General features: G+C 39.6%; 5 protein-coding genes across 10 annotated transcripts; 1 reads left to right on the top strand and 4 right to left on the bottom strand.

Annotated features, from left to right (window-relative positions):
* Positions 1 to 3,598: 3,598 nt before the first annotated feature.
* Positions 3,599 to 10,837, top strand: MRPS22 (mitochondrial ribosomal protein S22). Its single transcript, XM_054166576.1, has 8 exons — positions 3,599 to 3,719; positions 4,165 to 4,319; positions 7,053 to 7,217; positions 8,370 to 8,513; positions 8,978 to 9,061; positions 9,933 to 10,078; positions 10,187 to 10,295; positions 10,542 to 10,837. Exons 1-8 carry the CDS (start codon positions 3,599 to 3,601, stop codon positions 10,632 to 10,634), a joined length of 1,017 nt encoding a protein of 338 aa, XP_054022551.1. The 3' UTR covers positions 10,635 to 10,837.
* A 368-nt stretch (positions 10,838 to 11,205) lies between these two features.
* On the bottom strand, positions 11,206 to 27,991 carry COPB2 (COPI coat complex subunit beta 2). Its single transcript, XM_054166502.1, has 22 exons — positions 27,892 to 27,991; positions 25,551 to 25,688; positions 24,862 to 24,948; positions 23,838 to 23,964; positions 22,627 to 22,775; positions 21,338 to 21,484; positions 19,938 to 20,037; positions 19,678 to 19,820; positions 19,270 to 19,469; positions 18,621 to 18,731; positions 18,273 to 18,361; positions 18,086 to 18,192; positions 17,637 to 17,780; positions 16,851 to 16,981; positions 16,375 to 16,582; positions 15,767 to 15,877; positions 14,768 to 14,982; positions 14,402 to 14,494; positions 14,142 to 14,322; positions 13,940 to 14,008; positions 11,983 to 12,072; positions 11,206 to 11,535 (listed from the first exon to the last, which is right to left on the bottom strand). The coding sequence occupies exons 1-22, from the start codon at positions 27,892 to 27,894 to the stop codon at positions 11,440 to 11,442; spliced, it is 2,739 nt and encodes a 912-aa protein (XP_054022477.1). The 5' UTR covers positions 27,895 to 27,991; the 3' UTR covers positions 11,206 to 11,439.
* Positions 27,992 to 48,218: 20,227 nt separating this feature from the next.
* On the bottom strand, positions 48,219 to 57,765 carry RBP2 (retinol binding protein 2). Its single transcript, XM_009904810.2, has 4 exons — positions 57,693 to 57,765; positions 52,481 to 52,659; positions 50,062 to 50,163; positions 48,219 to 48,272 (listed from the first exon to the last, which is right to left on the bottom strand). The coding sequence occupies exons 1-4, from the start codon at positions 57,763 to 57,765 to the stop codon at positions 48,219 to 48,221; spliced, it is 408 nt and encodes a 135-aa protein (XP_009903112.1).
* Positions 57,766 to 76,060: 18,295 nt separating this feature from the next.
* On the bottom strand, positions 76,061 to 94,866 carry RBP1 (retinol binding protein 1). The gene is made up of 4 exons (XM_009904796.2): positions 94,689 to 94,866; positions 93,902 to 94,080; positions 79,864 to 79,965; positions 76,061 to 76,345 (listed from the first exon to the last, which is right to left on the bottom strand). Exons 1-4 carry the CDS (start codon positions 94,759 to 94,761, stop codon positions 76,292 to 76,294), a joined length of 408 nt encoding a protein of 135 aa, XP_009903098.1. The 5' UTR covers positions 94,762 to 94,866; the 3' UTR covers positions 76,061 to 76,291.
* Positions 94,867 to 95,870: 1,004 nt separating this feature from the next.
* NMNAT3 (nicotinamide nucleotide adenylyltransferase 3) lies at positions 95,871 to 125,511 on the bottom strand. 6 transcript variants are annotated; one of them, XM_054166383.1, is made up of 6 exons: positions 125,414 to 125,511; positions 115,924 to 116,016; positions 113,301 to 113,437; positions 106,421 to 106,604; positions 100,780 to 100,889; positions 95,871 to 96,577 (listed from the first exon to the last, which is right to left on the bottom strand). In XM_054166383.1, the coding sequence occupies exons 3-6, from the start codon at positions 113,407 to 113,409 to the stop codon at positions 96,168 to 96,170; spliced, it is 813 nt and encodes a 270-aa protein (XP_054022358.1). In that variant the 5' UTR covers positions 113,410 to 113,437; positions 115,924 to 116,016; positions 125,414 to 125,511; the 3' UTR covers positions 95,871 to 96,167. The 6 variants fall into 6 exon arrangements, with proteins under 6 accessions (XP_054022358.1, XP_054022359.1, XP_054022363.1 ...); XM_054166384.1 differs by lacking the exon at positions 125,414 to 125,511 and adding an exon at positions 116,270 to 116,314; XM_054166388.1 differs by lacking the exons at positions 100,780 to 100,889; positions 106,421 to 106,604.
* Between the last annotated feature and the right edge of the window lie 18,668 nt (positions 125,512 to 144,179).

The raw sequence follows: 144,179 nt of genomic DNA, 5'->3' as shown, positions 1-144,179 counted from the left end.
GCCTGGCTCATTGTGTCCCTCAGAAAAGTGTTCCATAGGATTGTCAGATTGCAGGAACAAGAGAACCAACCATTCGTTTTAAAAATGCCATGTCATCAACTGTGGACATGTACGCAGCCTGACTGGGGTCACTCTGCTGCTTCTTACAGCAGTTGGATTCAGGGTTACCAAACCCTAAATTTTGTGTTTTTCACTGTTATTCCAAGAAAGTATGCTTCTTTCCTAACAACTTCTTACCACTAATTTGACATATTTAATATTCAGAGAGACTGGTGTGCTACAGGTCTTATTTATCAATTAAATAGGCAAAGCAACAATGCAAGCTCCTAAGCTCCCTATCTGCCTTCTCTTTCCCTGAGATGTTAACCAAAGTGGTTCACTCTCTGCAGCCATCTGATCCTTTTGCTCTCCTGAAACTAACAACAAAAAGGAAATCAATGGCAACTGTGGAGGTGATTTTGTATCGACGCTTTTCCAATAGAATCCAGACTTAGCCCACCAACATATTTCACAGGGGACATCCACCCATCATCAGCTGGTTGTATCTTTTCAACAGCAACTGTCCTGGGATGCATTCAACATAGTAACAAAAGCTAAGAAATATTCTTTATTTCCTTATCAATCTTTACATAACTGATTCTACAAGATGGTGTTGTATTTTTAAGCATACCAATGTAAAACATCCTATTTAAAACTGTTACTTTAGTGCAAATATAAACCATAAAAAAAATATAATCAACCTATCTAATATATATTGATATTATTTTATAAATTATGTTAATCTGCTACACTTCCATCTACAGTACAGTTAGTCAATATTTCCTTTCATCCCCCAAGCCAAAAGGCTAATCCTCACAGCAGCTGTTACTACTCCAGTACAGAATGAATGTGAATTTAACCTCTCCTGGATAGAGCCCAATAAATTCTGTTGTTTTTCTAAGTACTTCTGTGAATTAAAATGGACATTGGCTTGCCATACAACTTCATGAACAGGTCTGAAGTGGCTTTTAGGCAAAGGGCCAAATAACTTCCCAATTCCCTTATAGGGTATAGCTCTCACTCCAGAGATCTTCCGAGCAAGAATTGAAAAACAACATCTTCTCCATTTCCTCAAAATTAGTTTTAATTTTCTCAGGATTATTTAAGAAAATTATGCACAAAATTACATTAAAATAATATTAAGGGTTCGTTTGCACTCTTCAAGTCTCAAGGATTTCAGCTGAATTATATCAATACAAATATGAGAAAATATGCCCTCTTGCAACCTTTCTGACAATGCAAAGGCCAGGATATTGAAACGCTTGACTGTAAAGTTCAACCCAGCATGTATACTTGGGTATTGAATAAGGCTCAGGAATAAAGGAACACTCTCTAGTACAATGAAGATCTGTTATGAGAAACTAGTACATATTTCAGATGATATTCAACTTCATTCTAATGAAGACCAATATATGCTGTAAAGTCTTCCTTTTCTGACGGACTTTATCTCCACTTTCAAAAGTAATGTAATTTAGACTTTGATTTGGCATAGCTACGGACAACCCACTACATTTTAAACCAATTGGAAATCTATGGACTTTAAGCATGCTACTTGTGTTTCTATATCCTCCCTCCTGGAGATAAAATATTTCCTGTTCCAACAGGGACTCATCAGCCCATTTGCATCATTGCATGGCTTTGAACATTTTAAAAATCTGAAGCATTCACAGTCTCACAGTATAACTAAGGTTGGAAGAGACCCCAAGGATCATCAAGTCCAATCTGTCCCAACAGACCTCACAACTAGACCATGGCACCAAGCGCCACATCCAATCTCCCCTTGAACACCTCCAGGGACGGCGACTCCACCACCTCCCTGGGCAGCACATCCCAATGACGAACGACTCGCTCGGTGAAGAACTTTCTCCTCACCTCGAGTCTAAACCTCCCCTGGCACAGCCTGAGACTGTGTCCCCTTGTTCTGGTGCTGGTTGCCTGGGAGAAGAGACCAACCCCCTCCTGTCTACAACCACCTTTCAGGTAGTTGTAGAGGGCAATGAGGTCACCCCTGATCCTTCTCTTCTCCAGGCTAAACAATCCCAGCTCCCTCAGCCTCTCCTCATAGGGCTTGTACTCAAGGCCTCTCCCCAGCCTTGTTGCCCTTCTCTGGACACGTTCAAGTGTCTCGATGTCCTTTTTAAACTGAGGGGCCCAGAACTGGACACAGTACTCAGTACTGGACACAGTATTCAGGGCCCCTCTAGAAAGCCTTGCCTGCTGTTAACAGGTTTTCATTCTGTTTCACACAACCCTAACTGCTGTCTGTAAGACTGCACTTCACAACAGAAGATACAGACCAGCTACAGAAAATAAACTCCAAGTAACAGTAAACTTTCAACTCCTTGAAATAGATTCTGAGAAGTCAGTTATTGTTTTCATGAAATAACACAACTCTTTCAAACTCATCCCCTCTTCTTCACAGCCGTTTGAACTGATCTGATGTATCAATCAGATACATAAACTTAATTTTGGGGTTATCCTTGAATATAGTTGTTTATTTTCCCTCTTTTAGAAAACCACGACAATTCCCTGGAAGTGAGAAGACTAAACTCACCATCACCAATGGTAGTTACTGCCTTTACCAGACTGAGGAAGTCCAGGTGCTCTACCGGTACTGATACTCCTCAGGCAGTACTTCAGGCATGAATTCACTGAGTCCTTTGGAGCTCCCCTAAATTAAGGGCCAGACAGAATCCACCGCCTGAGGACGAGACTTTTCCTTTCACTCTCCATGCAGGTGACAACTTAGCAGACAGAGCCACATGAGGTTTTAATTTTTGCATTTGTTACAGTGCTATTTCTCCCTCTCAGGCTGCCTGCCCTGCCGGCTGACCGACCAGACGTGCACCAAAGCTGCTGCTAAAGTGCACCCCCAGCCTCACACGGTTCATAGAACCCCAGCATGATGGGGGCTGGAAGGGACCTCTGGAGATCATCTAGTCCAACCCCCTTGATAAAGCAGGGTCGCCCGCAGCAGGTTGCCCAGGAGCACAATGTCCAGGCAGATTTGGAACGTCTCCAGACACAGAGATTCCCCAACCTCTCTGTAAAGTCAGTTCTAGAGCTCCGACAACCTCACGGGAAAGTTTGCCCTTCTGTTTAGGTGAGCAGCACTAAAGAGAGCTTGGCCCAATCTTCTTGACTCCCGTCCTTTAGATATTGATGAGCACTGGAAAGATTTCCTGTCGGTCTGCTTTTCTCCAGGCTAAATAGACTCAGGTGTCAGAGATGTACACCAGTCCTCTCATTATCGGCGTAGCCCTGAATCTCTTCCTCATCTCTGAGCAGCTTCACTTCACCAGTGGTCTAATCGCGGTATAGTAAACGGTAGTCTCAGTTTCTCTTTTCTTCCCTTACTGCTTTGTCCCCCAACTAAGCAAGGAAATTTGCAACCCTGGAGCCCTGATCCGTCCCTTCCCGTCTGAGTGAGCCGGGACAGACCACGCAAACAAACCTCTGAGGGAATGGGAGCAGACTCCATTTCCCGGCGTGCCTCAAGGGGCGGCCCGGCTTGCGCGCCTGCGGCGGGGCGGAGCGGGGCGGGCAGAGGGTGTGTAAAATGGCGGCGCTTGGAGCGTGGGGTGCCGTGGCTGTTCCCGCGCGGCTGTGCCGGGTGGTGCGGGCGCTATGCGGCTGGCGAGCGCGGCGGGGGATTGGGCAGGACGTGAAGGCCACGGGCGGTACGTGAGAGGGGGCGCGGAGGGGATCCCCACTCGGCCTTGCCTCAGGGAGTGTAGCGCCTATGTAGCCGCCCTTAGTCTCCGTGGGGGCTGAGGGAACTGAAGCGGGGCGGGTAAGAACGGGTGGGTGTGCTGCCGGCGCGGAGAGGCCCGGCAAGGTCTGGGTGAGGCGTGAGGGGCTGCAGCTGTACCTTCGCCAGAGTGGAGACCGTGGCAGGAGAAGACTTGACGGGGTGCTTGGTGCCGTGGGTTAGTTGTTTGGGTGGTGTTGGATTGGTTGATGGGTTGGACGCGATGATCTTGAAGGTCTCTTCCAACCTGGTTTATTCTATGTATCTGTATATGTATTCTATGTATATGTATATGACTGCCGTTGTCTCTTCCCTCTACTCCTGTTGAGGCTTCCCTTTTAGCCGGGTTAACAGCCTGTGAAATTTCCCCCCAGAAGGAAAAGCTGCCAAGCCGTCATTCACGGATGAAGCGGTTCAGAACCTGCTGTACAAAATGACAGGGCTCAATCTGCAGAAAGTCTTCAAACCGGTGAAAATGGAGCTTAAACCACCCAAATACAAGCTGATGACGGAAGCTCAGCTGGAAGAGGTAGGCTGCTCAGCCTCGTCGTGTTGGTTTTAGCAAAAAGTCTGTAACAGCCCATATGTCTGCTTTCTTTAATGCTGCTGTTGGAAGCATTTTAGTTCCTTTCTTTTATGTGGCTTCCTAAATGAGTGAAAATTGGGTGTTTTATTTACCTATGTTTTCTCAGTTTTTGTGGAAGATGGAAGGAGATTGGATGCTTTTTTTTCTTGTGCACTGGTTCTCCTTATTATCCCCTTCCCCTCTGCTTCCAAATTGTGTTAAATGTCATCATCTGATGTTTAAATTATAGCCCTGGAACTCCTTTGGCTATGGTCTAGGATGGACTAATTTTTTCTGTAACCTCACCAAGGACATAGTGTGCAATCACACAGCACTTAGAGGATGGCCAAGGGATCAGACCCAGCCAGCATGGGTTTAGGAAGGGCAGGTCCTGCCTGACCAACCTGATCTCCTTCTATGATCAGGTGACCCGCCTGATGGATGTGGGGCAGGCTGTGGATGTAGTCTACCTGGACCTCAGCAAGGCCTTTGACACCATCCCCCACAGCAAACTCCTGGCCAAGCTGTCAGCCCATGGCTTGGATGGGAGCACACTGCGATGGGTTAGGAACTGGCTGGAGGGCCGAGCCCAGAGAGTGGTGGTGAATGGTGCCACATCCAGCTGGCAGCCAGTCACCAGTGATGTGCCCCAGGGATCAGTGCTGGGCCCCATGCTCTTTAACATCTTTATTGATGATCTGGATGAGGGCGTTGAGCCCATCATCAGTAAATTTGCTGATGACACCAAGCTGGGGGCAGGAGTTGATCTGCTGGAGGGTAGAGAGGCTCTGCAGAGGGACCTCGACAGGCTGGACAGATGGGCAGAGTCCAATGGCATGAGATTGAACATATCCAAGTGCCAGGTTCTGCACATTGGCCACAACAACTCCATGCAGGGCTACAGGCTGGGGTCAGAGTGGCTAGAGAGCAGCCAGGTGGAGAGGGACCTGGGGGTGCTGGTTGATGGTAGGCTGAACATGAGCCTGCAGTGTGCACAGGCAGCCAAGAAGGCCAATGGCACCCTGGCCTGCATCAGGAACAGTGTGGCCAGCAGGAGCAAGGAGGTCATTGTGCCCCTGTACACTGCACTGGTTAGGCCGCACCTCGAGTCCTGTGTCCAGTTCTGGGCCCCTCAGTTTAGGAAGGAGGTTGACTTGCTGGAACGAGTCCAGAGAAGAGCAACAAAGTTGGTGAGGGGTTTGGAACACAAGCCCTATGAGGAGAGGCTGAGGGAGCTGGGGTTGCTTAGCCTGGAGAAGAGAGACTCAGGGGTGACCTTATTGCTGTCTACAACGACATGAAGGGAGGTTGTAGACAGACGGATGTTGGTCTCTTCTCCCAGGCAGCCAGTACCAGAACAAGAGGACACAGTCTCAGGCTGCACCAGGGGAGGTTTAGGTTGGATGTGAGGGAAAAGTTCTATACAGAGAGTGATTGCCCATTGGAATGGGCTGCCTGGGGAGGAGGTGGAGTCGCCGTCATTGGAGGTGTTCAGGAGGAGACTTGATGGGGTGCTGGGTGCCATGGGTTTAGGTGGTGTTGGATTGGTTGATGGGTTGGACGCGATGATCTTGAAGGTCTCTTCCAACCTGGTTTATTCTATGTATCAGTAAGTTTGCAGGTGACATCAAGTTAGGTGGCAGCGTTGATCTGCACGAGGGTAGGGAGGCTGTACAGAGGGACTTGGATAGATTGGATTGGTGGGACAATGTTAATGGGATGAGCTTCAACAAGGCCAAGTGCCAGGTGCTGCACTTGGGTCACAGCAACCCCAAACAATGCTACAGGCTTGGGGAAGTGTGGCTGGAAAACTGTTTGGCAGAAAGGGACCCGCAGTTCTAATTGACAGGCGGCTGAATATGAGCCAGCAGTGTGCCTAGGTGTGCCAGTGTGCCAATGGCATCCTGGCTGGTAGTAGAAATACTGTGTCCAGCAGGGGTAGTGAAGTGATTGTCCCCCTGTACTTGGCACTGGTGAGGCCACACCTCAAGTACTGTGTTTAATTTGGGCCACCAAATTTCAAGAGAGATATTGATATGCTGGAGTGAATGCACAGGAGGCTAACAAAGCTAGTGAAGGGCCTGAAGATTAAATCTTCTCAGAGGTAATTAGTGAGGGAACAAGAGGGAATGGCCTCAAGCTGCAACAGGTAGGTTTAAACCGGACTTTAGGAAGAATTTTTTTGCAGAAAGAATAGTCAGACATTAGAATAGGTTGCTCAGGGAGGTGGTTGAGTTAACGTTCCTCAACGTATTTCTAAGTTGTTTAGATGCAGTGCTTGGGGGCATGGTTTAGGGGTAAACTTTACAGAGTAGGGTTAATGGTTGGACTTTATCCCAAGGGTCTTTTCCAACCTGAATAATTCTGTGATTCTGTAACAGCTATATACAAATTATTGAATGTGGTTTATGCATTGGTGGAAACTTGCTATGGAAAAATACCTGAAATAAACTTGGTGTTTGCAGTTGTATGTGTAGATTTCAGTTTTGGAACATCCTCTAGCATTTGCCCAGTGTATTGTTCATGTGTGATTCATTTACCTGGAGACTGAATTAGTGTCTTGCTTCTCAGCTGCATAAAAAAACCCCACAGAAGATAAAAAAAATAATCTCTAAATGCAAATATTTGTTCTAAACTTGTTAGCTTTCCAAGAGGATGATTATATTTAATTGTGGAATGGAACTTTTTTTCTCCAAGGCCACAAGAAAAGCCATTGAGGAAGCTAAAGAAAAACTAAGGATGCCCCCTGTTTTGAAGGAGAGAGAGCCAATTGATGATGTCTTAGCAGAAGACAAATTCCTTGAAGGAACTGAAACTACAAAATATGTGTTCACAGATACAACTTACTCTGTTCCACATCGTGTAAGTAGGAATGAATTTATGTTAAGAGAATTTTCATTCTTAATTTCAAAATAAGCTTTAAGTTTAAAAAAGAAAGCAGCTGCAGCAGTGGCAGTAGCTGGTACAGGGCAAAATGTATTTTTATATCTTTACTTCTAACTGATAATGATAAAAGATATTGTAGTGCTCAAAACCGGGGGGGGGGGGGGGGGGGGGGGGGGCAGCTGTGGGATAGTTAATTATGTCAAAAGCAGGTGTTTGTACTATGCAAGGACTGTGGAGATCATCTATGCTTCCTGTGGAATCAGATTGTTTAGTACTGTGCATAAGCCAAAAGATGAAGCTACTTCATAGTTGTGAAGATCTGGTAGAAAGCCAAGTAAGTGATAAATGAATTTATGGGAAAGCTGTAAAGAAGTATTTAATAGAATAGTGGAGTATAGGGATAAGACAATCTAGACTCTTCACTGTACAATGAAATCCTTAAGTACTGGTAGGAAGAGACTGGAAAAGTTCTTAACAAATAGTTATAATTCTAAGAAGTCTCTGTGGATCAAACATGCATATAGTAATGATCTTGTCAGATGAACTGCCAAGTCTTCCATCTGAGAGAAATCTCCAGGAACCTGATCTTTATTCTTGTGCCTCAATGTAATGAAAACTTTCTCTTCCCAGCAAACTTTCTTGTCTGCTGCCCTAAATGAATTATGTTTGTGAACAGATCTAAGAATAGTGTTTTCTTGCTTGTGTTTTTTTATTTCGTGGCTGCCCTTCCTTGATTGTAGCACCTACCTCTGAAACAAAGTTCAAAAGCACAGTGCACTTGCATTCTTAATTTAATGTTGTTGTTAAATGCATAAAATCAGGCCAGCAACAAGGCTAACTCCTTTCTCTGGGTGTTAGTTACGTCACGTGTCTAAACTTCACAGAGCTGTAGTTCTTAGTGTAGGCATGTGCTTTCTTATGTCAAAACTGAGGTGAAAATGTGGCACTTATTTAGCAGATACCAAGGGAGAAATGATGAATCTGGCACATAGAAGTCAACCAAACTGGTATTAGTGTGAGTTTAGGTACAGAATTTTATTTGCCAAAACCCAATCTTTTTTTACAGTGGTTCTGTCTATGAAGAGAGGAACTTTGGGGGATAATGTTTTGGTTTTACCTTCTTCTCAGGAACGTTTCATTGTCGTTAGAGAAACAAATGGTGTATTGCGCAAAGCAACCTGGGAGGAGCGAGATAGAATGATACAGATATTTTTCCCAAAAGAAGGGCGCAGAGTTATTCCCCCTGTAGTATTCAAGGATGAAAACCTTGTGGTAAGGTCTTCCTGGTTTTGAAATGCATCATTTTAATGTAATTGTGCTCTTTTTAGTCAGTGTGGCTCTGAATATAGTCTGCTTCTATATTTTAAGCTGCTTGAGTTCACTTTCAAAAAATTGCTTATCATTGTAGCATGAAATACTTAAAAGTTCTAGTGTAGGGGCAGATAAATCATGAGTAGGTGTAAGTAAATGTTCTGTCACAGTAGAAATCCTCGCTGATGAAATTATGTGTAATCTGAAAACATAAGATGTTGCTTTTTTCAGAAACAAAAACCAAGGCACATTGTATTAATGTTATTAAGGCGGTTACTATACTTAGACCTGTTTTGTCTTGTGATGAAGGAGATAATCAGTCTAAGTGTTGCCCAGAACAGAAACACTGTGGCTGATGTTTGGATTTTGAAGTGTTGGAACAGTGTGATACAGAATCTCTTGCTGAATTTGAACTCTTGTTTTAGGCTGTATTTCAGCAAGACCGTCATGAGGATCTCCTGAACAGGTGCATTGCTCAGTTTGAGCCAGATTCACCAGATTATATCAGAGTGAGTTCACTTGTCATTTTTCTAGGTAGGAAAACATTGTTAGGGAAGAACTTCTGGGTTTGTTTTGCAAACATAAGGGTTATCTGGGGATCACAGGTTGTGTGTTCATATGTGTTTTTTTATCCCATATAGATTACCTGCTATCCTTCTGATAAGCTTTGTGTGTTGTGGGTGGGTTTTTTTTTGTTTTTTTTTTTAATATCTCCTTGCAGGGAAGTCACAGGATTCTGTTTAAATCATTTTAAGTGATGTATCAGGATTTGAAAGGAGCAGGTTGGTAATTGATGAAGTTAGGTAACTGATTCCTGAGAGCAGTGTACACAAAATGGTATTTCTGACAAAGAGCAGGTACAAAAATACACTTCTAGCTGAAATATTTAAATGTAGTAACTAGTTGCTGATGAGCATGTTAAAACTATTCTTGCCTTTAAAGTGTTTACTTCAAGCTGTAGTAGTTCTCAAATGACTGAGAACATAACTTCTCTTAGGCAAATTTAAAGTACCTTTTCTTTGAAGTAAAATTTCACATCTTTGCTCTGCATTTTTCTCCTTCAAGAACAGATTTCAACTTGTCAGTAGTGAAATGAAGGTTCAGAGATGTCCTTTCTTCCCAAAGCTTTCTGTATGTGCCTAGTACTTAACTTGATTTTAACATAAAGGTGTCTGTGGCTAAGCAGTAAGTGGGTTATGCCAGTGTTACCCTGACTTAAAAATATATGTAAAGGTTTAAGGTAGCATGGTTCAGCTTGTAGCTTGTTCCTGCACTGCAGTGAGATCTGAAAATAGATTGTAAGTTCCTGAGAAGTAGAGGGGAGAAACTGTAATCAAGCTCTAGCTATGCTAATGGAACTGAACCATTTTCTGAGTCTAGGTTCATCACCGGACCTACGATGACATTGAGAAACATGGCAAATATGACCTGCTCCGTTCCACAAGACACTTTGGAGGGATGGTGTGGTATCTAGTGAACAGAAAGCAAGCAGATGGCTTACTAATTGACATGATCCAAAGAGATTTGTAAGTTGCGTTTGTCACATACTAATTCTGCAGAGCACACCACAAAGTACATTCTTTAAGTACTTTAAGAGAAAATAACTGCTACAAATGACCCTTTATTTGTTTTAGGCTGGATGATGCTACAAGTTTAATTACACTCTATCATATGCTTCATCCTGAATGTCCATCAGCAAAAGAAACTAAAGAAGGGAACCTTCAGGGAGTTGATATGATCAAGGTAGGCTTTTCTACTTTGCAGCTACTTAACTACAAAAGAGAAAGCTTTTACACAGCAGCAGCTTGAGTAGTCCAGATTTCTCCTTACCTTAAGCAGCAGGCATTTAACTAGAACTGTCTGGCATGCTGATTTGTGTTTGTTGTTTTTTTAACTCTTAGGTAGTTGTAGCTGCCAGATCTGCCAGTGGAATGATGAAATCTCACTGCTCTAAATTGTGCATTAATCTCTCTCCTACCATGTTTGCAGGTATTTGCAAAAACTGAGTCACAGAAAGAAGGCTATATACAGCTGGCCCTTCAGGCTTATGAAGAAACAATGGCTACCTCTACAGCTTCATGAAATAAACCTTGGTTTTGTCAGTTTTAAGGTTGTTTATAAATGTTCTGTGTACAGGATTCTACAATAAATACTTGAAAGAACTGACTATTCTAGAAAAATTTTTACTGAAATAGGCAAGAGTGAGTTACTGTAGCAGCTTACTGTTTTCAGAAGTTCTGTTAATGAACTTAATTATCATGACTGGGTTTTAGGGTGATAATACAGCCTGAGGTTAATTCCTTTACTGTTATTCTTTGAATCTAAGTAATTTCCCAGAATTTATTATTGAAGTAAAGGTAGGGCCTGGACAGCTTCATTTACAAAAATGTGTAAGACTACATCTGTCCCTGAAGACATACTACACTTGGATAAGCTAAAAGACCTAAGTGTTGTCTAGAAGAGCAACTGAGCTACTGCCTGTGAATAGATACGAGCAAAACAGCACAGTGCAGAAGTAGCCATGTATGTAAGTGTACCTGCTCAGAAAAGGCAGGCTAAAATGTTAATGCTTGGCTGCTGTGTGCCCATTTGCAATACATACTAAAGCTGAGTTAAGGTAGTACTACTAGTAAAAGGAGAATAGAGGAATAGAATATTTAAAACTTTATTTAATTTCTTGATGAATGAAAACAGAATCTTAGTATGCACTGGAGCATCTTGAATTTCAACACAGTGAAAGCAAGGTCTTTTTGTACAGGTGCTAGATCTACTCTTCTTTCTACATGTATATGGTCCACTTGCAGTATAAAAGTCAAAGTAAGGGAGCACAGTCCCCAGTACTTCATTCCTTTGTTTGGACTAATTGATTTGGTCATCCAAGAGATGTTCACTCATCTAAGATCTCTTCATCCAGGTTGATATCTGTGGTATCAATATCTTCTAGGTCTAAATTATCCAAGTCATCTTCCAAGTCCAGAAGTGTCTAGACAAAGAAAAGACCAGATTCAGGGATCATTAATACAGTTACACATTAGCCAGCTTCCAGGACATGTGATTCTGTGGACATTCTGCAGAAGAGGCTGAGGCAGGCAGGGGGGGACATTAAGGGGTAGGGAGAAGCTGCCTTCTTGACAAGAAAGCACCTCAGTGTTGCAGCTTTTTGCCATGTTCTGACCAACTGTGTTTGGACTGCACCCTTTACTCCTTGTAAATCCACAAGGCTGGAGGGACTGGTCTGTTACAGTGTACAGTTTCTGCACAGAGAAGGAAGGTATCCATACATTGTACTCATCTTAACTTGTCTGAATCTATTAATGCAGAAAGTCACATTTTCTAAACCAAAGAGCTCAGTTTAATCACATTAGTTGGAGGCCTTTAATGTAATACAAACTTAGGGGTTGTGCTTCCCTTCATAAAAATATTTCAGTACCTTCTGCTCTCTTGTTGGAAGCTGATTGGAATTCTGCACAACTGTTTTCATAACTTCCTGTTTAAGAGATGGAACTGGTTCTTCAGCCTTCTAAAGAAAAAGAGTAAAAAAACAAAACAGCAACTAATAATTAGATGACAGCAGACCAGTGGTTCTCTTTCAGTTTCCCCCACTAACTTCTAAACCATAACTTCACCAACAGTGAGCCTTCTAGTCTTCACTCTACTAGAGGTGACTTTCTCAGCCCAGTTTATTTCAAGCAGTTGATGATGAAACTCCAACAATGAAAACAACCTTCAGAACATTACTGGTTGTTTTCAAATACTGAGGTAGTGTTAAAAAGGAGGTGAGTTTCCCTGTCCTTAGCAGGAAGGTCATTAGGTTATTGGAACACCACACTGTTCCTGGGCTTTGTGTCCCATACCCTATGACCGTGTAACACCCTTCTCTCTTTGCTGCTGCATTAGTTTTATATCAAGAAAATTCATCAGCTAACACAATTACTTAAGCACTGGTACTATTCAATTAACCATATTTAGTTTCAATATATAATTACCTCCTACAAAACTTGCCCTAGTCTGTTTCAGCTGCAACAATTGTTTAAGAACTTCAATGCAATGATGAACTGCATGCTAAGATACGCTTCTGACATTCACATAATGGTGGGAGTTTGACGTGATCGCTGGAGATTGTCCAGCCTCCCTGCTAAAGCAGCATCACCCACAGCAGGTTGCCAAGGATCACAATACCCAGGTGGGTCTGGAATCTCTCCAGAGAAGGAGACTCCACAACTACTCTGGGGAGCCTGGTCCAGTGCTGTGGCACACTTACAGGAAAGAAGTTTTTCCTCATGGTCAGGTGAAACCTCCTGGGTTTCAGTTTGTGCCCACTGCCCCATCCTATCACTGGGCACTACTAAAAAGAGTCTGACCCCACCCTCTTGGCACCTTGTCCCATAGATATTGGTGTTTTTCAGCTTCTAATGCAAATTAGTTCTAAGCTACTTTAGTTTTTCCAAGACTGCTGTCTTCTTTAAAAATGCACACACAAGTTTGATTTTGCTTTGTGATACTTGCTTTGATACACAAGCAGCAGTTACTAATGCTAATTGAAAGCAAGCTAAATTCTCTGAAGTGTCAACAAAGTTTTGCAGTGCATATCTACAGAGACATAATGGAAAGCAGTGACTTTCTGTTTTGCCCTCTGCTTCCACTGCAGTTCTTTTAAATGTTTATAACCTCAGGAGCTGTGCTAACATCACTGTCTTCAAGAAACACTCACATTCAAATACAAATTGTATTTGACACGAGCAAGAATTGGAAGTTACCCGCTTGTTTCAAATCTGAAAAGCATTTCAAGTGTTCATTTCAGTTTGTAGTTGTTTTCTGCATAAACTTGCAGAACTGAGGTGGTAAAAAAAATAATCAGTTTGAGTTACTTTAGCTATTGATTAGAACATATTTACAAGTAATTGAGCAGGATTCCTATCATGGAATTCCTATGTTAGAAAGCATTTCTAATTGCTGTAAGTGCCAGTTTGCAGGTTCCAGTTTTTGAGCTTCTGGAAAACTAGCAGCAGTTGAATTGAATTGAATTGAATAGAACAGAACAGAATAGAACAGAACAGAATAGAATAAACCAGGTTGGAAGAGACCTTCAAGATCATCGTGTCCAGTGTTTGTATGTGCATGTAATGGATTTTCTACAGGACAAACTCATACTGTTACTCGTACTGTTGAAAGATAAGTTACCATGCAGGAGAAGTAATTTAACAGTCAAGAAGTCTGATTAAGAGAAGTCTGATACAAAAGAACAAGCTCAGCTGCAGTGTTTGCAGCCAAGTCAGTAAGAGCTGTAATTTGTCCATTACTGGTGACAAATTCTCCAGGGTAGATGCTACTCTACAACAGCAAAGTTGCCTCTTCCTTAGAGTTCACCATTTAGTAGGAACACTGACCTGAGGTGCCATTACTCCAGAAGGCTCAAAGCCTTTTGCTTCTTCAAGTAAGTTTCTTTCTTCATTTGGCTAAAAATAAACACAGTGTCATCAAAATGTGTTTGAGGAATGGGTAAGTGGTTGCACTGACTTTCTTAAAGCTGATCTTACACAGCACCAAATGGTTTTCTAGAGATACTAAGACGTCCTGCTTCTTACTTACAGTGACAAGAGGGTATTCTCTGGCTGGCCGCAAGTCAGCAAGGCTCTGTTTAACGTACTCTTCAGCCACAAAAGCTTCTTTCAGTCCAGGGAAAAGATTTTCATATTCTGTAGGATCAGCAAGGGATTCTGCAGCTTTTTGATTGACTTTGGAGAGATTCTCCCGCCACAGTTTGACAACCCTGGAGAAGCAAACTGTAGTTGTTATACACAGCTGATTCTGACGACTCTGCTCATGCTCTGTGTGCGCTTTGGCATTACCTTGAGACTTGGCTTGGCAAATACGTCCGTGCAAGAAAAGCAGCTTCTGGGAGACGCCCAGTTTTAATCAGGAGTTCCAAACATGAATCAAGCCTGAAACATTCAGATGGGACTTCAACCAGTAAATTTAATACAGAGAAATTTTTGTATTAGATTAGCTTTTTACTCTAGTACATTAAAGTGCTTTCACTGCAGATTTTAAAGTAACAGCCACCATAAAATAGGATCAGCTTTTCTGAAAGGTACCTGCCACAAACTTTTGCCATCAAATTTTAGGTTAGTTGTAGTTAAACATTTGAAAACCTGATGTTCTTTGCACTTGGTAAAGCAGAACAGAACAATCTGAATCTCTTGCTTGCTACTTACTTTCCCTGCAGGAAGTAGCTCATAAATGCAACATTGTTCTTGCCATCTTTCTCTGCCCCTTCGGCTAACTTATTGACCATGTTAGCATTTCCAGAAGTTGTAGCCAGGAGCAGCAGTCCTCCATAGTCTTGTGCGTGTTGGAGACACTCTTGGGCTAAGCCAAACTGGCATTTACTAATGGCAAGCTCAGCAAGTTGCTTCCATTTCTGTTCTGACTAATGGCACAAAAAGGTGACAGGGAGAGAAAGAAAACAGAAAATAGGCCTCACATTTTTGAACAGTATTTAAATGTCTTCAGAGCATTCAACATGAAAAAGGCAATTTCCCTTGTGAAGAATCTGTATCCTGTCACTACACTGGTCTTCTGTATGACAGAATTATGATTACTGCAGCTTAGCAGCATGACTCAGTGTTACATGCAGATCATTGCACTGCTGTACCATCATGCAAAACAAACATTTTTTCATTAAACATGGAAGAAAAAGGTAAATTTGCAAAGATTATTTCTAAACAGTAGCATCTCTTAAAGCTCCCAAGTTAACCTTCAAAATGTAAGAAAGGCTTTTCTGTCCATAAGTTATCATTCCTTCTTACTAACTTGATTAATTTACAGCAGGAACTGAGAGATCAATTCTGTTGGTCTTCCCAGTGCATTGGTCTAAGTTTTTCAAGGCTGGAACAAAGGCTTAGAGCTTTCAGACCCATCATTCCTCCTCTCACTGTTAAATACAGGAGATTAAGGCTTGGCTCTTGATTGAAGTTTTGTATTCTCAAGGAGTTCATGTAGCTTTTCAAGCAGACATTTTTCTGTCCCCATCCCTCAGCTTAGATTCCTTTGAATTACAGGCAGAACAACCTTGTTGAGGAAGTTGGAGGCATTTGTATGATGTTCAGGGAGTCATAGTGTATCCCCACACACCACTGTCTTTCCTCCCAGGGCCTATGAAATTCAAACTAATACTCAGAACTAGTATGAAACACCAAAAATTTTATGTTTACCTCTGCTTCCACTGCAAGCTGATAGGCTATTTTTAATTCTCCAAGTTGAAGAGCAAGTTCAAAGCGATGCTCTGGATCTGTAGATACTGCAAGAGCTTGTTGTTTGAAGCCCTAAAACAAAAATGTGAGCAATCTTTGATCCATCAAGCCAAACAGCATCCTAGATGCTCTTACAAAAGCCTCTAAACAGAAGGTTACAGTCTTCTCAAATAAACACAGATGATTAGTAAGGGTTTATGCTTACAGATAATGTGACTGGGTGTTCATAGAATCAAATAGTTGACTGGTTTGGGCTGGAAAGCACCTTTAAAGCTCATCCAGCCCAACCCCTCTGCAGTGATCAGGGACATCGGCAACTACACAAGGTTGCTCAGAGCCCTGTCCAACCTGACCTGGGATCTCTCCAGGGATCTACCACTTCTCTGGGCAACCCATGCCACGGTTTCACTTCCTTCATTGTAACGTCTGTCTTCTCTCTAGTCTAAACCTCCCCTCTTTCAGTTTAAAATCTTCACCCCTTGTCCTGTCACAATAGCTTAGGAAACTCAATTGGAAATGTAACTAAACTGATTCATTGAGTTTTTGACAATAATAAGTAGTTTTCTTGCCTGTTTTTCAAGAAAATGTGCAACTCTGGTTCTCTGTTCTCTTGGAATGGTGGGAAGAACTTTGTCAGCCATACCAAAATCTCTCCTCATCACGGCAGTTTGATATTCAAGCACTGAGACGAGCAATGAATAGCTAACAATGTTCAGCTCTTTATCACCCAAATAAAGTCGGTTGTCCTTAGGGATATATCCCAAAAGATACATTGTCCTGAAATAAAATCAAGAATATTAATCTTGAATAGATCCATTACCAGTCTATAAAAAGGTCCTGTAGTTCTTACAGTAGCAAAATAGTCACATGAAATGATTCTTTTACCATACGTACACATTCACATTACACTACTGTTTACTCTCTCCAAGATTACCGCCTCAGAACATACATGAACATGAGATGCAACATGGCACAGCAAGCAGCTGACAAGGTTCACCTTGTTAGAACCTATAATGCTTGGTTGCAACTTGATGCAGCAGCTTACCTGTCTAAGTGGGCAATGGTGACAATTTCTCCGCCAACATAGTAGTTGAGTCTGTTCACAGAACTGGTGTAAATAAAGCAGTCACCTACCCACAAGCCGGTTCTCACAATCTCCTGAATCTCACCCAGAACCTGCAAATTAAGTTTCATTTAATTAGATACCTACAAAAATAATTTTCAGATAACAGTGAGACTACTGCTTTTTTACATTATACTTAAGTAAATACTTAAGCAAGATGCAAAAAAGTTTAGGTAGAGGTTGGAAGTACTTAAATCACGCTTCTAGTTTTACAAAAATGCTGCAAGCATACAAAATCTCTGCCTTAATAATTAGCTAAACCAATGACAAACCCAGGAAACAGAAAACCAAACTAAGCATTAAGCAGGATAATCAAAGACAAATTTCACAAGACAAGTTGTGTTTCTGACATTTCACAACATGAGATTTTTCACTTGCTCTCAAATTTAAAAAACATTTCAAAATTCAGAAACTGCAGGCAAAGTTTAAGGTATGTAGACATACTACATGAGTATGTGCTTTAAAAATAAGCTCTGCAACTCTGTGAGAATAGTAAACAGGTATGTGGAGAAACACAAGCACCAGGTTCTGTCATACTGGGATTCCAGGAGGGATACTCTCCACAAGGAGCCCCAAAAATATAACTAACAGTGTTTCTCAGCCAGACATATGCTAGGCATACTGTGTGTGAAGGACTAGATCTGCTATACTCTGGGGAGGCCTGCTTCAATGACCTGTAATCCCATTCTATTTTTAAAAAGAAGGTACCTCAAAGGCATCTTCAATTCCATCTTCAGTGACACCTTCATGTGTTTCTTGGGCTGCTGCAACTTTTTCTGACAGGTATTTCAGAATGAAGAATGACTCTTCTGTAGCAATGCAGACAAGCTCACCCGAGTCAGACCAGAAAATCTGTATCATCCAAATCAGTAATGGCACAGTTTGAGACCCCAGATTAAGAAAGGAGGATGTATTAAATTAAAAGTTAAAACATAGTAACTCTAACACAAGCTTTAGGACTTGAGAAGCCAACATACAGAGGGATTCCGCCCCCCCTTCTGCTACAGGACTGAAATTTATTACGTAATGATTGACAGCCTGGCTTCATCCAGAAAACCAGCAGTCTAGTACAAACCAAAAACAAACCACAAACTAACAAACAAACAAAACAGTAAACACAGAGAGGTAAGTATCTTCAGTCCCACCTAGAAACTTACGTGCTTGGGCTGAATTTCAATTCTGCGAATCAGTTCTGTGTTTTCCCAATCATAAAATGCCAAACCATTGACAGATCTGACTCCCAACAGGAAGCCACCATAAATACCTGCAAGAAAATAAAGGTGTAAGAAATCCACACTCTGCAAAAAGAGTGCCAACATGCTTATTTTAAATGCAAATACTCACCTTCTGCTCCAAAATCAGGTTTGAAGGACTTCTTCTCTTTGAAATTTTTAAAGATCTTTACAACACTGTTGCTCTCCCTGATCGCATATCTGAAGAGAGATTACATTGTAAAAAAGATAATCATTCTACTTCCAAAGTGGCAAGTTACTGAAAGCATAACCTGCTACAAAACAACTGCATTTCATTTACCTTCAAAAATTAGCAGTGTGCTACAAATGCAAAAGATTAAAGCAGGACAGTTAATGAACGTATCTTCAGGCCAGTTTACTATTTTCACAGCATGAAAACTAGCAGCAGCAAAACTCACTTAATACAAAGGGGGGCGGGGAAAAAAAGAGCCACACTTACTCTGAAGAATCATGTGCCCATACAAACTCCTGTGCAGAGCCAAAGCTCTTGTTTCTCAGAGCCATAGCTGTGTAGATGATGTATTCACCATCACCACACACCACTACAAACCTAGAATGGGAGAAAGATGCATTTGTCAGACGTGTTCAGTTTCATAGGCATGATCAAGGAAAGAAGTCATCTGAAAAGTTAGAGGCCCCTAGTCTAACATAGCCATGTAAAAGCAGACAGAATGAAAGAGCTTTGTTTACTCCAAAAGATTTTCTTCTGCATCATCTTGTCAGCTACTTGCTATTCCCTCCTTCTTCTAGACTCTGAGTGGCTTTTGTACCTTGTATCCCTCTGATTTCAAACTGGCTTACATGTTAACAACAAAAAACAATTCAAGAAAGTGATAATGTGGTTTGCTGGTATTACACATTTTGGTTGCATAAGTCTTCCTCTACCTACAATGTCCAACTTGTCAGTTTAACCAGCTTTTACCTGTGAAGCCCATCTATTACCCTGATTTTACAGTAGCTCCAATGCACATGTTCTCTGCCAGCACACACAGAACCCTTTCTTATTCTCCTCATTCAAAAAGACTTCCAATATCTAAATAAAAAAAGACATCAGAAATGTTGAAGTATTTTGTTATGAAATCTGTTACCGTCCATTAGGATTGTGCTGAATTGTCTGAGGATAGATTTCACAGCTCCCCATATCCTTTACTGCCAGCGGCAATCTCTCTCCATCTTTGATTTCAGCATCTCCCATAGCTTTCAAGTTAGCCTGTTGGACCTCTGAATGCTTAGCCCAAATGATTTTTCCATTTGCGTCCATGGACATGGCAGGCTCTTCACGACCAAGCTAGAAAGTGTAGCATAAGAACTTAGCAGATGAAGAAAACACACCGTTGTTCTTTTCAGTTGAATATGATATCTAGTGAAGCATTCTGGGTCTGTCTAAAAATGTCAATTAAAATGCCCCATTTTCACTATTTTCACAGAATCAGAAGTCAGTTGCTCTGTACCCAGGACAGTGAGGAACCACCTCTGTTTCAGACTGATAGTTGTACCTTAACAATAATGCTGCCTTCATCATATCCCAAAGCCACATTGTTGGATCCTCTTAAACTGGCCACACACCACACCCTCTCCATGCCATAGTTGAGGGTACTTTCCAGGCGGTAAGTGCTTGAATGCCAAATGCGTACAGTTCCTGGAGGAAAAAGAAACAAAAGTTACGCCTTCTCTCTCTCCTCTCACTGCCAGAGCAAGGAGGTGTGTAGCCACATGACAAGAAGACTTCTACCGTAAGATCAAAATAGAAAATTACCATCTTCAGATCCTGTGATAATGATAGGCAATTCAGGGTGGAAGCTGACACATGACACATTTTGAGCATGTCCTTCTAGTGTTTGTACACACGTTTTATTCTGGAAAAAAACACAACAAAAACCACCCCAAGAGTCAAAAGTACATATACAGGTTGCTACATTTTAACTTTCCTCTCTCCCTGCCAAGTCCAAAATTCACCTGAAAATGTATTTTTCTACATTTCTTCTACTAACATTTATTTCTAAGATGCTCAAACAACAGCATCAGACATATTATAAACTATGACTGTATGAAATTTCTTCTCTCCCTAAAGAAATATTTATTTCCCTTGACACAGTTGTTTTCTTCTATTTTCAGATGGTTTCTCAGAGCTATGTAGCACAACAGATTACAGCAAAATAGAAAGCTGAGCACACTACAAAAACATGGGAGCAAAACATCTGTCTGAATTGAATTACAGGTGAAGACAGATGTAATACTGTCTGGGTTAAGAATGTTTGTTCATAGGGTTGGGAAAAAAGTCTAGTCTGCTTGAGGCAACTAAGATTGGACTATGTAAGTCATGTCTACAACTGTATTATGGTGGCAAAATTTCAAGCACTGTTACTGTCAGTTATTACTGCAGCACATACTTTAATTAACAGCATTAGTTTTAACACCTGAGCTCAAAAGCAATATGCTTTAATAACCACCAAGTACTACCTAAGAAAATTACTCTTGCTCTTCATGTACTTGTATTTGGAAGAACTGAAGAGCTCTAGTTTCCAGCAACAGAATTGAAACCCTGGATTCAACATCTCTTTCACATCTCTTTCTCTTACAGCATTCAAGCAAGTCACCTCATGCCCCCTGCAAACTGTCAAGTAGAAGCATGTAAATTTGGGTGCGCACACACATATGCCTGTGTAAAAGGGCATAGGATGAAAATAGGAAGAAGGAAGGGAATAAAGAAAGGGGAAAAAACCTAATGAGAATTGAAAGGATTATATGTAATCAGCATTTACATTTGAAAATAGAAGAGAAGCACCTTAATCCATTAAAAAAATAATAGTTAAAAACCAGTGATTACTACATTACAAGAAAAAACCCTTATGGTAACAAAAATAAGCTGCTGTCAAATTTAATTTTACAAATGAAGGCTGAGGTGTAAATGCACAGCATGTTTTCTCAAAGGTTAACAAAGTTGTGGTTTGGGTTTTTGGGGGGTTTTTTGTTTGTTTTGTCATCTTCACTGTGAGGGGTTTTTTTGGTTTAAAATGAAAAACGTATCATGGAATATTCTGCCCTCCCCATTCCTTCTTTCCAAGGTGTATTCAAGTCCCTTCTCTCTTTTTGTGTGTCTTCACAAATGGTTTTGCTTTGCCAGTCTACAAAAGTTTATGAAGAATTTGCACATACCTGGTAGTCCCAGATCTTAACCAATCGGTCATCTGCACCTGAAATGAGATAGGGCTTGTCCCCTCCACTGTAATAGTCAATGCAGTTTACTCCTTTCTCATGGCCTTCCAAAGTAAAGTTGGGTGACGAGGAGCCAAGCTGCCACACCTTCCCAGAGTAAAAACAACAAACCAAATTGCATGTAGTTATCCACCTTTCGCATCCAGTTCAATGTTGCCAAAGAGTAGCCATTCAGATACAATTTACTATTTCAGAGATACAGAATATGGAATTTTATTTGCTGAAGAAAAACTGCTTATCAAACTACCAACCCTTCACCCCAAGTAACCTGAAATAACATGCCAAATTGTACACACTGTGCTCACACCTCAAAAAAAGGAATTGATTTCTTTCAACTCTTTTTAAAGGACATAAACCCACCTAAGACTGTTTTCAAGAAACAGTATCTGTTAATGAAATTAACTACTACAAAAAGCAATCAACTGTTTGTGCACACACAGGCTGCCACAATGTCCTGAATTTTCTTTTTTCAGTTACATTAAATGATTGAAAAAACCTCATGTTAAATGAGGACTCAACATGAGTAGAGTTGTCGATATACTAGTATTTTTCCATGATTATTGTATCAAATCAACACTTAAACACACCTATCTCAACATCTAAGGAGGTATGAAATCAAACCTGGTTTTTTTAAAGCCAATATACTGGTAATTTATAGGGAACATGAGGATGTTTCACTTTTCAGATTACTATAAATGTACAGTCCTAGGTATTTAGGAATAATTTCACAGCAAATAAGTCTCTTTCAACTCTATTATGAGAGGCTGAAGATACCTTGGGAAACAATTCAATAGGCAGCCAACAGCATCAAAATGATGGGAGAAATTCCTTTAGTATTTTTTTTTCTTAATGCACACAGTTAAAGGCTTTACCTACTACACACATACAGTTTCAATTCTCCCAAATTACTCTTTGACAGTATAACCATCACCCCTCCCCAGTGTTACTACGTAATCAGGATGGAAATGTATCACTTCCAGTTTGGAGAACCACATTTCAATGATTAGAGGTGACACATAATCTTGTAAGTCTGATGAATCACTTAGTAGGTGTGTAGAAACTCAACATATATTCAGGTCTTTGTTAAAAAAAAATAAATAAATCTATTCTTGCAGCTGCTTTTAAGAACTCTGACCTATCTTCCATGCAGTATTACTGGTTTGTGTACTGTGATAATTACTTAATGACTGAAAAAAAACCCAAACAAACCCAAAATACAGTTTCTCTACCTTGATTGTCCTATCCAAAGAGGCACTGGCAAACTGATTATTGTCTTTTGGGTTTATGACAATTTGCATGACATAATGGGTGTGTCCTTCAAACACCTGAGAACAAGCCCATTTTTTATCCCAGTCCCAGAGTTTAATGAGCATGTCATCTGAAAAAAAGCACACAACAAAAACAACCAAACTAAGCTTCAGTTAACTCAATATATTCCAATAACTACCTTCTTATATTACATAATCCTTAGTAACTTCACATTAAAGACTCATTCATGCCTTCCTCTTTGAAAGAAAGTACTCTTATTTTCCTTCTGCAAGATTACCAGTCCTTCCTTGCACAAGGATCACATGAAGTGTAAGTTTCTCAAAAAGACTATCCAGTAAAATGGTGATAAAACTAAGAAATATATCTCTCATAAAAAGGAAGATTAAGCATTGATACTAAGGTACTGAATCATTATTCATCTCAAAGTACTGGGCAGATATTAAAGAACCAGACTGACACTTTGTTCTGCAGCATCTACTCTGATGAGCCCTAAGGAACAGGAATCAGGGACAACCAAGCTGGCTTTCTAGTATTTGTATTCCAAGTGTAAATATTTTAGCTTCAACAGCAAACCACAGAAACAGGGTGCTTTTACTCTCCAGGCTCTCTGCACTCTTGCAGAGTTCTGACTGCATTACTAAGGTTTCCAAGAATGAAAATGACTAAGTAGCATGATGGAGATGTTCTTGGGCAAGATGTGTTGGGATACTGTGCTCTTCCAACCCTGAGTAACATAGAGAATATAGAACAAATAACAGAGAACTCAGCAGTACTTTGAGAAAAGAGATGAAAGTTATGTTGCTTCAAGTCAAACTGACAGCTTAAAACATGCTCCAATAATTATGCAATTTTTTCAAAGAACATAAATTTGGTGGTGCAAACTCTCAACAGCTGAAAAGGAACCTTTCTTTTGGCAGATACTAAGCAACAAGGTTCTTAATTCTTCTCCAAGAAGAACATAAGCTATTATATCTTAAATTGCAAGTACAGTTTATATTCCATTGAAAAACCACGAATGCATCTGGCAAAGAAATAACATGAAGTGACAACTGTCATGCTGGCTACTTGCTCAAAGACTCCTGTTTCAGCAGAAAAATGTAAACACGTGCAGAAAACGGCAGCCCAGATATAGCTGGTTAATAAATAGCAAAATAGATCAAAGAACTCTTACCGCTGCTTGTCAGTATGAAAGGCTGTGTGGGATGCACAGCAATACAACGAATGTAATCTGAATGTGCTTCAAACATGTGAACTCTTTCCAAGGTGTTATAATTAAAAACTCTGATTTGCATGTCATCCTATGAAAGGGAAGAAAAGCCACCATTGAAAGAGGTCTCTGTAGAATACACCTTTTATTCAATGCAAGGTAGTTAGAAAATATAAATTCCACCATTCAAGAGCCTCTACCAACAAAATATTTAGGAAAATGTATTTTCTGTACATCACTAATTAGTCAAATTATATTTTGATTCAGAATTATATAAATTATCAGTCCTATTCTAAGGCATTATTAATGTTTCATATGAAAACATAAAAGAAGGCTCTCCATCATAAAATTTATAATGATGCTAATGCTGTGGAGCCAAGAGGAAAGAAGTTTTAGCTCCAAGTGAAAAAGTGATATCAACTTTATTTTCCCAAATGAAATAACATGAAATTCTTAACCCTGTATAGGGCAAAAGACTAGAAAAAGAATACTGACACAAAAGCCTTGGGCATTACCTCAACTTAGACAAAAAGCATTTATTGCATCAAGAAAAATGTGACACCACGACTAGAATAGAACTATTCCTCTCAAAGCAGGCTTTCTTAGATGCAAGTAAAAAGAGTTATTTTTAATATAACCAAGAACAAAAGTAGAAAGTAACTTCTAAGTCATCTTACCTAATACAGTCAACAGTTACATCTTGGTTAAAGCAGCACTACTAATACCTAGGGTGCCAAGCATGTTGACAGTGAAGTTGAATCTTGTTAATCCTTGCACTACATGCAGTCACCACATTTGGCTGCTCTCCTTCGAAATGAAAAGTTCCAGTTTCTAAGCTTACTTAAAAGAGAAAATTTCTGGGAAACTATAGTGAAGTATTCCTTTCTCCTCTGCAAGTTCATATCATATTATTAGGTGATGCACAAAGGAATTGCATGAAAACAGAATAAAGAAAGTACTACTGCACAAGGAAATTGTGATAGCTTACAGCTCCTGTAACAACCCAGTTCTTCCTTGCCACGAATTTGGCAGCTCTCACTGGCAGGTCACACACTTCAAAAGTCTTCACCAAAGTCTAAAAATAAAAATATTAAGTTCATAGCACTGGAGAAAATACATTTAGAAACCAGCTCTGTATCTTAATAGTGTCCAGTATGCTGCCTTTGACAACTCTCCAAGAATCCTACACCACTATATGTACAGTTTTAAAAAGAAGCTTACCTGTCCAAGAAGGGAGATATTTGCCTTTTCTGTTCTTTTAACGTGACCTTTATGTTCTCCCTTCATACTTAAGCCAACCCCACCTCTGAATATTTTTGGAGCTGCTGCTCAATTTCAATTACCTGACAGATGGGTAGAAGTCTAACAGTTCCTAAAACCTTCAGTAACATAGATGGCAGGTAGAGATAGAGGCATCTAAGCTTTCATAAGGAAAGGTATTAGCTTGCAAGGAATCCAGAAAGAACATAATTCTTGAAAATTACATTTCTAGGAAATGAAACATCATTAAACTCACAGCTAAAAATTTCCTTGTCTATTATTATAGTGACTTTTGTAACAAGGCAGAGGAGAGTTCAGTCAGTGACAGTGATTCAACATTCTTCTTGTTCATCTTGTATCATATTCATAAACCTGATAGTTATGAACATTTCATAATAAAGAAACCAAAGCCATCACCTGTGTTTCATGGTTCCAAACACAGACGCTGCCATTGTAAAGGCTAGCCAGCATCCATGGCTCCGTGGGATGCAAGTCCACACTCTTCACCCGGTCAGACCGTGCTGTTAGTTTCCGTTTTATATCAAGTCGGAGAGGCTAAAGAGGAAAAGAATGGAGAATACTACGTTATTCAGCATCAAACTGGCTCAGAAATATAACAGAAGGAAGAAAGTTGAAGTCAAACCTTAAAACAAAAGGTGTCAATATTGCTTTTCAAGCAGACAGATTACTACTCTTTTCTATCCACCTGCCTATTTGCCTTTGTAGTGGTTTCTTGAAACACCACATCCCCACCATTGGAAACAGGTCCATTTAATTTACTTTTAAGAAATTCAAGATTTTTTTCATACTGTAGAAAATCTCCAGCAAAGTAAAAAAAAAAAAATTTAAAAAAAATAATGCACTGCACATTTTCTTTATGTCCCTGAATTGCTGGAGCAGAGAAAAAAGAATTTGCCTCCAATACAAATGACAGAAACTGAATCTTCCTGCTACTTCACCTGAAAAACACAGGTGGAATAGGGAGTTATCACAAATGGAACACAATATTTCCCCATTATACATTTATTTCTATTCACTCTTCGAACATTAAGCTTTAGAATAGAGTACTATGTTGCAAAAACTGTGGGAAAGAAAAAGTTTAAATCTTCCCTTCTAAAGAAGGCTTTGACTGTCTATTTTCATCATTGGCAATGTAAAAATCCAAGTATTTAAAAGGCATGAAGTAGAGCAAAGCAATTCTCTAAAATATTTGAGGCATTATAGATTCATTTAGACAGTCAAAGACTTCTGAGCTCACTTAATGCTGCTGATACTGTATTCCAGATAATTTAGTGGGTAGTATCTGATCAAAGAATGCTGCATGTCTTTAATAGTAGAGTAAAAATTAAATCTGCAGTTAAATATCTTACACTGCAAGGATAAAGAGATAACTAGCTATTCCCTAGTACCCATAACTTATGGACATGACATCTGACAGTAGAGAATGAACTTCTGGTTTATTTCTTGTGCCATAAATACTAGGTAAGTAGGCAAGATAATTCTGTGTGATTCTGTGCTTATCCTTGAATCTGCTCTTACGTACTGCTACTAAGAAACAGACTGTGGCTCATCTAAGATGTTAACTGCAACATCTACCACACAGAATCATACTGTTCTATGGTGATTCTGTGTATGTACTCAAAACATTTTGACAGATGTTAGATGGGTTTGATAAATATCACACTAGTAACACAGCCCAAGACATCTGCACTGTGACTTCAAACACAGTAATAGCGACTTTCCTTAGTTTAAAGTTATTTAACTTAAATCACAGAATAATACTATGACCTCTTCAGGTAGCACAAGATCAGGGAAGCCCAGGTCAACGAGAGCAAGAAGGCCATGCAGGGATATCCCAGGCTTGTCCTGCCTGAAGCCAAACCCAATTCCAGTTCTAGTGTTTGCTCTCCCTGACTGTAAAAAAAGCACCTTCATAGAACCACAGAATAGTCTTCCTTATACCTAGCCTGAATCTCCCCTTACTATTTTAAAACCATCACTCCTTGACCTGTTGCAACGACCCCTGGTAAACAGACTTTTCTCATCTTTCTCATGGGGCTCTTTAAGTAATGGAAACCTGTAATAGTGTTTCCTTGGAATCTTCTCCAGGTTGAATAACCCTAACTCTTTCCCTCATAGGAGAAGTGTTCTATCCTCTTGATCATGTCTGTGGCCTCCCCTGGACTTACCCCAACAGGTTCAGGTCCTAAATCACTGAATAACATCACAACTTTTTAAGGTAGCACAGGAAAGGGGAATCTCGGGTGAAACTGAGCAACATGGGCCCTGCAGAGCTATCCCTGGCTTCTTCCATCCAGAACCAAACCGAACTCTCCCAGAAACGGGCAGCAGCATATGAAAAGGCCCCGTGACGTTCAGGCTTGGCTCCGCTCGTCCTACCGGAGCGGCTGTTCAAACCCTCACAACTACGAGGCCTCCCCTCATCAGGCCACATCTAACTCCGCCGGTTTTGTGGGGGCACGGGTACTGGCAGCCATAGCAGCAGCTGCGCAGTGCAAAGCTGGGCTACCTCACCGAAGCCTCATAAAAAACACCTCAGGACAGACTTGTCAAGCCTCCTGCACTGCGCAGTGCGCTCGGACAGCCCCGCTACAGCGGGGCACTAGCGGACGCGGCACCCACAGGGATAGCACCCCTCCAACCCTCCCCGTTCAGGCCACGCCGAGTTGCCGGGGGCAGGCCTCTGCCCCGCTCCCCGGGCGCCAGGCCACGCTTGTAGAGCGGGCCCCGGACTCACCATGGTAGTGCGTGGCCCCACCGCAGCGCCGACAGCTGAGACGTCGCTACGCCCCGGGCTAGCTCCGACCCTCCGACGTGGAGCTTCCGGGCCCGCCGCTCTCGCGAGAACGGCTTCTGTAGTTCCCGCGCCCCGCGAGAGCCGGGGGGTCCCGCGGCATGCCGGGATATGGAGTGAGTAGCGCCTTACCGCTCCGCGCCTGTGTGCCGCGCGCGCTGTCCCCTCAGAGCGGCTGGGTTACCGCTGTGTGTCGGCAGCCGCGCTGCTGTTTGTCACCCTGACCCTCTCAGGTGATGGCGGTGGAGAGCTACCGAGCTCTGCACAGTCGTGGGTGTCATAGAGAAGAGAATCGGAATCACACAATCGTTTTGTTTGAAAGATATCGAGTGAGACCGTTAACCAGGCGCTGCCATCCCGCCGCTAAACCGTGTTCCTCAGCACCGCATCTGCACATCTTTTAAATCCCTCCAGGAAAGATGACTCCACCACTGCCCTGGGCAGCCTGTTCCAGGTCTTGACAACCCTTTCAGTGAAAAAAACCCAAAACAACCAAACACCAAAACAGACAGCATCTAGTGAAAAGGTTATGTGGGGAATGTGACATTCTGGGAAGCGCCAAAGCAAAACAAACCACTGTTGAGAAAATTTCTCCTAGCACTGCTTTCAGATTGAAGCTTCATCTTTAATTAAAAGTTGCAGCTCCTACATTTTGTTGTGTAAAGGAGAGGAATAACTCAGGGGATATTTATATTGAAAGAAAATACTCTTTCGGATATAAGTGGGGATTAGAAGCCCCATGTGCTCTATCCTTCAATGCAGTATGAAGGATTACATTGCCCTGGAGTGTTTACAGTTTGAAGAACAAACAAACAAAAGGGTGGCAGAGAGATTACTTCAACTCTTTGTACTTTCACTGCAGAAGAACAAAGACAGAAAAGACAGATACTTACAATTCGAAAAACCCCCACATGTCTGATGAAAATAAGTGAGAAGAGAAATGCCTGGCACATAAAAGCAGCACAATGTTGTCAACCATTATGGGTAAGTTTAGACTTCCACCCATCTTTAAAGCTTTCTTTTCACTTTAATTATGTTAATGATTGTGAAATAACTCTTAAAACATTTAAGCACAGATTTTCAGGATGTAGAATCTGGGTAAGACTGTTTAAAAGTAGTCTAGTTTATAAACAGCTGAGGTGGAGCACAGAAACAAGAGATGTAGAGGAAGAATATCCATATTAGAGACTATAGGTAGTGGGGGATGAACAGAACACATTGTATATTTTTCTTAGAAAAACTCAATGAGATCTTGTTTGAAGGAGGATGAGAATATTACAGAGAAATCAAAGATGGCAAAGAAGGTAAGTGAAAGATGAAGAAAATGAGCTGGTTAGTCAAGAAAATAACAGCAGGGAAAGAAGGAAATTCCTTTGCTGTTAGCTTCTCCTGGGAAATTGTAATAATAGAAAATCTAAAGTGCAGAAAAGAGGCACAGGTTATAAGCCAAGGCTGACCTTAAACTAGAAGAGAAGAAATGAAACAAAACAATGAAATAAAGAATAAGAAATATCCCTCACAGCTCTCAGATGCAATGGTACCAGTTCTGAGCCAGGAAGACCATGATCCACAAATTACTAGAAATTATATGGGTATACAGAAGAAGTATTATTACGTGATTCTTTTCCTTTCATATTCTTTCTTGCATATTCTGTACTAGCCACTGTTTAACAGGTGTTGTCAAGTAGCTGGAACTGGGGGGAGTCTAAGAAAACCTGCAATACAGACAGTAAATAGGTTCAAAATCTCTACTTTGACTTCTTTAGTGTGACCCAATGGCTGTTCTTATGCTTATTTACTGAAAGATGTTTTTCAGGTAAAAAACCCAACACAGTATTTTCTTCCAGAGTGATATAACAGAAGAAACTTTGCTTCCTGTGGGCATTGCCCTGTTCTGCATTTCCTCAGTGCTCTTTTCATACCCCTGCCCAAGTGGCCAAGCAGCAGCACTTGCTGCAGCCTACCTGGGGCAATATATGTGCACACTGAGCATTTGGCTGTTTCCTCTTGGCCCTGAAAAAAACTAGCAATTTTTTATTATTATTTTAGAGGAAGGGCATGAATTTCGCTTTGTGTGTCTCCTTTTATTTTGCAGTTTGTCAGTTTTCTGTTGCTTCTGTAGCTACTGGACACCTGTAAGACAAAGAGGGAGAAGTGCATGATGTAGGGTGAATAGTGAGATAGGTACAGATCAAGCTGCTTCCTTAAGAAACCAGAGTTAAGCTGTATGGAATATTTAAAATGCAGTGTCTAGAGATCTACAACTTTTTATTGTTTTGCTTTTAATTGTTTTGTTAGAAACACAAGCATTTCTATGAAGTTTGGATATGCATGTATAACAAAGGAACTGATAATATGCTGTTGCAAGACATATTTCCTATAGATGCAAAGCTACTTCTAATTGTCTTGAAATTTCTCAACGCAATGCATTTAAAAGACCTTTTTTATTACACAAGTAATAATAAAAAGGTATTCTAAACAACTGACCAGCAAAATGCTGGCAGTTGAAGCAATTCTGTTCTGACACATTAAATTCTGTAAAACTCAGAAATGGGGAATTCTGCACATTTTTATTGTTGGCAATTTAGTTAGAAACACAGCAGCCATAATGAGATTGTAACAAGAGATACAACAGTTGTGAGGAAGAAGCAGCTATGGTATTGTTTTAGCCTACTGATAATTTCTTCTTTACAAGACTCTTGCATCTCAGGGTTAGCCAATACATTTGACTGTACTTTTTCTGAGATTTAACCTTAGTTCCTTTTGTTGTGAAATTACTGGCAGATTTTGAATTTGTATGGCATTTTAAAAGTTTTCCAGAAGCAGGTTTGAGCATCTTAATATAAAAAAATAGCACAATATTGTTCTTCCGATGGAAAATGTCAAAGTAGTTTGGGATACCAGTCACAAGCACTTGTATTTTATCCTCAGTGTACCAAGTGAATTTTAACAGAGAAAGGGAAGGCTAACAGTAAAACACCAGCCAGCTTTCTTTTTCTCTTAGGTAAAGGCTGTAAGTCTGGAAATAAGAGTCACATCCATATGGCTCATTCTATATGGCTAATCATATTCAGAATAAATAGATGGTCTTAGCTAGATCTGTAGCTGGTTGTGGTGGGTTAGAGGCAGACCCCCTCCCCACAACAACCATCCTCTGCTACCAAGAATGTGCTGGGTTGAGGCAGCCCCCTCTCCCCACCATGGGCAGAAATAAACACTCAAACAAATGGATTGCAAAAGTGATGAAAGTTTAAATAGGAAGCAGTGAATGTTTATAGACAGCCAGAAGCACAGTGACAAAGAAAGATCCCAAAGCAAACCCAGAGGCATCCCATCCCCACCTGAGGGTACACCCAAGACCCCCAGGGCTCCTTCTTCCCCCTCCCTCTGCTAGGCTAGTCTCAGCTGGCCAGGCCTGAGATTGCCCATCCCCCCGTGGCCTTGGGCCTAGCAGGCCCAAAGCCAGCAGACATCTCCCCCAGTTACCGGCTGACAGAGGAGGAAGAAAGAGGCAGTGCTAGACCCCGCACTGGATCTTATAGTGGTGCAAAGAATTATGGTAAGAAATACAATTTCCTGTGTCCACCCCTCTGGGTTGGACTTCTGGACAAAGGAAGTAAACACAGCGGGGGGGGCACCCAGCTCAAACTGCAACACTGGTGTAATCAATAAAGTGTGCAGTGCTGCTTGTTGCAGTAGGCAGCTCTGTCCTGAATGTCCAGTATTTCGTTGCTTTGATTGTTCTAGTCAGGACAACACCCATCACATGTTATCCAAATTCTTTGTTTCTCAAGAATTCAGATATTGTTTATTTCTTTGTGGGAATGGGTGGCATCTCCCAGGATCTCCTGCATTTCACCTTGGGGCTCAGTTTGCCAGCATCTCTGAGCTTGACTAACTTTATTATCTTGAGCTAGCATTATGGATGGTTTATTAATTCCCTAAGTATTCTGTGAGTTATCATTTATTATTCTCATTAGACCCTTTCTTTGAGAATATACAGAGGCTTGTCAGCTCTACAGTGTAATAAACACTTTACAAAGTGTTTATTTTGTATGCAAAATGAATATGAAGTGCTGTTCATTGCTGGGAATTAATACTTGCAGTGCAGTGAATTGAAGTTCAAAACCCACTGCAGCCTTACCTTGGAAGATAGTAAGGATTGATAGAACACATGTAGGTGGCAGAGCTGTGAGACAAACCCCACTGTAAATCTGAATCAAAACCTCCCTGAAATTATAATATTTCACATTGCTGCAGATCAGGGATGCAGCAATATTGTGCAAAGCATTTTGTCTCATTCAGTCTGAGATGCCCTTTGAGTGTTTTCCTCTTCTTATGCTCTTGGAAACATACTAATCTGGGGTACTGTCTTAGATCAGAGTACTAAACTCACTAGTACAATGAGGAAATAAAATGTGAGTAAAGTAAATGTAATGTTCAGCAGAACTGTCAAAAACAGAGTTCATACCAGAAAAAAAAACCCTTGTCCTCTCCAAAATTTGCAAAATTTGCTGCCAGTGGCAGAGAGGGCCTAGCTCTCCCTCCCCCACAGAAGAAGAAACCACGGCTAAACTCAGTTGGAGAAAGCAGACTATATTTACAAGCATATATAGGAAGCAGATTATACATAACACAATATATACAGGTATTTTACAATATACACGGAAATATACAGCAAAGAAACACAATCAGAAACCAGACCCCCAACAGAGGGGGCTTCCCCCTGTGCCCCCTTCACCCCTCTACCTCCCTTCTCCCCCAAAGAGGGTTAGAAAAAGAGACAAGGGTAGTTAGCGAGGCAGACGGAGGCCTAGGTACAAGGAATTAGTTCTTATCTGTTGGCCAGAAGCCCAGAAGCAATCCAGCCAGAAGCGAGAGCAGAGAAAGGAAAACTGAAGGAAAGTTCCAGCTGCTCTGGGTCTAAGACTTTACCTCCCCCTCAATCCGCCAATGAAATTAGTTTAGAATGCAAAATATTTTACAAACATTTAGCCAGAGTGCCCCTTCCTTAAAGGCACAGCCTCAAACGGTCACAGTCCACCCCTTCTAAACAATTTCATTGGTCGTTCGTACTGTCCATCCAATCTGGAACAATATTTACAATTCATGAGTAAAGCTCATAGTCCATTCCAGCTATACTCAGATGTAGAGGATTCAGAAGTCCAAAAAAGTCAGGAAATAAGAAAATGGAAAACAGTTTGTCTCTCCGCAGATGAAGCAAAGAAAAGGGAAACAGGACCACAGGGACTCTCAGTCGATTCAGGGCTCTCAGGGTTCTCAGGGTTCGTGCACCGTAGATTCCTCAGGGATTCTTCCTTTGGGCGCGATGTAGCTGTACAACAGTCTGAAATTAAACTCTTTCAGCTAAAGTTAAATTTCTTTGTGGGATACACTGAATTTCACCATTCTCTTGCATTACCCAATAAGTGTGACCCGGGCCTTCTGCTGAAACCACCCCTCGGACAGGTTTAGCCTCTCCTGAGGGCGGTCACAATAAACTGTCTCAAAAAATGGTTGTTGCCTCAAATATCTAAGATTCAGCTGGACAGGGGTTTGGGCCATATTATCTAGACCATGCTTTTCTCAAGAAAGTTTGAATCTTGAGTTCCAACAAAGGACCAGATCCCTGAGGTCCTGTTGAACCTGTCATTCTATGATTTTGTGTGCTGCATACAGAGAAAAATAGATACTGTGGTATGTGAAGAAGGGTTTAGAAGCTCGATATATGAAGTCACCTAAAATAATATTCCCTGACACTTTCATACAGGTCTGCCTTTTCAACTTGAAATTCTGCCAAACTTCAGTTGTGTGGGTTTAGAATTTTTGTATTGGATGTCTTCATCTGATGAAGGAACCTATGTCAGCTTGTATTTTCAAGTTTCAGTAGGGAGGTACCGTTTAAAAGATAATGAGGGAGCACAAAATACTTCCTAAAAATCTGCAACAAGAAAATAATATTTTTTGGCAGTATCTAATATAGACTTAATTTAAGAGGAAAATATAACATAAAGTATTAATTGTGGGAGCACAGTAAGTTATGCTAATAATGCAGTGGGAGAGGTCTGTGAAGAGGTTACTCTGACAAAAAAAAAAGGGTTATCAGTGAGAGTGAACAAAGTGTTATACATAATATAAAGACAGTGATTCTTACCCTCTTGTGCTACAGCTTCTCTGAGTACATTTGATTCATTAGATAAGAGCTGTCTTTATGTCATTTATGTAACCACTTACCAGGAGAGGTCTTGATTGACCTGCTAGTGCTTCTGATTTATGTACACTTGCTTCTATGCAGTTTTTCTGGAGGACATAGTCACTATTTTGGCATGATTCCACTTCCATTAAGATCAGTGGCAAAAGGGCAGGCCTTGAAACCACAGCAGTGATTGGGAATGCAGCAGTATATATCCTCCCAGGTATTCCAAGTTTACAGTATATACATATATATATATATATACACACACATACATATATATATAAATTTTAAATCAGATTTGAAATGACTTCCACTCTAGCTGAATATTGGTATTAATGCTCTTTTATTGAGTTTTGGGGCTTCAGATAAACTGATTCCATTTTCTAAGCTCTTCTTTAAACCTATCTGTCAAACTCTTTCTAAGATCTGATTCAGCAAGCAGTTCAGTTTGCCCTGAATATAGTCTTAGGCTAACATGAACTAGAAAACCCATAAAATTGTTTCTTCTTGGCTGAGAAGTACCATTCCAATAGCTACTTTAAAATGTCTAAAACAATATTAATGATTTTGTGACAAAAATATTAATTTAGTTTCACTTGTAATTGCTGTTCTATATTATTACCTTATCACTGCTGACCACAGAGTTCGACAGTGCTTGGGAGGTGATTCAGTACAGGGTTTTCCATAAGCCTGCAAAAAATGTTAGTTGAATAGCATTACCAATCATCAGAATGTTCTGTTCCCAGCACTCTGGAAAACTGAAAATATTGCACTTGTTTTCCATTAATGTTAGATGAGATTGAAATAGTTATTTTTTATCCAGCTGGAAAGTGCACTGGTTTAGAACAGCACTTGGACACTTAGTCAGTGTGAAAGGTTAGTGGTCAGACTTTGCTAACTGACTCTACCTTGTGAATGAGCAAGGTTGGTTGTTTTCTCTTGATCAGGCAGTTCTGTGTTTTCCAGATGCAGAGATGATATTTCAGCCCTTGGTGTAACCTCTGCATGTACAATGTCAATAATCAAACTGTCTAAGCATGTTTATTTGTGAGTTAAAATGAATGGAACAGTATTAGTATCTAAATATTCAACATTAGGATCTGGTTCAATGGAACAGTAATGATATTGAAACTGCTTTTATGGAATTGCAATAAGACAGTATCAGTTGTGTATTTTTCTCAGCAAACAAAGAGAAGGAAAATCAGGTTAAAGAGTAGCTGTCATTCTTGTTGCTGAGATCCTGTTTCTTAGGCACTCATCCTGCACAATCTAATGCTATGAGCAGTAATTTTTGTTTTCTAGTACGATAGTAGTTGTTTCACCACCAGCTTGTGGTCTGCTAGGTATATAAAACCAAACCCCTGCTACTAGGTTTTGTTTTCAGGCCAGGGTAATTTATGTAGGGAGGGAGAAGCAGCCTGAAATGTGACAGGACCATTCTCAAGATAAACCTGTCAAATGGGCAGTGGCTCTGTCAGCAGCTTTGGGGAAATTTTTTTTTCTCTCAGTTTTATTTTTATTTTTTTAGAGTAATTTTCTGTGGCTGTAATCTGTAGGTTTGTTATGGGGTTTGGGTTGGTGGTTTTTGTTTGTTTCACTGGTTTTGATTTTGTTTTTTTGGAAAGGTTGAGACCACTCTGTCTTTGTGATTTAATCTGCATAGTTACATGGTTTCTCTTTGCCCTGTTACTCAATTGACAATGGCAGGCTTTTATGGCACTTTGTAGCACTGAATGCATGTCTTTGTATTTGAAGCTTTTTCTTCACAATGACACAGTAACAAGTTATTTATGCAGGAGGGCAAGCAGTGGTGAGAGCTGTATGAAATGCTATCCTTGCTCTTTTTGCAATAATCACACATAAATAATGTATTGCCAGAGGCAAAAGGAACAATGTATTTATATATACATCCTATGTGAGCTCTGTTTTGTTTCCCCATTTGTAATAGAACCTGAATCACTAAGTTTTTCAGACATAGTCATGTATGTAATGCAACAGTATTGGTGTGTGCTATATACCCTCTTAATTTATAATAAAGACTGCAAGTTATCACAACCATCCCTGTCCATCATTTCAGATTTAAACTCAGACTGTAGCAGTTTATGCTTTTAGCTCTGAATATCTCTTTTTCTGTAGTTTGTCTTTCTGTCATTATGTAAATTGAACTTGCCATAAGATTTGCAGCATTTGGGTCTTATGGAAAAATTCCCTTTCAAAGGTGGAGTGTTCAAGCTAAATAAGTTTAGGCTTTTAATCCTAAAGGGTTTGGGCTCAACTGCTCTTAACGCTGCTGTTCCTGAAACTGCTAGCATTTTCTATTACATAGTCAGTTTCTCCCTGCCCTACTGTAACAATCACCCATATGTGATGTTATATTCTTTACATTTAGGCACATTAAATTCTCCTATAAAAAAAATAAATAGATATACACTATTTGCATATGGCTTTTCAAATTGGAATATTAAAATTCACTAGGAATTTAATCCTCTCAAAGTAAAAGCACTCGTAGGGTTGTGATATGGTTTAAACTGCACACATAATAGTTATATTCTCAAAACCAAAAAAGTGATAAGAGTGTTTCTCGGTTTATTATGAAAATTCAAAATTACAATAATCACAGTGTTTCTTGGTTTGAGTCCGTGGAGAGGACGGGAAACCACAGGGTATCCTCCTCAGCCGTGTGTTTAAAGAATTACCCACTAGATGGCGACTTGATTCTGGTAATCTCTTTTTTTCTTGATTGCTGTCTGGACCTGCGCCCCGGAAACTCTTTTCGTAAATCTGTCTGGAAAAGAATGCTGTTCATGTCTTTTTAAATGATAATTTTGAAGCCTGCTATTGAACTGTTGCTGCTTTTAACTCCAGCTTGTTTTGGGTCGGTTGTAGGTTGGTTTTTCATTTGCTGTCTTCTATTTTGTTCTTCAGTTATACTGATAATTTATTTGTCTTGAACAAAACTCCAGAAATCTTCTTGTGAACTACAATCAAGACAGGCGTTGTAGTTCCTGCTCCTTATTTATTAGTTTCTGCACTAATAAACTTCAGGTCTGTAGTCTGGTTATGCAGCTAACGTGTCAGTTGCTCCTCAGTAACTCCTCAGAAACTGTGTGTTTCTACCCAACAGTTTCTTGCCATTAAGGAAACGACAGGAGCCTCCCGCTCAATGAAAGATGGTGAATGTCCTCATTTTTGGTTAAGCATAGATATTTTCATGTGGCAAGGAGCAGTTTCTGGCATCAAGTTGACCATCAGGAACTGTTTCCATTATAATATTTTCATGTCAAAGGGCTGCACCAGGCTGTCCTTTACAAAAAGCTTATTCCAGCAGATCTGGTTTGACAGGACATTGCATGTGTCCCTGCATGTACTTGGCTGTTCTGCTGACAAAATCCACCCTCTTCCGATGGCTTTGTAACTGAATAAGCTGCTATCCACTGTTTGAATTGTCTGAGTTATTTAAAAATAGACTTTAATGAAGAAGCTGTCTGATCTTTTATAGGAACTGTTCCATGACACTGATGAATATTATTCTGTTAAATGTAATAGAAAGTACTGATGGAGTTGTTTGAAGGGCTTCTCAGAGATGGGACTCAGAAGGCTGGCTCTGACGGCAAACAGAGGCTGGGAGCTTACATAAAATAACACTGCCAGCCAGTGTTATTTTGTGAGCAGTATTTTTGTCTGAGAGAATACTGTTGTTTAGGAAAGCAGATTTGATTTGGACAAGACAAAAACCGGGCTTTACTAGTTTATATCAGATCGATATTTACACTTACAGTGAGAAAAAGAAGCTTCTGCCAATAAGCCTTTGCAGTGTAGACCAGACTTTTTGAGAATTTTTTTTTCTATGCTGAAGATGATGGTATGGGAAAAAAAGGTTTATATTGTTACACATTTTATGAAAAATATAATCATATAAATTATTGTCTGAAAATAATCACTAAAAGCTGTACATTCTTCTGTGGTTTCAGGTGACTTCATAAGGAGGGTATTAAGTATTTAGGAAAGCTTATTAGACATGATGGGCATGCTGTTTTTTGTAGCTCATGTTCACCATATGGGGATGTGGTTACAATCTAACACATTGAGAGCTACATAAACCCTCTCAAATTAATACTACCAGAAAAGAATACCTGGCATTGAACTAGATATAGAAGTTCTCATCTCCTTGCTAAAGATGTTCTCTGGCATCTTTTTTTGATATGTAATCTTTATAATGCAGGTGGGAAAAGTGGTGATAAAAGCACCAGGCTACGTTTATGCTCTCCAGTCAGTGGAGATTAATTACTGCTGATGCAGCTGACAGGAAAGAAGTAGCAATGGGTTTCATTATCAAAACCTAATGGAGTGGATAGAAAAGAGGGATCAGTTGTAATCTTCGACTGATCTGAGACCAATTGATTGAAATATTTCTATAGCTTGTTCTTTAGTCCAAGTGTAATCCAGAAAACAACTAAAACATGCAGCCCAAATACTCTAGCATTGATCTGATAATTGAGAAGATGGGTTGGGCTCTAAACTGCTTAGGCTGAACCTGTTCTGAGTGAATCTATATAGATACGTGACTATGAAATTAGATCCAGAGTGTGTGTAGTTAAAAGTCTTGATTGTTACTTGTGTTGGTCATCTAGGCAAAGAACTGCAAAGCCCATGCAGAGCTACAGGCTGGGGTCAGAGTGGCTGGAGAGCTCCCAAACAGAGAGGGACCTGGGGGTGCTGATTGACACCCGCCTAAACATGAGCCAGCAGTGTGCCCAGGTGGCCAAGAGGGCCAATGGCATCCTGGCCTGTATTAGGAATAGTGTGGCCAGCAGGAGCAGGGAGGTCATTGTGCCCCTGTACTCTGCATTGGTTAGGCCACACCTTGAGTCCTGTGTCCAGTTCCGGGCCACTCAGTTTAAGAAGGACATCGAGATCCTTGAACGTGTCCAGAGAAGGGCAACAAGGCTGGGGAGAGGCCTTGAGCACAAGCCCTATGAGGAGAGGCTGAGGGAGCTGGGATTGTTTAGCCTGGAGAAGAGAAGGCTCAGGGGTGACCTCATTGCCCTCTACAACTACCTGAAAGGTGGTTGTAGACAGGAGGGGGTTGGTCTCTTCTCCCAGGCAACCAGCACCAGAACTAGGGGACACAGTCTCAAGCTGCGCCAGGGGAGGTTTAGACTCGAGGTGAGGAGAAGGTTCTTCACTGAGCGAGTCATTCGTCATTGGAATGGGCTGCCCAGGGAGGTGGTGGAGTCACCGTCCCTGGAGGTATTCAAGAGGAGATTGGACGTGGCACTTGGTGCCATGGTCTAGTCATGAGGTCTGTCGAGACAGGTTGGACTTGATGATCCTTGGGGTCTCTTCCAGCCTTAGCTATACTGTGATACTGTGAAGTCTTATGCAGGCCCAGATTTGTAGATGTTACACTACACTACTGTTATATCTGATAGAGTGGCACTGATTTATTCTAGGAAAGAGTTTTAATATGTTTCTACTTCTATCAGGAAACACATTGGCAGTGAGAGGTGGATTATTTGGGCCTTTTTTTAACCCTATTCTGAAGTGCCAAATATATTGTACTTTTCATTGAAGGATTCTTAATATATTCTAAGTCTTATTTAAGTTACTTGCACTGGGACAGCTGCAGAGCTCTGTCAGATAGTTTACAAATAAAAACACCTATCTGGGAAGTTATAGAGTTTTCCTGCATAGCCTTTCTACAGTTTGCTTGTATTGAAATCTACAATAAGCTGAACAGATTTTTCCCACTTTTTTATAACTTTGTGAAGGACTGGCATTCTTCTTTGAAACAAAAGACAAGCATGAACTGTATCAAAAGAATATGGAGATTTATCCTTTGAAAAAAAGCAGGTTATGAAAAACTTGTAAACCTGAATCTGAGCTCAAGAGCCAGCATCTTCATTACCTTGCACTTCATGCTTTGTCAATAGAACATCACAGAAGTTTAAACCAATAATATTAGAAGTTCTTCAATTCCTTTGAGTTAACTTGTTCCATACAAAGAGTTAAGCCAGTTGCTATGATATCATCTCTTGATAAACATTATTCTCTTGTAGCCCTGCATTGCTCCTTGAAAATATCGCAGTGCAGGTACCATGCAAACTAAGCAAGGTGAGTCAGGTAGGAAGAGGCATAACCAAAGTAGTCTAACAACCCTGTTGCTGCATCTGGAAGTCCAAATCAGGGCAAGGGCCAGAGCTGTCTAGATGTTCATTAGAGACATGGCCAATGATTAATTTATTCCTGCCATTGTGGTTTAGTCACATTCAGCATTCATTTCACTCTGCTATGCAATCAGCATGGCAGTAGAAAATCTGTTTCTGCTTCCCATTTTAAATGGCACAAGTTCACAAAAACTGAAATAGTTCAGTTATGATTATACAAAGCCCTTCTCTGGAAGACAGTTATTTTCCTTTGGTGACTTCTGATGTGGTAACGTTTTAACTAAGTGTTCGTGTTTTCTGTGTATTCAGTTTATGCCATCAAGGAAAGCAATTTGCTATAATGCTGCTCAAGGCACCCATTAGCAGCAAACAGCAATCTGTGTTTTTAGAGAACCAAGGCTATTATTTCACGAAGGGAGCCATTTAGCTCTGCCTTAATCCTATAACCAGTAAAGCCCATCTTCCAGGTGTTATTCTTGACTGCTTTTACTGATGCTGGCCTCTCAAAAATGTGTAGAGAATTAGAGTCTAATTTAGATTAAATTGCTTCATGATTTATTTTAGAAAATATGATGTCATGTATATCATATTACTAAATGGAAATTCTCAAACTTTTTTTGAGATAACAGAAAGAAATTACCATATGGCACCTGCTCTTATTTTTGAACATTTAAGTGAAGAATATTTAACTTAGAAACCTTGTTCCTAAACATTCAGGAAGTTTATTACATCTTTTCATTGTTGATTCTTTGAAGCAGATTTTGGTAACAGTGAATAGTGATAAATATTTTTTCTGATACTAATACTTCAAATGAATTAAATTCTGCAGCCACAGAGCCTATGGTCTGTGTTATAAAGAGATGTTTAAGACCTGACTCAGTTCAGGTCTGACTCTGGCTGAACAGGGTAAAATGACTCCACAGAACTGCTCTGACTTAAGCAGAACTACTTGTAAACCCAACTCCAAGCTACAGGTAGTGGTTCTTTGAATTAGTTCAGAAGTTGACATTTAATTAAAAAGCTGTAAAGAGAAGATAAAAATATATATTTTGAGATAATACTGGTGGCTCACTTGAAATGCCAACTGAATTGTACTACGACTTCACTTGCTTTTGTGACAAAGGCTCAATAGCCTTTCTCTGATCAGGTTAGAATGTATGATCATAGAGTATGGAATTTTTCAATCAATGAATTTGTGTGTTGGAAAAACAGACTGAAGTATTCAGCTGGGTTTTAGGACTACTGCATTGATGTGATGAAAGAGCATTGCTTTAACCTGGTGACAAGAAAATGTAAGCAATTTTTGGCTTCAGGGCATCTCCCGGAAGAACATATTCTTTAAGTGTTAAAATTCTTTTCTCCTACAGATATGTAGAATGACATGACCAAATTTTGAAAGAACAAGAGGTAAATAGCAAGAAAAAGGAAAATCAGAGAACTGAGTCAGTAGAAAAAAGTATTAAATATTATAAGATAGTTTATGGAAGAAATACTACTGTGAGCAGAGAACTACTGGAGCTTGGTTTCCTATGGATTTCATCTCATGGTTGAATTCATTGGCATCAAGATATGAACTCCAGCAGAAGAGTTTCCAGGGTTACAGGCATTTATTGTGTTTATATCCTAAGTGATTTTTCTGGGACGTGATAAGAGTGATTTCAGCTTGTAGCCTGTGTTTTACTGAAGGTGTTCAATCTGACTGTTCATTTTCAGATAAAATTGTATAACTGTTATATCTTACAGAGTATTTATCCTTTGTTGGATTTGTGTGGCCAGTCTATACTGGGAAAATGGTTCAGAAGCTGTGAGGGTGTGAGCAAACAAATACTGTGGACACCTATGCCTCATTTTGTTAACAAATGAGGCTACCAAACCCCTCCCTCAGGCATAAGTACAAGTGTGTTTAAAGGAACACAGCTATAAATCCAAAAGTGAATAAAATAAAGATGAAAAAAAATTTAAAAGGAAATATCTGACTTCAAGTGTAGTGACAAAAGGCAGCAAAGGGCACTGCGTATTGAAAGTAGTTAAAGTTATGCCCTGTGCAGCTTTCACAGGGAGACATTCTATTTAACTTCCATGACACAGAAGTTTACAGTTTACAGGAAAAGTCTTTGTGAAAGGTTTATCATTTTTTTAGCAAGCCTTTCTATGACAGACCATTACATAAATGAAACCCAGCAGCAATCTGAAGTATAACAGCATGAAAACAGGGAAAGAGAATTTCCAGCAATTCTTAAGGTAAGAAGTCATGGTAAGCATAAGTTTATGCTTTCTCTTACTGCCAGTAATCTCTCTGGCCATTGTCTTCATCAAAGCAACAGGAATATAATACTTTTGAGATCTTCCTGACAGTCTTTTTGTCAACTCTTACTGCAGTTTGATCTGCTGATGGAAGAAAGTGGATACTGTGGTTGGACCATAGAGACTCCACAAACTCTGTCAGCCTCTTACAGTCCTTCATTATCTTTTGAGTGCCAAGATGTTTCCTGATGCCCACCTGATGCTTCCATGCCGCAGCTGACATCCATTACTTCTTGTCCTTTCTTTTCTTGCTTTTGGGTATGGATGATAGTGTGAGCCCATGTTCCTGTAGCAGCTTTTCATGTTTGTTCTTATGCCAAGTGGAGCCTTTTTTCCCTGTCATATAAGGAAAAGCTCCTAATCTTTCCATAGATTCCTCCTCCTCTAAGAACTCTGAGATAGGTACTGCCACCTATTGCATTCCTATTTCTGATGCCAGAAACACTGTGAGATTTTTACACTTATTGAAAAGCTTATCTGGTTCATTTTATTTTAAATCTCATTTCACAAAATGTTTTCTTCTAATTCTCACCATCTGCATAACAAGTTTAATCAGCAAGCTGAAATTAATATATCTGCAACCTCTACCCTTAAATCAGTCACAAGTAAAACCTGAAAAGCATGTGCTCTTCTGACGAAACCTTTTCTATCAGTCTTTCCCCACTACAGGAAAATATGTACCCTTGCTTTAAAAAACTCCAAAACAAATAAATGTAATTAAACAACTTTTTTTTTTTTTTTTGGGGGGGGGTGGGGGGGTGGGGGGGGGTGTGAAATTTTATTTGTCGTCATCAGATCTTAATGTAAATGCTGATTTAGAAACCTCAGAGTCTTTGCCAGATGGCAGTGGAGTAGGCATTTTTCACAAGTCACAAACCAGCAGAGCACCTAGGATATTCCTGGAACATTTGAAACCCATTCTGTGCACATAGTATGTAGCTGACCCTTCAGAGCTGAATAGAAAGATAGCATCTTAGAATTAGCCACAGAATGTTACTGGTAGGCACATTTGCCACATTATTCTACGATGTTTGCCCAAAGTCTTGCTTTCTTCTAACAACTGATAAGAAAATGCTAGTTAAATTTAGGGAGAGAAATCATCTCAAAGCAGAGTTTTGGGAACCTACCATAAACATTTCTTACACACACCTTCATAATTTTTATTTGAAAAATCCAGTGACAGAGAATTCTACATACTCTGCACAATATTGTACTCACTAGGAAGTCCTTTTGTTATAGTACAGGCTTCTCTGTTTTGTGCATCAGGTTGCTAGTAAATTCCCTTCGTTTACTGTATTTGAGTAATATTCTCTGCTAGGAAAAGAATCAATGTAAATGGTAATCCTTCAAAAGAGCTGAGACAGCATTGCATTCCAGAGGGCTGAAAAAATGTGAATGAACATTCTCTGATTTACCAGTGAGGTCTGTTCCTCCAGTGTAAGTATTTAATCTGCTGTCAAGGAGACCAGGGACTTTGTATAGCTTAGAGACCAACCTAACACCACAAATATGGTCCAAACAAGAATACCTTTGGAAGTAGTTACAATGTGCCAGGCAAGATTATGGAACAGGTCATGTTGAGTGCAGTCACACAGAACTTGGAGGATGGCCAAGGGATCAGGCCCAGCCAGCATGGAGTTAGGAAGGGCAGGTCCTGCCTGACCAACCTGATCTCCTTCTATGATCAGGTGACCTGCCTGGTGGATGTGGGGAGGCCTGTGGATGTAGTCTAGGTGGACCTCAGCAAGGCCTTTGACACCGTTCCCCATAGCAAACTCCTGGTCAAGCTGTCAGCCCATGGCTTGGATAGGAGCACACTGCATTGGGTTAGGAACTGGCTGGAGGGCTGAGCCCAGAGAGTGGTGGTGAATGGTGCCACAGCCAGCTGGCAGCCAGTCACTAGTGGTGTGCCCCAGGGATCAGTGCTGGGCCCCATGCTCTTTAACACCTTTATTGATGATCTGGATGAGGGCATCGAGTCCATCATCAGTAAATTTGCTGATGACACCAAGCTGGGGGCAGGAGTTGATCTGCTGGAGGGTAGAGAGGCTCTGCAGAGGGACCTCGACAGGCTGGACAGATGGGCAGAGTCCAACGGCATGAGATTTAACACATCCAAGTGCCGGGTTCTGCACATTGGCCACAGCAACCCCATGCAGAGCTACAGGCTGGGGTCAGAGTGGCTGGAGAGCAGCCAGGTGGAGAGGGACCTGGGGGTGCTGGTTGATGGTAGGCTGAACATGAGCCTGCAGTGTGCCCAGGCAGCCAAGAGGGCCAATGGCATCCTGGCCTGCATCAAGAACAGTGTGGCCAGCAGGAGCAGGGAGGTCATTGTGCCCCTGTACACTGCACTGGTTAGGCCGCACCTCGAGTACTGTGTCCAGTTCTGGGCTCCTCAACTTAGGAAGGATGTTGACTTGCTGGAGCGTGTCCAGGGAAGGGCAACAAAGTTGGTGAGGGGCTATGAGGAGAGACTGAGGGAGCTGGGGTTGCTTAGCCTGGAGAAGAGGAGACTCAGGGGTGACTTTATTGCTGTCTACAACTACCTGAAGGGGGGTTGTAGTCAGGCAGAGGTTGGTCTCTTCTCCCAGGCAAGCAGTACCAGAACAAGAGGACACAGTCTCAGGCTGCACCAGGGGAGGTTTAGGCTGGAGGTTAGGAGGAAGTTTTACACAGAGAGAGTGATTGCCCATTGGAATGGGCTGCCTGAGGAGGTGGTGGGGTCGCCGTCGCTGGGGGTGTTCAGAGCGAGGCTTGACAGGATGCTTGGTTGCATGGTTTAGTTGATTAGGTGGTGTTGGATGATGGGTTGGACACGATGATCTCGAAGGTCTCTTCCAACCTGGTCTGGTCTATTCTATTCTATTCTATTCTATTCTATTCTATTCTATTCTAATGCAACATAATGAATATCTCCTCTGTCTCCCAGTTCTGTGCATGAAGTTGTAAAGGATGCTGAAAGTTCTTATCAGTATGTGCAGGAAGGAAATGTTGTTTTGGAGTGTAAAAAACCTTGCATGTTTTCTCACTCCTTGCTAAAAGGCCTAAAATGTAAATTTGCTGAATTGAAAAAAATATAGGGCCAGCTCAGGTTTTCTTCTAATCCAGGTGTGGCTGTTTCAGGCTATGCCTTTAAAAATTAGCTGCAGATTTTTGAGCAGAAGAGTGAAGAAGTATAAACAATTCACAGTTGGGTGTAAAAAGGAAAACAAAAGATTATTCTAAACTAATTTCATTGGCCAGGTGTGATATGTACCCCCAGCAATATCTCACATTCCACTTCATTCCTTTCTCTCTCTTCTGGCTGTTGAGGCTGCTTTCTGCTCTGCTCAGCTGGGAGGACCTTATCAGCCTAACCTTGAGATAAGAGCACTAACTCTCTAACATCTCTTTCTCTTTTCTTCTAATTAGATGAAAAGTGGGGAACACTGGGGAGAAGAGCAGAGCATTTTCCCCCGTTCATGGGGGTTTCCTTGCTGTTTTCTGATTGTAAATACCTGTATACTATTGTAAATACTGTATACTATTGTAAAGACTGTATATTTGTGCACTATTGTAAATACTGTATATTTGTACATATTCATTGCATTCCATTATAGAGTGTAGTTTTGCTTGTAAATGTAGCTTCCATTTGCTTTCCCGGCTGAGTGAGCCAGGTCTACTCAAGTGCCCACTGCCTACTTAATTTTCTTCCCAACAATATCCAGTAGGTAAAACTAGTAAGCACAGGAAGGAATCAGTTGAAGAATGCTTGCTTTCCATCTTCTTACTCGTCACTTGTAAATTCATGATAGTTCTCTGTGATATACGAAAGCTTTTCCTGTGCTTTATGACTTGGTGTGCAGTTACAAAACCCTGCACTGTGCAGGCTCACCCCTGGCAAGAGCCAACTATGAGAAATGTCACTGATTAAAACATGCACATTTTGAGTCCTAGTTACCATTTTGTTCTGATAATATTTTGAAAGCTTAATGAATTGTGATACTGCTTATCTTAGCAACTAGCAGAGACTTAGAAATAGGAATTAAATATGTTTCTCCTGGAAAGACCAGATCAGGGACAACTAATTAAAAATCAGGAGTTTATAATCTGTATGTGCAGTTTTTTCTGTGTGAATGAACATTAAAAAATTGCTTAGCTGAAAGACACAGGAAGTCTGATACCAGGTCAACTTTTATGAGGAGAAGCAAAATCCAATTCATAAGAATATCCTGATGTACATCATTCTATGCCCATGGCCATGTAAATGTTAGTGACATACTAATCACATTTGGGGTTTTGCAGATATAACTTCGTTTTCAGCTGAGAGACCTGTCTCACTCCAATGCTGAACTACTTACACTGACAAGCTAAGAAGCAGGTGGGGATGGGGACAAAGCGTATGTTCCACCATTTCTGTTCTTTTCTCCAGTTCCTTACCACTGATCTGTTTAATGAATTTTCACTCCTGCCATACTGAACAGAAGATGGATGTCTATGGACAAAAGACAACTGAAATGGTTATAAAGTTAATGTGAAAGTTTGTATGTCTGCAAGGCAAGGTTGTAGGAAAGACAGTATATTTTACTAGACTAATTTATATAGTTGGGGAAAACAGATGAGCTTATGGGCATACAAGCCCTGCTTCAGTTCTGCTGAACATGTGCACACATTTTGTTGAATCATTTCAGTTTCCATCCCTAGTTAACTCTAATTTGCCTTTAGCAAAGAATATGAATTCTTTTGAAAAAGGCTCAATAAAACTCAGAAGAATTGCATGGAAATTACTTTTCCTTTCAAACTCTTTGAAAGGTAAGTACAAGGTGAAGATTTCAGCACACTGCGTAATTTTTATGTCTAAGGTCTATGTGTAGTCTGCAGTTTTATAGCTGTAAGTATGACTTACTTTTCACATCATGGAGTAACTCTTGAATGTAGAGCTTGCTTCAAGCAGTGGATCTCACCACTGGGATTATTAGTAGGATTCCAGTTCTAACTGGGGGTTAGCAGCATTGCCCAATCCACATCAGGGCCGTGTTAAGGAGCTACAGCATTTCACACTGATCATGAGACATTTATCAGGAGATAACTTCTGGCAGCTATAGACCTGGGCCAAATTCAAATGAATAACCTGGATGTGAAAGGCCGTATATTGTGTCCAGTGAGCCGTTCTGTTGCCTGGAACTGTGGACTTAGTGATCCACGACTAAATTAAATAGAAACAGTCTAATGAATACCCAATTTTACTCAGTCATCCAAATATTTTATGATATTATAGCACTGTGGAGAGATATACTGTGGCTGAGATAATTGTGACTTAATTTTCAGCCTTGTTGTTAAAGGACATTCTTCTGGAAATGATTGCAACAATGCAGTAATGCATTATTTGCAAGAAAATTACTTTTATTTAACTCCATTCCTTGAAATGCAAAGGAATTTATGATGTTTGTATGTAGCTGTTGGATGTTATTTCTATGGAATGCGTTTGTTTCCATAAGCAGGCACAAAAGACAGTGGCAGAACAGTGTCAAAGAGTTACTGCAAATCCAGGTTGGTTCTTCTTTTTAGATAAAAGATAACGGGATAACAGTGCAATGAAGGTCTGGGTGTCTTTCTGGTCAATTTTACATTTTCTTCTTAAATACCTGATGGCACACCTGGTCTTCACATGTCAGTTCCTACAGTATTAAAACAATTAGAAAATTAAGAATTAAGAAAATAAAGAATAGTAAAAGTTGCATTTTGCATACACAGCAGATCCCACCAGATATTCCTACAACTGTGCCATGGCACTGGAAAGATACACTTATGAAAAAGAGAAAAGAAAGAATAATGTAGTAGATTGAACCAATCAGCAGGCACACACTACGTGTTGAATAATGAGATTTTGACAATTTAATTGAGCTCTAAGACAAATAAACATGAAAAAATGCATTAAAATTGTCTTTAATGTAAGGCTTTTTCATACTTTGTTATTAAAAAAATATACTGTAATAGTTTGTAATTCATGTGTTACCTCATAATTCATGAGAAGCAATGAAATAAGGAAATTTGACAGGAAAAAAAAGAAGGGGAAAAAAAGAGGATGCTTTACAAAGATGAGGACATTTACTTCAGAGTTGCACCCAGCTATTTTGCCTACTGTTGCATCTGACCTCTTAAAAGTGTCACATCTGCTTGTTGTTGTGCAGATACTTAGGTTACTGTTCTGATTAGCCAACCAAATTAGACTTTGAAGTGAGTTGAAGCTGGCTTTTTGGCTAGCAATTAGCCAAACCTGCCATAGAGTTTCTGAAGACTGTTCTAAAATCTACCTGGTCTCTGTCTCTATTCAGTCTTAGACTGAATCTTGGTGCCTTTTTTTAGGGGTGTTTTGAATATGTGTTAAAACAGAGTTGAAAAGGTGTACTAGACAGCTGGCTTTTAGTTAGGAGGCAGATAGAATCATAGAATTGTTAGGTCTGGAAGGGACCTCAAGGATCATCTAGTTCATTTCTTTGACCTTCCGAGCATGTAGGCTTGAGGCAATGTCATTGGCCATGCCAGCTATCTGTAGGGTAAACTTGTGAAGGAATAGATCTGTAGATGCAAATAATGAAACAGAGCAATGAGCTTTCTTCTCTTATCTTTCTTCACTCATCTATTGCATCATTCAACATTATCATGCCTATATCTTCATTACTTTCCTGAGAAACTGGAATCATAATCGTTATGTGTCTATTACATTGAAATCTTTCTGAACTTCAGTGGCTCCTTATTTCCTGAACATGCTCTTCATGTTCAGGACTCACCTCCTTTATCTTTGGGCTCCAGCTTTCTAACTCAGATGTATTAATGTTGTGACTTTTTATTGTAGTAGCACAAAATCATTGCAGTGTAAGTTGTTTGCAGGATCCTCTTGAGTATCCAGAGGTTTCTGATCTTATCACAGCATAGTGTGCTAAAATGTTATGGTGCTTCTTTCAGAACAAAACCCAATCATTTTCTTGCACTCTGTCCCATACTGGAACTTTTGTGGAGGTTTTCTTGGTAGGTTTTTGTGTTTTGGGGGCTTTGGTTTTGGTTTTTTGTTGTTGTTGTTTGTCTTTTTTGTTTGCTTGGTTGGTTGGTTTGGTTTTTTTCTGGTCTGGTTGGTTCTTTGGTTGTTTTTTCTAGCAGTGATTATATAAGAATGAGATGCTTAGAGGTGTGATGTTACATGAAGGAACAACATCTGGAAGGCAGTTGACTGGAACAAAAAACCCCACAGCAGAGCTATGACTTAATTGGGAGCAGATGGAAAGAAATTGAGCATTCCTCAGTTGTCACAGGGGGGGTGGGGAGGTGTTCCTTAGAGTTCAGGGATCAGAACTCTCTAAATAAAGACCATTCTAACTAGAACAAGTAGCAAACTCTTTGAAATAGAAAACTGTACTTGCAGTCTCAGTTGTGTGCTGTGTATCAGTATAGCAGTATAGCAGCCCTTACCAGATGCAGTAGGTCTCCTTCAATCCAGTGTTTCCAGCCTCTGTTATTCTTTTCACCTTTCTGAACACATATCAGTTTGTCACCATCCCAGGTCACTAGACTCTGCACAAATCAGATGTGTTAACAAAAAGTTAAAAATACATGAAAATCAACTCCATCAATAAATTAGAAAACACAATTACAGTTGCTTCCTAGCATTCTCGAGCTTCCTTCCAAGAAAACTTGAGTCAACCAAAACCTGAATGCTTTCAAAATGACAACAGCATACTGATGTGAAGCTTTTATAGTGCGTTATTGTCATTTTGCCTTATTTCTTCACATACTTGAATATGAAATGTCCATACTAACTAGTGAATCACCGAGTGAATTAACAGGTACTTGTGCAATGTATGCAAATTGTAATTTTCTTTTCTTTTTGTTTAAAGCCATTACTAAAAACTTTATAAGGTTTCATGAGCAAAGATCTGGGCCCTTACACCAACTGGTGCTGTGCTAACACCTTTCTAGATCTGCATTAAAAAATCTGTTAATATTGTCTCATACCATAACTTTATTTCCATCTTTTCATGCACTTCCATAAGACCTTTAAAGAGATACAATCATAAGTTGGACAATGTGCTCCAGCTGACCCTGCTTGAGCAGAGGGGTTGGACTAGGTGATCTCAAGGGGCCCCTCCTATCCATGTCATGACTTGATGTAGTTCTATCACTAATAAAGTATTTGGTATGATGATTCTTGTCCAGGAGCAGGATGACTATTAAGGAAAAGTTCTCTTTACAGGCTAAATTCTCTACTCAGACAGGCTACCATACATTCAAAGCAACTTTGTTTGAATTGTTCAATATTTGCACTGTTGTACTTTGGGGAGGCATTTAACATGTATCATAGGCAAATCCTCATCAGAGACCAGTTACAGTTGGTGTAAGTTCAGTTATTAAAAGGCTTCAAGAGTATTGGGAGCTGAATTAATTTTGTAGTTCAGCACTGGATGATTTATTTCTCTTATGTGGGAGCTTTCTATTAATAATGAGGCAAAACTCATTCCATTTCATAACTTCTTTTTTATTTACGGGATTTTTAAGCTACATGCTCTTTGAATTATCCATGCCCTCTTCACATTTAAATATTGCCTACCAGTTTTATTACCTTCCTCTTACTTTAGTGTGTTTGAAGCTTTGTTTTGTTAATGAAATCACTAGAAAATTCTTTTAAACCTGTCCAGAGAATAATGGTACAACATGCTTCCTTTTTCCTTATCCTCTTGTTAGAAACAAGTAATATATATTTTTTTTAGAAAAGAGCATTAGGGAAAAATGATTAAAGCAGACAGGGTTATAATTGTACAAGCTGTGTTTCCTTCCTTCCTTCCAAATAATTCATAATGAGGAGCAGAGTCTGCAAGTGAAATGATTTTGTATAGAAAGGCAATGGCTTTGATAGTGGTGAAGAGTACTAGAGGAGCATTAGTCTATCCTCTGTCCTCTCTACCTTTGACCATCTTGCCAAATTATTTTAGGGCTGAGAAAAATGTACAACAGAACCAGTGTTAATAGAGAAATGTGAAGCTGAATTTTGTAAGTGAATTTAATTAGTGCTCGTAAGTATTCTTTCCCTCACTGATTTCTCTGGATACCGCCTTGTTTGAATGCTTCACAGGAACAGGTTTACTACTTGAGTCTGTCTGTGACAGGAGGTAGGGCAAGGGCTAATTCACAACATTCTCTTTGATCCAAATGTTCCTTGTCCACTTATCCCATCAAAAGGTGTCTGAACATACAACCACAGCTCCCTAGAGGAATTCTAATCTAAAAATATTCTAATTCTAAAGATATTAAACCATGCATTGCTGAGTCTCCTTGCCTGTCTATCACTGCCAGTAGCCCTTCCACCTCTATCAGTGGTGGCTTTGACTCACAGTATTTTCTTGTCCTTCCCAAAGCTCCCTCTACAGTAATAGCTTAGTTCAGGTTTATTTGTATAATGTGTAACTATTAAAGTGTTGAACTGAGGTTGAACAAGCCCTGATTGAAATTAATGTGTTGAACATAGCCATTTAGAACTGAACATTTACATGGACACAGGGAAAGTCCTACATTCAAAGTGATGAATTTACAATTTCATTAAGGAAGATACATATGTGAAAACACAGTCTTTCTACTCTCTAAGTACAAAAAGGTGTATCAGAGAAAAGCTGTGAAAATTCTGTACTACAAAAACATGTTATTAATGATTGTCCTCACATATCTGAGACACCATAAAATAAATGCTTGTAGCAGGAAACAAAACCGTCTCAAGATGTGAATTATTTGTGGTTTATAAAAGTCCTCTCATGTATGTAAAATATTACATTGCTTTTTTTCCCATGTATTCAGCTGGGTTTAGAAGTGCTCACTCCTGGTGCTGGTACCATTTTTTTACCTTTACAATTCGGTTATCCAGCCCTTTGGTGTGTTCCTCGAACTCCACTCCCACGGTGAAATTCAGTTCATAGTTTCTTAAAGTACTGATTGTTTTTGTTTTAAAATTATCTCCATCTTGAACAATCTCCTTTGTTTGTTTCAAGTGTTTTGCAATCTTACGAGTGGCAAAATCAATACCTGTCAAAAATCGGGAGAGTTCCACAATGAGAATTCCAGTATGCTACTAAAAATCAAACCCCACAGCCCTCATATTTACACTTAATGGAAAACCCCAAGCATATGATGTAGAACACAGTTACTCAAATGATGCTTTTACCTGCAACATTTTGAAGAGATGAACATTTCAGATAAAAATAATCTTTTGTTCAAAAACAAGCTTTAAATTTGAGGATTTTTCACTGATTATAAACTTACGTGTTAACACGATACCTTTGGAAATGTGAGCAGAGCTACAACATACCACCAGTAGTGACTGGATGCTGGCATGTTACATCATCCAAATCTCCAGGGTATTTGAAGGATGTGAAATAGGGTCTATTAAGACTGACATATCCTCTTTGGCCTCACTCACATGAAGCTGTGGCATGCCTGCAGTGCTGTTATCATTTTATGCCTGGGAGACATTCCCTTTTCAAAACATGCAGTATAAATCATGTAGCTCTTAGGCACATGAAGGTACTGGGATGTGTCCTGCAGGGTTACAAGCATTGGCTATGACTTAAAAGAAGGATCTCAGAATAATCATAGAATAGTAGCTGGTTTGGGTTGGAAGGGGCCTCTAAAGATCATCTAGTCCAATCATCTTGCAGTGGCCAGGGAACAGATTCATACTATTCCTTTAGTGTGTTACAATGAGTATGTCCTCAATGGGATTTTGGCATCTTACTTTTATGATGAACCTGTAGTTTGTGGGAGTATACCAGAGGTTAAAATTATAATAATGAACAAAAAAGAAACAATGAAATAAAAGCCTGACTTATCCTTTGTTAGACAGCTGCCACAAAAGTAAATTTTAGTTTAGATGTTGAAGGGAGACAAATGCAAAGCTGAAAGTCAAAAAAGTATCAAATTACAGCATTTGACAGTCTGTTTAATATTCTGTCAACATTTTATGCAGTTCTGATCTCCTAAACATCCTGATTTTCCTCCTGATGAAGACTTACATTATGATGTAAACAACTGTTCACAACTGAATGCATTGAAAGTTGCTAAAAGGAGAATATATATTACTAGGATGACAATTTGCCTCATACAGTCCACCTAACACCAGCTGCATTACCATCTGCAATAAATATTTCTGACCAGCTGGAAGTGAATCTTATTATGGTGCTATGCAAATGAAATACTCTCACATGCTTCTGCAAGAGACTGAAAAATGTTTGGGGTTTGTTAGCCATCTTTTAGTGGTTTCACATGTGAGTTAATCATTGTCAGCTCAGCAATGCCACATACTAATGGAGCCTTTTTTCTTTTGTTAGATTCATTACACTACTTGTGAAATACTAATCAACTTGTGTAAGAGGATTGGCTTGGAAAAAAAAGTGACTTTTTAACATGGGGAATAATGTTCTTATTCAGTATTTACGTTCAAGGCTTCTTGGGTATATTTTATCTGCTGTGATGGGTATGTCTGGGTCTGATTTATGGCCAGGTAACATAAAATTTCTTCTCTCTGAGGAAAAAAAACCCAAAACTCTAGCTGTCTAGAGAAATGCTAATACATTAGTCTTGTAGCTCCTGGAGAAAAAAAAAATCAGGGGCAGGGGGTATTAAAGCATGGTTTTCATAACTGCATTTTGTACAGTACAAGCAATAAAAATGATTTATTGTTCTGTTATAGTAGATTAAAATACTTTGTAACAGGTATATGATAAAAATCAAAGTTTCTGGCTTAAAGGTCAACACTATTATTTAATTAAAGTGTAGAATTTAAAGTGTGGGTGAATAAAAAAAACCCACAAAACCCCAGTGTGCTTTGAACCTGAGCACTGTAATACCTAAAATACCAGCCACATGTAAAATTGTGAGAAATGGAGCAGAAGAATCTCTTTACCCCTATTAATGTAGTATCTTTCTGAGACTCATCTCTAGTGGTAGGCATCTTTGCCTTGGCCTTTTTTTACTAATTCATTGGCAGTTTTTAATTAGTACAACTTATAGTGTATATATATGCATGCATATACAATAAACCATGATCTACTTATGAAGAGCCAGATCCAAACAACTGGTGCAGATAGGTCCTTATTCCAACCACTTGCTGGCATCTTGTTGGGAAAGCAGTCTAAAAATGTTATCAGAAAGTTGAGTGACTGCCTGTCCAGTACAGTCTGCACAAGGTAGGCAATGAATCAAATATTTCCCAGGAAACACACTTATTCCTTATTTTAACACATTTTTCCTCTTTGTTTCAGGCTATTGAGTGGGTCAGAGTCTTTTATTCTCATGAACTGTTACTATCTTTTTTTAAGCAGTCTTCTGAGAATTGGAAGCCCATATTCCAAACCTAACTGTAGGCTGAATCCATCCATTATTCTCACAATTTCCACTGGGCTATATGAAATCAGAAAGGGATCAAAGATCCACTTGGTTTAGTAATAAGAATGCAATAATTCATTTACTGACTGAAATGACTGTAAAGATGCCACTGAGACGCAAGGAGGAACTGTTGTGGACTACCTCATTTAAATATTTTACAGTCTGAGCAAACATGTTCTTTATATCTCCATTAACTTGACTCAACACCTTTTGAACAAAGCAGAAGAAGCCACATGCCTATCTCAACTTTAGCCTGAAAAAGCTCTTGATTATCACCATCACTATTACAGAGGTGTCAGGTGTCAGCTACTGTAGAAAGGCAGAGAAAGAAGAGTGAAAGAATATAGAAATCAATGACCACTAGACAGAAAACAATGAGACATCTGGGAATGAGAATGGCTTAGAGCAAGTTTGGCCTAAATTAGAAGCATAAAAATAAAATACAGGTTTGATTTTTTTTCCACATGCCGATTTACAATTCAGAGCCAGACAGACTCCTCCAGTCCAGGTTAAATTAGCCAACTCTAATGCCTGCTTTTCCTGGGTAACTTTTATAGACATCATGTGTGGTAAGGAAACAGTGGTCCTTTATTCCCTTCATCTGTGATTAGAATAGACTAGACTAGAATAGATCAAGTTGGAAAAGACCTTTGAGATCATGAAGTCCAATCTATCACCCAACACCATCTAACCCTGGCACCAAGTGCCTCATCCAGTCTCTTCTTAAACACCTCCAGGGATGGTGACTCCACCACCTCCCTGGGCATCCCATTCCAATGGCAAATCACTCTTTCTGTGAAGAACTTCTTCCTAACATCCAGCCTAAACCTCCCCTGGTGCAGCTTGAGACTGTGTCCTCTTGTTCTGGTGCTGATTGCCTGGGAGAAGAGAACAACCCCCAGCTGGCTACAACCTTCCTTCAGGTAGTTGTAAGCAGCAATAAGGTCTCCTCTGATCCTCCTCTTCTCCAGGCTAAGCAGCCCCAGCTCCCTCAGCCTCTTCTCATAGGGCTTGTGCTCCAAACCCCTCCCCAGCTTTGTTGCCCTTCTCTGGACACGTTCTGGCAAGTCAACATCCTTCCTAAACTGAGGGGCCCAGAACTGGACACAGTACTCAAGGTGTGGCCTAACCAGTGCTGAGTACTGCTGAGGGGCAGAATGACCTCCCTGCTCCTGCTGGCCACACTGTTCCTGATAGAGGCCAGGATTCCATTGGCCTTCTTGGTCACCTGGGCACACTGCTGGCTCATGTTCATCTTACTATCAACCCGTACCCCCAGGTCCCTTTCTGCCTGGCTGCTCTCCAGCCACTCTGACCCCAGCCTGCAGCACTGCATGGGGTTGTTTCAGCCAATGTGTGGAACCTGGCACTTAGATGTGTTAAATCTCATGCCCTTGGACTCTGCTCATCTGTCCAGCCTGTCAAGGTCCCTCTGCAGAGCTCTCCTACCTTCTAACAAATCAACAGCTGCCCCCAGCTTGGTGTAGCACAGCTTGAAGAAGATTCCTGATTCTCATAATTACATTTCTCAAGCATGTATAAATATAACTCATGTTTTTGTTTGTTTGTTTTGTTGTTATGTTTGGAATGCAGCTATATTACTGCAGTGAGGGAAAGGTGATGACTGTTCTCTCAATGCCGATTCAATCTTCTGAAGAAGAAATTCTGGGAAAAGGTTGATATCTTCTATTATTTCTTATTTTCAGCAAATTAAAGATCTGCATCTACCCTAAGTAGAGGAAGGATTTCCTGCACAGTACTTACATAATCATAATGACTTGGATCAAAAAGTGTATAACTTTATGAGAACAAAAATGATTGAAAGTCAATTTATATTGAAAATAACAGGTGCAGCAAAAGAAGACATTTGCCTCATAAAATTATTTTCAGTCATTGAAAAAATGGGATTTGTCAGTGTGGGGATAAAAATTTCTACAAACAGCATAAACTGATCTTGATATGAACTGACTAGGATTCGGTTGACTGTTTTGGTCCTCTAGCATCTACAAAGAGTATACTTAACATGCTACACAATGGGTACACAAATTGCAGCTATCAGGCTTCTAATGACAAAGAGGCTAACAAGTAGTAAATGAAAGTTGACTAAACTTCTCTTTCTGCATATTGTTGTAATTAATGATAGTCATAGCCAAGTGAACTAAAGCTTTGTTAACCCAACCTTTAGTTTAAGAACTCCTGTGACCTAAGTCTTCGTGTTGTGTAAGGATTATTCCCACAAAAATTCTCAGAAATATCTGCCCTATTATCTTTAAATGCTTTAAAAGTTTTTTATCCCCTTTACTATGCCACTATGCAAACGGTACATGCAATTTCTACTTGCTCAAAGGAGTAATTAAATACTAAATGTTATTGTTGCTTTACTGGTATAGAATATCCTATTCCTCTTTAACAGAGCCACCCAGGTTGTGGCTTGACTGTTACAGGAAGTATGCACCAGGAAGAAAAAAGACCTGTATCTGAAGGCCCAATTTCTTTGGCTAAAAGTCTTCTATTGCTTATATCCTTAGATCATTATAATTATAAGCATGTAACAAATACTTGATTTTTAATGATTAGCAGAAACCTCATGCCACCCACTACAGAAACAGTCTCCTTAAGGAAGTATTTTACTTCTAACTGAAATATTTTCTCTTTATATGGATTTTTTCATTTACCTAAAGCAACCATGTAGCCTTCAAAGTTGTCATTGGTTTCCATTTCCCATGTCCCATTGTAATCTGCAGGCATGATGGCAAAAGCTGAAGGCCAACTTCAGATCAAATGGTGTGATGAGACTAGAAACAGGATCTGCTAAGAGAATGCTTTATAAACCTTTTCATATCTTTTTTTTTTTTTTAATAAGGTTTATGGTTTTCTAGATAATACAGTGAAAGGGTCAGAGTGATAACCTTAGAAAACTTTGCCTTCATTAACAAAGTTCACTTGAACAGCTGGCACACAAGGGACACTTTCTGAAATATGTAGTAATACAGGATAAGATTTTACTGTGACCTTTGTAAAGAACTAGTAGCTATTATGGGATACCTTTGAAACATATTGAACACGGTGGCAAATTGTACAACAAAGGTAAAGTTTCCAAGGTGAATTCTCTCTTTCAGTTCCTTTCCATGTCTCACTTTTCCCTGTGAAGAAGCAGTCTCACAGAGCTGACACACTTAGAACTCCTAGTTAAACTGGTGGAAGTCTTCAATGCACGATAAATGCAAAGCAGGGCAAAAAAGGGTATATTTATCTTTAAGAGATTTTGTTTTCCTTTGATTTGTAAAATGTTTATATACCAATAGCTGCACTTTCCCCAACTGCGCTTGCATATTTTTGTTTTAATTTAACTGAAGTTTTAGTCTAGGAAAGTAAATTGAAATCAATAATAGTTAGTCCATCCTACTGTAAAAATTATTTTTAATAACTCTGAAATATAGCTGTTTGTATTAGAAAAGGATTTTTCATCCTGCAGCATTATCACACAGTATCACACAGTATCACAGTAACTAAGGTTGGAAGAGATCCCAAGGATCATCAAGTCCAACCTGTTCCAACAGACCTCACAACTAGACCATGGCACCAAGTGCCACGTCCAATCTCCCCTTGAACACCTCCAGGGACGGTGACTCCACCACCTCCCTGGGCAGCCCATTCCAATGACGAATGACTTGCTCAGTAAAGAACTTTTTCCTCACCTCGAGTCTAAACCTCCCCTGGCACAGCTTGAGACTGTGTCCCCTTGTTCTGGTGCTGGTTGCCTGGGAGAAGAGACCAACCCCCTCCTGTCTACAACCACCTTTCAGGTAGTTGTAGAGGGCAATGAGGTCACCCCTGAGCCTTCTCCTCTCCAGGCTAAACAATCCCAGCTCCCTCAGCCTCTCCTCATAGGGCTTGTGCTCAAGGCCTCTCCCCAGCCTTGTTGCCCTTCTCTGGACACATTCAAGTGTCTCGATGTCCTTCCTAAACTGAGGGGCCCAGAACTGGACACAGTACTCAAGGTGTGGCCTAACCAATGCAGAGTACAGGGGCACAATGACCTCCCTGCTCCTGCTGGCCACACTATTCCTAATACAGGCCAGGATGCCATTGGCCCTCTTGGCCACCTGGGCACACTGCTGGCTCATGTTTAGGTGGGTGTCAATCAGCACCCCCAGGTCCCTCTCTGTTTGGCAGCATTGTTGTGGAGAAAAGAACAGATTTCAGTTGTACAAAGAAGCACTTTCAGAATGTGCCTGAAAGGAGAATTTGAATGTGTAGCAGGACTTTATCAGAATTAAAAGCACTAAAAGTAAATTCATGTTTAAGTTTTAAACTATTTAGCTTTAATTAGGCAAGATAACTTACAGATAGCTCTACAGATAAAATAATTGAAGTGATTGAGTCCAAAATTACTTACTTTTATTTCTCTCTCTCTCTTTTTTTCCTTTTAATGGAAATATTATTAAAAATGTTTTTATAATAATATTAAGGTCTACAACTCCAACTTGGAAATAAGTCAGCTGAAGAGTTATTGATTTTAGGAAGTCTTCTGTAAAATTCCACAAATGCCTAAAAATTATACAGGGATTAAAAAAAAAAAAAAAAAAAAAAAAGCTAAAATTAAGTTGAGAGTTTCTGGGACCTGAGTTCTTAAGATGCCTTTGTGTGATACTTAAGGAGTTTAATTAAGAAAAGTAAAAGAAGTATTTTGACCTATACCTTAGATACTAAGAGGGTTTTCAATCACACATTAGACAAAGACTCAGGAAAATTTATTTAGTGACTGAAAGTTGAAGTGAGGTGGATTCCAATGTGAATGCACATGGGCAGATATGAGCATTTATAACTGTGGCATATAGTTTGTCTACAGCCTGGTTTACCCAGGGAAATTGGTATTCACTGTTTGAAATCAAAGAGGCAGAGTGGCTTTCTAAAACATGTGGCTCATTTCAAACAATTTATTGGGCTAAATAAATCTGCTTATGATTTTTCTTTTACTGTACTAATTTCTAGACTAAACACTATCAGTGATGTTTTGTTGATAATGGAATTTGAAGATCTTTGTGCTCAAAACATTGTTCAGTGATGATACTATGTAATACTTAATGCAATAAGTTTGGTAGTACATATCTTGGAGTACTTTCTGAGTCTGTTCATTGAATCAACAAACAGTTTATTATTATTTATACATTTTATGCATATACTCAAAGATTCTACAAAACCAAGAAAAGTTATGGTTCTCTGGTCAAAATCACAACCACTCAAAGTCAGCTTTGTAAGCAACATCAGTTTTTGTGTGCACACATATAGTAATCTTTAAGTGCATTATCACACTCTTTTCCCAAATGGAAGTTATGCTTTCTTTCAGTGTACTAAAGGGATGATGTCTAATTTATAAGCAAGTGCTTAGTGCTTTACCCTATTTCTCCAAATGCCTAATAGTGCATTTATGGGAATGAATTAGACTTAATGCCTACATAGAATGGTTTGAGTTGGAAGGGACCTTTAAGGGTTGTCTAGTCCAACTGCTCTGCAATAAGCACAGATGTCTTCATCTGTCAGGCTGCCCAGAGACTGGTTCAACCTGACCTGGAATGCTTCCAGGGATAGGGCATCTACCACCTCTGGCAAACAATCACCTTCCAGAATCAGGGCATATGCTAGAAGCCCATAGTGACAGATATAACATGCTCATTAATTTTAGTTCTGAAGTAGTTCGCTCCCTACATATGAGTCATTTTGGCAAGGTGCAGAAGTGACTGAAACTGTATTCTATGATGATCAACAATTAATGTCCATTAGAAAGTAATAAAGAAACAGGCAGTTCTGTTGCTGTAGATACGCAGAGCTAGGCATGTTCAAGAAAATTGCTTCTGAGATGAGAACATTCATTACATGGAAGGGCATAATTAATTAGCAACATACACATATAATTGTACAGGTTTTCACAATAATGCTTTGTTTATGCCCATCGCTTAATATTTGTTTAAATAACTTTGTTTGGGTTTTTGTTAGGAATTCCCTAAGCACATGTTTATCCGTCAGCCAGAAATAGCTCTTTTGAGCCTTTTCAAGTAAATATGTAACTAGGAGGTTTACAGGCACTAAATTTAACCTACCAAAGAACTGACTAAGTGGGAAATTAATAAAACATGAAATATTGACTTGACAGAGCTCTGCGAGGCTTCGTGAGCATTTAAATAGTGTTGTGTTAAGATCCACAAAGAGAATTTTCAGTTTACAAATCAATACTTGATAAGCAGTAAAACCTCTACCAGATTCAAACATCTGCTTGAATCACACAGAGCCAAGCAACAGCACAGTTGCTGTTAACACAAGTCCCTATGTGGGTAAATGTGTGTCTGGAGATCACTGACCCACTGTACCTCCATCATTCTCTTGAGTCTGTACCCTGATAGTTATACTGACCTGTCATTTGTCAGTTTTAAGCTCTAAAATTTTGACTTATTATCCACTTCAAATCTTAGAAATTGTTCTATGTGCTCTGTCTGTATTTTGTACTACTGCATACATAGATACAAACTCCCCAAATGACAAAACAATGTTTTCTTTCTCTGCCATGAGTGTAAGTTTGGGGAAATGGGGGAAAGGTGTCCTATCATAATCATCATGATGATTTTGTTCTTACTTCTTTTCCTTGGAGGATCACCAGAAAAATCACAAGGGATACCATGTATAGCATGCATTGAACCCTGCCCACGAGGGGAGGGATATGTCTTCCTCTGATTTTCCAACATTTATGTTAAAAACTAAAGCTCTGAGCTCATAGCTTTTGTGTCAGGTTTCAACTCAGGGGTAAGTTTTATGACTGGGCAGTAAGATTTTGAAAATAAAGCAAAGCCATGAACAATTAAAATACTTTTGTTAAAAGCCCAATCAACTTTTTGGGCCTTTTTATCTATGTGAAGAAACAAAGATGGCTTTTCTTGCCTCTACCCTTCAATATTAATGAGTGCCAGTTTGAAATAGTATATGTCATAAAAAGAGCCTAGACTGACAGGACTGAAAAGTGAGGCCCAAATGTTTCTGTGGAATGAGTCAGCAGTCATGGATGCAACTTTTAACACTTGCCTCCAGCTCCTCTTACTGTGTCTGAGACCTGCCAGGAAAAGAAATCCTATACATGTAGCTGAGCAAAGTTCAGCCTTCTTCCTATCTGAAAGAGCCAGTTCTACACTCTCCTTGGGAAAGATTATGCAGTAGAGCACTGTTGGGAGCACTATATAAAGAACAGAGTTACTGGTCAAATGGAAAGTTTTCTGTAAACCTTTCTGTAAGCCGTGATATTTTGAAGAGATGGTAGCATGCTTCCCACTGTGTCCTTGCCTCATTTAGTTTTTTCCTTTAAAATGATCTAACATTCATATATAATATGAGAGGAAAATGTGTTGTACTCCCTCAATCAGCCCCTACACTTGACATCTGGGACTTTTGCCTTTAGTTACTTGGTTGTTGTTTAACACAAATATGGTAAGCTTTGTAAGTTCTTAGCAACTGAATTCCCTTGAAGGATTCAGACAGAAGCAGCATGATTACAGACACCTATTATTATTTTTAACTTGTTAGCACATGTACACTCACTGGGATTATTTTTATTTTAAAGAAAATCAATCACTTGAAATGTATTCAGTGATGGCTGCTACTGCAAAACTGTCAGAGGTGCTATCTCACCAGGCTTGGGTCTGTGTTCAGCACAAACACAAGTAGACACATTATGACACCTAAGAGTAAGTTGGATGGGGTATTCCACTTCTTGTCAGTGTGTGAGATGGCTTGTAGGCCTTTGGGATTCAACAGAGTAGAGAGTCATCAGCTACAGGGAAGAGAATTTACTAAGTGGCAGGAACAGTAGGAGAGATATGTGCAGGAGCAGAGGACAGAATCAGAAAGTGTTGTTTGCAAAGTGGGCTCAGCAAATAGTGCTTGATTGCCCATTTATTAGTGGTTGCCCTCTCCTAGTATCAAATGGCACTAATTACCTTGGAGATCCCTGGTTTATAAGCTTTCTTGCCAAGTCAAATACAACAAAGTATAATCAAACCTACCTCAGTCTCTTGGAGTTAGTTAGGGCTTTTGCTTCTAACTCTTAAAGCTTGCTTGTTCAGGTCTGGATCCCATCAAGAAGGAATGGAAGTTTGACCAGTTGTACATATGGTTGTTGGCTAAATACTCATTATTTAATGTCAGTTCTTAGCTGATTGTGCCAAAACAAATCTGCAGGAACAAACTTTCTGCTGACACCTTGTTGACAGAATGGTAGGGACAGGTTGCAAGGTTGCAAATGCTGTAGGAGAGTGAGGACACACAAGTTACAGTTATGCCAGTTATCCCAGTTTGGCACCTTACATGTTTATGTTACAGTTAAAAAAAGGTACACAAAATATGTTTTAAATCACTCTTTAATAAATAAAGTAATTGGCTTTCTGCCATTGGATAGTTCCCCCCCCTTTTTTTTTGACCAACAACTGTCTTCAGTCATTCTTACCTCTCTTATTCCATCTGCTTTTGCCAATGAAGTGTAGGTGTTACACTTTGTTAACTGGAAGCCTTCCTCCTCTCTAGCCAAGGACTTTGACTTATCCCTTAGAGGCTTCGTAATGTCATTAATAATAATGTTGCTCAGTTTGATAATAGTAAAAAGTCATCCAGTGATTGGCTTGAGATGGCTTGAGAACTCACTTTTAATAAAAGTGGTTTATGTTAGGAAGAATTATGTTAGAGAGAAAAAACAGCCAATGGATAAAGCTGACCTTAATTTTCAAAATAAATGAAGAATGCTAAATTTATTTAGCCTTTGTAAAATCAGAAAATCTTAGGGAGTGATGTGGTTGGGCTAAGGTAATGAAATAAGCCACTAGTTAGAGCAAGTTAGTAAGTTTAACCCTTTATGTTATTCACTAAAGCATGCTTCCTCCTGGGCTGAGTACTGTAAACTGGAAACCTGAACCTGGTATAGGTGTTTTGTCATTGCCACTAGGGCTGCCTACGTTTTCTCTTCAGTGATTTTTTTCAGGACCTGAATTCCCTCCATGAGCTATGCATTAATATCTGTTACTGTAATCTATAACATAATTGTATTTATTCTGTGGCAAAGTTTTGTAATTGCAACTGCCACTTCTTATCTTCATCAGATAAAGGTTGCATTACTCAGACACTGAACTGGAATTCTGATTGATGGCTTCTGAATTAAAAGAATCTATAGAAAGCAGTGTGTTTTTTTCTTTGCTGCTTCTATGACAAGCACGATTTAGCCAAGAAAATGTGTCTCCTTTAGCTTGTTCATGCCTGACCAAAACAACTGAAATGCCATTTTATTGCATCCACTAGAAGGGCATTTTAAAGAATAAATTTTGTCAAAGAGAAGTAGTCGTGTTACCTCAATTTGAGAACACTTTATAAGCATACTTTGAAATATCTTAGACCTCAAGTTTTTACATACCTCATCATTAGTATAATTTAATGATGGAAAGATTTAGCTTAAATTTCTAGAATCCAGATAAACAGAAAAAGTCAAACCAGCTGCTGCAATTAGTGCACAATTCACGGTAACCTTTTACAAAAAGATTTAAATCATTCTTGTGGTAACCCTAAGGTCCTAGAGCCACTACCCTAGAAGGACTGTAAATTAGGTCCAGCTATATTGATAAAACCCCACACTAATAGTCTGCCTGTTTGTTTTCTTTCACTGGGTTGGTATAGAGTAGAGCAGTTACAGAGCTGCTATCCCAGTCCTAGGAAAATTCCCAGACAAGTGAGTATATCTGTTTTCCGAATGCTTCTTTTTGCCATAAATCAGCTTTATTGTTTCAGCTAGAAAACAATTATTAGCTCCGTAACCTAGAAGCAGAATCTACACAATGGAATGCTCTCACCCTGTCTTGTTGCATATCTCTTAGAACATAGGCCCAAGTCTCCATTTCCTGTTAATTGAGGGATGCTTTCTGTTATAAATCTCATCAATTTATTCCTCTCATAGTGCTGTACAGATATTCTCTTCTGCCTGCATCTCCAGCGCCACAACTGGACTTCTGCTGTGGGCAAGGCTCACAGGGGAGAAACACCCTGTGTTTAATTCTCCAATATATCCTGCAACTTACTAGACAATAATTTGTCATAGTAACAGTGGCATTCAGATGTCTGTCACAGAATCACAGAATCATAGAATCAATAAGGTTGGAAAAGACCTCAGAGATCATCAAGTCCAACCTACTACCTAATACCCAACACCTCATGACTAACTAAGCCATGGCTTCAAGTGCCACGTCCAATCCTTTTTTGAACACCTCCAGGGACAGTGACTCCACCACCTCCCCGGGCAGCCCATTCCAATGGTCAATTACTCGTCTCTCACTGTGGTGCATTTCTGGCTTTAAGTTGGCAGTTATTTGATAGAAATAGCATTTAAGATGGAAATGTATAGTCATCTTTTAAAAAAATGTAACTCAAAACATCCAGATACTGTCTGTCTGATGCAGTTAAATGAATCAGTAACTCTGTGTTACTAAAATGTAAATGCAACATACTCAGCATGGTGGGATGGCTCCTTAAGCAATCATTCAGTCATTTGAAAATCATTGGTGGTGGGCCTAGCACTAAAACTCAGGACACATTGCTGACAGCCACCTGACAGAATAGGTGCTTAGTAGCAGTGCTACCATGTGGGTCCAGGAGATGGATGTGTGTGCATGAAAAGTGGAGGGAAGGGTTTTTCTACCTGTTTTATTGATATTGCTACTGGATGACTGAACTGAAATAGGGAGTTGATAAATACAGCCATTTAAGTTTTTGGTAAAAAGTACCAAGTACATTTAATATAGAAGATACAAGTGAAAATAGAGTTTATCAGAATGTGGTTTTTAGAAGAAAATGTATAGCTATACATACACACATATATAGTATACTAGAGTGGCAGACTGATTTTACTAGAAAAATAAAAGAAAGAAAAAAGGAAGCTGAATGAATAACACAGAACAAGCATGTTTACCACTGTCTTGCTAAAGTAATGTTGTGCTGAATTAGATGATATAAAGACTTCAATTAATAGGCATCTAAATGTAGAAAAAAATAATGTGTTAGAACAACATTCATCATGAGAGGAGAAAAAAAATAATCCCTTTTCTTCCATGTGCCTAATAAAGCTACATATTCAGCCAGCAGTCCTAAGGATGCAAAAAACACCACGTTGTAACAGTGACAGTGGCAAAGTACAACATGCTTGGAAGGTATGTGAGCCCTACTAATGGAGAAATGTGAAACTGCTTTATGCCTGCCCATTCTTGGAATATGCTCATTGCCTTTGAAGGCTGATTTGCTATCTCTGTTCAACAACATACCCTTTCCTTGTGAGTAAAGGTTATAGTGCTGCATGGCAATCAGATATCAGAAGTTTCAAATAAGACATCATATCATAATTATGACCTTCTATATAGTGTGTATTAAACCAACACTCGTTAGACTGAGTCTCTGATGGGATGCTTTCAAAGTTCAGATTTATCAAAAGCAGCCCAAAACTGTACCTCTTCTCCCTCATTAGTACATTTTTCATTAGTGTCTGACCATGCAGGCTGCTGAGTAATCAGCCTTTTATCTAGACAGAACACCTATGTAATGTTTTGCTTTCTGCCAGTGGATAGCATTATGTTCTAATAGTTTTCATATCAAGGCAGAGATCTCAATACCATGCACATTTCAAGCACATTTTCAGTGCAGAGAGTAAGTTGAACTTGAGTATCTAATTATAAGAAGTAAAAATATGTGCTTTGATCTTAAACACGGAAATACCTGCTTTTGAAATTCTTGGTAAAATTATAGGTAGCCTTGCTGTCCTCTCAGGGTAAAAAGATAATACAATAATCTGTTATTTCAGCAAATCTTTCATTGCAGAGAGATCAAATAATCAGCAAATAAGCATCAAAATTAAACCCATGGTACAGCTTTATGAGAAATGTAGAATCACAGAATCATAGAATGCAGTGTTGAAAGGGACCTCTAGAAGTTGTCTAGTCCAACTCCACTTCTGTAAGCAGGGATATGCCCAACTAGACATGAAGGACATTTAAACATTTCATTATCACTCCCTTTTTGCATTTCCACACTGTCCCTTATGAGTTATACAGACATTTTTAGGAGAAGGAATTATCAGGAAAAGTAAGTCTGCCATCCTGTATTTAGATACATGATCCAGTGTTAAAATAGAATAGAATAAGCCAGGTTGGAAGAGACCTTCAAGATCATCACGTCCAACCTATCAAACAATCCAACCCACTTAATCAACTAACCCATGGCACCAAGCACCCCATCAAGTCTCCTCCTGAACACCTCCAATGATGGTGACTCCACCACCTCCTCGGGCAGCCCCTTCCAAGGGGCAATCACTCTCTATGTATAGAATTTCTTCCTAACATCCAACCTAAACCTCCCCTGGTGCAGCCTGAGACTGTGTCCTCTTGTTCTGGTGCTGGCTGCCTGGGAGAAGAGACCAACATCCGCCTGTCTACAACCTCCCTTCAGGTAATTGTAGACAGCAATAAGGTCACCCCTCAGTCTCCTTCTCTCCAGGCTAAGCAGCTCCAGCTCCCTCAGCCTCTCCCCATAGGGCCTGTGTTCCAAACCCCTCACCAACTTTCTTGCCCTTCTCTGGACATGCTCCAGCAAGTCAACATCCTTCTTAAACTGAGGGGCCCAGAACTGGACACAGTACTCGAGGTGCAGCCTAACCAGTGCAGTGTACAGAGGCAGAATGACCTCCCTGCTCCTGTTGGCCACACTGTTCTTGATGCAGGCCAGGATGCCATTGGCCCTCTTGGCTGCCTGGGCACACTGCAGGCTCATGTTCAGCCTACCATCGACCAGCACCCCTAGGTCCCTTTCTGCCTGGCCACTCTCCAGCCACTCTGACCCCAGCCTGTAGCACTGCCTGGGGTTGCTGTGGCCAATGTGCAGAACCCGGCACTTGGATGCGTTAAATCTCATGCCCTTGGACTCTGCCCATCTGTCCAGCCTGTCATTTTCTGATGTTTTATGCTTCAGATGAACTGTAGTGATGCTTCAGAGATAAACTGTAGGAAACCTCTGGTCAGCTCTATTGTTGAAAGCTGTATTTAGTTATCTATTGATGATATTGTTGTGGTGGTGCTTTTTAAATTGTCCCCCCTGACTTGAAAGAACGAAGTTGTTTTAATTGCGGAGGTACTCTACATTTACCTCCACTTCACTAAGATTCAGGCAGCTCAGCTTCACATCTTTAGTGTCTGATGAGAGACTCTGATTAATCTAAATTGATCTTGGTTTTTTTTTGTACTGAAACCCATTAACTTACTTCAGGGGAACATGTGACTGAAATTACTCAAGCTTGAGTGAGAAGTGCTGCATGACACTAGGCCAGCTTTTCATAGTGTTTATGTGACTGGAGAGGGAAAAAGGCGCTCCTAAAAAATACATGTGGTATTCAAGCAAATTAGGTGCTTACTACCTGTTAATTTTAACTAACAATCACACACCTGGTAAGGTTTTTGAGTGACCTTCAGGAGTTCAATTGCTTATATTTTTCTTTCATCATTAAAACATTTTAAAATACAGTAAAAAATATCTGCCATCATGCTGGGAGTTGGAAAGAGAAATGGAATTTTGTGTAAGGGGATACTTTAAATGCCTACCAGACAGGCTTGCTGTGGGAAAAACCACATTATCAATACATAAAAACACATACATATGTTGCAAAACCATTTCCTGAAATAATTCTGCATGTGGTTTTAGGAGACATTAGTCTTGTGTTCCATTGCATAAAAGATGACAAGGACATTTTCTAACAGAGATTTGGACCAGACTGTTCAGAGACTGTTTTGCTGTGGAACTCTGATGTTCTACTTATTTTCTGGTTTGCTTCATAAGGAATGACTCATCTGTTTCTGCATCATTTAGGACAGTGTGAAATCTAGTTCGCAGTTCTTGTTTGTCTAGCTCGTAAGTCAGCCCCCGTGTCTGAGACTGGTTGAAGTCAATCTCAGATGAAGTTGGTATGACGTGTTACTGTTGCAGTGTTGTTCAGCAGCTTCTTAGAAATAATAGGTCTAAAATGCAGAAGTAATTATTTCAGAATTCCTTCAGAGTAATATGAGCAGCTCTTAGGAACTGAGGAAGTATCTGTGTTTATATCTGAAATAATGGAACATATGTGTTGCAATAAAGGAGTGCTGATGACTTCGTGGTGGTATTTTAGACCACATGTTGCCTTAAGGATCGTCTTGAGCAATTTAGGGTCTGTGATGCACACTGGTATCAGAGATACAATGGAGAGGACTGACTGAACTACAGTGTACCTAAAAATGAGTGTTTGGAGCTGCTTGCTAGTGTGTTTGAGTATGTACTTTGCTGTAACATTCATAAAATGGCACTTTTCTCCTCTTTTCCTCTCAAAAAATAAACCTGGAAATGTCAGCACCAAGAATAGCAGCATGCCAGGAGGAATGAAAGATCACACAGTTATTTCACAGAAGTACTACTGAAATGTGTTAACTTCTTCTGCATGCCCTTAACATGCCCAGCTGGAGAGAAGAGTTGGAAATTATAATGGTTATGGATAATAAGTGTCAATGTCTTGGTAAGAAAAGATAAATTGAATCACACTGCTTTGGAATTAGAGAAGGTGAGCAATGAGCTGCTGTTAGTCTCATTGCACTTGATCTAAATTTCAGTGAGCTCACCCCATATGCTATGGCCCTAAGCCCTAACAAATTGTAATGGTGACTGCATTGTATTATGAATACCTCCCTGTTGTAGGAAGTTTGTGGACTAGCACTTGAGAAAAATTTGGTGGGAATATCAGGATGGAGAGGGACCTTTCAATTCAAGTGTAACTTCAAATTCCAGTACAATTCTGCTTTAGCTCTTCCTTCATATTTTCTTATATTTCAACTCTGCACTTGTCTATAGTTGTATGTTTAGCTGAAAGGGGGAGGGAAAGAAAGGCCAGCCAAACAGTTACTAGGAAGCTTTTAAAATAATTCCAGAATGTTGACTACAGCATTTTTAAGAACTGCAGGTTGCCACTGATAATTATGCTCTGTACATTTCTGCACATGCACAAACAAGTTCTAAATGTTAGCTACTCTGTAATATGTATGCACCCATAACCAACTGCTCATGCTTCTGCTCCTGTCTTGAACTGCCTAACAGCTGAACACTTAAATAAGATATTTTAAATTTGAAATGCTCTTGTCACAATATTGACCTTTTAAATTATTCAACATTTGAATAGCTTTTACTGTGAAATAAATGCTCTATTGTTATGTAAATAACAGTAGAATTGTTAACCACAGAGCATTTCCCATCCTTCTTTCCTCTCTTCTATAGCCCTTCTTTCCTCCACTCCTCCCCTCCCTTCAGAGAAGGGTGCCTCCATACCTCCATGGAGTAGAAACTTAATCCTCAGGCAAGGATTGCTGAAGAACTGAGATGCCATTCTTCTTAAGTGTTCAGTGTGGATAGTTAATAATAACTATTAATACAAAGAAAGTTCTTATATGTGGTACTGAAGGAACTCCACTTTTGCCTGCACTTCTGCTAGACAGGAGTAAATTACTTCAATAAACATTTGGTTTGAGGTAAAAAAAACCCCTTCTTAAAACAGAAACAGCAATACCACATAGGTAGTATTGGAAGACAAATGTATTACTAATAGAGGATGAAAAGTCATGAATCGGTTATGCAATTATGGATGAGACTGTCCAAAAAAGAATATAATATGATACATACTGGCAAGTTTTATTAATATTGTCTTGGAGAACTCTTGATTTTTACTGTCGACTTAAATTTAATATAGTGGAGTCAACCAAAACACAACATTGATGAAAGTGGATGTATCTAGTTGAGCTCATCATTGATGACACACCAGCAGAATATTACCCTTTACTGCGCAGTCCCATAAAAGCTTCTTTAGGAATTTAATGTGTCTCCAGTGCATTAAGAAGAGTGTGTCCAGCAGGTCAAGGGAGGTTCTCCTCCCTGTCTACTCAGCCCTAGTTAGACCACCTCTGGAATGTTGTATGCAATTCTGGGCTCCCCAGTTCAGGAGGGACAGGGAACTATTGGAAAGAATTCAATGGAGGGCTACAAGGATGATTAAGGAACTAAAGCATCTCTCTTACTGAGAGACCTGGGGCTGTTCAGTCTGGTGAAGAGAAAGCTGAGAGGGGACCTTATCAGTGTCTACAAATATCTGAAGGGTGTCTGTAAGAAGGATGGAGCCAGTCTCTTCTCAGTGATACCCAGTGATAGGATGAGAGGGAATGGGCTGCCTGGGGAGGTGGTGGAGTCGCCATCACTGGAAGTTTTCAGGAGAAGACTTGATGGGGTGCTTGGTGCCGTGGGTTAGTTGTTTGGGTGGTGTTGGATTGGTTGATGGGTTGGACGTGATGATCTTGAAGGTCTCTTCCAACCTGGTTTATTCTATGTATTCTATGTATTCTATGTATGTAAACTCAATCACAGGAAATTCCATTTCAATATGAGATATTGGTTTTTTTTAACTCTGAGGTTGATGGAGCCAGGGAGCAGAAAGGTTTTGGACTCTCCTTCTCTAGAGATATCCAAAAGCTGCCTGGACTCTTTCCTGTGTGACCTGCCCTAAGTGATCCTGCTTTGCATGGGAGTTGGACTTGGTATCTTTGGAGATCCCTTCCAATCCTTAGCATTCTATCATTCTATAATTCTTGTTGTAAGATATTTGCCATTCAGCCTCCTTGTGCTTCTTTTACAATAAAACAGTCAGACAGATCTCACCAAACAATTCTATCCCATCTTCCATAGTTGAATAAATGCAGACTGCAACTCTTATTTCAGTTCTGGTTTTCATGGATTACATTGTATGAGTTGCTATTAGTCCATATGTCTCCATGGAATATTTCAGTGGTGTGGGAGCCCTGTGCTTTTCTGGTGGTTTAAAGAAAAGCCTCTAGGAATGAAAATCAGCCTAGTGATTCTGATTTTGTATGAACACATCTTACTGAGGTGTTGGGGGTAAAGAAAATCTGAGTGGCATGGGTAAAATAGGGAATGGCTGTTTCATATTTCTTAGAGGACAAGAATTAGGAGGAATTACATTATAATTGCAGATACCAGGTTTAAGCAAACAAAAATAAGTGTTCTCTCAACAACTGACAGAGGCTGTTGTGTTTGTCAAAAGCTTAGATTGATCCCAAAAGTGACTGAAGAGTTTTTTGAAAGAAAAACATAGTGAAGGCTATTACATACAGCGCTACTATCTTCTCTCTTGAGCTACAGATCATGAAAGCCTGGGAGAACATTGTGGTACAGCATTAGCCCTGTTATGTGGAAATCATGGAGGGTGCTGTTATGCATACATGGCACTACAGAATATGCCTGAAGATTAAATGCTTTAGCAACATTAAAGGTGTTCACAAGACTAATGAATACCACTCGTGTAATAATATTAATTAATATTAAATTGACTTTAATTTGTATTCCTTTGTGGCAGCAAAATATTTTGGTATTCATTAAAAAATTCTGGATTTCTAGAATACAGAAACAAAAAATTAACAGTCCTTAGACATACAGGTGTATCAATTATATTAGATTTGGTTTACACTCATGTCAAATATCCAGTCTTCAAGTACTGAAATATTTTATACCCTTATTTGTCCCACTGAAATCAATATGTTTTGGATTATTCATATAAACCAGAAGACAAATAATTTTCCAAATGAAAATGTAATCTGTACAGATTATGCTATTAGATCAAAAATAGTCAACTTGCTAAAAATGTTATTGATAATTCTTCTCTCCTTTTCATCCTTCCCTCTCCTCCTGCTCATAAAAGACCATCTTATTTTCTTTATGGATCATGCCACTCAAAGGGTTTCAGTTCTGTACCTGATGAGCAGGAAAAGATACGATCTAGGCACTGGGAGCATTTCCTGGAGAAAACAGCTTTGTGTGCAGTAAGGCTGTTTCCTGAGCAAATAATTATAGAAATGTATGGGAAAAAAAACTGTGAAATTTGGGTGAAGATGGGAAATTAGAAAAAAGCCAGTAGAAAACCAGCTAAATTCCAGACCTTCTTACACAGACTATATAACACTATTGGAGAGTGAGCTGAAAAGAGAAGAACAGGAGGAAGTAAGAAGAGCACAAAGTGAATTGTAGATTGAATACCTAAGACTAGAACAAATGTTAACATCTATGCAGCAGTCACTTGGATCTGCAAGGAAAGGACTGAATTTTTGGGAAATAAATAAATTGGCAAGATTAGAAAGATATGCAAATCCAAACTTCAGTAGACATGTCATAAATATAGTGGGCTTATAAGGAAAAGATCTGCACAAAATATTTCCACAATGTTGCAGAAGGTTGAAGGTGACATTATCAACCCTCTTTTTTTTTTTTTTTTTTTGTAATTCCCCCAGGAAAAACCATGTGCATATCTGAGAAATTTCAGATAACCTTATAACTATAGTACTAGTACATACCTCAGATAAATTAAGTTTGATTTATCCCTAATGTTTAATTCTCTGTGTCTTCAGTAAAGCTAAACAGGTTGCTTATAGCTGTATTACATATTGATGCCCATTTTCATGTAAATTTGGCCAACCTGAACTTTCAGGCTCTGAATGTTGCTCTGTTGCACTATGCATGCTAAAAACCTGATTATCTCTCTACTTCCATAAAGCTGAAACTTCATATGCACATTTTTTCATGTGCAAGTATGTATTCTGTTGTACCCTTCATTGAAAAGCCGCAGAACTATAAAACATGGCAATGAGCTCTTTAATCGTATTCAGAAGATCATATCCACCTTGAAAAGCCCACAGAACTCTGGGAACTGAAGTAGAACAATCATGATTACGAACGCTTGTGTCACCTAGAGTTTTCTGGACTGACCATATTATCAAGAGTAGATTTAATTTTTAGAAAAGGTGAAATGAACCCTTTTGCATTTCCATTCACACTGCTGCTGTAAGCACTGGTTGTTCCTTGCAAATTTAAAATGTCCATTATCTGAGTAATGCAGCTGTTCAGAAATACAGGGTTGGTATTGTCAACCATAGCTGAAATTCTGTGGACAATCAATGAAGTTTCATTCCTGAGAAGTGAGCAAATCTGGGTATGAAATCAGTGTGAAGGTCTTGGCTAAGTAGCTTTGAAAATAGGGAGGCTGAAGTTTGTCACATAACTGTTGAATGTTATGCATTCAATAAGCATCTACTTTACAGAGGAAGTTTTAAATTATATTTTATAACAACAAGATGTTAAAGGTTTAAAGAAATAGCATGGGTTATTTTATATGTGTTATTTGGAGAGCATCATCATGGAAGCAATGTATGAACATAATTATCTTTTCCAAAGGAAATGCCTGCTGCAATAGAGGTAAGAGGTTACAATTATAATGACAAGCAACTGAGATGATTTGAAGAGAATATTCAAAGTTAAATATTTTTGAAGTTTCTCTGTTTCACATTTGTGAACTGTGGAAGCGCTTCTTGAGCTTGCCTTTTCTCCATTATTAGAATCAGGTTACATTCCTTCTGGTTGACACACCATTTGTCACTAGCGTGGTGCTAAATTTGCCCTTGCACCAAATGACCCAAAGGGGAAAAGCTGTCTGATTACAATAATAATAGCTTTTAACAATTGGATTTACTTAGCTTGATGTTAATTGATCCACCTGCAATCTTCTGCTAAAAGAGTTTGTGAATGTTACACAAGACAACAGGGACCTGCAGGCAAAAATTTGAAAACATCTGCTGAATTAAGGGTTATGAACTGTCAGGTTCTATTCTACATTTCAGAAAAGGTCTTAGTGCTGAACATTTAAAAGAATGATGCTAAGTTTAATTGTGGATAGTGGTGTGAGCCATCTCATGTAGTTTCAGTTTTCATGAGAAGGAAAATATTGGTGAGGGAAAAAACCTCAGATCTGTTATAAATGAGAAGTTGGAGTTCATTCCATGTTTTCCATTGCTCTCATGTTTTGCTTGGGGTTGAAGAGTGGAGAGTATCTGAATGGTCTGCATGGTTATAAAATCAGTAATTTAGAAAAGAATTTGAAAAAAAAGAATGTTTAGGTGTAACTTCCTGTGTTCCAGGTTGTGCACATTGCCCTTTGTCCTACCAGTGGGCACCACTGAAAAGAGTCTGGACCCATCCTCTTGACAACCACCCTTTAGATATTGATGAGTACTGATTAGATCCCCTCTTAGCCTTCTCATCTCCAGGCTAAACAGCCCCAGATCTCTCAGCCTTTCCTCATCACACAGCATCTTTGTAGCCTCTGTTGGACTCTCTCAATAAGTTCCCTGTCTCTTTTGAAGTGGGGAGCCCAGAACTGGACACAATACCCTAGACAGGGCCTCAACAGGGCACAGAGGAGGAAGAGGAGAACTGAACCTGCTGGTCACACTCTTCTTAATGTACCCCAGGACGCCATTGGTCGTCTTGGTCACAATAGCACATTGCTGGCTCACGGTGAACCTCTTGTCCATCAGGATTCCCAGGTCTTTCTCCACAGAGCTGCTTTCCAGCAGGTCAAGCCTCAACCCCTAATGTAAGCATACAATTATATACAGATCCTAGCAGTGATCTGTTAATTTTTCCAGAATAAGGGAAAAATTGAATAGGTAGATATTGGCTACAGCATTCAGAAAAGAACTGCCCCTTGGCCATGCTTCTGTAAGTACTGTTTTTCCAGACTATTGATCTGTACCTTTACTTATTTTGAGAAATTAGATTGTTCTTTTTGATGGAATGCTTTCAGTGAAGTACTGCTCCATTGGAGCTGATGGCGTAACTCTCACTGGCTTCACTGAAATCAGGATTTAAGTTTAAGCTGTGTACCACAAGCTCTCATTCTCATCTCTACAACTACAGTTCAACATTGGAGAACAAGACTACTTGAAGGCCCCTTGCTAAAGCTATGGAATGGTGATTTCAATTCTACATAAAGAATTAGCTTACAATGTGTTAAATTCCAGCATTTTATACCAAACAGTCCTATTTTGGTGTGGTCAAGAAGTATAGTATGCACACCTTCATAGTGTTTAGTATCTTTAATTGGCATTTCTAAAAACAGTTTTATTTGCAGTCATTTCTTTAAAATTATTTCTCAAAAATATTTTATTCATTCTAACTATACAGTTCTAATGTGATCTTCATTTCTGTGTTTGCTATTGTCACTGATTATGCTCATTGCCAGCATTTGGGGATTTGGTGATAAGTGTAAATTCTATGGTTCTTCAGTTACGTAGCAGCAGTAGGATCACTGGACCTTCTTAAAGACCTGCTTACACTTGACTCCACACACTCTTATTTCCTAGGAAGACAAAATAATTAAAAATTACAATTTTAACATAGGACATATATATTACACATTCACCTGTATGTCCATCTTAATTTGAATCCACAGTACTCTATCAAATCACACTGGGTATCTTTACGTGTTTTAGCCTACTTCCAATCCTTAAAAGAAATCAGCTGGTTTGGATTTACTTTTTTTTCTGGTGAAAAGTGGAGCAAGTTATTTTTGGATTTCAGATCTCAAAGGGCCAAATATATTCCTGGTGCACTGTTTTCAACTTGCAGTTTGCACAGCTGCTTAGGTCTCTGAAATGGGCATTCTCTATTTGGTGATGGATTTTGAATAACCAGTTCTGAATCTGTGTGTTGATGACAAAACTAGAAATCAGCTGAAAGCCCACTATGATCACGGCCAGATAGCTGTGTACAGAAGATGCAATCTAGGTCTATAACTCACAGTTGAGTAGGCACTGAACTGGACCATACTACATGCCTAATGCTCTCTACTGCTCCTTTGTGTTCACAAGAGCTTCTCAAAAATCCCAGCTTACTAGTCATTGGATCATCATGAATTGTGCATAAGTGGGTGCAGTGATGTTTACACCTTGCACACTAATCTGCTAGGCCTGCTGTTCATATAACGTCACTGAAGATCCAGTTTAACCCTCTCCATTCCTGAAACTAAGCTAGACTTGAGCATACACAGTATGTGTGGGGATGTGTCCAGGGACTCCTGGTTTTGGTGGAAGGAGAAAAAGGACTAAAACTTCTTCAGGAAAACAAACCCAAAAGTTTATGTATAAGCTAGCAGAAGGGATGTACCTTCTATTTCAAGGCAAGACATAAAGCTGTCAGAATATTCAGAGGAAAAAAGAGGCAGAGTTTGCTGATAAGTTATGCACATTTCCTCACGGGGAACTTTGCTAAAACAAAATACCAAAAAGACCATACATTGAATCAATAACATCACTGGCCTATATTGCTAGGCCCTAGCAAGAGAAAGTGCTTCATGATGAACTGATGCAACAAACAGACTGATACAGTATTTTAGTTGGATTTTAGTTAGGACTTGTTTTATTCACTTCTCCATAGTTAACCCAGAAGGAGTGAGCAGCAAGGGCTAAGAGATCTGCTGACAGTGACAAAAACGTACAGAGCAGAAGCAATCAATACAATAGAAAAGGACAATAAAACTCAAAAGGAAATGGAGAATGGTCAAATAAGCCACTCACATAAAGCAGAATCTAAGGAGGAAAAAGAACTACAAAGTACAGACCATAGAATGAAATGGAGAAAATAGGAGGCAATAAACTAATAAATGATGTGGTACTACTCTCTACAGAACTGTGGAAAGAATTAAATTAACACTTGGCTCATTGTGTAAAGTTCAACAGGATCATAAAGCTATCAAAGTATCAATTTTTTAGAGGTAACTGCCCATTGTATCAAAGGACTCACAGGAGTACAAGACCTAGTAATCTTAGCTGGTCAAAAATGAGATACTAAATGGGACTCTTTTACTGTGTGCTTAATGGAAACAGTTACATTACAAGGATTCAGAGAAATAAAGAGGACAGCTTTTGAAGTTCCTGAAATATAAAAAGTGATAAAATTGAAATATTGGGGACTGGCATCTAAAATACATGGATACTTCTTTTGCATGCCCCTGTACACTGCACTGGTTAGGCCATACCTTGAGTACTGTGTCCAGTTCTGGGCCCCTCAGTTTTGGAAGGATCTCTTCTCCCAGGCAACCAGCACCAAAACAAGAGGACACAGTCTCAGGCTATGCCACGGGAGGTTTAGGCTGGATGTTAGGAAGAAATTCTACACAGAGAGAGTGATTGGCCATTGGAATGGGCTGCCCGGGGAGGTGGTGGAGTCACCATCATTGGAAGTGTTTAGGAGGAGACTTGATGGGGTGCTTGGTTGCATGGTTTAGTTGATTGGGTGGGTTGGATAATAGGTTGGACACGATGATCTCAAAGGTCTCTTCCAATCTGGTCTATTCTATTCTATTCTATTCTATTCTATTCTACTGACTATCATGTACACATGAGATCAATTGTGCTAAATTGTACAAGTACCAATGACTGCATGGATGCTTGCATGAGCTGGCAGGTGTGATACAGAACTCTTCACAGTCTTTCGAAAAAGCAGCCTCAGATCAGCCAGTTTACCCTGGGGTACCTAAAGTGCCACCAGACATGTATGTTTGTGCAACTGAATCTAAATTTATGACCTCTAAAATCAAACTCTTGACAGGGTCAAGTACAGGAAGCTGTCTGCCCTGGAGTCCATGGCTAGACATGGTATGGTAAGCATGAATCAGAGTACAGAGAGCAGAAATCAGGGCTAAAGACATTAGTGTTGGACACAGGAAATGGGAGAAATAATGACTGCAGAGCTGGCAGTGGACAGAAGCCAAGATACAAATAGAGAGAAATTCAAGAGCAGTTAGTGCTATTGCTTCATAGAAGTGTAGATAAAAGCACAGATGTGTAGGACTGAGTGTAGCAGGGTGTAAGCTGGACTAGGCCAGGCATTATATACGCCCAGCTGTTGTGAAGCTCGGAGGTAGTGCAGAAAGCGTTTGTATATAGATAGAGGGAATACATATACATGGGAAATTCTGGAGTTTCCTCTTTATTCTTTATTGCTTCCAGCTTGCTCCCTCCTTTCAGTGAGCCCTAGCCTCAGCTATAGTGAGCACTTGCCCAGTAACTTTCTTCCTAACTGCATTCTGTGAAGTATGTAGTACAGATGGTATGATCTGTCATATACGTTCCTTTCCCAAACTGGTTTTCATCACTTCTAACACTGCCTGAAAACTATTCAGTAGTAAAGCATTTAGGGTACTTTTGCAAACATTTCATAACTCTGCTACTGCTATGAATATTTAGAGAAAATCTATTTAGCTTGTGAATGCTAATAGAATTGAGCAGTGAACAAAAATGGGGCCTAAATTTTATTATCTCAGTAGGAATCTGCCTTTTCCAAATTGATGAGAGAGTAAGGATGCTATAACTATGTGACAAAAGACTAGGCATCTTGTTTCAGGTCCTGTCAAGAAAGATAAAAATTATGACCTGAAAGAACACAACATTTAAAAAACTTAATTGCTGTTTTAGTTCTCTAGGCTAGAATGTAGCCTGGCCTGCAATTATTTTAAAACAACAATGGTACATTTTCCCCTCACGGCTTATTGTTGGATGCATAATTTAACTAGCTTCCATACTATGTATTTCACAGACTGTACAAAGGACATTGTTAAATGTGTTCCTCAGTGTAAACATTTCAAACCGATATGTCTGCATAGACAGTTAATGCATAGAGTTCTGCTTTGAAATCAGTCTTTTTAAGGGACATAAAAGTGTAATGGCTCCAAGTGAAACAGCTGCTTAGAAACAAGTCAAATGTCACACCAATACATAATTATGTCAAAGTAAGACAAGATAACACAGCAGACAGCCTGCTGCACTACATCTAACCATTTTAATGGGCTGGTATTTAAAACCTGTCACATGATCTTACCAGGTGCATTTCATCTCCTTCAATCCACTGGGTCCAACCACGACCTTCCTTTTCTCCATTCTGCACACACAGAAGCTTATCTCCATCCCATGATACGGTGGTCTAACAAATAGACATGTTCAGTGTTACTGTGGTATTCCCTGGTATTATGATTAGTTCCCTTAGAAGCAAAACTTCTAATATAAGAAATAATTAATATATCTCATTAGAATAATAATTGTAGAGTATTGTAATACTTGGGATAATTACAAAAAAACAGAGCTTAAATACCTGCCTGCAAAAACCTGGAAGCATAAGATAGAGCTGTTTAAATGCACAAAGATCATAAAAATTATTGTGTAGGAGCACACTCCTCTTTCCCTGCTGACAAACAGAACAGCAGAAGGGATATGCAACCTAACACTGTATTTACAAAAGGAGCTGAAAACTTGAGATTCAGTTTGTTTTCTCCACTGTAAGAAGCATGCCCCAGATGTTGTACCTGGAAAAAGTACCTACCAACAGGCAGCTACAGATGAACAAGGCTTTTAAATCCTTTCCTCCCATGTCTTAATCTGCCTTCTGTTTTCAAGGAGAGTGGTTTGGATAACTTTGCTGGCACCTTGCTTCTGCACTACCTGCAGAAATACTTGAGCCAGGCCTGGCACATTGAGAGTGAGACTGAAATGTTGCAGGATTCAATAAAGTGCTTTTGTGAACACTGCTGTCCTGAGTGGTTTAGTAGAACCTGGCTCATAAAACTACTTAAATGTGTATGGGTGCATCTTAAAGGTTGCAACTCTGCTTAGTCTTTACTGCAAATTTCCCTTCTCCATCTCTCTAAGATAAAGAGAAGCAAAACTCTGTACATGTATTTAAAGAGGGAATAATGACAGTTTGTATTGCATGAGGATAGTTTAACATCAGTGTTAGATCATGGCTTTTAAACCAGTTTGTTTGAAGTGAATCTGAGGACTAAATATGGAATTACTGTCTACCTTGTACAAGTCTTCAGCCACTGCATGTGTAAGTAGTCAGATATGGAGAGAAGACGAATTCTGATCTATCATGAAAAGAAAACTTCCTGCATCCATCCCCTGTAGTACCTGAGAAAAATCATCAGCCTACATTTGTCATTCTGGGAGCTAAAACCAGTTCAAACTCAAGAACTATGCAGCCCTATTTATTTAATTTGTGTATGTCACAAACAATTAATTCTTAAATGATAACCATGATAGCCACTATCTTTAAATGAGCACAGTCAGCAATCTCCACCCTGGGAAGCTTGAGACTAAACAAGCATGGAAAATGAATCACTAGAAAGACAGAAAATCATAGGCAGGGCATGGTTACTGATCCCATGTAGTCTGTTAGCACAATATGTGGTCTCTGAAAGACAAACTCATATCCTTGCTAAAAATCTCTGATTTGGAAAATGCATTCACAGATTCTTCTGTTCACTCTTGTAAAATGATGTATTTAACCCAAGTACTAGATCACATTAAAAAAACTCCAGATCCTTTTGTATAAAATGCTAAAGCAGGAAGGAACAACACACCTGGGAAGAGTTGTAATTAAAGTCTAAATGTGTGTCCATTCTAAATCTGTTGATGGCCAGTTGGAGACAGAAGATAACAAACAACACCAAATCAAAAATGTTTAATGTATAGGTTAACATGGCAAAGAATTTCTGATGATTCTAAAAAAGGAATATATTAGAAAAAGAACATAAGTTCTACCCAGGAGTTGTAGATTTAACAGATACTGTGGAATGAAGGAGCATTTGTATATGCAACTTTGCTTAGTCACCACACTTTTATTTATCCAGTGTTCAGCATAGTTTAATCAAAGGCAATGTATCAGCATAATGTAAGATCCAGATTTATTAGTACCACTAGCAGTCAAAATCAGTTGTGAAGTTATTAGATATTCAAAGTCAGTTGTGGAAGTAATAGACTTGATAATATTCACTAGCTTAGTTCACTTGGGGGCAACTGAGAAATCTTTCTAGCAGTGCAAGGAAATGTTAAATTTTCCAGCCTCCAAGGATAACTGAAATGGTTTGATCTGAGAAAACAACACCCTTTTTAATTTTTTTCCCTCTGGATTTCTTATTTTTCAGTCAAGACTAGATATTGCTTTTGGGAATTTGGTGATAAATACATCTAATGCCTAAGTATAATACCAAAGACTGTTAATCCAGTTGTTTTATCAGCCAATATTCTTGGTTATCATTCTCTGCCTTCCCTTTCAGAAATACAAATACTAAAGGTGTAAGAGTAAACCATACACTTTCTGATTTTTGTACATGACTATTTTACTATGAAGGTTATGAAGGACAGACTATATTGCAGGAGAACATAATGTCCTCTTCTTTGTTAGCACGAACAACCACTTTATGGCAGAAAGATTAATCAGTAGCATTTTTATCTTTTCTTTCTTTAGGTCAAACTCTAATGTCTTATATTATAAAGACACAGAAGACAGAAACTTCTAACTCAGACTGAAATAAGTTCTTCCCTTCCAAACAACTCCATTGAGAAATGCAATGAATATTAGTTGAGGTTGGAGTTGCTATGGCTGTTATATATGCACTGGTTGCTACTAATATTCCACCAGCAGCTAAGATAATGCAGGGCTTGCCCTGGAACATTCCCAGTATGAGTCAGAACATAAAGATAATGATATTCCCAAAATGGGAATATGTTGAGATATATTTTATATATATATTCCATATATATTTTTTCCTTTTACATATATATATATATATATATATATATATATATATGTAAGGGAAATGTTGGTAAATATCATCTCTTTAAGAGCAAACATTTATTTTCAAAGACTGGATCAGGATATGGCCATTGTATAATCAAGACCCAAGCACGTGAATAGACCAGAAAGGCAGTTCCATATGAACCTGTGGTTGCTCCTGCTCTTGTTCTTCTATCCCAGCACACACTATCAAGATAAAAAAAATAATTATCATTTATGTAAAGCTGCTTTTCTTAGAAAAGTAGGGTTTTACAATTATCCTTGTTTGCCACCATTTTGATAGTAACATTACCTAAAGTTTGCCTGATTACAGACAGAATGACTGAAAAACTTAGCCAGGGTTTGGGGAACACAGCACCCTCAGGTAGACAGTCCAATCCTTTGTCTTCCTCCACAATCAAGAGAAGGAGAAGTAGACAAATGGAGGACGCTCAAAAACTGCAGTTTCCGGATGGTAACAGAACCAACTAGATGAAAATGTAGTATTTCTCTAAAACTGCAGGATCCCACCTTGTACATAATTTATTCCTTTCAGCTAGGTAGCACATAATCTAGTTCATCATAAGCAAGCTTAACCTTCGCTTACTTACTAATTGATCATACTTAAATCTAAGATTAATATTACTTAGGTCAAATGCATATAATTCCGCAGGAAACATCAACAGAAAATAGTGGTGAATGTGATTATCCAATATTGACATAAATAACACTGAAGATGCACAAGAAAGAGTGACTCTTGCCTCCATTTAATGTTTCTTAAAAATACTAACCACCGCATCTTTCTGATTACATACTTCTTGTTCTTGAGGTATAATAATAGAGGATGGAGCGCCTCTGGGAGGTGAAGAAGCCTTTGAACCCTGAGAACATAAAAAAATTTCAAATGTTCTTTGGTTTTATGACGTGATTTGTGTAGTCCAACTCTTTTTTTTGGTGTGTACTTAGATATTTTCCTTTTATTATTTGTTAGTGATTTAATCTCTTTGTTATATGAAGATTTAAATACGTGTGCATAGCAACACAATCTTCCTGAAAAGTAAAGCTAGAAGAAATGATGAAGTACTCTCTTTGCTGTTTTCAGTTAAGAGATAAGGTAGATCTATTAGATGAAATACTGAGTAAACTCAAATCTATTGACTATGCATTTGCATTTTCTGTAGTAGTAATCTCTTTCAGAATTACAACAGATATTACTTCCAGCTTCTAGTGGCAAGTTGTATTGACCCACAGGCATAGACTGCTTTTGTAACTTGCTGAAATAGTCAAACTATTTTGTGAGAGAAGTTTGCATTCCCCAGTGAGGTCTAAGTACAAAAACATTTAATGCTGCTCTGCATAATGTTTCTTACTCCCACGCTGGCTACTCCTAGTGTGCTTGCTTGTGTTATGTGCTCTACAGATGAAGGTATATAATGCATTTTACAGGTGAATGGCAAAAAAAACAACCTTTTTTTTTAAAGTAGTCCATGAGCACTTTTTTAGTGTTACATAAATTTTTGACACATTGCATTTACAAACATCAATTGCAGCTACTGCTTTTCATCACAAATATGTTACTGATTTCCCATCTGTTGGAAAACACTGCAGTACCACTTGTAGTTTTCTTTTACTTCTCTTCAGAGTGCTGCCTCTATAATGTAGTGCAGCAAATGACTGCAATGCACTACAACTGCATGACACACTCCATGCTCCATTGGGGGGGATTGTGTCCCCCGGAACTGAATGATTGAGGATGAGAAACTGCAAGGAGAGATGAAATGGGAAGCAGCTGCAGTGGCTTAATAAGCAACTCCTGTAGATGAGATAAGAGTCACCTGTGCTACCTTAGTAAGTATTGCCAGCCAGTAAGAAGGAGGAGGGGGTTAACCAATGCCTTGCAATCACACCCAGAGGAGAGCTACGAATGCAAGCTGCATGAAGGCAGTCGTCAGTCTCCTGGGCTTGCTGCCACAGGCAGGAGCTCTTGACCTGGGCGCTCCCTACCCCCCTGCTTGAATTCCACTGCTGTCACTGTGGGTGCTGTGCTGAACCCCACAACGACACTCCATCTCAGTCCAGTAATTCTCTGCTTACAAGTATGACCAGTCATTCATTTTACAACCTTAATCATTACTTTAGAAGGATTAAACAATGGCAAATGACATCTCATGACAGGTATCTATAGCTACAGGACTTTGAAATGTGTCTTGCTCAGATTGTCACTGAAAGACAAGCTGGTTGGATTGGAAGCATTCTGTCCCTGATGGAAAGTTCACTGTAATTAAAAGATAATGCACTTCCAGAAGCAGCATTTCCATTGCTAGCAGAGGGGCTTAGGATTAGACTGACAAATTTTAGATCAAAGAGTAAGCTGTTGGCATAGAGGATCAGACCTTAAATGTTCAAATTGCTCATTTTGATTCCTTGCTTATAAAAGCAATGAAGGAAAACAATGACTACAGACATGTTCCAAGAGGTAGGAAGTAAATGTGCCTAAGCTCTAGGCTATCCATGTGACAATATAGAATAGAATATAATTAACCAGGTTGGAAGAAACCTTTGAGATCATCAAGTCCAACCTATCACCCAACACTATCCAATCAAATAAACCATGGCACCAAGCACCCCATCAAGTCTCTTCCTAAACACCTCCAGACTCCACCACCTCCCTGGGCATCCCATTCCAATGGCAAATCACTCCTTCTATGAAGAACTTCTTCCTAACATCCAGCCTGAACCTCCCCTGGTGCAGCTTAAGACTGTGTCGTCTTGTTCTGGTGCTGATTGCCTGGGAGAAGAGAACAACCCCCAGCTGGCTACAACCTCCCTTCAGGTAGTTGGAGAGAGCAGTAAGATCTCCTCTGAGCCTTCTCTTCTCCAGGCTAAGCAACCCCAGCTCCCTCAGCCTCTCCTCATAGGGCTTGTGCTCCAAACCCCTCCCCAGCTTTGTTGCCCTTCTCTGGCAAGTCAACATCCTTCCTAAACTGAGGGGCCCAGAACTGGACACAGTACTCAAGGTGTGGCCTAACCAGTGCTGAGTACTGCTGAGGGGCAGAATGACCTCCCTGCTCCTGCTGGCCACACTGTTCCTGATAGAGGCCAGGATTCCATTGGCCTTCTTGGTCACCTGGGCACACTGCTGGCTCATGCTCAGCTTACTATCAACCCATACCCCCAGGTCCCTTTCTGCCTGGTCGCTCTCCAGCCACTCTGACCCCAGCCTGCAGCACTGCATGGGGTTGTTTCAGCCAATGTGTGGAACCTGGCACTTAGATGTGTTAAATCTCATGCCCTTGGACTCTGCCCATCTGTCCAGCCTGTCAAGGTCCCTCTGCAGAGCTCTCCTACCCTCTACACCAGCCCCCAGCTTGGTGTCATCTGCAAACTTACTGATGATAGACTCAATCCCCTCATCCAGATTATTGATAAAGATATTAAAGAGCATAGGGCCCAGCACTGATCCCTGGGGCACACCACTGGTGACTGGCTGCCAGCTGGATGTGGCACCATTCACCACCACTCTCTGGGCTCGGCCCTCCAGCCAGTTCCTAACCCAGCACAGAGTGCTGCTGTCCAAGCCATGGGCTGACAGCTTGGCCAGGAGTTTGCTGTGGGGGACGGTGTCAAAGGCCTTGCTGAAGTCCAGGTAGACTACATCCACAGCCTTCCCCACATCCACCAGGCAGTCACCTGATCATAGAAGGAGATCAGGTTGGTCAGGCAGGACCTGCTCTTACTGAATCCATGCTGGCTGGGCCTGATCCCTTGGCCATCCTCTAAGTGCTGTGTGATTGCACTCAGGATGACCTGTTCCATAATCTTGACTGGCACTGAGGTCAGGCTGGCAGGCCTGTAATTCCCTGTCTCCTCCTTCCAGCCCTTCTTGTGGATGGGCACCATGTTGGCCAGCTTCCAGTCATCTGGGACCTCTCCAGTGAGCCAGGACTGTTGAAAAATGATGGAGAGCGTCTTGGCCAGCTCATCTGCCAGCTCTCTCAGCACTCTAGGATGGATCCCATCTGGTCCCATGGACTTGTGGGGATCCAAGTGGCTGAGCAGGTCTTTAACTACTTCCTCCTGGATTACAGGGGAACTATACTGCTCCCTGCCTCCACCTGCCAGCGCAGGAGGCCAGTTGTCTGGAAGACAACCTATCCTGCTATTAAAAATTGAGGCAAAGAAGGTGTTAAGTACCTCTGCCTTTTCCTCATCTTTTGTTACTATGTTCCCCTCCATGCCCACCAAGGAGTGGAGGTTGTCCTTGTCTCTCCTCTTGCTATTAATATACTTACAGATGGATTTTTTGTTTTCACAGCAGAGGCCAGTCTAAACTCAAAATGGGCTTTTGCGTCTCTAATTTTTTTCCTGCATGACCTAGCAACATCCTTAGACATACCAGGAGTTACCTCACCTTTCTTCCCAAGATGACACCGCCTCTTTTTTACCCCGTAGTTCGTTCAGAAGCTCATTACCCATCCAGGCTGGCCATCTGCCCTGGCAGCTCATCTTCCGGCACATTGGCACAGCCTGTTCCTGCACCTTCAAGAGTTCTTTCTTGAAGTAGGTCCAGCCCTCCTGGACCCCTTTGTTTTTAAAGGCTGTTTCCCAAGGTACCTTCTGAGTTAGTTCCTTGAGTAACCTGAAGTCTGCTCTCCAGAAGTCCAGAGTGGAGGTTTTGTTGCTGCCCCTCTTTTAGCTTGACTGCATATTGAAAACTCAATTATTTCATGGGTGCTGGACCCCAGACAGCCTCCAACCACCACATCTCTCACCAGCCCTTCTGTATTTATAAAAAGAAGGTCAAGCAAAGCCTTACCCCTGGTAGGCTCTCACAGCAACTGGGATAAGAAGCTGTCCTCCATACACTCTAAGAACCTTCTAGACTGCCTCCTCTCTGCTGTGTTAAGTTCCCAGCAGATATCTGACAGGTTAAAATCACCCATAAGAACAAGGTCTGGTGATCATGAGACAGCGTCTACCTGCCTATAGAATAATTCATCAACTTCTTCATCCTGGTTGGGTGGTCTATAAGCAGGATGTGGGAGGAGGAGCAAGATCAGTATTTTGGACAGTGAATAATACAAAAAATAGGAAGACTTGTGTATATCCTATGCTAGCAAAATACAAAGCAGAACATCCAATTCACTTTGTGCAAGGATCAGAATCGATTTGAAGACACTTACTGCTTAAACTAACATGTAATAATTGACTTATCCTCTGTGCAATTTTAGCAAGATACAATTGCACATAACAGTAATGGTTCATTCAAAATTGGATTTGGTAAGTCTGGTTCACAGGTTTTCAGCTGATTCTTTCTGATTGCACTTTCTGCATTCATGAATCTGAGCTTTTTAGGATTCAGAGAACCCTGAAATGCTAAGCCCATCTGAAACCACCTCCCTACAGAACTCCTGTATGTTAGGAAAGGTTTTATGAATAACTGGCTCAAAGCTTCTGATCAGTCTTGGGTTTTAGACATGAATCCAGCACTGCAAAATTTGAAGTTAATGACATCTTAAATTGTATGGCAGAAGATTCTAGAGATCTCATTTTATATCACTGCACAAATGTGCTGAGCATATCACTTACAGGTAATAAGCAATGATGCCAAAAGACCAGACTGTGTGAAATAAAGCAGAGCAAAGGAAATGGCTTCTCTTTACTGATGCACAGAGACAGAATGAACCAGAGTTTTAGAGACTCTGAGACAGATCCAAGAGTAAACCTCTGTTCTCTGGAGGACAGTTCTTCCTCACTTGTGGACAATATCTTGCTAAAGGCTGAAGTATCAACGGAAAACTACATGAAGACTACCACCTTTAAATTAACCCCCTGAAAAAGATTATTCCAATGAGGGCTTGGGGAATGTACAGAGCTGCAGAGAGGGAGATGGCACTGGATCTGAGAAAAGACAATGACATCAAAATACCTCTCAGCAACACTACATGAGAAAATCCAAATAAGCCAAAAAAAACCCCAAACCCAAAAACCAGACAGCATTTGAAGAGATAAAAGAAACAAACCAGCAGAACCAGAAAGCTCAAGTAAAGACATTTTGCTGATCTTGCATCTTACCAGACAGCACAATTTATTTTGAGTCTTCTCACCCTTGTGGGGGATCCCTACTGACTGTCCAAGTGCTGGACTCTTTTTTGGAGTTGTTCCTCTGGCAATAAATTCTTCATTCCAATACTTACTCTAAACTAGATTAACAGCTGGGAATTCCATTTTGTGGAACAGAGTAGCTCTGCCTACACAGTTAAATAATCTTCATAAGCCTTGTGATTTTGTAACAGGGCTTTATTCTGGCCTTGCAGCAGTATAAGTAAAGTGTCAAGAAGAACTAAACTTCGTCACATTTTTCCTAAAAACAAACTCGAGAGGAATCAGTTTCACACTAGGCATGTTTGTTATGTAAAACAGAGCCACACAACTTATCTCTTTTCACAAGGATGAAACATGCAACTAGCACTGTTTTGTGACAGGAGGATTGGTCAGGTGCCTATGAACAGTCCTTATGTAGCTGCCTTAAACATTCAATGAAGATATTTCATATGGTAAGATGTATGATAAAATCTGATGCAACTCCCAAATCCCCACACCCTACCCCATGACAGCAAGTCTTAACTATGACTAAAATTCCATTTTCCATGATTTCCAATAATGGAACCTAAACACCCATTTGGTAACATATCCATTGTTGTATTCTGTTTTGGTTAACTAAATGGTTAACATGTAAAATTTCCCACCTTCAGTTCCAAATTCCTGCTGTTTTATCTGTTTATCAGTCCCCAGTCAACTGCCATTTCCTTTCCTGCTTCCATGTAAGAAGCAAATTACTATGTCAAAGAGCATAGTTAAGCATAGCAGAAGGCTTTGAATTACTGAAGCAACCTTCACTTGCTTAGCCAAATACACAATTTTAATGTAACTAACATTGTTTCTAGTTATCCAAGAGGTTCTGCTGTTCTATATAAAGAACATAGACTGTTCCTTGATGTTTTCAGCAGCACTTGCTCTCCGTCAAAAGACAGATTCATTCTGGATAGTGTGAGCTAAAGCAGTCCAGTCTCACTCAAACACTTCAACAGCAGAGAAAAATAAAGCAAAAACTTTCCATGATTTAACAGCAAAATCATCAGAAAAGTAGAAATTTTAGAGAAGCAATTTTTGCATCTGAGCTATCCCATTCTACATCTCCTTTGATTCATTTGGTGCAAAGACTTGGAACACAAAACTTCAGCATTTCAGTTTTTTTCAGTTAACTTTTTAAGTTTTTACTGCTGTACTAAGCCAATAAACAGTGAAGGTATATAAAGCAAACTTTCTCTGCTCAGTGTCAGATCCTGCCTTGTTCTTAGGTTTACTGGTACCTGTTGCACATTATAGGTGTTCCCTCAGCTTTGCTGTTTATTAATGATGATAAAAAAGGACAGCAAAATTATTTGGTGATGAATAAGACATAGTTTTGGAGACAGTTTTCAATTAACTATTGTTTCAGTATGATGTTACCTCTTTTGTGAACAGCATCTTTTTTCTACAGTAGAGTTTATTTGCATGAAACAGGATTTTACATATAGTGCAATACTCAGACACTTGCTAAATTAGTCACAACTAGAAATTACAGACTATATTTGTAAAGGTGAGGAAATTGCATTACATGACTAGAACTTCACTGCAAATGAAGATGGCAGGATCAAATACTCAGTTCAGGAAATACCAAAGCCATAGTTATCCATTTAACTTCCTTTGTACACCATAAGTCTGATAAGTGTTATCAATTAAAGCCTTGAACAAACTCTTCAAAGCAGCAAAAACTTTAGCACATAATCAAATTTTACATGCTGAGAAATAATGCAATGCATTATAAATGTTCTAAACTTCTTTCTACACCATCTAATGGGCACCTTGTAATATTTGCAAAGAATAAAAGAATCTCCTGAATACACCAAACTTTCATTTTACTTGGTAGTTCAAATTGCTAAGTTTTTAAGAACCCTAAATATTAAGCATGATCGAGCCTGCAGAAACATCTCTTTCAAGAAACTGCACAAAACCAGAGAAACTCCTGTTTGTTTAGAAGATAAATCTCTGGGCAAAAGCTCCAGGAGAAGCATAGTGGCACTATGGAGCAAAGTGACTGCAGATGTCTTGTCTGCAGTTCTTAAAGATAAGCTGTGCTGCAGATACCTCCACACAAGGTGCCAGTAATACTTAAGAGTGCACTGAATATCAACTGTCTTCTTGGAAATATCTTGTGCTGTGTTTAAGGATCTCTCCTGTACCCATACATCTATGTGGTCAATTATCCTAATCTCTAGTTCTATGGGGGGAAAAAAAAGTATCCTTAACTACAGTAGCAGAGTAGCAGGGCTCTTGGGTTTCTCAAGATTCCAAAGGAGCAAATTTTTACTTCCCAACAGAAACAAAATCTTCAAGGAATTGTCACTAACTGCTGTTACCTATGTCCCTCAAGAAAACAGAATTATCCAAGAACATGTGGAATGCAGGAAAACAACAGTTGAAGGCAAAACAGGAGAAACTGAAATTGTTAAAAGTCTGTCCCCTTCAGTTAACTCACTGTTCCAGAAAGTTCAGACAGGCTTCCAGAGTGACCAACTACAAAACTGAAAAGTCCTTACTGAAAGGGAGGAGGGGGCCTGGGTTGTCACAGGAGTATCAATTCCTGCTGTCTTTAGCCTTCACTCACCACAGCCAGTATTGATTTGGAATTACTATAGTTAAATTCTACCAAGCAACTCAAAGATGTGTTTTACAACTGAAAGGTGAACACAATTTCAGTGAGTTATATGCCAGACCTAACTTATTCACTGTGCCAATATTATTTTTACAGATATTTTAACTCTAGTCAGATGATATATTCTTCATTAAAAGAAAAAATGATCCATTCCTATTGGATGGATTATTCCTAAGGTTCTTTTTGTTTGTCTCCTGATGATTGCTCTGCTATATAGATTAATATTTAATTTGCAATTTCTCTTATCCATGTTACTTTGTACTTCTCATACACTGAGCTACTTGGATAAAACATGCCCAGTGGTCTGCTCAGTCCACAATATAAATAACAAAAACTGATCCACAATCTCACCCATTACACCAGGTGACTATTAATGATTAAGCCATTTATGGCTCGCAGTTTTGCAAGCTACAGAAAAGAAAAGGAAACACCAAGAATGACATTCAACCTTTGCTTTTATGGTGGTTTTCTTCATAAGCCTGGTCAGGGAGTGGTCCAGTATCTCTTATATCACCGTGACCCTTCTCTTATGAGACTTTTTCTGGACCCTTTGAACTACTTTGTTGCTTAACAACTCCAAGTTTAGCCTGACATTATGGTTACCAGATTTGGGCTGAAGCGGCATCAGAAACACAGGTTCTTGTACTATTTTGCCTTTGAGAAAACTGAGGTCTCATGTAGAAATCTTTAATAAGAAAATTGAATAGGTGTTGCTAGAAGGCAAGTAGAGGACCAGTGACCTTAACTGTAGAGCTGCAGTTGGCATCTGCTGTTGGAGGCTATCAAGGGAGATGGAGGATTTCTGTAAGTTTTTGTGTGATGTGTCTAAGTAATTCTTATTAAAACAATTAGGGCTAGTGACAATGCCTTGGGCTTTTTGGGAAAAGGCAAGAAGATGCTTAACCTTCTGCTTCCAAGGCTCTCAGAATTTTGACCTAAATAGCCAACAGATAAAAAGTTGAAGCAACTCTTGGAAGTAGCATGAAGCACATTCCACTCCAAGTCAAATAGCTGCTGCAGTGACTACAATAATCTTTAATTTCTTCTTTCTGGTTGAACATTTTAAATTCTTCCCCATCATTCAGTTTAGTAAAACAGAATATGGAATTCTGGCCTGTTACAAATAACGAAATATTTAGAGCAATCATGAGGAATTAAGAGTTGTCTGTTGAATCATTTCCAATACAGGACTAGCCAAGGGCCACATTTTTACACCTTCTGAATCTGATTGTCAGACACATTTTGCGAGAACTCATTTTAGATATATACTAGACAACCTCAGAGCAAAATTACTTCTTTCCACCATGTAGATGCTTTAGTCCTCCTTTAAATGTTGTTTAATGGTACTTAAGTACAGATAACGCTTAGATGGAGACAGTTCTGTACACTCCCAAATCAGTCACCTCACTGACTCAAACACCGAGACCTTCAGACATTTTCAGCACTTAAGCAGATATTCTGATCATTGCTATCTTCTGATAGCCTAATTCCTTCTTTGGGCTGGTAACCTTTGAGTGTATCTCATTATCCTGATGCCTTCCAGCAGTCAAAAATTCATTATGGCACTGGAGCACTTTCCTATACACAAACATTGCTTCTCCCTTTTGTGAACTTTGTATTCTGCACTCTGCCATGCTTCTACCCTTTGTAACAAGGAGTCTAGAAGGATTAGTTGAGGCATTCACTAGCTAGGTGTTATTATTTTCTCATCTTCACAATCTTCCCCTTTCCTGCCATGGAAATTTGCATATTCCAGTGTTAGAGCACAGTATTGGTTTTAAATGGCACTATCTTTGCAACAATTGAAACCTATCAATTCCCTTTTATGTGATTTCTCCTCTATAGTCTCTCCTGAAATAGTTTTCTTTTTCTTATCAACTTTCTCCCAGTAGGATATTGCAGGCATCATACTTTCCAACTAATGGGAAAAAACTTGATATTCTCAGGGTTTTTTGCTGTTAATTGGTATTGATCAGTCATAAGTTAGAAAATATTGTCTCCCTGGCAAGGAAAAAGAGCTCATAAGGCAGAGTCCTCCATGTTTGCTTATTGATTGCAGTAAGATTTGTTCCAGTAGGCTAATTAATGCCTCTGTTCTCAAAAATATACCCAGGAAGGAAGGTGCACAAGAATAAAAACACAGAAAAAAAGCTGCAGTTTCTAAGCTCTTGGCCATTCTACACATGGGGAACAGTGCCTGACCTTGCACTCAGTGGATTTTCTTTGCTGCAAAACTTTGCTCAGAAAAGAGATTCAGAAAGTGTGAAGCTAAAAATCTTTACTGACAAACAAATGTCCCAGTATAACTCAGCAATGTTTCACTGAAGTTACCATTCATTTGTGGGTAAGACTGTTTTGTGCTCCTGATCAGAATTACCGTTCCTTTAATGTAAACATATGCCAAAAACTGTGCACATCTTGGCAAACTGAGAAACACAGGAATAATTTTAGGCATAGCCACGCAAAAGAGTTAACAGATATGCTCTGTGAAAGGCCTCAGACTATTCATTTTTTGTGTGTGTCCGTTGTTACAGTTCTAATTCTTACCATGCACTTGCGATCATCCACCCCAGCTAAATCCTCCTCAAACTCCTTTCCTACGTCAAATTCCATGATGTAGTTTCTAAAAGTGCTTAGCGTTTTAATGATCATATGATCCCCATTCTGAAGGATTTCTTTGTCGGGTTTTAGCAAGTTTGCTATTTTTCTTACAGCAACATTAACATCTGGAAAAGAAAAATAATTATCGTAATTCAGAAATTCTACGACACAAAGAAACTTGTAGCTGTTGGGAGACCTAAAATGAACAAACGTAAATAAATGTCCAGATCTTTCAAACCTGCTTTCTCACGAGGAAAAAGTCCATTGTAATTCTTATAACTTCAATAAGTTTATATTTTGGTTTTCTGATAATGTACAATCCTGAAAAATACCATTTGGATTTGGCAGTTGATAAGGCCTTCCATATTTCTATAGAAATTGTAGCACTTTTACAGCAAATGCCAACACGCAAAAATGTGCATGTTAAATACATTATTGCCTCTTGACTACGCATTAAAATGTTACTCTCTTTGAAATCACAGGTTTTTTTAGTTCGAAATCTGTCACTTGCATCTTCAAGCTGAATAGTTCAATCTCTGTTAATGAAAGCTTCAAGACAATAAAAAGTAGAGGCTTCTGAAGACAATATTGGATAGGGCACGTCTTAAGTACATGCCTGAAAAAAGTTTCTCACAGAAATGATTTATGACTGTACAAGAAAAAAACAGATTTATGTAAAGACAAAGATAGGCTGCACTTATTATTTATTAAAGAAACATCAAAGGAACCTTACCCAGCGCTTTCAGATACTCCTCAAAATTGTCATTGCTGACCATTTTCCAGTAGCCATTGAAATCTGCAGGCATCCCTGCTTTGGGTAACTGTCCAAATCAAAGCCTCAGAGCAGAGTGTGTTGATTCTGCACCACACGGCTCACTGCCTTTCTTTGGGGCAAGTCTGAACTCTGGTTTCTTTTATGGTTTTTTTAGACCGTGGAGCTATGCGAGTCCTCCTAATCCGATTATTATTGAAGTGTGGCCTTTAAATCCTTCCACAAGGCTGAACCTCCAATATTTCTAATGACAGCAGGATGACTTGATTCAAACAGAATGAAACATTCACCTTCCATGTAACTTCTATAAGGGCAGTGATTATCTGAAGATTCATTTTTAATCATATTACTCTTCATTTTCCATGCCTCTCAACAAAAATCCCCACCTTCTAAATAGCTTCAGTTTAGGGTATTAGCCAAAAAACCACAAGTGATTATCTGATGTGGGTTTAAAGGCAAATCCTTCTTCCTTGAGTATCTTCCAGCTACTTTATGTGCCTCTCTTCTCAGAACACAATTATACAGACTCTCAGTAAAAGCAGTTTGTGTCTGGCATTACTTTAACTTGTTCCACAAGATCCTTAATTCTATACTACCAGTGGCTTCTGTTTGGCCAACTGAAGGCTCAAAAAGGGTCACTTAGGTGGAAACTTTTACTAAGGAGCAGTGGTTAACTCTGTAGCTTGACAAATGCTACACCACTACTAAATGCATGCTCTCAGTTAATTTAAACAATGTTGAAACACAGAAATAGCATTTTATAGTGATTCCATATTCTTTGGAGGCATCTTCTATCTTCTATGAAACAGATTGAATCAGCAGAATAGGCAACTAATGTAAAAGAATGGATTTTTCTGGCTAATATTAGGGCATGAATACTGACACAGCCTCTGCTATTTTTGTTTATTTTTTCACTGAAAAATTCATCCCTGGATTGTGTGTCATTCGTGAATCTGGAGGCTTAAAAGTGACATGAAAAATGCATGCATTTTTAAGTGCTTGTATGAAAGCAGTATTTACTTCCATCTCTTGTCCAAACAGCCAAAACACAAAAACTTGTTCAGGGTCCTAAAAAGTCAAAGTTTACCACTAATGTGTATTTGTGTATCCGTATCTATATATATAAAGAAAACTTTTCTTCTGCTGCTAAGTAAGATTCAAGAAAGTAATATTTGTTACTCTTAAGTAATACTTAGATTAATATTTTTTGTTAAGATCTTATTTCTTTTATTTTCACAAGGAAGCTGTTCTTTGTATATTTTAAACTATGCTGCTGGGCATCCTGATTTCCTTAAGCGCTATCACATATAATAACATGAATTTAAAACACTACATGAATTCAAGAAACTGATGTACATTCCCTTTATTAACAAGCAACTTTATCAAGGACTTCGCATGAAAACATATTAGGTGCGTCCACTCACACAGCGCAGACAGACATCAGTCATTGAGTGGATTTACTGTTGTGCTGTGCAACTTCAGAGGCTGAAGCAAGTCACCTTCATTCTTCCTCTCACTCTCTTCAGTGTAGATATTATGCTGTGAAATGTAGGATATAACTGAGTCTGGTATGAGGTATTTTACACTTAGTCCTCTGCACAAGGCAGTGCGTATCTGTGTTGCACTGATTTCATTCTGAATCCATTCTTTCACCAGAAAGATATTGTGCTGAAATTTAGTTAAGAGGTCTGATTCATTGATGTACTGAGCAGGATCAGAGCCAGCACGGCTAATACAGACCAAACCAAACTTCTCCACTATTTCTTTGATGTGTTCTTCCTTCCAAAGATTGGGTGTCTTAAACGTCTGTAGAAAATCAGCCCCACAGAGCAACTTTAATTCTGGTAGAACTGGAAAGACAAAAGGAAATGAGATATTTCTATTACTTGCCTGTTTTTATAGGAAGTTAGACTGTTTTAATGCATCTTTATTTTTAAAAATTTACTTTTATTCCAGTTTTCTTTCAACAAGGGTGCAAGACAAATTCAGCTTAGTTAGACTTTATGTGTTTGGTCACAATTTATCATCTACTTCAGCATCACTCACATCATACCAAATATTATCTATACCATTTTGAAGGAGAATTATTTCTCCACTCTAGTGAGCCAAAAATGGGAAATAAAGTAGATAATTACTGCAGTATAAAGACTGGCCTTGGTTGAACCTGGTCACCACACCCCAGCCTGTCCTGCTCACTTAGCTCAGGTACTGTGAGACCAACTTCATCTAGTGAGCCCTTGCATGTTACCACAAACAGCTCCACAGCCCTTAGGGGACCACAGACACAATACACATTGCCACATCAGCCAGACAACAACCCAGAATTTCTGCTGGCTTTGTCCACCTGTATCATCTAAAATATGATGGACTTTAACTACCCTTACTGGTACAAGATCAGTAGTTGAGTTAACCAAGTTTGTTTTATTTTTAGAGACATTTGAACGAGCAGACTATTGAACAGATAGTATTTTGTGTCATGTGGCCATGGCTTTTTTGTTCTTGCACAGAGATCTAAAGCCAAATCTGCTCTACCCTGAACAATAACCAAGAACAATACCTAACTTGTACAATTTTTTTTTGTTTTCTCTCCTTTTCTTAATTGCTGCTCACAGAACTATCTCTTCCCTCAAAGTCTATTCTACAGCATTTATCATTATACTATCCAAATACTTCACAAACATTGACTAGGGACTTTCACAGCCTTCCATTCATGTAAAATGAAGGGAAAGGATGGAGGAATTGTCTCCATTTTACATTTATTTGTGATTACAGACTATTAGCACATATGCAACTTTTACACATACACTTTAAATCGGGTATTTGAGAAGTAAGAGGCACAAAAAGGATACTTTAGGTGTCTTAAGACTAAATCAATTTTGCAGAGGTTTAGTATATATCACTGAGCTAACCAGAGGAGGCATTTCTTTTAACACCCCTCATTACACACCTTCTGACCTCTACAAAGGTGGCAGGGTACTGCCCTGCACCTTCCATTGCTCTGAATGCAGAATCAGCACCGGACAATGGTATGGGACAAGACTAGTTTGAAACATTCACAGATTGTCCCCATACGTAAAAGTATAATTATAAGTTTTTTTCAGAGTTTATAATTAGCATATTTGGTAGGAATATGTAACAGCACACTCCCCACAAAACACCCAGTAAAATTTTTGATACCCACATCTGCACAGTTGGAACCTTTAGATTCAATGTTCCCATCTCCACACTTGAGGTACTGCAGAAGCACTTGAAACAGCTGTCCATGATCCCTGTTGGGACCAGGGCTACAGAAGTACTGAACTCTTAAAGAATGTCCCAGGTACTTCTCGACAGCTGATGAACAATGCAACACCAAGAACCTTAGGATTCATGTTCCAAGCCATCCTCTGCTCATCTATTTCCTTATGCCAGTTCCAATCTCACGGTCTTTCCACTCATAGATTCTACTCATGCTTTCCAGTTCCTTGTGCTCACTTCCTGTTTAGACTGTTGCCAGTCCACTGCTTTCTAGAGCCTTACATGGGTTTCAAGTCACAGCTTTTTACTTACAGCAACCTCCACAATCAAACAGTACTCTAACACAAGCTGTATGAAAGCCCGTTACACCAGAGCCTAGCTCTGGTTTCACACATTGCAGTCCTAGGGTACTGGAAGCTAAATCAACAGATCTCAAGCTTTACAAATAGGCTTTCAATTCCACACATGCATCTCTGCCTGTTATACATTGTCTGTGCCAATGAGAGAAAATTGTCATTGGCCTTTCAAGGGCACTTCAGTAAATGATGATCTGCATATTCCACTACAGGTAATGGCATAAAACTCAAATGGCTGCTGCAATGCTCCTCTTCTGGATAAGTACAACAGGCTTTATTTCAGGCTATGGTATGTCTGGATCAGGGGAATTTCTGCTTGCTGTTGATTGGCATAGCTCAGTCAATGATGGTGGACAGAAATGGATTGCAGTTCTTTAAAGTGTTGTGCAGGGAGAAAGGAGAGGGTAAGCTAAAGGAGAAATAAGTATTAACACAATGGAAGTAGATGAATTTTAAGTCTAATTAAGGGAGACTGCTGTTGCAATGTGCCAGAGAAAAAGCACTCAAGAAGCAACAACAAAGTTGTTCATGTAAGGCAGCTGAGAGACCTGAGGTGCAAGGGATTCAATTCAAAATGAAATTAAGATGATCGACCATCTAAGCAGAAGAAATATTGCATGTGAAGCTGTATCTGGTGAATCAAGGAGGGATGACAAATCCCTGATGCTGAAATGCAGAGAACAAGAACTACACAATTTTGTTATTTTTAGCTTCATCTTGAACAACTCTCACCAAACAAATTTTAAGCTTATTAAAACTGCAATTGTTTGTCTATACCTGTCCTCAGTGACCCTTTTTATTTTCATTATATATTTAAAGGAGATGGTTATTTCATGTGGAATGAAAAATCATGAAGTTCATCACATGCAAAGAAGCCTTGCAGTTTAGCATTTAGTAGAAAAATAGTCATTATGGAATTTTCCCACTGCTAAATCCAGCCATCAAGCTGAACTTTGGGAAAGCTTCCACTAGGTGATTGAGCCTTTCTGCAAACTTCACAGAAAACCCCAAATCAACAGATTTAATTGTTGGGAACGTTGTCTTGGTGGGGGGGGGGAAGGGTGAGAAGGGAGGAAGAGGTGAGCAACAGTTGCCTGTCATTATATAGTTTGTGCTGAACAGCATTTCTTCCTCATAATGGGAAAGAGCTCTATTCTGATCTGCACTTCTCAGTAGCTCCTGCTTATTGCCCATGCCATACCATGCTAATGACCAAAAAAAGTGGGATGACACCATCCTGCCTCTCTTGGTGGGCTGCATGTTTAATGCAGCCAAATCCACATCACTGTCCAGTCAGTCAAAGCACTGAAGTCAAGAAACTAAGTAATAGCAGGATGCTAGCCTTTCTCTGTTCAAAGTAATGGACTGTTCTTTGTGGATAGCTGCCAGACACTACAAAAATAAAACAAAAAATATCCAGCCACTATGTACTAGACAGAGAAACCTATTTCCTGCCCATCCTCTTTCTCACCTCATTTTCACTATGCCTTTTGGTTTTGACTGTAGAGGAATTCTGTGAAGATGTCTGATGAATTCTAAACTAAGACTATTTTCTGGGAAAGAAAGACTAGTTTTAATATTTGTTTTCTTGACCATTTTTACATAAAATACTATATAGCTTGAATGAACTACAGAAAATAGCCAAGCCAATTTTTTTTTGTAATGGAAAACTAAAATAGTCTTAATTACTTTCACACTGATTTTCCTTAGTGTGGCAATGTAGAATAATCTGACTTGTCACTTGCCAACAATCAGTAACTCTCCATCAGACACAAGATTCAACTACGCTCTAAATGCCTTGAGATTTTTTTCCTTTACCATCTATATAAAGACCTCACCTTCTGGAAACTTTTGTGTAACCATGAACAACATAAATGTATTATGCTGTAATACTACAGGAAAATATGTGCTTTATCACAAATCTAGCAGCATCCTAGCAAGTCAAAAGGTTAGGGAACACGATCAAAAAGCAGACCAAAAACTGACAGCGTTTCAAAAACCTGCCATATTTTACTGTCAACAAAAGCTTTTCTGTCCAGAACTGCAGTAAACACCAATGCATCAGAATTACTGCTGTGGTATCCATGTATTCTGTTCCTTGCCTAAACTAGAATTTCAATTCTAAGTAATCCTTATACATCTTAATATTTTTTATTCATATATTCTGCAATTTGCAAAACCAAAGGGGCTACAACATGCAGCTCTGGCACAGCTAAACCTATGCTTATAAACCCAAGAACTAATACAATTCCAAAATAAGTCTCCTGTCTATGTGAGTCACAACAAAGTAACTGCAGAGCAGCCCTATTGGCATTTGGCATGGCTTGGGTTTTGGCAGGCAGCTCCAACCCACAAAACTTACCAGCTATTACAGTCAACCTTTTCATCAGTCTAAGTTTGGTATAGCTATATAATTTTTAATGCTAAATAAAGAGTTGTGGTTACAGTCATGAACCAACCTGGGTGCTGGTAGGAAAGGGAATCCTCTGCAGATCTCTCTATGGGCTGTTTGTTTTTCATTAATTCCTTCTTGGACTGGAGCAATCTGAGTGATTCATTGTAATGGTGCCTGCATTTAAAATAAAGGCTTCTGTGTGAGGTAATCCTCTCAGAGATGCACAAGGCGATTACCTGTTACTTTCAGATTCAAAAGCACAGTCTGCTTTTATGCACTTTGGATTTGAATGCAATTTGTTAAGAATTTAGCATATTAATTCTACCATGATATTAGTATCAGTGTGGTTAGTATTGTGCAGAGTTCCCAAGCAATCTCTGTAGTTGCACTCTGGTTTTCAATTCCTTTTTGAAATTCTACCATTATGACAATTTTGGCAGCAACATTACCTTCAAAACAGTGTGGAGTGAAACAGGATTAAAGCATACTTTAATCACTAGATTTAATTTCTTGATTAAATACAACCCCTCATGATGATGTTTCTATGTGTGCTCAGTTTTTAGGAAGAGCCATTGTGGAGCTTCCTCTGCTCCACAAAAGATGTTCCCTGTATTTTCACCTTGTGGTTTAACCTTTAATTTTAATTAAGAGAATCACAGTCCTGACAAACTCAAAATATGCAGCTCAGAACATTTTCTACATCTGCTATGCTTCTAATTTTACTGAATTCAGAGTCATGAAGGCAAGCAAGGATCCTTTTGGCATTTTTTTCCAGGTTTATATGACTTCATTCTTTTGCTGCTCCTGATCATGGGTGCCCCACTGCAATACTGGTACTGATGGTAGTAGTCCCTTCTTTGATCATGAGGGCAATCTTTGATCCAAACACCTAAACTCACTTCCATCCAAATCAGCATGTGTTCAGAATGGTCCCCGACTTGCACGATCCTGAGGCCTTTCTCACATTGGCACGAGCCAAGACTGTTTCAGGAAACAAGCTCATGGTTAAACAGGACAGGCAGACACAGAGTGAAGGTGATGTCTCTCTAGCACATATGTAGCCTAAGTGACCACCAGGTCTTGTGCAGCTGTTTCAAAACAAAGATTACAAGTTACAGGTACAGCCTGAATTTAGTATGAATGCCCAGCCTAAGGAATTAATTTGTGGCTTAGTGATTTAAATGTACACTCTCAAAGCAAGCAAATGCTTCTAATCACAGGAATAAGTTGCCAAGTGTCAAGAATATACATCTAGATAGGCTGCATAAGTATCTCCAGTAACTTTTGATGTTCAGCCATTAGCTAAAGGAGCAACACAGGCAAGAGGTGAAGGACATAATGGTAGCAGGTAGCAGTAACTTGGCCTGTGCCTCCCTATATTTCTATTTTAAATCCTTCCTTATAATAAATAGGCTGATGCTATGTATAAAGTATGCTAGCTTTGTACCATGGACTGACATTCTTGAGCCATGATGCAAAAAGAACTCTTGGCAAAGAGCTAACTGCAGGACTAATGTTACAAGTACTGTAAATTCTGAACTGCCAGAAGGCCTGTTCAACAGCTGTTTCAAGTGCTGGGGCAAAGCAATCTGCCAGTTTATCGAGCTCTTTCTGAACTGTGTAGGAAGCTTTGAGTAACGATGCAATTATATCACAAGCACTATTCAATGGAAGCTGGGTAAGAGAGATCTTAGCCAGTTCTAAATAAATTCATAGTATATCTGGCACCACAATCAAATCTACACTACAAGAGAATAGAAGTAGTTCTTTGCTTACTAACATAATACTGTTTTGTTGTGTAGGAAGAATATTCAGGAACAGTATCTGAGTGGAAAATAGGTCTTGTTACCTGATTCTAAACCCAGCCTTGACACAGTCTCCAAAATCTTCATACTCAATGGAACAGTCAGCTAATAGCATCACCATAAGTGGGATATGAGCTTTGCTGCTTAAAATCCTTTTATGTCATAACTATGTGGGAGCCTTTGCAAAAATCCACAGAAGTGGATGAAATATGACAATTTCATTGCACTCAGGTATAACAAGTACTGTAAAGTCATTTGTGTGTCTTGTGACACAATGTTCTGCTGTAGTTAGGTGTACAATTCAAAATACTGATAAGAAGAGACATTTAAGTACAGTAAATTTTTTTGCCTTGCAATAGCAAAATCTCTTTCTATTGGTACTGAGGTTTCCTACCTGGGGGAGCTTACAGTGAGGTCAGCAACTGGTTCTTTAACCAGGGAAGAAGCTATAGACTAAACTTCATCACTTATGAAGCAGAAGAACTCCATGACAAAACATTATCAATTTATATGTGGTAAGGATCTAACCCTAAATTTTGCCATTTCAATTATTTAAATATTCATGTCTGACAGTTAAAATACAACATAAACCCCAAATACCTACATCTGCTATTTCATCAGGATGCTGCATCCCCATTCAAGGGACAGGGATCAGCATTAGATTATGGCACTGGTTAAGATTGGTGTAGGTCACCAACTGGGAAAAATATGCTTTAAGCTTGTTCTCTCTGTAACAGGCATCCATTTTTACATTTTGTGGATTTGTAAAACTAGAGGTAGCAGGAAACCAGGCTGTTCATACTACATTGATACTACTTTCCCTGAGTAGAAAATAGTACATGCAAGTTTTATCTATTGTACCTCTTAAACCAAAGGATTCTGAAGTGGATTTACAAACCCAATCTGGCAGGCAGTACTCACTGCAGCTGTGTGAGATCCAAGTCTTTTTAAGTAGGATCAACTGATCTGTAAGATTTATGGCTGCTTCTCTGGAGGAAAATAGTTTTACAAAACTGAAGTTCAGGAGACAAATCCTGTACCCTACCCATAGTGCAGAACAGATCTTTTGGTGATTTCACACACTAGAATATACAAACTGTGACTAGAGTTAAGAACAGAAATGTTTTCTGCAAAGACAGCGTAGCACTGCCTAGTCTTCCTCCTGCCCTGATCCTACACTGCTGGGTGAAGGGAAGAGGCAAAAGAAGCAACGAGATGTCTACATCCTGGCTTATGACATGAGTCCTGGCTCACTGGAGAGGTCCCAGATGACTGGAAACTGGCCAATGTGGTCCCCATCCACAAGAAGGGACGGATGGAGGAACCTGGAAACTACAGACCAGTCAGCCTGACCTCAGTGCCAGGGAAAGTGATGGAACAGATTATCCTGGCGGCAATAACTGCGCACCTGAAGGATGGCCAAGGGCTCAGGTCCAGCCAACATGGATTTAGGAAGGGCAGGTCCTGCCTCTCCAACCTGATCTCCTTCTATGATCAGGTGACCCGTCTGGTGGACGTGGGGAGGCCTGTGGATGTAGTCTATCTGGACTTCAGCAAGGCCTTTGACACCGTCCCCCACAGTAAACTGCTGGCTAAGCTGTCAGCTCGTGGCTTGGACAGCAACACTCTGTGCTGGGTTAGGAACTGGCTGGAGGGCCGAGCCCAGAGAGTGGTGGTGAATGGTGCCACATCCAGCTGGTGGCCAGTCACCAGTGGCGTCCCCCAGGGATCAGTGCTGGGCCCCATCCTCTTTAACATCTTCACTGATGATATGGATGAGGGGGTTGAGTCAGTCATCAGCAAGTTTGCAGATGACACCAAGTTGGGAACAGATGTTGGTCAGTTAGAGGACAGAAAGGCTCTGCAGAGGGACCTCGACCGACTGGACAGATGGGCAGAGTCCAATGGGATGGCATTTAATAAGTCCAAGTGCCGGGTGCTGCACTTTGGCCATGGCAACCCCATGCAGAGCTACAGGCTGGGGTCAGAGTGGCTGGAGAGCTGCCAAACAGAGAGGGACCTGGGGGTGCTGATTGACACCCGCCTAAACATGAGCCAGCAGTGTGCCCAGGTGGCCAAGAGGGCCAATGGCCTGTATTAGGAATAGTGTGGCCAGCAGGAGCAGGGAGGTCATTGTGCCCCTGTACTCTGCATTGGTTAGGCCACACCTTGAGTACTGGGTCCAGTTCTGGGCCCCTCAGTTTAGGAAGGACATCGAGACACTTGAACGTGTCCAGAGAAGGGCAACAAGGCTGGGGAGAGGCCTTGAGCACAAGCCCTATGAGGAGAGGCTGAGGGAGCTGGGATTGTTTAGCCTGGAGAGGAGAAGGCTCAGAGGTGACCTCATTGCCCTCTACAACTACCTGAAAGGTGGCTGTAGACAGGAGGGGGTTGGTCTCTTCTCCCAGGCAACCAGCACCAGAACAAGGGGACACAGTCTCAAGCTGCACCAGGGGAGGTTTAGACTCGAGGTGAGGAGAAAGTTCTTCACTGAGCGAGTCATTCATCATTGGAATGGGCTGCCCAGGGAGGTGGTGGAGTCACCGTCCCTGGAGGTGTTCAAGGGGAGATTGGACATGGCACTTGGTGCCATGGTCTAGTCGTGAGGTCTGTTGGAACAGGTTGGACTTGATGATCCTTGGGGTCTCTTCCAACCTTAGTTACTGTGATACTGTGTGATACTGTGATAAAAGCAGAACTAAAAGGCTCTACTCGTGTTTTTTATACATATGTAGGGTGGTCTTGTGCATGCTGGAGATACCTAAAATTTGCACATAGTGTTTAGGGACACGGTATGGTTTAGCAGTGGAGTTGGTAGCATTAGGTAAGTGGTTGGACTCAAGGGCCTTAAAGGTCTTTTCCAGTGTAAAACATTCTGTGATTTTATGGTTTTGTAGAGTAACAGGTCTGGGTTTTAACTGCTTTCACATTGAGCCATAGGAGCAGTTGTTGGAAGGCACATTTTAAAGCCCCACGCTATACAAAGAACTGTTTCCAGTTAGAAGGTGACTTCAAAAATGTGGACAGAAATGAAGAATCATTGATAGATCTTAGAGCACACTTGCTTTCTTGAAAGCATACATTCAGTCTTTAACAGTATCTATTGATTTCTGTAGTGTCTACCTTTCCAAAGAGTAGCTAGCATAAGAAGTGCTATCATACCTTGTCCCATAATACCAAGACCAACCATATGGAGAAAAGACATGTTTCAAGGTCCTTACATCACCTGGTTTTAGACAAATTGTTTTATTTTTTCCTTCCAGCAATAACCCCCAGCAAACTCAGTGATTCTGAAGAAAGCATCAGCAGTTATGGCTTGGGTTTAACTTGCCATTACTGTTAATAAAGAATCTCTTCAAGGATGCATAAGTAGATAAACCTGCAGGCATAATAAAGCCAATGGAGCTCATCTGGAATAGGGATGCTCCTGAAGAATAGGTTTGCTTGTAAACTCTCTCACTTTCTGATTAAGATCTCTACATTACTTGCTTAGAGACTTAAAAATAACAGAAGTAACAGGAATGCCAAAAATTCTGCTGCAGAACTCTTTCAGTGACTACAATGTTTCAAGACTCTTCCTTGTCAGAGGTTTTCCACATGCATCTAACTAGTTAAATGGCACAAGTGCAGTACTGTTGCATGTTCCATTTCTGGGAAAAGTCTCTACTTTACACTAGGGAAGGAAAGAATCCAGATGGGGAATACTGACTGCACAGCCTTTCTGAAGGAAAGTGATGTGAATTTTCACTTCTCAAAAATCTAATCTGTATGTCGCAGCAGATGATGCCATCCACAGACATGTTCTGCTTTGCTTGGCTGTTTTACATGAGGGAGTTCTGTGCATCGATCTGGTAGTCTGACACATTTTTGGCAATCAGCAGGAAAAAAAAAAGTAAATACCTTAATACTTTTACTGTCTCTGTCCATGTCTCCTGCTCACTCTCCCATGGATCAACCCGAATCCAATCAGATGTCTCCAGTGCTAGTTTAGCCATTGCTATGCGGTGCCTTGCTGAAACCAAGCCTTTCTTTCCATAGTTATCATTAACAGGAGACATTATGCCTTCAATCACTTGATATCTTCCTTTTGAAAAAAAAAAGAAAAAAAAAGTAACCTTCACAGAACCTTGAAATTCAGGGTGGATGGGACCTTGGGAAGTGATCTAGTCCAACTTCTTCAAAGCATGGTTAATTTGAAAGTTATAAGAGGCTATGAACAACCTGATCTAGGTATTATTTTAATACAGAAACAGCAATTAAATTAAAAAGCAGCCTTCTTGTTCAATATGTCTATCCTATTAGATGATTCAAAAAAAGGAAAGTTGGATGATCTTACAATTTTCTAGCAAGTATAGATGTTTATAATTTATGATACAAGCTATTAACATTGCTAGATATAATTCAGTTTTATATTCCAGTAAGTAGAGCTTTTATATAGCCAGAGTGATGGATTAATTGACCACTGCTTTGTTCTTAAGCATCTGATGTTTGTTATTTATCAAAATCATTGTGCTTTTTGTTGTGTTAAAGCAAGAATTATAGGGTGTTACTGCAGCTGTGATTCATGCAATTCAGATAAATAAGAGGACTGAAGAACAAAGATGGGGCTAAAGGAATCCAAATTGAGACTTACAGCACTATGGTCCAAACGTCAGCTTAGAAATATTAATGACCCTTCCTGTCTATTTTATCAGGTTAATCTGATTGAAAATACTCTCATATTTTTCCACCCCTTTTAATATAATGCAATCATTAACACCACAAGCTCTTTCTGTTAAGACTTTGCAGTTCTGATCTCAAATCAGGAAACAAAAATGTATCTCTCATTTTAATAAATCAACAAGGAAATATGAGCTGTGTCCCTCAAGAAATAAAGAGAGAATGTTTGAAATAAACAAATGAAACAAAATGATTTCTAATGTTAACACCTGCATTTTAAAGAACTGTGATAAATATGATACTGAGGGAGGAAAAAAATCCTATTCCTTTTTTTTTTTTCTAATTCAGTTGTTTCAACAGAGACACTTAAAAGAATGCAGCAAGTTCCCTCTATTGCCTTGCACTGAAAATGATACTTCTAGACCCATAATTTCTGATACTGGCATATGAGAATTTAATAGTATAAAATGATGATTTAGTGACTTCAGTTTTGGTGTTACAAGGTAATTTTTTTGTTTCCAAAAGAACTTAAGTGGATTGGACTTAAAAAACAGCTTTAAAACCTGTGAGATTTACAAGCCTGTTAAAAGGTCAGTCCAAACTCTTCCCTGTTTAAAACATTCTCATTACAGGCAAAGTGATCAACAGAGAAACAAAATTTTCCAGAAACATTTCTTGATATGAAAAATTATCACTTGACATCTAAGCAAGAATTATTCTCTGATACTTTGATATTCTACAATGCCAGAACAAATTCTCATTTAAAGGGAATAAAATTAGAGTTTAAATTAATGCATTACCTTTATTAAAAGGGTTTTCTTACCCAGTAACTTTTTTCATTCTTTCAGTTTCTATTTTAAATTAATATATTAAATTAAAAAATGAAAACTGTGAGATCATGCTAGCCAAGAATGATTGCAAGTCTACCATACCCTTGTGAGATTTCAGTCTCTTGTCTGGCCTAGCACTGCACACGCTAAATAAGCTAACAGCTTCAGATGCTCTATTAGCTTGTTCCAAAGCAGACATGAAACCAAATGGAGGAAAAAAATTAAGGGTGCTACTACTTAAGGTACTAAAGTCAAATACAAAAACATTTGAGAATCTTCACAGCAACTGAGTAACCCAGCCGTAAGCAAATATAAATATGATGAGCACGGGAACCTCCCACCTCAAAATACAAGCTTTATCACTCAAATTATAGGGGAATATTGTATTAGTGTCTTGAAACAGCTTCTGTATTGAAGCAATAGTCATGATTTCCCTTGAACCCACAAGAAATCAACAGTAATCCTCCCAGAACTCTCAGCCTAGCAATGCTGGGAAAACAAAGGCAATGATTTTTCATTGCTCCATTACAATTAAGTAGGGTGGAGGGATGTTCAGATGCTATCTAAGGGACAAAATGAAAACAAATGCACCACATAATGACTAGATACATGCAATCCCAAATAGTTGAGTTCAAAGCAATTCACTAACTAAATATAAAAAAGATACCATCCTGCGCTTACCTTCCCATGACATGTATGTAGAGATGGCCAAGCATGAAAAAGAAAAGAAAATAGGCAAGACTTTAACTGTATGGTCACCTTCTGTGAGGAGAATTCAACAGAAGGAAAATCAAAGGGGTAAACAATTCAGCAATCATTGCATTGAACGTCAACATAAACACAAATACATCAGAGCAGTAATGGACAATCTTTTAGGCTAGCTCTCCATAGGATGGATGACTTCACCTTCACTTCAGAGTGCCTGAAAGATGCACTCACTGAATTAGATGAGGTGTGCAAATACTGTAGTGACAGATGCCATATGAGTACTGAGACATACATAAATCATATCCACCTGGCTGAGTGAACTACAGGGGCTGAGGATGCAGATTTACCTTTGCAGTCAGCCAGCCAGCCACTCAGATACACAGCAACTTCAGGAACTCTCCTTTGACAGCTAAGTGAGCACACACAATTATCAGTCCTCAGATAAATGGTGACTGATCTCCACACACCACATCTACAATAAACATTCTATATCCAGACCTCAAAATACAATTTCTATACAGTTCACTGGACTTGGACAAAAGAATGAAAGGCAGTTTCTTGACAGCCATGAAAAGGAAAGTTAAACCCATCACCCTGAGAGTATCAATGTGAACAATAAAGTATTGTACCTCTACTCACAGGATACCCTATTCTGAAATGCTGTCATCCAAACTGAATTCTGCCACGTAGCATGACTGGAAGCAATGGCTCTCTTCAGAGATGCTACAAAACAGACAACTACGACTCCAGTGTCCAATACAGGGCACAACTCAAGCACTACTGCAAGCAGGGGATGCCCACCTGTTAACCTGCTGGGTTTCAGAGAAAACCAACAGAACTTATGGAACAGAAAGATACCTACATTTCTTCCACTTAGAAGAACACTCCTTAAGTTCAGGAAAAGGCTAAGATCTAAACTATATGCACAGCTGACTGTATTCAGAAAACCAAGTTTTATCCAACAGAAGTGTTGTCTTTAGGGATGTGGTATACCTTGAGAAAACATTTATGCTTTTGCTTCTTTGATTTGCACCTCTGCAAGCGCTCTCTATAGCTTTAACTCTCTCTGAAAGGGTCACATGTGCCCCTCTTCATGGGACTTTCAAGGTTAGAGCCTAACATAGTTAATGAAGTACTGCTCTTGCAAGCAGTGCTTGCTTCAATCATGTAACTAAAAATTTTACTGTAAATCATGTAATTTAAAAAAAAAAAAGCAAAGCAGCGAACCAAACATTTGTTTCATTTTTAAAGTTCAGTTAGTTTTGACTATCTGTCTGTGAATAGTTATCGTATATGTGGTAAGTAACTAGGACTGATCTGTATTACTATACACACTACCAAAGAGTAGTATCAAACCAGGATTATTTTGCATTGTTCTCAAATCCCTGACACCAGAGTTGTTGCAGGAAAACAACTTGAAGTCTGTGCCATTATGCTGACTGGCTGCTGTTAGAACCTGTTCCTACCCTTTTCTTGAACTGTTACCTCATTTTAATCAGATGCAGCCCTTGAGCAACATAAAATTCTAAAATCCCAAGTCTGGTGAGTGACTAATTAGTCCTTGGACTTCTTGGCTGTACTGCCCAGCACTGCATTTCACACAATCCATCGATTTGCCACATTTTTCCCCAAGTTTCCTTAAGATGTTACTTCATTTTCCTTCACTTCCCCCTTGCATCTCTCTTGTCAGAAAGAAACATCTCCCCTTTCATCTTCACCTTTTGGTCTTATCTAGAGTAAATATCGTCCACTGGCAATACCTAGAAAAAACGGTTTTAAACATCTTCCACAGACTGATTCTAACACTATTTCTTTGAACTTTATGGTCAGATAAGAAATACAGTCAAATAAAAGCATCTGGCATTAGATCTTAACATACCAGAAAGGCATTTGCCACAGTCAGTGCAAGTTTGAAGAAACAATTTTAAAACAATGGACTGAATCTTAGAAGATTCTAACTTTGTGCAAGGATGTGTAAAAAGTCAAATTCACATGAGCCAGATAAAGAGAATCATTAGAGTTATTCAGTCACATGTAGTTAGATTTGTTGTATTTAAAGTGGCATGACAAGATTTGTTGACAGATACTAACAGCAAAAGGATGAATTACTTGACACATGGCAAAGAAATTGCAGATACTACTTAAAGTATCAGACAGTCAATAAAAGCCCTACTTAAAATAGGGATGTATGAAAAATAAGATTAGACAGAATTTGAAACTGAAGTGATGTGCAAAAAGCTGGCAGACACAATTACTGGAGATGTCAGTCAGTGTGCACATCAGGGACAGTCATGTCAATCATAACAGTAAAACCTGACTGTGAAGCCACCTCCTGCCAAGCTATTGCACACCTTGTCATTTCTGTCCGATACGTGATTGAGCAGAAATACTGAAGTGGCACCGTAAGTAATTCTCATAGCCTAAGAAGCATCAACCCTCATAGAGTCATATAAGGTTGGAAAAGACCTCCAAGACCATTAACCTAACACTGCCAAGTCCACCAGTAAACCACATCCCTCAACACCACATCTACCTGTTTTTTTGAATGCATCTATGGATAGTGGACACCGCTTTCCTGGGCATCCTTTCCTGGCAGACTTAACCACTCTTTCACTGAAAAATTTTTCCTAATGTCCAATCTAAATCTCTCCTGGTGAAACTTGAGACCATTTCCTCTCATCCCATCTCTTGTTACCTGAGAGAAGAGCCCAACCTCCCACCTTGTTACAATCTCCTTTCAGGTAGTTTTAGAGAGAGACAAGGTTTCCCCTGAGCCTCCTATTTTCCAGACTAAATAACCCCAGTTCCCTCAGGCCCTCCTCCTAAGGCTCTTCACCATGCTATTACTAGTCATAATTCTTCACTAAGTTACTTTTTCAGGCATTCAGTATTTATGTTAGCTCAGAACTGGCTTTGTTCTCGTGTCACAAAATCTTTAGTTATGTATAACCATTGTCCTGCAGCCCAAGTCTGCAACTAGTGCTTCTCAGTAAATAACCTTCAGTTTCTCCTATCATGCCCTGTATAACTGCAGAAGCAGAAAGAGGACTAAAAACGTAAGAGAATGACCAATTTCCTGGGTGTGAATGGTTCTGCCACAAAACTGGCACCTAGAATTGATCATTTTTATAGATGTTGCCAACCCTTTCTCTTTGAGAAACTGTGTTCACTATAGAAAGACAGACCATGTTCCCATACATGGTCTTTAATGCACAAAATACTTACACTAGTAAGACTCCACACTTCAAGAAGTCAAAAAGCAAGTCAAGTCCTATCCAGAACAAAACACTCATGTTTGTGAGGTGCAATGCAATACACAACGTTCATTTCAGCCTTTCAAATTTTCATTTTTAATCTGATTTCCACTAAACTTAAGTAAAATGCTTGTGAGTAAGGGGTGGTGTCTTGTCACAGACCCTAAAACAGAACAGACAATATGCTGTGATTCAGACAGAATCATAATTTGACCCTTCTTTCAAGGCAAAGAACTAAGTTATTGGACTATAACGTATGACTTTGCTCTCACATTTCCTTTCTACTCTACACTTAAATAGCAGAAGCATTTACAAAATTACAGTAAGACAGTTCAAATTTCTTTTTAACCCTTTACTTCTAGTCCTGTGAGAACAACAAAAGCATTTTGCAGTCACAACAGAGACTCATAGAGACAGCCATCAGAGCTGGCTATGTAAATTCTTCCTCATGAAAGCCACAGAATATGTAGCTGCTGCTTTTACTGCCCAGTATTAGTGGGTTACCAGATTCACACCCCTCCTTCGACAGCCAAATTCCTTTCACTATAATTTTCTGTTCAGATTCCAACTGAACCGCCTCTTTAGGAATTTCCCTGCCAAGATCCAATAAACTAGGATTCCCTTCCAACCTCTTCCAGAAGCATATCTGTATATTTTAGCTGCCAGATAGGGAAGGAAAAAAAACCACAACTCAGCAGCTAAAGAGCTGATCAAACTTAAGAGTTCAGTGATTCTCAGGAGCTTTTCTGATCCTTGCCTAAGTGCCTGATGTTACCTACTTTTCTCCTTTGCTACAGAAACTTTCCAGCACACTGACACCTACCTTTTCTAATCTCCTTTATGAGTGAACTGTTTTGCTATGGGAGATAACTTGTACATCTTAGTGAAGATGGAAAATGAATAATTGATGTTTCCTCTTTTCTTCAGTTTCACTCAGCTATCAAAACCACTAACTGCAACACTTCAGATTAAAACACACTATATCATAAAAGCATGAAACTCAAACACAAATGTTTCTTCCCAGTTTTGAAATTATTAAGCATACTCTTCACAGCTCAGCCTGTTCCATGAATACAATCCTAAAACTGCTGAAAAAACTTGCAGTTCATTTGCATCAATGTTCATTACCATGTACTGAGTCAAAGGAAAGGGTAATGATGGACTTTCTATATAGAATATGCCATAAAAATCTCACACTGAATGATCAGTAAATAGTATGAAGATTAAGCCAGCTGTAAAGTGATAGCTTATCTACAGTGAGTGGTGAAAGGCTTTCTTCCTTTTTCACAGTAAAATGCGTTGTGTGAGTGGTCCTAACACCTTACTGACCTGTTTGGTGCAGGTGATCTCTAGCCAGCTCAAATAAACGCATATGCATGTTTGTGATGGGGTTAAAGGAGCCACAGGCTAGAAGAATGACAGGTATCCTGCTCTTCATTCTGACAGCAAAACATTAAAAGTCCACCCTAAAAAAGAATAAAAATTATTAAAATAAAATACAAACACGATAAAGAGCAGCCTGCCTATTGTTCCCCAATCTAAAAGCACTGTGTTCTGAACTCCCTACTCCTGAACACTGGGAAAGTAGAGCAGCAAGCAGGAAGAACTACCTCAGAAACACGTGTTCTTTCACATTCATTAGGAAAGCATCAACAAGTTCTGCTTCTCCACATACAGAGATGTATTTCCAGAAATTCATAGTCACTGTTACAAACTGCTGTCATCTTTTTCACATTTTTATATTTTTAACCTGCTTTTCCCAGAAAGAAAAATTTCATTCTGTCTGTTAACCCTATTAATAACTTTGGATCCCACAGGCTAGATTGGGTTTTTTTTTTGTTTGTTTGGGTTTTTTAAGTAAGTTCTTAGAGTGGACCTTTGCAACATATGGCAAAACCCCACATGCACCACTCAAAGCTAAGTCTGACTTCCTTAGGTGGGCTGGTGGCCTATCAGCCAGCCAGGAAAAACTTCTAACTAGATTATCAGCAACTGCCTGTCCAGTTGAGCCAGCAATGATTGATCAACAACAGGGAAGAGCAGGGAGGACAAACTATAGCCCTTACAGGAAAACACCAGGGACTGTAAGAAACTATGAATAAGGTGAACAGGGGAAGAGCAGTGCTGTTAAAAGCAATGCAGGTACTTTCACAAACAATCCTTTGGTAATTTAAGCTCTCAGTCACCTCAATTAAAAAAAAAAAAAGGCAGCAGAAATCAGTTAAAATTATTCACTGTACTTGGAGCCACTTATTTGCATAGCTCTTTTTAGAGCTCATAACGAATATATTTGGCATGATAGAAAAAAAGTAGCATCCTACATACATTATCTGTGAATCTCATTTTTAGATGGGGCTCTCTTCTTTCCTAGGATATGAAGTCTCCACAACACTTACACTCATGTATCACACACACACACACAATTCTCTTCCTTTCCCCTGGCCTCCAGCCCTCTCCATCAGGTTAAAAGAGTCTTCTCTCAGAAGACACTTGCATCCTAAACTTCAGAAGTCAGTCCTAGGTTAACAGACTGAATCCAGAAGACTGAATCCAAAGGATTCTGTGCTCTGTTTAGTGAAATCTTATTCTCCACCTGACGTATACCAAAACAATGTATCGCAGAGACTATTTCTCACTGTTCCCACTTCTGACACACCCTTTTTTCCTTTCTTCTTCGTTTTTTCCCCTTTTCTTACTTAGAAAAAAAAATAACAGTAATGGTTTAAGTCAATGTCAAGCTGATGTTTTACAGCTGCCAACTCCATCAGTTCATCTCCAGAGGATTTAGAACTCTGAAGCCTAGGACTGTACAACATTCAGTGCATCTAGCAACAAGTTTTATATTTTCACTTGTGACATGCTGGCAGTTTACAAACTTCTTATTAAAAAAAAAAAAAAAAAGAAGAATACATGCTGTATGAATCTTGACTTACTGTAAAGATTCTTTTATAACATTTTCATTTTATTTTTCCTATCTCACATCATACTAAGGGAGCCATACTCAGGCAGAAAAATCTCACTGGCTGTGCAGCCACTTGAAACTTAGCAATAATCATAGAATCATAGAATTGTCAAGGTTGTAAGGGACCTCAAGAATCATCTACTTCCAACGCCCTGCCATGGGCAGGGACACTTCACACTAGACCAGGTTGCTCTGAGCCCCATCTAGCTGGGCCTTAAAAACCTCTAGGCATTGGGCTTCTAACACCTCCCTGGGCAACCTGTTCCAGTGTCTCATCACCCTCATGGTGAAGGACTTCATTTCACAGCACTTTCTTCTCTGATCTACTATCCCTGCATAGACACTAACAAACTCGTATGTGAAAACTGTATGCAGATTTCACAGGTTCTTTATTCAGCAAGATCAAACTCGAGGTGTTCTTTTGATCTATAGAAGCAGTTCTGTAAATACATCTTCATTGTATGGGGACAGGCCTTTTTGCCTTGAAACAGGTAGCAAAACATTAGTGTCTGTGATGAACTGAAAAAGAAATAATTGCTAGAAGTGCTCTCAATAGTCCCAATTTCTTGATAGATGTTACCACAGTTGATGCTGAACTCCCAATAAATCAATCCATTCCAGACTAAGAAACAGAAATGTTTTAAAACCACAGCTCTTGTATGACAGTTCATACAATGACATTCCTCAGTATCCAGCCCTGCAAACACACTTATACAATCTTATTTGACAACCTAAACCCAATGACAGTGCCAACTGCCAAGCAGTATCAGTCATCATCTCACTCAAATATGTGTTCAGGGAGGAAAATACACCCTCCTTCTTCCCTGTTACACATGTCAATAGCAGCTGCAGCTCTTAGAGCTCTGTTACATTCCCTATTCAGAGAAAGAGTAGTTTACATTCCCTTTGCTATCATGATTGTCATAAATGGAATGATATTTTGTCTTTTGAAAGTAAGTTTTTAATTCTACAGACGTCTCTATTTCTTACCTAAACCAGATGTGTTGAATGGTTTGATTGAAGTTCTTACTCTTTTATAGCTATTTATACTTTGCTTCAGAGGTTCTAGGGAAACACTTGAACCTGTAATTTGTAACAAGAAGACACAGAAACTCAAAATTCAAACCAAAACAAGAGAAAAAGAAATAAAATCAAACCACAAATGTACTAACAGTAAGCATAGAGGGGCATGTCTAAAGACATTTTCATACATACAGACACCCTACACACACGTATATAAAATAACTATGTAATCAAAACAGCAGGATTTTTATTGCAACTGTAATATATCCTAAACTTATTCAATGGCTAGAATTTTTAAGATTTCAAACAATACCTTTTGATTCAGCCACTGTCTCACTTGGCATTAATTAAGAGGAAAAAATGATTAGACACCACCCAAAATAAGAGACCAAAAAAAAAAAAAAGAGAGTTAAGCTAAGCTTCCCTGGAAAATCAGAAGATAAAACCTCAAACAGGAGAAAGCCTCCTGACCTGCTCATCTTATGTGATGCAGAGACAGTCACACTTCCATTGTATTCCTACAGTTACAGGCTTCTACAAACATTCCATTCAAAGTCATATGCATTTTACCTACACACATGAAGCAGACTGTCCTTAATTAGTTTCACCAGCTGAATACAAACTATAAGAAAGTAGGTAACAATGTTGTTATCAGGCATTTACTGGGAGTGCATATTGTGCCAGGGGAGTACATTTCTATTTCACGTGTTCCCTAAAAATAAGCCATTAAGACAGCCCTGAACACTTCACTAAGTTGTCTCTCCTGACAGATGTCCTATGGACCAAGACAGCCATTTCTGTATCAAATTAAATATGCTAATATCAATTTGCACCTATTAGTTGCTACATTATTGCAAAAAGTCACCCAAGTGTAACATCAATAGGTACTTTGTTAAATAAATAACCTGTGATGAATTTGTTCCCCAGCACATTGCATCAATGGTGCCCTGTAAAACCTCAGTCTTTCCTCCTGCTGTGGCTCCCAAATCAAGCTAAAATCTGAAGCACTTTTGAAGAGGTTGTACACATGTGACTCAGCTGTAAGGCCAGTTTTGTTGCAAGGCTGTATAAAGAGATTCCCATTAACTCAAATGTGTATCTTGATCCCCAGCAGGAAAAAAGAATTAAAAATGCTTCCACAACTGTGAAACTGGAACTGCTGTTCAGCTATTCCAGAGGCTGGACCTGACTTTACTCATAGCTTAACTGAAATGACCATACTTGTAGGCATCTTCATCATGTCTTCTCCTTCGTTCTCCTTATTACATCTGTGACAAACTTTTGTGTGTAAGCTATATACACACAAATGCTCCATAATCAGTAAATGATGATCTCAAGAATCTTCTGAGGATGATTAATTCTACAAAGGAATCACTTTTGTACTTACACACCCTTACATTAAAATATTCTACCAACTCAGAAATTGACACGAAGGGAAAAATATAAATATGAAGAATTTATTTGGAAGAAATTCCAATACCAGTATTCCCCCCCATTTTAATAAACATCCCTTATGCGTTACAGGGAACAAGACATTGTTATGGACATAAAATTTTAGGACCTTTTCTGTCCTACCCAACAGTGCTGTGTCCCTTCCCATTATATTTAAACACTGATTAAGCATAGGCTCCAGAGAAGGAATGCAACCAAAACTTCCAAGAACAGGCTTTGTTTCACATGAATTTGCTCAGTGTTCCCTTATTAAGTTTATAAAGCAGCACTGGTATATTGCATGTTATAGAAAAACAACCAATTTTGGTTTACAGTCACTCTCATTAGTACAAACCAGTAATTTTTAGATGTTGGCAATGAAAGAGACAAACCCCCACAACTGCCAAACTTTTATTCAAAAAAGCAGAAATAGTAAATTGTACAATAACATTTTAAACTGTTTAGGCATTCAGTATCTGGCAAATGAGTTTAGATTCACAGAATCACATAAATCCTCGTTTTCTTGAGACAAGGGAAAGAAAATCATCTGTACTGAGGCTCTGCCCATCTGCCATAAGGCCTGCACCTCTGAACTATCTTCATATGATTGAATTGATTTGCTCGTGCCTTGCTTAAAATCAGCAAGATTTTAGCAACGGCTGCTCAGCTATTCAAGTGCTTGCTGCATCAGCATCATATCTGGGTGTGCACCTCAAAGGATCAAACCAAATTCAAAGTGCTTGAAATCCCACTAGGTAAAACCACCAACTGTATTTCAGAATTGTAAAGAAAATACTTAAAGAGTGCTAGTGAAAAAAGGCTTGTTAAAGCAAGAAACATAGATGCCTGGCTGATCTATGAAAGTGGTTTTGGCTAATGTAATTAACACAACCGTGTAATACAGTATAATAATTGACTCAATTTTAAAAACATATTCTGCTTTTAAAAAGAAAAAACAATCACATTTGATTTTTGCACAGTCAGTAAACTTTATGAATACACTTCCTGTTAGGTCAGCTTTTCTAACATGACAGACACTGCCTTTCGTTGTACTTCTCATCAGTAAAAGGTAACCATGGCTGGCTGTCTTTAAAATTCATAAATGTTGGAAGAAAGAGAAATCAGTCTCTCTGGCTAGAGACTGTGAAGGGTTTGCTTTTGAACATCATAGGTATTGGTTTTAATGATGAAAGAGATGACTTAATAAGGTTTGAAGACTACACATTAAAGGATGTTCCTGTTTCATGTAATAACTGTGTATGGCTGCTCCTGGTGAGCACTTCCAAGTGTTCTGCTCTGGGCACATGCACCAACAGCAGTGGCTGAGCAGTAGTCTGCTTATAAAGGCCTGTTACCTTAGAGATGAGCATCTGCAGGTTAGAAAGCTTTCATCAACAGAGTATATCACATGGCTGTACATACATGAGTAGATATCTTCAAATGAGGCCACTGTAGAAGTCTTATGGCAGAAAATTCATTATAATTAGAAAACTCCTGTAACTTCTTTTTCTATTGCCTATATTCCTACAATATTCAAATAATAGGTGACATTACAGATGACCAGTTAAGTTCTGCTGAAAGTCACTAATTAGAACGATACCTGATTAATTATCAGAAGCACAACGGAGTGCTGAGTGGTGCAGTCTGATTCATGAGCTGTTAAATTAGTAAACTGGAGGACAAGACACTGATATGTACATACAATGAGGCAGACTCACCCTTGAGGTAAAATTTCTGCACAGAGCAGAAATAAAGTGAATCCTAGCACAGGATAGAAATGCTATCTCCTCCTGTGAGGGTGAATTTAGACTAATTTAGATGAAATTTAGGTTTGAGCAAGTTCAAAGCTGCCCACATTAATTCTTTTACTGGGCCACATCATTACCTCATATAAATTCATGTAGCTGCACTGAGCCCAGCAGGGTTACGCCAGGTGACATTAAGGATGTTGTGGTTGCAAGACAGATTTTCAAAGTCAGAAAATAAAAAGTACATTTTAGAAGCAAACCCAAATCATAGCAAACCACAGTACACAACTATTGCTTAAAAATATGACTGGATATCAGATTTTCTTGTGCTGTTACTAATGAGAGTCACTGCCACAATAAAAGGTACTCCAATCAGTAAGTTCCCAGCATGTGCTGTCACTGAAATCAATCCTCTGCAAGAGTGACAAATATTTACCTGTATGTCCCCACCTTCCACTTTAATAATAAACATCATAAATATCTGGGTGAGAGAAAAAATGAAAAATGTATAAACTAGAGCGATATTTTATTTGTTCATCAGAATGCTACTCACTCCAGTCAAGAAAAATTTTATAAGGTGCACATAAATATCACACATAGCCTAATATGACAGCCTAGTCCTCCAAAATAGCTTTCTCAAGGCCACTGATGGATCATATCATTGTTAAATTCCAGTCACTAAGGTGCACTTCACTTCTTTGACTTTCACTCTAAAGCCATTGGCAAAGTCTCTGATAGGATACATATTTTCTATCAGGTTCTGCACATCAGAAGTATAAAGTTGCTCCTTCCAATCCCCACATTAGCCTTTTGGTCAGAAAATGCAAGTTCCATCACACTGCCTAAATCAGCCTCAAACAAATCCCCAAACCTAATCACCTCCAAGGTCACTGCAGTCTTCCCTAGAGGAGAATGACCTGGACTTTTTGGTATGTAGTTGTGAAAATGGCCCAAAGCACAACCAATACTGTCTTCAGTAATGCACAGTTTGTTTTGTTTTCTTTACTTGCTTTTTCTTTTCAGCTTGCTTTTGGGGTTCTTCCCATTTTTCCTCCAGCTTTGTCCATGTAGCAATTTTCCAGGCAAACGGTACTGACCAAAAAAACCTATCCAAGCTGCTTCTTCTACAATTGTATAAACTACTTGAAGTAAGCAACATACATCTATTGCTATGTATGAGTCATTCATCCACAAGAACAATAGAGTTCTAGGAAAGGAAAACACATGCAGAACTTCAACCTTGAGTTCCTATTTTTAAACAACAAAAATTGGTTGATTTAGTGGAAATACCATTTTATCTGTCAGAACAAATTCTTACTAAAACTTCATGTGTTCCTTCTGAGAAACCCAAGTGATTTTTCCTTCTATCAACTTCTGCAATTTTCTTACAATTAGCAAACTACATTCAGCAGAACCCAACACAAATCTAAGCAACAGAGATACAGCTTGCACACAGATGGCAGATATCTAAGCAGTGACGAAAGCATCTTCAATCACTACAATCTGCTCTTACGAAGCTGGCTTGAAAAGGCAGCAAACTAATGAACCTCCTAAAAGTACTACTGCTGAACAGTCAGAAGCAAAACAGTCATATACAGGAACAACAGGGTAGTGCAGGATTTCCAGAACATCCAGAAAACACCAAGTTAAAACAACACCCATAACCCCACCACTTACTTTTCTGTTTCAAAAAGGGGATAACTATTTGCTAATCAGGACTATCTCCTGACACTATGTAGTTAGGAAAGGAAATCTCACTGAGTCTACAGTTCTATAGACAAGATCTTCTTCCAAAGTAAAGCATTCAAATAAAACTACAAACTTGACTAACACAGCTATCTTTCTATGCTTTGAGGTTTACATGACCTATAATAGAAAATTATAATTCTGCAATATATAGAACTGCTCAGGTTAAGTATTTGATAGGTCTCCTCATTTCCCTCTGAAAATTCTCTATTAGTTACTGCCAGAGGGAACCTCATTCAACAGCTGAGGTTAATAATGAATATATAAAGCTGCTGTTTGAAACCACATGTTCTCCTGCACCAATTAAACAGCATCCAGGTGTCCTGAAGTGTAGCATACTTGACAGTGAGCCAGCTATTTACAATTAAATTTTTAATCCATAAAATTGAAAAGCATTATGTGCATTTCTTACACTAACACATGAACTTCTACTACTGAGGATTTTGCATAGCAGTGAGGCAGTTTAAGTAAGTGGCTCCTAAGCTCAAGAGCTCACATTGCTTATGTTTTAATGAAACAATCAGAGTTCTGCTTCATTTTGTATAACCAAAGAATTCAAGTAAATTACACAAGCATATGTGTGCCCTATTAGCCACAATGTTTTGCTTGCTCTTGAAGGATCTCTCATCTGTATGGTGATTTCCATCTATCCAAACTAAAAGTGAGCTACTGAAACTACTACAATACTGAAACTACTACACTCTAAATGTTTATAAGCTGTTCTAGTAAGTGAAATAAACATTAACAATGATAGACCTGTATCATCTTAAAAAGTTTGAGGGTTTGGTGGCAGACAAAATGCCAACAAAATTCTGGGCATCGTGAAAGGAAGTACCAAGCCTACCAGAGAGAGCTATTTTTTTAGCACTACAGAAAACCTAAATGCCCATGTCTTGACTACTATGAGCAGATCTGGTCTCAGCTCAGGAAGGGCAGTTCAAATAGTCCAGCAAATAGGGCTACCACTGTTGAAGGGGTGTGGGGAATCAGGGACTTTGGTTTCAATAGGAGGAAACCAGATTAGGCTATAGCTGAGCTTTACAAAGTGATGAAGGCACCAGGTAACTTGAATGAAAAACGTCTCCCTGCAATTGTGAGGGGGCAGTCACTGAAACTGAAGGATTTTACCAACAGACAGAAGCGTAGACTGGGTAAATACATGTGGGTCTGGTGTCCCTAGTGAAGCAGCTGTGGCTGGTGGCAGGGAACACAAGGAAAGATAACCAGCCAGGGTGACTTTCCCTGAATTGCATTTTTTTCTCTCTCCACTACTTCTGAGAGATCACTGGGCTGCACAAGCCATTAGTCTGAAACAGGATAGCATTTCTTATGTTTTTGAAGACATCCATTCTAGTTTGTAAGCCTAAAGGCTACTTTCTTAGTGTCTTTTTGATATTTAAAAAAATACACAGTATTTGATGGGCAGAGGGGGTTCTACAGCACTTTTTAAGTGGTGCATTGCACTAAACCAACAATATGGGGATGTCCTGGTTTGAGGCCAGGCAGTTCCTCTCTTGCCCCTGAGAGGGGCAAAAGAATGACACACAAATGGATTGCAGAAGTGATGGAAAGTTTAAATGGAAAAGCAATTAGTGTTTCACAGAAACTGAAAGCACAGTGACAAATATACCCCAAAGTGTAGAGTCCTTCCAGCATACCCAAAGGTCCCAAACATTTCCCATCTCCCCACCTGAGGGTACACCCAAAACCCCCAGGGCTCTTTCTTCACCTCCCTCCCTCCCCCAGGCTAGTCTCAGACTGGCCAGGTCTGAGACTGCCCCTAACCCCTTCTCCTCCTACCATTAGGCCTAGCCAGGCCTAAGAGGCCGTGAGCTAACTCCCCCACCATTACCCAATTGGGAGCATCTCCCACGAAAGCAGAGAGGGAAGAAAGAGGAAGAGAATGACTTTGCAGATGGATTTATAGTATGCAGGATATTATGGGTATGAAATACACTGTTTCCTGTGTCCACCTACTGGGCTGGACACTCAGGACACCGGAGGTGTAGCTTATGTGGCAGTAATAGGAGGGACCCAGCCTAACCTGCCACAGGGGGAAAAAAAGTGTAGTTGTAAAGCTGATTAGAATACATAGAATACATAGAATAAACCAGGTTGGAAGAGACCTTCAAGATCATCGCGTCCAACCCATCAACCAATCCAACACCACCCAAACAACTAACCCACGGCACCAAGCACCCCATCAAGTCTTCTCCTGAAAACCTCCAGTGATGGCGACTCCACCACCTCCCCAGGCAGCCCATTCCAATGTGCAATCACTCTTTCTGTATAGAACTTTTTCCTAACATCTAGCCTGAACCTCCCCTGGCGCAGCCTGAGACTGTGTCCTCTTGTTCTGGTACTGGCTGCCTGGGAGAAGAGACCAACATCCGTCTGTCTACAACCTCCCTTCAGGTAGTTGTAGAGAGTAATAAGGTCACCCCTCAGTCTCCTCTTCTCCAGGCTAAGCAACCCCAGCTCCCTCAGCCTCTCCTCGTAGGGCTTATGTTCCAAACCCCTCACCAACTTTGTTGCTCTTCTCTGGACTCGTTCCAGCAAGTCAACATCCTTTCTAAACTGAGGGGCCCAGAACTGGACACAGTACTCGAGGTGCGGCCTAACCAGTGCAGGGTACAGGGGCAGAATGACCTCCCTGCTCCTGCTGGCCACACTATTCTTGAGATGCAGGCAGAGGTCTTTCAGGACAAACACACCCTGCTATGGACAGGGCTGGCAGTTGTGGGTTAACAGCTTTACCCAGCCAATTTACCCTGCTAGGCCCCATGCAACAGTAGCTACTTAAATATTTTGCAAATTAAGATCTTAGAAATCATCACTGCCTTGAAATCTGATTTGTCTCATTATTTTAAAAGGCAGAACGCTAAATAACTCAAAATTCCCCTTTGACAGGATTGTTGCCTATTGAGTTCTCAGTGCCCCTCCCTAGACATCTCTGGGCTTCTGAAATGTCTTTTAGATCATCTGAATGCTAATCAGCTTATCATAGCTATGGTACATTCTAAAATCTGCATTTCTGAAGTTAAAGGCATGAAGCCAATTTACGGCTAGAATCACACCATGTAACTAGACTTAAGAAGCTAATAATAATAATGCTTGAAAAATGCTTTATTGCTACGGAGCTTAAAGAAAACAAACATCAGGGATCATTTATAAAACGAGGAAACAGCTGTTGCACAAAGGGGGGAAACAACCTCGAGGTAGGAGAGAAAGAGGAGTAAATTTCACAATGAAAGCCACAAAGATTTTGTATTTTTTTTTAGTGAAACATGCATCCTCCTCTCACTGGCACTTGAGTAGGTGTTCGGGGGAACTGGCTGTATTCTGCACTGCATCCCCAGCAGCACGGGCAACAGATTGAGGGAGTAGATTGTGCCCTCTGCTCTGCTGAAACCCCACCTGCAGTACTATGTCCAGCTCTGGAGTCCTCTGCACAGACACGTGGACCTGTTGGATAAGGTCCAAACACAAGAATGATCCGAGGGCTGGAATGCCTCTGCTGTGAGGCCAGGCTGAGAGAGTTTGGGTTATTCAGCCCGAGTAAATGGCAGTTCCGGGCAGACTTTCCAGTGGACTTTCAGTACTTGAAGGGGGCTACAATAAAGATGGGGACAGACTTTTTAGCAGGCTCTGTTGTGATAGGACCAGGGGTGGTATTTTTAAACTTAAGAGATTTAGACTAGGTATAATGAGGACATTTTTCATAGTGAGGGTGGTGAGACACTGGCACAGGTTGCCCACAGAGGTGGCAGATGCCCCATCCCTGGGCACTTTCAACATTAGGTTCTCTGGGGTTCTGAACAACGTGCTCTAGTTGCAGATGCCCCTCCATGCTGCAGGGGTATAGCCTACATATGCTTTAAAGGTCCCTACTAACCCAAACAATTCTGTCGTTCTATGAAAAAAAGACGTTTAAAAAAAGCTTTAGTTTGCTATTCTTTCTTTCTATCTATCTATGTTCTTGGATAGGTGTTTATCGTGTACTGGAGGTGTAGAGTACAGTAGAGCAGTGGCTGATCTCAAGCCGTGCCTGTGGTTTCCCAGTGCTGCCGGGACAAACCGGCACCGATGCCATACCCGAGTGACAGCTTCAGCCCCGCAGCTCAGCTCGGGCCAGTCAGGCGACACAGGGGAACTCATGAACTCCGAGTGAACTGTTGTCTCTTCACCGCACGCCCAAGCTCTGCTGACTACTTCGCGTTAGGGTTTTGTTTCCCCTCCCGTCCGGGCACACGGGTCGAGCACTCCGCAAAACACCGATACCGGCCCCGCTGTGCGGGCCGCCTAGCTCAGGCCCGGAGCCCGGCCGAGAGGCGGTGCGGAGCCGCCAGCCCCGGCCGCGGGCGGGAGCACGAAGCCCGAGCGCAAGCGGCACCGGAGGCTCCGGCAGGCCTCGCCCGGCCTCAGCGCAAGGACGGGCCGCGCCTGGAAAGGAGGGGTCGCGCCGTGCAGTGCCCCCGTCGGTGGCTTCTTTCTGCTGCCGCCATACGTCCCCCGCCCGTCCCTTTCCTTACCGCTAGCTGGACGCCAGGGCCAGGCCAGGCCGAGTCGAGTCGGCCTTTGCCGGCAAACGCCACGCCGCGTAGCACTGCCGTTGCCTCCCCCGTTCCCGCCCCTAGTGCCATCTGCCTTTGGGGCCGGCTGCGCACTGCCACCTGCTCAGCGCCTGGGATATAGCGCCGTTTCCCAGACCTGCCCTACTGGGAAGGCAGGGGAGTTGGTGGTTTAACTCCCATACTCACCTCAGGGTGACATTCCAAACTTCTGTCTCTGCTGTTATTTCTAAGGATGGGTCCTGCAACTCCAGGGCTGTGATTTCCAGGCAGCAACCGATTTGCAGCCGAAAAGAGTTTCCCAGTTATTGTGGCTTTCTCAGAGGCTTGAAATAGTGAACCTCAGCTTTCTCTGATGAGTAGCATCATGGGCTAACAGACTCATGGAATATTCTAAGTTGGAAAAGACCTTTAACATCATTGAGTCTGACCATTAACCCAGCACTACCAATTCCACCACTAAACCATATGCCTTGGCATTGCCATCTTTTCCATCTGCTATTGAAAATTTCCAAAATACACAAATGTCATAAAATGTGTATTAAATAGATTATAGAAAAAAGTAAAGTCCAGAGAGTTTTAAATAATGTGCTTATTTGCTCTAATTCTTAGGACTGCAGAATCCAGATTCATGAGCTGTCAGAATGTCACCAATTAGTTTTAGAATCTACCTGCTATGTCCTGTTTTTATAATTTTAAAGCACATCTACTTTTCTGGTCTGACATTGTAGTGAAAAATATAAAATTGTGGATTGTATTTTTAAGCCTTAGTGCATGAAATACACATACAAAAAGCAAATCTGCACTGCTGCACGGAGATACGAGCTGTCCTTCAGACTTTTGCTTGGCCTTGCTGAAGGCTGACCAAGGGATGGTTTCAGCAGTTGGGTCTTTGGCATATGACTGGAAGCAGGGTATGTGCTTTCTAGACATAACTTTACAAAGTTTGAAATCATCAATTAGACTCCCGAGACAACATACATGCTTTTAAAAAGCATATAAAGTATCACGTCTTCTGCTTTGAAGCATACATAAATGCGGGTTTGGGTCTTTCTCCCTGATGCTAAATTTCTCACGCAAGCAGATGATCCCTGGAGTTGCAACTGTGGGATGAGTAAAGTGGCAGTGTAGGCAGTGACAAAACTGGTGTTTGCCTTGTGCTTCTTGGGTCCTGGCCTGTTGTTATGAAGTTTTAATTTAGAATTTAATTTATAATTTATGATGTTAGGGAAATAGTATAGTTAGTGGTAGAGTACATTTTTAAAAAATTGTTTCATACAGGAAAAATATTGGCCAAAAAACAATATGCAAACAAATCCTTACATATAAGCAGCCTAGGCTATAGGTGTTCAGGCTTTAAAATGCTCTGGGTTTACGTAATGATGAAAAGCCAGTTTTAAAATTAGCTAATGTGTATGTATAAATAATGTCTCTTACCAAGCAATCTACAGTGTTACAGAAACAATAATTACAGAATTGCATTATACTGGGGTGTTGGAAGGGACCTCTGGAGATCATCCAGTCCAAGCCCCCTGCTAAAGCAGGATCACCTACAGCAAGTTGCTCAAGATCACCATGTCCAGGTGGGTTTGGAAATTCTCCAGAGGAGACTCCACAGCCTCTCTGGGCAGTTTGTTCCATGGCTCCAGCACCCTCACAGGACAGGGGTTTTGTCTTACATTTAAGCAGAGCTTTCTGTGTTCCAGTTTGTGCCTGTTGTCCCTTCTCCTGTCACTGGGCATCACGGACAAGCCCCCTTCTTTTGCCCACACTGCCCTTTAGGTATTGTTAAACACTAAGAAGATCCCCTCTCAGGTGGCTCTTCTCCAGGCTAAATGGCTCCAGGTGTCTCAGCCTTTCCTTGTCGGAGAGATGCTTCAGTCCCCTCAGCACCTTTGTGGCCTCCTCATTGAACTCTTCAGTAGTTTCCTGTCTCTCTTGAACTGGGGAGTGAAGAACTGGACTCAACTCCCTCTGAGAGGTAAAAATCCCCTTTGAAAAATACCATCAGCATCAAGCATCAGCTTGAAAACTAAGGGTATTTAAGCTAACACAAATTAATATGGTTTCACTAATTTCAGTGGCTGCTGTTCTATGCTAGCTGAGGTTCTGTCCCTTGCTATTTTTGTTGTAAACAGAATCATAGTTGTACTAATAAGCATTTATTATTGTTGCCTTTAACCATAAGCTTTCCATTTAAAAGTAGAGCTTTAAAGAAACTGTTTAATAAATTAAATGCTCTTTGAACTCAGTTGTATCTAGAATAATTTGCTAATGGTAAAAATAATAGATAAGTAGGTGTGGTGTGTTCTCTACTGAGCACTCTTGAAGTGGGTGAAATTGCAAATGCTGCCTGAAGTACAGCAATACAAAAGAGAGAGTTTGGGAAGCGATCTGCAAGATCTGGGATGAAAGTGTGCAAGAGCTGGAGCTTTGAGATGCCATACTGCAAGGCAGGAACAAATGACCATAGAAAGTTCCAAGATGATTATGAAAGATGAACTAATTAAAACCTGTCTTCCAGCAATTAAGACAGTTACCTCTGCAAAATCATGTAATGTTCTGAAAATTACCTAAAGATAATGGTAATCACTGGACCAGCTTCTGCTCTTTATCACACTAGCCTTATTTTCTTGGGTTTCAATTCTGGAGTAGTTCCAGTGGGAGTTTGAAGCAGCAATACTTTTGTGTTACCCTTCTATTGCTATTAAATAAAACATTAATTGAATGCCCATGTCCAGGTGTTAAACTATGAGTATGAAATTCCAAGCCAGAGTTGTTCCAGATGCTGTGAATCAATAGCTGTACAAAACTTTGTCATTCACTGCAGTTCTTGAGACCCAGAGCTCCCAGGGTCTTACATAAGTTATGTGCATCAAGGCTCTAGAATTAAGTATTGTAGTTGTAAAATCTGCCAAAAGAGAAACTCAGCAAGTCAGCATAATCTTTGTGTTCTTGGCATCTGGCCCTTACTGATGTGTAATTCAGATCTGAAAAAAATCCTGTTGGGAGGAGATAGAGAAGAGAAACATAAGGGAAGTATTTGTAAACCTTTGCCCTCCATAACAGAATCAGAGAGCATTAGCTTGAAGTCTTGGCCTGAACAACAAGGTGATCATTCACTCAGCTTAATCTATTAAGTAAATGCACAAGCTTTTATTTTTTAATTACTTAACTGTTGCAGTTACAGTTAGTTTGAACATTAAATCAAATATGGGTGGATAAGGAAATGTTAGTTTCTTGCAAATGAAAATCACTCAATTAGAAAATCTGTTATTACTGTGGTGAGCAGTGGAAAACAAAAGGATAAACTGCAGTACAGAAACAAGGCAGAGCAGGCTCCAGTGGGCTATATTCCTCTGAAGATAAATGAGCAGAGGCAGAGACAGGACAGAATACAAAGCTGGTTTTGAAAGCTAAGGAAAAAAAGCTCTAACTCTAAAGGGCTCAAATAACAATCATAAAACTTTTAAACTTGGCTGCAAGGATGACTTATCTAGAAGATAAACACTGAAAAGCAGATAAATAAAGATTTCTGGCTTGTTTTACTCTCCATGGTGATCAGAGCAGGCTTTTGTCACAGGTGAACAGAATGGAATAGTTCATGTGTTTCTTTTTATTAGAGAGTCTGTCACATGCATTTTTAATTGTGTGTGTGCTGCTTCTTCATTGTAAAATTCTATTAATATGCATCACTTGTGTCTTGGGAGGCATTGACTTCCCATCAGTTTGTCTCTTCCTTTTGGTCATTGATTTTAAGTGATTGTATTTTGATTTTTAGTGAAGTTGCAACAGCTCATTCTGTAATTTTTCAGATAACATTCCATATTATCTTTCCAGCATAGTGAGTGGCATTATTGGTTGATTAAATCTCAGTATTAAGGTTATGTTTGGTAATTCAATGGCTCCTTAAAAAACTGTGCAGTGTATCTGGAAGTAACAACAACATAGATGCAGTCTGAGAGAATTTTTGTAAGATCATTTAAAAATCAAATTTTTAAATACAAGAATCATGGTGGTGGCTATTTTTTCCAAGTGAATTTTGTAAAAGTATTTGGTACCATGCTCTTAATTCTTAAACTCTTTGGGATATCTTTTGATGGATGTTAGCATGCAACTGTATTCTTCCCAGGAAATCTACAGAATTTTACCCACAGGGTTTTTAAAATGGAAAGTGCAGCATCATTTTTGTGAAACTTCTGCTTTTCTGTATCTAAAGCCTCTGCATCACTGGGAATTACAGGTTTAATAGTTCTGCTGAGATGAAAGTGGGAGTAATACTGTTATCAAAAGGAAACCATTCCTGTTCTGGTATGGCTCTATTCCAATTCTGAAAGGACTGGGACAAAGATTACTGGTACTTTTAATATGTTTCTATACAGCAAAGGTTCTGTAATTTTGTCATGGGTAAGCCAGAAGGGTTAAAACTTCTCTCATTGATGTGATCCAGTATTGGCACTCATTGGATCTCTGCATGCTGGTGTGGTCAGACATATGTTCCAGTGCTGAATGGGACAGTGGCCTGGTGAGAGAAACGGTGGCAGGACCAGTGTTGGAAGCAGCGCACTACACAAGGAGGGTCAAGTCTGCAAAACCTCCAGAGCAAAAGCTCCAATCATAAAAAAGATTGTTATGAGAGGACAGTACAAACTTTACATCTTGCTACCAAGAATGCAATTGGATTGAAAAGAAATACTGGATTCTGTACTGATAGATCACAGTAGCTTCCTTTTTTGCCTTATCCTGAAAAGAACCTTTCTAACATTACACTCCTATATGTGAGAGGAACAACAAAGCTTTCATCATTAGGAATCTATTTAACACGGAACAGTCCTGTAATTGTTGGAATAATTAAAACACTTTATGTTAAAATGTAGCACTAATCAAATGTATCATGGTGACATATTTGTTCTGATAAGGTTGTGACTATATAGTACTTGCTATCTATTATACACATAAGGCAGGGAGAAAAAAACCACAAGTGTCATGCTGGGAAATGTGTGGGTTTTCATAAAATTTGCTATCTGCCACAATTCCATTCTACAAAGATACTGAGAGGATTTTGTGTTCTTCCAATGCAGAGCAAAGATTGATTTCAAAACCTGGAAGGTTTGTTGTGAAACTGAGCTATTATCTTTAAGAGAGCTCTGTAATTTTTAGAATAGCTTCTTCATAATACTTAGTTATGTAACATAGAAAAATGGGTATAATATGTGGGTTTCATTACTGCCTGTCTGAGGGAAATTCCTGTAAAGGCTCATCATTTCACCACTCTAAGTAATGTAGGCAATCCAGGCTTTGATTCCTGCTGCCATAGCCACACAAGCTTGCTGAAATAGAATAGAATAGAATAAACCAGGTTGGAAGAGACCTTCAAGATCATCATGGCCAACCTATCATCCAACACTACCCAATCAACTAAACCATGCAACCAAGCATCCTGTCAAGCCTCGCCCTGAACACCCCCAGCGACGGCGACCCCACCACCTCCTCGGGCAGCCCATTCCAATGGGCAATCACTCTCTCTGTGTAAAACTTCCTCCTAACCTCCAGCCTAAACCTCCCCTGGTGCAGCCTGAGACTGTGTCCTCTTGTTCTGGTACTGGTTGCCTGGGAGAAGAGACCAACCTCTGCCTGACTACAACCCCCCTTCAGGTAGTTGTAGACAGCAATAAGGTCACCCCTGAATCTCCTCTTTTCCAGGCTAAGCAACCTCAGCTCCCTCAGTCTCTCCTCATAGGGCTTGTGTTCCAAGCCCCTCACCAACTTTGTTGCCCTTCTCTGGACACACTCCAGCAAGTCAACATCCTTCCTAAACTGAGGGGCCCAGAACTGGACACAGAAATGCTCGTTTGTTGCCATTTTCTGAGAGCAAACTACAGTTTGGGAGGGTTTCCCCGGGCGACCTCATTTTCTTCTCTCCTAGTGATATCAGGAAGAAATTGAGGAAGGTTTTGCTTGATCATAACTGACCCCACAGTTAGTACATCAGGATTATTGTGGACAAAGCAGTCAGTAGTGTGGGGTTTGTGTTTTGAGGAGGCATAGCATTTCCAGTCTTCCCACAAGTGAGTTGCCTCTGTGCGCACATGATGATGGTACTTGTGCTTTTCAAAAGCTGTACAATTTCAGCAGGCAGTGGAAAGTGTTCCTCAGGCAATGGTCAGCTCCAGCCCTTTCATGTCACGCAGATACTGCTTTTCCTCTGCAGCTGATATTGCCATTTCTTCTTCTATCTATACACTTAAAAAAACCCACACAGTATTTTACTTTAAGGCATAACAATTACGTTTAAGGTAAATATTACATTTTACCTTTTTAAAAACATATTTATCTTTCTTGGTTTCTGTTACATTTGTCAGCTAGGGGATTTCTCTCTCAGCCCTCACCAATCTAGTTTTTAATGACTTGCCTAGAATATTATTTAATCTGTTTTATATAAAGTTTATATGATGAGGCATAAATATAATGCTCAAAATCCTGATTTGAGTATAATTTAATATAAAGGATCTTTTACAAAACAGTATTGTGCAGCACAAAGTATCAAGGCTTTCATCCATCTTTGTTGTTTCTCATTTAGGCCCAGATCCACGCTTCCATGCCAGATGGCAACTGCAGAGGAGTTTCAAGTTATGGCTGCAGTAGATGAGAAGATAAGTGCCTCTTGAGGAAGGGAAAGCCAGATTGCATATTCCTTTCAATTGCACCTGATGACTTACTGCTACTCACTAATTGGCTTGTCGGTACTCAGGCCATTCAGAATTTGACAGCAGTGTCTTAACTTATCTGTAGCTCTGTTCTTCCTGCAGAGATCACTGGTGAAATAAACCCTCTCAGAGAAGTATATTTTATATGAAGCTCTGTGAAAAGCAGACCTAAGGGGTTTTTTTTTTGCTTTCAATTACTGCTGTGTCAAGGTTTTTTCCTTTAGGAGAGCCCTAAAATCTTGCGTAACTGTCATTGTTAGTTATTATTGAAAAACAGAGGAGCTGACTCTGATGTGCTGACAATTGACAATATATATGTGTTAAGAAAGTGACAGAAAACTATGATAAGTAGGTCTTGGTCTATTTTTCATTAAGGGTATGAATATTTTGATAGAGATTGTCTTTTCCCACATATTTCTGAGTGCATTTTCATTTTACTCCTGGTTGGGATATTTAGACAACATACAGAGAATCAAGCAAGCCAACTATGAAAAGCATAAAACAACTCATGAATGAGAAACTGCTGGTTTATTTTCACTACCTAGAAGCCATCATCAGCTGAAATGGCTCTAGAGCTTTAGAATAGTGTTGTTGCTTGCCATTGTTGTTGATGAAAGGCAAAATCTCTGTGTAATGGTACAGTGCATAGCCAACCTTGTGGTAAGTCGTTAAAAGGTGAACTATCCACTTAGAAAACAGCATCCCTCATGCAATGAAATGTCAGTAATTTTCAGCTAATGCAGAACCTGCATTATCTCCCAATATCTTCAGATTAAAATATTTTCCCTAGATAAATTTTGCTAAATGTAGTGACAGCTTAACAGAGTTATGTGCAAACAGAAAAAACCAAACCAGCTTTCTGTGTTATACATGGGCATTAGGTGTCCTGAAGAAAAACCAAGGACAAAGAGGCTATGTAACTAAGATCTTAATGTTCAGTATCTTTGTTGCCCACACATCTGTAATAACAGGGTCCAAGAAACCCAGAAATACAGATGTTTAAGTGCAGTATATCAGGGTTGTAACGCCACATAAACAGGTAAAGAACATATCTTGTTAAATAAACATGAAGTAAAATAGATCACTGGGAATCAATGGTATCTCTCAAAGGTATTCTTCACAAAGAAAAGTGTGAAAGAGTAGAGATATTTTCAAATACACCAGGACCATATTAAACATCTAGAAAAATCACTGGGGACATTCCTGATACTTTAACTGGACTGTGAATTGAGTCCACATCTTATAAGATACTGTTTGCTTCAGAGAATTGCTAAATTGAGTTTTCCTGTTGAGGGCTCCATGAACAGCAGATAAGACGCAATCACAGGCAAGTATCCAATCAAGAATAAAGTTGTTTAACACTTGGATAGTTCTGCAGTCAAACCAGTAACCCTGAGGGAAATGAAATTTAGACATTGCAAATGTGTTAAAAGTCAATGAACATGGATTCCTAAAAATCCTGGTCAGGCCTTTTCATTGTTTTTTTTTCTGTTGTTCTCTACACAGCATCCAGACCTAAAAGATAGTGGGGTACGTGCAAGGGCCCCACTGCTACAGCCAAGCCAATAGTTCACAGCTGATGAGACTTTAATTCCTTTCCAGACATGTGCAGGAATTACCTTATTCAGCAGTAGCCACAGGTGAGTGACAAACAGCACTTACTTAACAGACCGCAGCAGCTCTGCTTTGTTGGTTTGGTAATAGCAAGGATAGGTTGTTTATCCAGCTGGATGTGGAGGACATCTGTAGGTAGCTTTTGCTTTGGCAAAACTGTGATCTAGTATAATGAAATCTCTTGAGCTGTGGCAGTGCATTTGTGGGAAAAAAATGCTTGTCATACCCTTTGTCATTTTGCCAAATAGGGGCCACATTGTTGTCTAACACACTCCTAAAACTCTGAGGGGAAAATAAATAATTGCAAAGTAAGGGAAGAAAGTCTGATACAGTTTGAAGTGCACATAGTAAGATTAAAACCAACTGGCATGGATGGATGACAAAACCTAAAGGTAATCTTGATGGGAGATTTTGGAAACAGAAGTATACTCTGCAGTTGTCTGAGAACAAATGCTCCCTAATAACAATGATGAACTAATGCACGTTCTGTAGCTGAAATACCTTAAAATGTTAAATTGCATGTTATTAATTGTATAGCATATATTATGACATGATTTATGTTAGCCAGTGTATGTTCTAATGTAGTATAGCAGATAAAATTGTTAGACAGAACCAAACTTTGACTAGATTTGACTGATGGAATCAAAGCTATGAAGGGTTACTCATACAAGTTAAAAAAAAGGCTTGATGTCAAGATTACCTTTCAGTTTTGTCATGCATGTATTCATCCATCCCAGTTGTTTTTACACTTAATATGTGCACTTCAAACCGTATCAGACTTTTTTGCATTACTTCGTGGTTATTTCTTTTCCGTCAGAGTTTTAGGAATGTGTTCGTCATTTTGGCAAAATGACAAGCATTTTTCCCCACAAATGTGGCTTTTTAAAAACAACATTCTAAATACTCCAGCCACTGGTTTTATTTGTTAACACACCCACATCTCTGCAAACACGGCAAGGACTAATTCTGTGTTTGAGGTCAGACCTCTTAAAGAAGGTGCTGTTTTCCAGATAAAGATTCAGAGTGCTTTTCAATGAATCATTGCTCTAATAAATCATTGTATGTGTATACTAGCATGTACAAGTTAGGATATTAATTTCCAAGCAGTGCCTGTCTTGAATATGTAGTTTAAAAAACCTGAGCTGAATGAAGCATGTGGCCTTCACATTTCAAGCCCATATCTGTAATTCACTGTACATTCATGGCGATACACCGACAAAGGTGAATTAGTTCCAGACAAAAATGCATCAATGGTCTATTGAAGAGTCAATTATTAAACACATAATGGAATATGTGGTTATCGAGGCATGCTCAGAATGTGTGTAGGGTGCAGAACTTGCACCAGAATGGAACAGAATCAGTAGATTTTTTTAAAAAAATCTTGGCAAAATTATACTAACATGGGATTAAAATGAGATACTGCTTCTGCTGTACAAGGAGTAGGCTTACTTTACTTCATTTACTTTCCCAGGGACCTAGTTTTGAAATCTTATTCTATGTACAAACCTAAAAATACAGCAGTAAATGTTATTTTCAAGAAATAGCCTATCCAATTTTCAATGTTCCATTTTGTGGAGGAATAATGGTTTTGGGAAGCACATGTGAAGGTAAATGTTACAATGTAAATACCCTGGCAGCTGTTCTTCTAGCAATTTGGTTGAATAAAATGGAAAAAGTGAGTAAGTTTTTGCTGAATGATGAGAAAAATATCTCATGAATGTCACCTCTGTGAGGTTTTAAATATTGCTCATTCCACTAAGTCTGTGGTGAAGATTTTATTCAGGGTGGGGGGACGGACAGTGTTTGGCAATTGACTGATGACATTTGACATTGTCAACAAACTGTAGACATTATCTAGTCTGTGGCTGCTCATTATTTTACTGCAGTTGTAGACCATGATTAATACATTGGATCACTGGTCAAGTGCATGTTTCTGATTAATGTTAGGCAAACTGCAGATTTATTGCAGTATGTTTCAAGACACCATTTAAATCAACAAAGCAGTGTGTCAGGCTGGCTGTATTACTTCAAGTGGGATTTAGCAGATCGTTATTCCCAGTTGCATTAAGTGTAATTATGGTTATTGTTAACCAAGATATTACTTTGTATATTTTCATGTTCTAGAAAAAAATTTCCTCAGCTGTGGCATTTAAAAATGTCTTTAAACTAACTTTTTAAAAAAAATGTTAAAAAAAAAATATATATATAAAGAAGAAACTTACTAGAAATTGCATAACTTTGTAAGATATTGCAAGAATTTCTTGGCTAATGGGATGACAAATGTAAGCTAATCTGAGGAATTCAGTGGCAGAAGTTCAAAAGCGAAGACTGTCCTTGCATTGCTTTCTGAGATACCTCTGCTTCCGGAAGTTTCTGCAAGAATTTTAATGCTAAAATTAGTTTTACATTCTGTAATTTGTTAGAGTATTCTCATAAAAATGCTGACCCTCACTGCATGGTTACTGTGTTGTGAAAGACACTTAGGACAAGAATGATTTATATGGTTATATGCAACAAATTCTTAGCTGAGTTACTTGGTACATAAAAACAGAAGGAAAGTTAGCAAAAGACATGGGATGCCATTTCTTCATAAGCTGCTTAAACATATCTTCAAGTAGCTAATGCTTTTACTGTAGTACAACACATTCAGAGAACATGCCATGGTTGTGTAAAAGCTGGTGTACCATGTTTCTCTTTATGATGAGAAATACTTAGGTCTTAGCTGTTTAAAACACCTGTCTGAAATAGCATGATGCTTTGTGATGACTTCTTGAAGTTAACCAAAATGCAGTAGTCTTTTAACAAAGAATTTTAACAAATAGTGAATGAGTGTAGTTAAAATTACCAGTCCAAATCTTCAACATATAATGTGCCATTAAATCTAACTCCCAATGCATCAGTGTTCAAACAAAACTTTGAGAAGTATTATCTTTGTTGCTGACCATTTGTTCCATGAGGGATTCTGTAACTGAGTCCTTCAAGTGGGAACCTGCCATTATTACTATTATTATTATTATTATTATTATTATTATTATTATTATTATTATTATTATTATTCATCTCGATGCTCCTGTAGTCAGGGCATTTGCTGTAGCTGTCAGTCAGCTAGGCTTCTACTGATGAGCTCATTTATCCTTGTGGTGCATTCATTGATGAAAGATCTTCTGATACCATTTGAGTACTGTGTTGATACCACAGTGGATGTAATTGCCTGCTATTATGATTCATGCTGTTACTACCATTGACCTTTCAGTATTGTTCTGTTCTTTCCAAAGAGGAGGATATTTTGTTACCTATGGGGCCTTTACAATTAATGATGTGATCAGAGTAAGGTGAGAACTCTCTGGAATATGAAGTTACCTTGGTATGCAGGGAAGGCTCCTTTATGAGATTTCTTTGCTTATGTTTTTGTAGGTGTAGGTATAAATCTTGGAATAAGCCTCCATCTGCCTCATTTGTATTTCAGACAAAGATTATCTCTTATATTAAAAGAGTTTTTTAGGGAGATACTGTTGCAAAAGCTTTCTCATAAATAGGATTCTAGAAAGGAAAGACAACATACAGCTCCTCTGACAAATTCATTAAGTCCTGGAGGAAGTCCTGAGGTAGCTCAGATGTTTGTGGAAGAATGTGCCCTCATGCTTGCCCTAGTTTTGGTATCTCTGTTTGGAGGGGAGAGAAAGATGTGACCAGTTACTACTCTACCTTAATGCAATATATTCATGGCTTTTTTTTTACCAGTTTAAGTCTTGAGGAAAGTGGTTATTTGAGTTGTGCCCCTGAACAAAACTGTTACCAGGAGACCACAAGAGTCTGAAGATACCTAGATATATTCTGTTGAACCAGTGCAATATTCTAACATGGTGGTTCCTACTATTCTTTCTCCTTAGCTCAACTCCCACTTTGCTTGCAACTTGCCCAAGTCTTTTTACTTAGCTTTCTGTTTCTACCTGTCTGCATCACCTGTATTCTTTTCAGCTTCAGTTTCCTTTTGCTTTGCTGAGCAACTATACTGTTTCCTCTAAGGACTGCTTATGCTAATTTATGAAATGTTTGTAATAAGAAAACTCCAAACATGCAATCATAATGACATGTGTGTTTTTGAATGTAATGAGACAGACACAAAAATCAGGGTTGACATGATTAGGTTGTCAAAATGGTATTCTAAGGCTTGTGCAAACCACTAGCTGTTTCAGCAGCAGCAACAGGAGGAAATTCAATCATTTTAAAAGAGAACAGAAAAGAGAAAACCAATTATGATGAAAATACTCACACTTTGTGGAGCAGACTGGTTAGTTTGCTTCTTTCTCCCCCTTAGACATCTGTAATACAAAAACTAAACACACCCCCCCCCCCAAACCAGCAGTTCCATTTGTTCCCACACCCCCTGAGCTTTTCTAGTTTGCAGTATCTTTATCTTTGAGTTTCAACCCTGGAAGATTGCCCAGTGTAAAAGGATCTGGGGATATTGGTTGATAGCCAGTAAATATGAGCTAGTAGTGTGCCCATGTGGCCAAGAAGGCCAACAGCATCCTGGCTATATCAGAAACAGTGTGGCCAGCAGGACTAGGGCAGTGATCATTGCCCTGTTGGCACTGGTGAGGCCGCATCTCTAATACTGGGTTCAGTTTCGGGCTTTTCACTACAAGAAAGACATTGAGGTGCTGGAATGTGTCCAGAGAAGGGTGGTGAAGCTGATGAAGGGTCTAGACTACAAGTCTTGGGAGGAGTAACTGAGGGAATGTGGGTTGTCTAGTCAGAAGAAGAGGCTTAGAGGAGACTTTCTCATGCTCATGCTCTACAACTTGAAAGGATGTTGTAGTGATGTGAGGGTTGGTCTCTTCTCCCAAGTAACAAGTGGAAGGACAAGAGGAAACATCCTCAAGTTGTACCAGGAGATGTTTAGTCGGATATGAGGAACAATTTCTTCAATGAAAGGGTTATCAGGCCCTGGAACAGACTGCCTGGGAAAGTGCTGGAGTCACCATCCCTGGAGGGATTTAAAAGCTGTGTAGTGTTGAGGGACTTGGATTAGTGGTGACTTGGCAGTGCTAGGTTAATGACTGTACTTGATGATCTTCCAACCAAAATAATTCTATGGTTCAGTTTTTCTGTGTTCCCCTTAGTAGTATTTGTTGGTAGCAGGGTATGACACCAGCACAGAGCCCTTAGAGTTGCATAAGTGCTGGACTCCAGTGCCAGCTGCAGGAGTCTTTTGGAATCTAATATTGTAAACCTCAGTGGAAACAATATCAGATTTCTTTGTAAGACAAAATTTATAAACCTTGAAGGTAAAGCATGACATTGAATAAAGAACTAGTTAAAAACAACATTGCAATCATTTATGAGAGGAGCTGTGTCCTTTTGGAGGAAATATCATTTGCATATGCAAAAGGATTAAAATGTTTCTGTCTTCAACCTCTAATTTTTGTTCATGCATACAATGCACACAGTCAGACAAGTACAGAATGGGCTGGCCTCTTTCAGAAAGGAAAGCAGAGAGTGAAACAGCAGTAAAGAGCCAGGGAAAGAAATCCCCAAGCTTTAATATATCTCGACATTGAAATGCAGTTGAGTGACTTCAGTAGTGCCGTATTTAGAATGATTCCATTTCTTTGCAGTTTGCAAGAAATGGCACAGCTCCATGAACAGGACTGAAGAAGAAAAGGTAAGCCTGATGTCCTCGTGGAGATAATTGACTTTCCTGAAGGGAAGTCTTAAACTCCAACAAAATACCCAGGAGAAAAAAAAAGGCACATCAATACTTAGGGAATGTAATACCTGATTTAAATATTTTTATATCTAACGTAAAGCTTCTTAACCCAAGAACAGTTCAACCATCTATGGATATGACATTCCTAGAAATAGGCATATTAAAGGAGGGTTACATTAAAGGGAACATAATTAACATCTAATTTATTCTCCTCCAGAATTCCCTGAGCCCATACATAATAATGCTGAACTGTGAGCCAGGCAATAAAGGGGTTCTCTTGCAAAGTGTTCTGCCATGAGGATGCAGGTGCTCGTTATCTCTGAAATTGCTTTGTGGAACTGAATTTGTGTTTCCTACTAATTTGGCTTTCTTAAAACATGAATGATTTGAATCAAAGCAGTAATAGGAAAGGTGGGCTGCCTTTTTTCTTTTTTTGCTAAGACTTGCAATTCTGTGAGGTTAATGACAGTAGTACTGCTTTAGTCAAGAAATGAATTTACCCCTAAGTGAGAATAAGAATTCTTCAAAGGAAATACTTCAAAAACCCTAGGTAACTTTCTCTCCTATCAGTCACTAAAACTTGTTGCAGAGGAAATGATGATCTTTAAAACATGCATTAGCTTAATATCCATATTGGGTAAGGATACACCATCTGCATTTGAGAGAGGGAAAAATTAGATTCTTAAAACTGTTCTGGTAGATAGCCACAAACTAATCTTCAGTATCAGATAACTTTAGAAGACCCAGGTTTGTGTGATTTGGCCAAGGTAAAATAGGAAATTTGTGAGATCCAAATTTAAGCCTCAGACTCTTACCACTAATGAGCAACAGACTCCTTGGTGTGGAGATGATGTTGATGACACCAATGTCAGTAAGAAACTCCTTTTTTCATACCTTACTCAGAAGCATTTAGTAAATGCTAGTATATATTTGAACAACATTTCTTATAGTAGTTGTGAAGAATGATTATTTTTTTTTCCCATCTGTAAGAGAGGTTTGCCAGTATGGGCTTAAAAGCAAGGAGAAGACCAGACCCTTCAATGCTAGGTCAGGTGTTGGACTGGATGACCTTTGAGGTCTCTTCCAACTGGATGTTTTCTGTGATTCAATGATTCTGGAAGTAAACACAATGCAACTATTTTAAAATGTGGCTGCCCCTGCCTTGCAAAAGGGAGGGGTTGAAACATAATGAAGAATAACTGAGTTATAACTGAGGCAATGAAACCTTAGTCTATATTGTTCCTCTGTACAGTGTGAAATACCTAAAATTATTTCAAAAAAAGAGACAAGCCAGGAAAAGTTAAAGGAACCAATATCAAAATTAGTAGGAAATTGTACTAAATGTTTGTAAGGATGACGTTTGTTGCTAGCTACTTTCTATACGTGTACCCTTCTGCATCTTTATATACTGCCTACTGGACTGAGTTGTCTAAAAAATGTCATTTGGTTCATGTATGTGCAAGAGAACGAAATGAAAGCCACAAAAAAAACCCAAACCAAATACTGTGAATGCCTCTTTGTAGAATCTGTTATGGAATCTATGTCTAACTTTGTTAAAATTACACATTGAAATTGTGCCAGTAGTGCAACTGATACAGGAGGTCCAGTGAGTGATTGTTTTCTCCTCAGATATGCTTACTGCATTAGCATGAAAAGCACTGTGTAGTTTCAATTTGACACATTTAAAACAGAATTCTCTTTAGCAGTATTTTAAATGAAACATTGACATCACTAATAAGAGATCCATACAATTGTTATGAAAAGTCCATAACTAAAGATAATATGAAGTGAGGAAAAGCCAGATTTCACGCACTGGAGAACAGAACAGTAATAAGCTACTTCAGAGGGATGCCTGAATTAATGAGAAAGGCAGGTCTGAAAAAAAAATGTGTTGACTTTGAGGAGGGGATTGTCATATGTGGTGTTTAGCCTTCAGTTCGACACAAAACAGAACAGCACACCTTCCCATTCTGGGTTGCTTTGTTTAGGGCTTTGGTGATTATGGATGTGCTTTGGTAGTCCAAATTAAGTCCTGTATGGGTCATTTATGTACTGTTCCCTGATTCCTGGTGTTAAAAGACATAGTATTTCCTTTATTTATAAACAATATGGCAAATATTAGTAAAGATATTAATAACCTTTTATTAATATGAAAATTGCCAAAAACATATCAAAAGGTTTGCTGTACAGTTAGAATATATTCACAATGGGAATGTACAGTGTAACAATTTAACTATTTTATACAAACCGGGAGGAATATAACAGAAAGAGAATACCCCGGGAGTGAAATGGCGCTCGACTGCATGGCACGGGGGGAGACTTGACAAGAATGGTTATGCCAAAGAGGCAGTGAAATAATTACTCACAGCTGGTTGAACCCAAGTGGGGAGTGCTGCTGCTGTGTATCAAAGGCTTTGGGGTCCACTGATGCGCCAGGCACAGCAGGTTTCCAGCAGGAATGTCATGCATTCATTGATGGCTGGTCTGGCTTTCAGCAGGCAGCAGGCTGTTAACAACACTATCATGACAGGCACTTGCTTTGTCCTGGCAAAACTGAGGCACAGCAAAATCCTGGTTGCAAGGGGAAGCAGGCTTGGCTCTGACTCCTAAGCTCGTGGCTTCTCTCATAGCTTGTGGTGTGTAGGCTTGTGGCTTTATCCCAGGCTCTGGACCGGGCAACTTGAGACTATACAACTTGAGGCAACTTCAAACCAGACAGGTCCAAGTAGGTTCAAGCAAGGCAAGGCTTGAGCAAAGGCAAGGTGACTAGAAATCATCCTGTATATAATCTTGCCTGAGATTCGATTGGGCCAATAGGGTAACTGAAGCCAGCACTTAGTTACCCAATGACAAGGGGTTCTGCCAGGCTGTGGCCAGTACACTTGCCCTTAGCCCAGAAACAGGTTGTTTACCAGAAATGCATTGTCCTGTCCCCTTTGTTCCTTTTCCTGCATTACCCTGACTTTCTGCATGAAGGAGGGGGAAAGAGGGGGACCATGTCTAGGCACTTTAGGGTCTGTGTAGGTTTGTGCTGGGGCCATTTGGCCCTACCCTGACACCTGGAAGTATGAGATATTAAAAGCTGGGCAAAACTACTCTGCCCAAGGGAGCGTTACAAACCATGATCCCATTTTAATTTCACATAGATATTCATGCAATTCAGTAAAAGAGCCAGAGCTGGTCTTACTGTAGCTACTGTAACAGTATGGAAAAGAGTGAGAAAGTGAGAGGACAAATTTAATCTGTCCTGAAAACAGATTAAGTTTCCTAAGATGCTACCAAACTTACAAATACTGTGGGTTTTATTTGACGTATTGTCTTTCAGCATTTCTCCCAAAAATTGTTGTCATCACCAGTTTTCACTTCTACCCATATCATAAATTTCTACAGGCAAATAATATGTTCTGCTTCTAATAACTATCTGTGGCCATTCTGCAACCAGCTTCATACAAAGTTGAAAAGTCCTGTTCCCATACCAAAGAATTGTCACAACTGGCACTTTTCTGCCACAAATGATGGAGGTATATTTGTCTCTTCCCTTCTTAGCTGATTAATATAATTTTCCCTTCTGAATCTGGATCCACATTCTCACTGATATTTAAATTACAGGTATCCAAAGTAGCTTAACAAGCTGCACCACTTACAGAAATTTTTCTACCTTTCCTGTGAATCCAGTCTTTTTTTTGATTGCAAATATGCCCCTTTTACCACTTGTGTTGTACTGTTGCATCCTGCTGAATCTTTGGCTGTTACAAAACCTGCATGAAAACAACTTGTTCAACAAGCTGGGATCAGTTGCTGAATTAAGGAAAATGTGCACAACAGAGTTCCCAGTGCTGTACTGGTGTTTTATGTGATCTTAGAGTCAACTGAAGATTTTGTGCTTTAGTCTTAAAGCTTTTCCAAGGTGTTTCAATAGGCATCCCTCAGCAATCTGCTGTAACAGCTACAACAGCATGGCTAAGGATCTTTGTAGAACAGCTACTATGAGAGATGAAGAAGTAAAATATAATTATTCTTAAAATCTACTACAGGATTTTAAAGTTGAAATTTCTTCAACATAATATGTTGTTTAAGTTTTGTCACTGAACAACATTCAGATTATCCTAACTGAGAATTGACCTAAAATAGAGAAGGTTCTGCTGTGGTTTTTAATAATATATGTGAAAATAAAACACTAGGATTATTTTAAGATGCTAGGTTTCTACAAAGATGGATGTTAAAATTAGCTATTGTAATTCTAACAAAATTACCAAGAGTTATTTTTTCTGTTCTAAGTTTTGAAGCTATTATTAGAACCAGTTCTTTCTCTAAAGTGGAAAGTAATACTCTGTGGTCTGTACCGATCCATGGGAACTAATATTACCACTCATTGCACATAAGGAGGAAGGACTTCATACCTGTCAAATACTTTATCTTCTGCACATGAGAGTTTAAGGTTCAGCATGGCTTTTGGGACCCTTGTTAAGATATTTGTCATATTTGAAAATGTGTTTTTCTTGGTTTCCCTTATGCATCAGTATGCCTACCCCTGTCTCCTTCAGAGCTATGCTTTGAGACTAAACTCCTCTGGATACAAGCAGTAAACAAGACAGTCTCACAAATGCATAATGAGATGGCCTGCAAAAGTGAACAGCTCATGCTGCAAAATACAAGAATTGTTTCAGCAATTCTCAAAAGAAATGAAACACAA

The sequence above is a fragment of the Dryobates pubescens genome, chromosome 13, assembly GCF_014839835.1.
Source record: "Dryobates pubescens isolate bDryPub1 chromosome 13, bDryPub1.pri, whole genome shotgun sequence".
NCBI classification, from domain to species: Eukaryota; Metazoa; Chordata; class Aves; order Piciformes; family Picidae; genus Dryobates; species Dryobates pubescens.
The sequence above is the reverse complement of the archived record's forward strand: the minus strand, read 5'-3'. Positions and strand labels throughout refer to the sequence as shown.

Bases quoted from the DNA above. Each gene is read 5' to 3' on its own strand.
- NMNAT3 (XM_054166383.1), bottom strand. From the start codon at position 113,409: ATGAAGAGCAGGATACCTGTCATTCTTCTAGCCTGTGGCTCCTTTAAC. The intron at 106,605-113,300 runs GTCAGTAAGGTG...TTTTTTCAAAAG, and splicing joins AGATCACCTGCACCAAACAG to GAAGATATCAAGTGATTGAA. The intron at 96,578-100,779 runs GTTGGTTCATGA...TTGTCTTTCCAG, and splicing joins CCTTTCCTACCAGCACCCAG to TTCTACCAGAATTAAAGTTG.
- RBP1 (XM_009904796.2), bottom strand. From the start codon at position 94,761: ATGCCTGCAGATTTCAATGGCTACTGGAAAATGGTCAGCAATGACAAT. The intron at 94,081-94,688 runs GTAAGGTTCCTT...TTTCTTTTCCAG, and splicing joins GGAGTATCTGAAAGCGCTGG to ATGTTAATGTTGCTGTAAGA. The intron at 79,966-93,901 runs GTAAGAATTAGA...TCTATTTGTTAG, and splicing joins TGGATGATCGCAAGTGCATG to ACCACCGTATCATGGGATGG.
- RBP2 (XM_009904810.2), bottom strand. From the start codon at position 57,765: ATGCCTGCAGATTACAATGGGACATGGGAAATGGAAACCAATGACAAC. The intron at 50,164-52,480 runs GTAAAAAAATGG...TGATTTGTGCAG, and splicing joins TGGATAACCGAATTGTAAAG to AGTCTAGTGACCTGGGATGG. The intron at 48,273-50,061 runs GTAAGGGCTGCT...TTAATACTGTAG, and splicing joins AAGGAGACCTACTGCATCTG to GAACTGACATGTGAAGACCA.
- COPB2 (XM_054166502.1), bottom strand. The intron at 22,776-23,837 runs GTAAGAGTTCTT...GCTTTTTTTCAG, and splicing joins TTTCATACTGACAAGCAGCG to ATGACATGCTCATTAAACTC. The intron at 18,732-19,269 runs GTAACAGATTTC...CTCCCATTCTAG, and splicing joins CAGCACAATCCTAATGGACG to GTTTGTAGTGGTGTGTGGTG.
- MRPS22 (XM_054166576.1), top strand. From the start codon at position 3,599: ATGGCGGCGCTTGGAGCGTGGGGTGCCGTGGCTGTTCCCGCGCGGCTG. The intron at 7,218-8,369 runs GTAAGTAGGAAT...CCTTCTTCTCAG, and splicing joins CTTACTCTGTTCCACATCGT to GAACGTTTCATTGTCGTTAG. The intron at 10,079-10,186 runs GTAAGTTGCGTT...TATTTGTTTTAG, and splicing joins GACATGATCCAAAGAGATTT to GCTGGATGATGCTACAAGTT.